Source organism: Odontesthes bonariensis, chromosome 9 (genome assembly GCF_027942865.1).
Source record: "Odontesthes bonariensis isolate fOdoBon6 chromosome 9, fOdoBon6.hap1, whole genome shotgun sequence".
Classification (NCBI taxonomy): domain Eukaryota; kingdom Metazoa; phylum Chordata; class Actinopteri; order Atheriniformes; family Atherinopsidae; genus Odontesthes; species Odontesthes bonariensis.
The window spans coordinates 31,389,136-31,533,314 of NC_134514.1; the positions used below are offsets into that span (position 1 = coordinate 31,389,136).

The 144,179-nt window shown below is 42.6% G+C and overlaps 1 protein-coding gene across 2 annotated transcripts; it reads right to left on the reverse strand.

Annotated features, from left to right (window-relative positions):
* Nucleotides 1-51,356: 51,356 nt before the first annotated feature.
* epha4l (eph receptor A4, like) lies at nucleotides 51,357-104,409 on the reverse strand. 2 transcript variants are annotated; one of them, XM_075474016.1, is made up of 18 exons: nucleotides 104,149-104,409; nucleotides 102,520-102,587; nucleotides 99,539-100,202; nucleotides 79,679-79,834; nucleotides 73,344-73,679; nucleotides 67,902-68,026; nucleotides 67,641-67,800; nucleotides 66,266-66,377; nucleotides 63,792-63,847; nucleotides 63,214-63,327; nucleotides 62,481-62,666; nucleotides 59,223-59,284; nucleotides 58,465-58,674; nucleotides 58,224-58,373; nucleotides 57,718-57,914; nucleotides 55,920-56,078; nucleotides 54,173-55,332; nucleotides 51,357-52,768 (listed from the first exon to the last, which is right to left on the reverse strand). In XM_075474016.1, exons 1-17 carry the CDS (start codon nucleotides 104,234-104,236, stop codon nucleotides 55,218-55,220), a joined length of 2,958 nt encoding a protein of 985 aa, XP_075330131.1. In that variant the 5' UTR covers nucleotides 104,237-104,409; the 3' UTR covers nucleotides 51,357-52,768; nucleotides 54,173-55,217. The 2 variants fall into 2 exon arrangements, with proteins under 2 accessions (XP_075330131.1, XP_075330130.1); XM_075474015.1 differs by having other exon boundaries at nucleotides 63,792-63,850.
* Nucleotides 104,410-144,179: the final 39,770 nt, after the last annotated feature.

Here is a 144,179-nt window from a genome sequence, read left to right on the forward strand (position 1 = left end):
CCATTTAAAAAACTTTCATTTCCATGAAGACCTGAGGCACCCTTTAGAAATAGTAACTAATGTTTTCATTTAATCAGCTCTCAATGTGTCAAGTAGCTTAAGGGTTAATTAAATGATGAAATGTTTCACTGTCTTACTGGATTAGATTGTTCTAATCCTTCACTGAATATATATATAAAGATAACACTTAGAGAGCAAAGATTTGCAATGACCAACCTGGTGGTGGGCAGAGTTGCCATATTGTGGCAAAAATAAGGAACCAGAGCTCTGAAAGTAAAAGCAAAATTAACAACTGTGTTCCAAAACAAAGAAGTCCAAAACCACAAGTCCTTGCTGACCCCTGTCTGAGCGAGACAGTCCACCTGTGTGGGATTGGATTTTGTTCATTGCTTCCCTAAGAGTACGTCAGGTTCTGTGGTGTCGGTTTTCCTTGAAACACTCGTTTCTTGTTCATCCCCTGTATCTATTTTATTATGCATACCATTGTATGCATCTAGTATTTAAACCCACTCTTTGATGAAGCTCATCTGCATTTGACCACACATTCTCCAGCATTAGAAAAATAGATATGGAGACATCAACTGCTCTTTTTTTAAATTTTTCTCATGCTGTTTTCACACATGACCACTGGAGACGTTCAGGAGAAACTGCAGACAGTTTGATCCAGTTTTTCTGCCGTCGCTATTCACATAAGCATATCAGAGGGGGAGGACAGATGCACTCTACTGACTGGAAATGTGATGGAGGGGTGCAAGGGATTTGGTGTCTACAGCTCGCTGGGGCACAGCACGTGATCGCACGGGAAATCGCAGTGTCTTTTCTCAACAGCATATGAGAAAAGCAGATGAGGTTCCTTGCTGTGCTGATATCAATGTCCACAGCAGTGAAGAGCGAGCAGAGAGCAGTATGTAGGTCATCTGAAAGGAGAGTGAAGGAGCACCTAAATGCTCTGGAATACGTTTGCTTGCCATTACAATTATCACACTAAATAAATGCACTGGAGTCCTGAAACATTCTACATATGTTCAAGGGGAAGACGTGTCATAGCAAATGTCTGTAACATTCACTCCAATCTTCTTGCACATGTTTTCCGTCCAACCCCCTAGTAACATCAACAGAAAATTAGCGGGTGAGAGAAAGTGTGAATACAGCGGGAGAAATTTGGAACTGAAGTGGAGTAAATGGGGAAGTGACAGATTCTGCTACAGGAGGACGAATCATGTAAATTATGCTTGTTTCAAAAGGCAAAAAGAAATTGAGCAAGTCCAACCAAACTTTAGCGTCAAGCCCAAAAAGCTAGCTGCCGGTGACTGCCAATACTTTTCAGCAACACACACAAGGTCCACACCAACATTTCCCAACTTCAACCAAGAACTTTTTGAAGTTAACCAGAGCTAGATCAGAAAACAATAAGAGATTATTTTTATTGTAATGGTCATGTGTGAAATTGCTGATATTAGGGGCATTAGAGTGCTCTACAAACTTTTGGATGGCACTGGTAAATCAATAATGTTGTTTGGAAGATTTGCTGTCATTGAAGTACAAAAAATATTAAGATCTACATTTAGTCTACACTTAGATTTCCATAGTTCTCATCATCAACAATACTTGGAAAAATACAGCGTTGAAAACATTCTGTTGATTTGACGACAATCACAGTTTCAAGTATCCTATTGTTTGTAGGCAGTTTTTACATGTTCCCAAAACAACAGTCATGAGCACGTAAAAGAAACTTACCGGGCTCATTCACCACCACCATGACTGAAAAGACTAAATAGCCGTACACTGATCAGTTCAGCTCTGACGCTTCTTAAACCCACAGCTGCGACACGATGAGACACTGCAGGGGCAGGCGAGCGGGAAGAAAGGGGGCATGAGGTGACTTGAGCTGTCATGGTAAAAGTACTAAAAATGGAGGCTGCGTGTATAAGTTAAATGGATTACTTCCCCTCAAATTGAGAGATTATTGTGTGTCAGGACACAGAGACCCCATGCTGTTCTTTTGAACCAGGGGTGCATTGTGGGTTGAGCTGCAGGTGAGTTGCTGGATTCACTCATTTGCAGACGAAGCAGGATCTGACAGATTCCAGGAAGGCAGAACTGGGAGGGAGTAACCTCAGAGAATATCTCAAACTGAGAAGCTCACAGAGCTGGTGCTGATTGAAAAACCCACAGATCCTCTTTCGTCCCTCCTGCTGTGTGTGTGCTGCTGTGGTAGCTCAGGACTAAAGGACTGGCGAAGAATCGGGTTGGGATGGGGTGAGTTTTAGCGTTAGAGGGAATGTGAGATGAATGTAAGCGTGAATAAGTGTGTGAGTTCATGCATGAGCTCAATGTACCAATCCTGAATGTTTTCAGTTGGTCATGTTGCTTACTCGTGAATAACTGGACGGAGTGGCCATTAATGTTGTAACCACAAGGAATTGTGATGAATGGGGTGGCATTATCTCCCTTCCCTTCAGAAAATAATTCCTGTCCTTAGTATCTGGTGAATTCAAGAAGTTCTTATCATGACTGCTGGTCAAATACTTCACGGTCTTGTCTCAGTTAGGAAGGTTCCTAATCAAAATAGTGCATTCGATCCTGGTGTGCAGTAAAGGCAGGAAGTAAAACTAACTGAAATTCACAAAGGAAAGGGCAAAACCTGCAAAATAAATTAGGACATCACCTAATTAGAGTCCATAGAATAAAAACAGGGTTAAACCCAAGTGAACACCCAACCAAGTAAAAGGAATAGCAATGAATGATACAATCCAAGGTCAAGGTCATGTTTATTTATATAGCACCTTATTAAAACGTGCTTTACATAAATAAATAACAATAAAATCCAACAGATACATTTAACAAAGAAATTCAGCAAAAGATAAAAACAATTTACACATACAGACAACATTTGTTTCACCCAGGTCTGAAAGCCTGGAGGAAAAGGTGGGTTTTAAGAGATGTTTTAAAAATTTTGAGAGTTTCTGATGAACGAATATGCAGCGGTAACCCATTCCAAATTTTAGGGGCAACCACTGCAAAAGCTCGATCTCCTTTCATTTTTAGCCTGCATTTAGGCACATCCAGGTAAAGTTTGTATACCGACCTCAGAGCTCTGATTGGTCTGTGAACATGTATGAGTTCAGTTAAATACTCAGGGGCCAGACCGTTTAAAATTTTAAAAACAAACATCAGGATCTTAAAATCAATTCTGAAGCAGACAGGAAGCCAGTGCAGAGAATCAGAATCAGAAAAGGTTTTACTGCCAAGTAATTTGTACATCACAAGGAATTTGGCCTTGTCTGTTTGGTGCAAGAACAAAACAAAAAATATAATAATAATAGAATAATGTAATAAATGTAAAAAAATTTCAAATATGTGCAAAGTATTTGTAAGAAGAGTGCGTTAATGTAACGCACTCTGTAATGACAGCACTGGGGTTTAAAATCACTGTCAAGAGTGACACCAAGGCTCTTCATGACAGAGCAGTTTTTTGAACCAAGGGAGGGGTGCAGAGCATCAACACTGTCACATGTAAAGTCCATGGCACCCAAACACTGTGACTTCTGTCTTACTGTCATTTAGGTTTAGGAAGCTGAGGCTCATCCAAGTCTTGATGTCGGTTATACAGGCGAGTAGAGTTTGAACAGAGTTTTCACAGTTCATTTGTAAGGGGAGATAAATCTTAACATCATCAGCGTAGCAATGAAAAGACACATTATGTTTGCAGAGAATGGATCCAAGGGGCAACATGTACAATGAGAATAATAAAGGGCCTAAGATAGATCCTTGAGGCACACACACACTAGAAGAGAAATCTCCCAAATGAACTGAGAAGCTCCTGTCAGTCAGGTAGGACTGGAGCAGCATGAGGGCAGCACCCTTGATACCAACGTACTGTTCCAGGCGTGACAGTGGAGTCCTGTGATCTACTGTTACCATGATAGCAGCACACCCAGAGTCATCAGTTAAAATAAGATCATTGAACACTCTTAAAAGGGCAGATTCTGTACTATGTCCGAGGTCTAAAACTAGATTGGAATTTTTCGAAGAATGTCATTTTTCTCCAGAAATGATAGCAGCTGGGTGGCCATTACTTTCTCCAACACCTTTGACAAAAAGGGAAGTTTAGAGATAGGCCGAAAGTTAGCGAGGATAGATGGGTCAAGGCTAGGCTTTTTGATTAGTGGCTGCACTATGGCATGCTTAAAAGGAGCTGGAAAACAGGCTGAGCTAAAACAAGCATGAAACAATAATAATAATAATAATAAAATGAATGAGCCCAGTGAATTAAAAACCTTTTTCAAGAGATGCGGGGGAATGCTATCTAATGGGGAAATTGTGGGGCGTAGTTTCTGCACTACCTCCAACAGCTCAGACAGCGATACGGGTGTAAACTGGTCAAAGACCGCATGGCACACCGGGGGCCAAAGGGGTCAGAAGCAACAAGAGGCGGTACTGACCGCAGAGCAGAGATTTTGTCAACAAAGAAGTCCAGAAAATCGCTACAGAGAGCAAGCGATGGTACAATGGGATCAGTGGCGCCAATCAGTTTAAAAGAGAGTCCAGAACATTGAACAAAAACTTTGGCCTGTTGATGTTGTTTGAGACAAGGTTTGAGAGGTAGTCAGCTTTGGCAGCTTTTACAGCATTCTGATACTCCAATAGAGCGTCCCGCATTATTCCAAAAGAAACTTGTAGCTTGTCCTTCTTCCACCTCCTTTCAGCACGCCTACAGGAGCGCCTGAGAGCTCGGATAGAGTCATTTATCCACGGTTCAGAGGGGGCCTTGGCCTTTTTTTTTTAAACCCCTTGTCCTTTCCAGCATTATGGCAGCAGAATTGTAATCTGAATACCGTTTATGCCAAACACATTTGCTATGCCAAGGGAAGCTTTATGAATGTAAAACTCCTTATTTATTTATTTTTGTTACAATACTTAACATGTGATAGTGCCGAACAGGACCGGGGTACAGAGAGAGAGAGGGGGAAAAAAAAGGAACAGAAATATGAAGAGACAAACATAGAAAATAATGGAAAAAAAAAAAAAAAAAAAAAAAAAAAATCAGACAACCAGCTGCTACACCTGTAAAAACAAAACTGAAGACGATGCACGGCTTTTGTGAGGAATCCAGCCTTAGAGCCACCAGGAGCACCTGTAGGCAGACAAGCAGAGAACAAACACACAAACAAACAAAAAAAAGCACAAACAGCAGCAGTCACATGTAATATAACTGTGGATACAGATTACCTTAAACCACAGGACAACACAACAACTGCTTAGGGAGCATGCTACTGAGCTAATGAATGTGTGAGTGTGTGTGAGTGTGTGTGTGTGTGTGTGCATAAACATGCAATATACATAGATGGTCCCACATAGCTCCCACATAATAACCATGCTTAAATATGAGTGTATAGGGCCACAATCCACACCCCCCCAGCAATCAGAAGCAGGCCGAGAGGGCCCCCAGACCCAGGCCACCAACAGCCCCCAAGGAGCACAGAACCCGTGAAGCCCACTGCAGGGACAACCACGCATCCACCCAGAAGACAGCAGAGGAAGCCCCCGGACAGAGTCTCCACAAGCATAGGGCAGAGGCCCACCGGTGACCAGAGGTGGCAGCCTACCAGCCCCGCCACCCAGACATGGGCCGTGCGCCGGAACCAGTCCCCGCGAGCCCGAGCACCATCAAAGCCCCCGGCAGAGGCCCCGCTCAACACCCGAGAGGGCCAAGCGCCCCAGACAGCCAAGCGCAGTGGGCCAGCGCATGCCCCAGTGCCCCTGGGCAAGCGCCCCGGGAGTCAAGACATGCCCACAGGTGGGTGAAGCCGCGAGCAGTGGGGAGAGGCAATGCCCACCCCCCATCAGGAACAGCACAAGCAGGCCAGAGGACAGCAAGACCCAGACCCAGTCACCCCATAAATCATATAAGAAAAAAAAAAAAACAAACAACAAAAAAACTATTATACATAAAAAAAAAAAAAAAATAAATACACATCCACACACACTCGCACAGCACATGCATTAACTTTGAGGGGCAGGTAACCTTGCGGAACTGGGAGCGCGGCTCTCCGGGTAGCCTACACAAAGGAGGATTTGACCCAGGATTTGTTCCTAATAGGAACGATAGAGTCCAGGATACTAATACATTTTTAATCAAAGAGAACCACAAGCTCTTCAGGACACAAAGAACCAAGCTCATCCATAGATGAGTTTACAAACTCATCAAAAGCCATGGAAAACATCAATGTGGTGTCTGAGTTTATAACACGGTAACGAAGAGGAGCAGGACGAGTTTCAACAACAAAGCAGGGGACAGTAACAGAACAAATGAAAAGCAAAGCAATTTAGTTAAAAAAGTTGCAGCTCAAAACTGGAAAAGGTGACAGATGGAATCTGTCGACAGTGGAGGCTGGATTTATACACACAGGCTACCCCACCACCCTTGCCAGTGGTCCGCGGGGAGCTAAGAAAAGTACCGCCAGGAGGGAGAATTTCTGAGAAAGCAATGGACTCACCAGCATGTATCCACGTCTCCGTCAGGCACATAAAATCCAGCTCACGAGATTTGAAAAAGTAATTTTAATAGGAACGTTTTATTTGCTAGCGATCTAGCATTTATCAAGGCTATCTTCAGTGTGAGCTGGGTAGTCACGGTGGTCGATGCAATGCCACCTCTGCGCTCTTGGTGGAGTCCAGGAAGAAACGCCGTCGTCAGGTCATGGAAGGTATAGGAGCCATCAGGGCTCCGAGAGAAGCAGCAGGGAGAAGCAGCGGACTGGGCGCCAGCCTCAGACCGGGATAAAGGTAGCTCTGCATCGGTGGCAGGCCCAGCGGTACAGAGACCATTTGCGGGCTGGGAGACAACGTCAGCTTGGAGGCACCAGCAGGAGGGCTGGGAACTACAGCTCGTATCCAGGGACTCCTGAGCTGCAATGAGCATCTGACAGCAGAGGAATAACAAAAACCCTCACGAAGGAGGCATCTGTGTCAGCCAAAAGCCTTTTTAAAAACCTTTTGGATCTCGGTAAATGCCCAGGACACAGAAGAATCACAGAAATAGGTTTAAAATATATAACAATTTTATTAAGTAGATAAAAGTATAAATTGTCCTCTAAAACAGCCTAAGCTAATAAGAAAGTGAAATAAAATAAATGAAATTAAAACAGTCCAGTATGGCGCGAGTGGGCCTCCGTAGGCGCGCCAGTCGTGGAGGAATCAAGGTCCGTGGGGAAGCCCGGCTCTAGACGTCGCCGCTCTGACGGTCGATGGCTGAGGGAATCCCTGATGACGTCAGTGGCTCGTCCAGGAAGCGGCCCAACCTCGGACAACAGAAGCAAGCGTCAGCGCGGAGCCAGCATACAGTGCAACCACAACAACAGAGACAACAGTAAGGGAGGGGTCTTACGTCCCTTTAAGTTGTTGTTAGCGAGCGTTGTATGAAAGACAGGTCGGCGTCGGGTCCTCCAGATCGGTCTAGGCTCCGGTTGGAAGTCAGCCGTGTTGTACAACTCTGGTCCAGGCCACGGTTCCTCGGGTTCGTTCGTTTCGTCCGGTCTCGTCCTGCTCTCCAGGGTCCACCAGTGTCGGCTCGCCTGCGGCTGCGTCCGATCCCCGCTGCTTATCTTCAGTAAGTCTGCAAACATCCTTTTTATACCAAACCCTTTCAGTGTTCAAGGAACAGGATAGGTAGAGTCCTAATTGTCCGTGTGGCAGATCAGGTGTTGGCAATTGAGTCATTAGTGAGCCGCAAATGAGACGGTATGTGGGTCAATTTTGAACACACGGTGTACTCATAGCACAGCAAACAGTAACACAGCAAACAAAATACCCCACCTCCAGCAGGCTGACATCTGCAGGTAGGCCTTGATTCTCACCAGCACACCGCCCCGTTTTCTTCGCCGCTGCTTCCAGGGTGGGACGCAAGGTGTACGGCGCAGGTGAGCTGGGATATCCGTCAAGGAGAGAGGGAGCTCTAGACCTTCGGTCCAATCCACCAGAACGTGTTGGCTTAGTTCCATCTCAGTTTGGTGGTCTGGGAACTAGGTGTGCATTTTCTCGTATTTGAGGCGTGGTTTACGAATGCCTAGAGCCGTTTACTGGGCGCTACGAATGTCTATCAAATGGCGTCTGGTTCTTCCCATGCTGCTTTGCGTGCGATTCATAGCCAATTGTATCACTTATACCAGATGACGTATGTAGAGCGACAGAAATTTGACGAGGCAATGAAATCTTTCAACGCCAAACGTTGCTCTTTTTTTTAAAAGTAAACTTGCGTTCTAAGCTACTTAAAATACTTTCTAAGGCTGCATCGAACGGTAACGTTGTTTCCGCTGCCATGTTGGATTAACACTCTACAAGCTTCGGTGTCGCGCATAGACGTCGTCATCGTCTTGCTGCCCCCCCGTTCTGTGATGGTTCCCTAACTCAGGCAAAAATAAGGGCAGTGGTTTCCAGGCTGCCTTTGCAGTGTGAATGAAATCGCACGCAAAGCAGCATGGGAATTCCCAGGCTAGATGAATAGAGCAACAGCAAACAAACATATTGGCGCCATCTTGAAGCGTGTCCAGCCCTAACACCTCATCCTGACTGAAAGCGAGCGAGCGAAACTAATGCGATACGACGACGAAATTTCGCGAGGGTGTTTATATGCAGCGTGACGATTTTGTCGGGAGTGACTCTATTGGATCAGAAGGTACTCACTTGAAACACCGAGTTCTCTGGCTCCCTTCGGTTTAGATCTTTGTAGTACGGATGTTTGGGGTCCATGATAAAGATCAGCTTCTCCTCGTCCATTATTCCCTGAGTGATGCTGACCTGTTGCTAACTGGCTTGTCAACAGGAAGCAGCATGTTCATTTCAACCAATAAGAACGGGACGCCGCCGCGAAATGTCGTCCCAATAGAGACAGCGCGGGCGATTTTATAAGGGGTTGGCGTGATCGCTGGATGGAGCGATATCGCTCGCGGCATGTCAGGACAGGCTGATTGAAAAGTATGCATTCTAATCACTTTTTCTGAATCGCTCGCGTTCAGTCAGGATGAGGTATAAGGGAACTAGAGAACATTGAAATAACATGACATACACCATGACAGCTCCCAAATGTCCCAAAAAAAGTTCAAACCACATTGTGCAGGTGGAGGAGTTCCTGACCAGACAAAAATGGGGAGCAGAGATTTTCAGGCAAAACACTCATGGAGGGAGGCCTGGAGACAATGCATGATACTTCTCTTAAGTTCTTTGTGACATCATTGCCAGGAAAAAAAAAAAAATAAATAAAAAAATACAACCATAAAGAACGTATGCATATCGAACAAGTTGATTTAAAGCTTTTTTGTGAAAGTTTTTATGTTCAGTTGTCATAATATACATTGTCCTGTCGTTTATCAGGCATTTGTGGGCAAGTGAAATCAGAGTGTTAGTGAGCCCTGTTGAACTGAAAGTCAGAGTCATAAAGGTATCTCTCTTTTAACCTGCTAGAACACCATAGTAACTAATGCTAGGGGTGCGCGATCTGACGATATAAAATCGTGACTGGCGAGGAAGAGTGGAGAATCGCAGGCGATCTACCAAATTAGAGAAACCGTATAGATCGCCTTTGCCAATCAGCGCAATGATTTATTTATTTATTTTTTTTTTTTTAATGCTGGTTCCCGCCGATGCGGCAGACGTAAGGCGTCCTTAAACTAACCGACCAATCATAGCGAACTGTGCGTCGTGACACTTTCTTGCACGCCTCCATGTTGTGTTTGTAAAAACTTAGAAAACGCATGGACAGGCATGGCTGAAAGCCAAGCCGACGAGCTGGTGAAGAAGAGGAAATCCACCTCGGGGTTTCTTCTACCCTAACCCACTGCTGCTGGTCCACATCAGGAATGGGAACAGCAGCAGCGGCACCATCCACAGCACATCCATAGCGGCGCACGGGAGAAACTCACGGCCAGCAGCAGCACTCTTGGGTCGGATGAGGAAACCGCTAGCACGTAAGCTAACTACGGTGCAAGAGAAAAGGGATGCACCGCGACAAACATTACACAGTTGAAAAGTATTCCTTTAGGGCGCTCTGGTGATGGCAGTGCGTGACTGTGGCTGCAGTAAATGAGCATGCAGCGTTGCTCATCTGTTGCTAAATGGCATCATGAGGTGGAGTCAAGTCGTCATCAGTGGTTCGTTTTTCTATTTCCGGTTGCTTCACTCTCACTGTGTCAGATGTCATCAATTAGATCATTATTTTTCATCTTGACTTGGGTTACAATGTGTTGATTGCCAAATTCTTTCTTTTACTCCTTAGCTCTTCTGTGGTTCAGCATGTCGACTTAACTCTACTGTAATTGGTCTTTTTTTTTTGGATGGAAGATCGTGATAAAAAAAAAAAAAAATCGTGATACAACATTTTTTCCATATCGCCCACCCCTAACTAATGCTCAGCTCATTTTTCTGGCCAAAGTTTGAAATGAAGTGGTCTGAAAACAGTTTGGTTCTTTCACTGATTCCTGTCCCAATTCTTGTTCTTCTCCTACATAACAAACTCAGGATGAAGCAACATTTAAATGTTGTCGGGCAGAATGTTGAAAGTTGATGTCTGACACTGAAACAACATTTAAAGAGCTTCATTTTTGCTGAACAAACATCAAATTGATCAATATCTAACAAAATCCATAGTTCAGCCATTGGTCAGTGTTCTACATTTAGATGTTGATCAAATGTTGGTATATTAATATATTTAACCACAATACAATATTGATCCAATGTTTAATCAATAAAATTTCTGAGCCACCATGCTGCTGAACCAGCAGACTGAGAGACAGCTTCACACACCAAGCTGTCAGGATGCTGAACTCCCTCCCAGAACTGCCCCCACAAACTCTGGACACTGACACCTAATATATATATATATAAATATAAGTGGTGGGCCGTTATCAGCGTTAACGTGCTGCGATAATTTGAGAGTCTTATCGGGCGATATAAAAAAAAAAAAAATATCGCTGTTAATCTATTCTCAAAATTGGGTTGGGAACTGGGTCAAAATAGGTAAGCAAACTGTGATGACTTTTACCTTGATATTTTAGCTCGGGTGTAGGCCGATGTACTTTGTCTGCCGTTAGGTGTGATGAAAACAGAAGAACGCCACTTTGCAGAAGCCTGTGCTAGGCAGTTTATGGAGGTCGGGGATAGTTCAAGTGTCGTAAAATGGTGGGACATTTCAAACACAGTCCGGCCAACGCAGACGAGCTGAAAGTCCAGCAAACCTCCCTTGGGCAAGTTCAGGAGCCGCTCGTGCAAGATGTTCCAACACGGTGGAATTCCACCCTCGAGATGATCAAGCGCGTGAGGCGCAACAGAGACGCACTGCACACAACGCTATCTCAACAGCAGCACCATCTGGCCCTCCCAACAAGTGCTGAATATGAGAAGTTGGCAAAGCTAGAGAAACTGCTGGAGCCATGCATGTGAATAAGCTGGGTTAGTGACTGGTAGAAGGAGGAAAAGTAGCACTTGGACTGATTAACAAAAAGCTACTGATGTAAACCTTGTAGGCTTACCGTACTAATTTTCATGTTTAACTGAATAACCCGTTTAACACAAGTACATTTTATTGAGCATGTTTTTTTTTTTTCACCAAATATCAAAGTAGAACAGCTTTCTCAAGCAATCAGTGATGGGTTTTGGAAACAGGAAATGAGCCCCTGGTTTAATGCACCCGCTGTATTAAGAAACCCTATCTCAAAGACTGATTTTTAGTCATTACTTGGGTAGCACGCATATTCTGAATGAGCCATTTTAATCTAGATTAATTTCAAGATTTCAGTGACATTAATCTAGATTAAAAAAAAATTAATCTATGCCCACCACTAATATATATACAGATTTGTCATTGGTGTTTTTATATATCTTTAGCTTGTATATATATTTTTTAATAATTTTTTTTTTTACCTCCTACTTTATATATATTATATTTTACTTCATGTTTATTGCTGTTTTGCACCAGGGATAAGAGGGAAACACCATTTCCATTCTGTGCATGTCCTGCACATATGGCAGCATTGACAATAAAGTTGACTTGACTCTGTCAGTCAGTCCATCAGTGCTCTTTGTTGGCAAGTTCTTTTGCTCTGTTTTTTGGTTTTCTGTCCTGCCCTGGCAGTGCCATTTTGGTTCGATTCAAACATTTTACTGCCTGTCCTCGCCCGAGTTTTGGATCCAAACCCCAATAAAACTTAAACCCTGACAGTGTCAGGGTTCTATATGTGGTCCTGGGCTGCCAAGAGATCTGTTCTATTGCTAATAATCATCTAACACAGATAAGAACATTCATCATTGTGGGCCTATATGTCAGAGAATATTGAATAAATAAAACTGCACTTGTATTGGATGGATGTCATAATAGGGTGGAAATCACCTGACATTGTCAGAGCTAAATGTACATCAGATTCAACAGTCCTCTGTTGTCTGAACTGCAGCAGTTGTGTACACCTGTCAGGGATTTACATTTTCACACCTCTACAGTCAAGACAACTTGCACTTCTTATGATGTGTCAGCCAATCAGTGGATTTTGTGAGGAAGACACATTCAATTACACATTCGAATCATGTGAGCACACTCAGTCTACGGCTACACGAAAACGAAACAAGGGTTTTTTTGAATGGGTACGAAAACGATTTCGACCACACAAGGGAGCTTCTCTGTCCAGATGGAAACGCGACGCTTGCTGAAAACGATGCAGTACACACGAAACACCTCTAGGTGCGCTGTAAGCCACCCCCACCGGTTACACCAGAACAATAGAAGCAATGCGCATGCGTGTACGCCCCTACTTCTACCAGCGCGAAGCTCACGTTGTTCCTTCAACAATGCCGCTGTAGTTAGCAGTGTCACTCTGCAGCAGTGCCACTATCAATGTTGTGGGGTCCATGATGATCGCTGTCTATCCTTGTGTGGTCTGCTTCTTCCGGATTTTGAATAGAAGCCGCTTTTTGTTCTGGTCACTAGCGTTAGCAGATGTAAACAAATTCGTTTTCGCTGTAAGAAATGGAAACCGTTTTCAAATCTTCCCACTCTGGAACCCGTTCTAAAAAAACTATCGTTTTGGGGTAGTGGGAACGCCGGCTCCGTGTGGCCGCGACAGCGAAACGATAAGAAAAAGTATCGTTTACAGTGAAAAACGTTTTCGTGTAGCCGTAGCCTCAGAGCCTTAAGAGAAAAGTCTGACTTAACAAAGAAACATCTTTCATAGTTAGGTTTAGGAAAAAACATTATGGCTCGTGATAAAACAATTCCCTGTATAAAAATGAAAATCTTTATGGCTCACCTCTGTGAAACACATTAAATGTGATGGACACACAAACCCAATCTCCCACTGAGATACCGTATTTAAAAGACGTGTTTTTAGAAATACTCATGTGGCGAACCGAGCTCAATAAGCTGACAGTTAAAACCCGACAACGCCACCCTGGGAATTTCACCCAGGGAACTAACTTAAAAATAAATTAAACAAAAATGTGATATGATGCTGCAGTTGCAACCCCAAAAATCAAAGACACTCAGGTCCGTTTTACCCAAAGCAGTAGACGTGTTCCAATATGAAAAATATTTAATTAAAACAGATATGGTTTAAAAACAAGTTAAAAACAATAAGGAAATGGCTGTAATAATAATGCTAAGGCTTACCAGTGGGGGAGGCAGGTTAGGAGGAAGACATCTCAAAATCACCCCACAGCACGCTCTCACAATCACAAGGTGGTGCAGCCCAAACCCAGACAGGCGGTGATGGAGGCGGCAGACGGGCGACGATTCACGGGAGCGGTCAGGAGGAGGAGTTGGGGATCTTGATCGCTCAGAAGCATGTAACTCATCAGCCGCAGGTGCATCAGGCATTTCAGCAGGTTTGGGTGAGAATGATTCTTGTGTTTTTTTGCCTTTTCCTCGGCCCAGGGCCCGGGCAAACGACGATTGCTTCTTGGGAGGCATGATCGAGATGAATGTCTCGAGAGATGTTGATAGCGCGTCGTCTACTGCAATAATGGAGCAATGTGGAAAGGCTGCTGAGTTAATGGCGTTGCCCCTGGCAACCAATAGCGTCTTCTACCAACATGGCCGACCGGCCGACCGGAGTCACGTGACTCCTCATTCTCAATAGGCGCATTGAAACGTACGCTGGGCATGCGCAGTTCATATGCTACTCATACGCTAGTCATTCTTTATTTTCAAGGACTTTTCGTGCGTATGATTAATTTTCATACGCAACTCATACGCTTCTCTCATACGCAACAGTGTGACAGGGCCTATAGGCAAAGCAGCAGCGTTCCTGCAGTTTAGGCCACAGCGGCAGTCAGGCAAGCAGTAGTATGTCCCAATTACTCCGGATTTGGAGCCAGCCTAGAATCCTGGGCATAAATAAAACGTGTTACTAAGCGATTGCAGTAATTGGGATGCGGATGTTACATACCGATCAGGCAGGTGATCCAAGCAAGCGGCAGCGTGAGGCTTATCCACTTTTGGAAACGAGCGCATCTACCTAAAGCAAAACCACCTGCTTAATATATATACAACCAAGACTGATGACAGGTGAGAATCAAACTTACTGGGAATGTTCCAGACACACAGGAGGTCACAGAGGGAGACGATCTGTCCGAGTGACAACAGTACATGGGCGGATGGCACTCAACACCCGAGTTCAATCGTAAAACATGAATCACCATCTAGCGTTTATAACCAGGATGGTGAGACCTGATTGGCCAATAATCTCAACAAGCCGGAAACTCATGGGCATTTCCTGCCACACTCACAAAATACAATCACACATAAAAGCAAATAGCAATTAGGAAGTCCTAGTTAAACAACTTGTAAGTCAGCGGTTGAGCTCTGTTGGATTTGGGAACATGTAACAATAGATTCAAACAATAAAACTTCTCTGTAAGGAATGGGCAAATGTCCCTTGAGCTCGCAATGGTCATGAATTAAAGCAGGAATGGACTTGGACATGAAAGCCCACTCAAACTAGCACACGAACACAGCTGGTGCTCGAGCTGAGAAACTGAAAATTATTAGCTCTTTTTAGAGTTAAAGTAAGTTGTAAGTCATTGCTGCCTCCCATGTACCGAGGACTGTTTTCAGTCTTTCTTTTGAAAAACTGAATTCACCACATGATAACTAGAGAGTGACCTTGACAAGAAGCCAAATAGAAACATGACTTCCTTTTCATTCACATCTGAACTAATGTCTGTCCTCTCAGTAATGCAGTCAAAAAACTCCATTAACTGGACATCTTTTTGTACCAAATATGCATTCTAATGTGAGTCCAACAATATATCCTACATCTGTTTGCTGCTATGAACAGGATTTTGGTAAACGTTGGAGAACATGTGGACATATTTGAAAGTGGCAGAAAATCTCTGAAGGCATGAAAAGACTTGGTGTAAAACATTAGATAAGCATTTGGACAAGTAAGGTCATAAGAAAAGCTTGTTTTCCCTCAGAGATACACAGTCTCTGTTCAGTATTTAGGCCAACAGCTGCCAACAGGGCACTCTGGAAGCCAGCCTCACTTTGGGTGGTCCTACAGTTGTTATTATGGCTGAATATCAATAGAATGTCCAGATCATTATTCTGCCTTTGATTAATACTTCAGCAGCAAAAGAAGTCTGAAAAATCCATTAATGATGGAGCCTTTGAGGGGAAATCATCACTCAGTTTCTCTCTCTGTGCGCCAAATACTGCATATCATGCTGTCCCTTCTCTAAAATGTGCTCTTATGAATGACACAATTATAGAACATGAATGTAAAAGGCTGTGACAAAAAAACATCATGTCACAGTCTGAAAAACAGCTTTTATAACACAGACATACAAAGACAGAAGAAGAAAACCTGATTTTGCATCACGTGACAGGATTGATCGCTAGCCAACAGCAGGGAGTTAGTGAGGCTAAGCCACCAGAAATCTGCTCACATCTACATATGCATTAAGCAGGAGTTACAGTTGTGATTGTTAAAACCTTCAGTCATGTAACAATTGCTCTACCTCAGAATCTTCCCCCCTTTTCCAGCGGTCACCTATCGGCTTGGTCCGCACACACACCTGTTTGTAATTGGCTCTGATTATGGAAGTAATGTTCTGCACCTGTGCCGCTGGGCCACGCTCAGCCTTCTAGCCAATCAGGAGCAGATGTTGTACAAGACAGCCTATGAGCAAAAGGGGCCTGCAAAAGTCGATTAGACATGAAAGAAGAGCCGGGACTGATACCGACCCTTCAGGAGAGGATTTTGTTGAGAGGCTCCCAGAGCAGAACAGCTTGGCTTTATTCCAGTGGTGGAAAGGGAACAAATGATGGGAGAGATAAGTGGTTTGTCAAATGGATGCAGCTGAAAACAGAATTGTCTGCTGATCTAAAATTTCATGCAAAAAACTTCATGCTTATTTCACTCTTTTCTCAGCAAGATATATATATATATATATATATATATATATATCCTCTACTTGTTTCTGAAAAGGGCTTTAAACAAATGCCCTTGAACGTATGTGTGCATGACTAAAGAAATCCCAAACACAGGTTAACATTAGGAGGCTGTCACAGGGAATTAGCAGGTGTGAAGAATTGACAGCTTTCCGACAAGGCTCAGTCTGACTCTAGCACTCGGCTTGTTATCACTGCAGTCTGAAATGCTTGCAATAGATAACTTCATCCATCCGGACTTGTGTGGCACACGTTCTGTCTTTTGATACAGGAAAATGGTTCAACCTTCCTCCTGTCTCCCATTCGTCCTCCTTCATTCCCAATTTTCCCCCTGAGGACAGGTTCAGAGTAAGGGCACTGCAAAGAGGGAGAGATGGAGGATGTGAAGTATAGAAGGAGGTGCAGCAGCCTCCGCCCACTAATGAGGTGCCTGGCTCAAACTTTAAACCATTACTGACGGATGCAGCCACGGGATGGCAACATTGTGTGTGTTGTTAGTTTACATCTGTGTGTGCATGAGTGAGTTTGGGGGAGTAAGAATTTACTGATGGACATTAACAAAGAAGGTATGCTATGATTTGGTTAAGTTTTTAAGATTTAAAGGCCTAAACATTGCAGTCTTTGCCTAAATTATCATGTGCACCTAAAATCTCATTAGTTTTATATTTGAGTATTTGATCACGTCAGTTTGAAAGCCATGCATACTGATTCATCAACCAGTAACCTTCCAGATGAAAAAGGTTAAACACATGAACAAGTTTTTTTCGCCTATGATTTTCGCCTATGTATATGTCATTTGGTCTTTTCTAACAATATTTTTTTACAGGCATGTATGAGAGGTTGATCAGACTGATTCGGATCGCACCATCAGTTTGCTGTTTGGGGAAGAATAGCTTTCAAAAAGCCAGTGTTGGTTTATAAATGAAAAAATTCTGTTCTGTACATGTGACCTTCATATGTTATCCTATATGACATGAACTTAAACTGTTGGGACAGATCTGGGGTCCGTTTCACAAAGAAGGTTCAACAAACTCTGAGTCTATTCCTGAACTCTGAGTTGATCTACTCTGAGATAGAAAACTGAGTTTTCGGTTCCAGAAACGCTGATTTGAGTGAGTTTAGTCAACTCTGAGTAGTTTCACCTTGAATTTTGCGTGTGAGCCACAACTTTAAAAAAACAGCATCAATGGAGCCCCGATTCAACGAATCACCATGGCAACGGGGAAGAGGCGGGCTACGTTTTTCACCAAACTCGAATTGGAAATCTTAAAGGATAACTGCGGTATTTTCAACATTAAGCCTCTTTTCTGAGTCTGCAATGTTTTAGAACCCCCCTCACCGCGTTTACTGCTGTCTCTGGTATTTGCCTAATTTTGATTAATCTCAACCTGCTTCAGAATGGCAAATCATGTGCATGTCCAAAAAGGTCCGTAAAAGCACCATAAACGTCCGTTTTCTAAATCATCAACTCACCGGAGTGGTTACTGGTGTGCACTGGTAATCCATATCAAATTTCGCTGCGAAAAGTTGCTTCTGTCGTGTTTATTTTGGCAGCTCGTTCATGCTTGAACTATTTTCTTAGCCACCTCACAGCCGTGGATAAACTTCCGCTCAGCAGTTGAATCTGACTTGCTATACTCCACACCACTTGATGGTTTCGGTGACGGCGTAATATCAACGAACATCCAGTCTTCAATAGAAATCAATGGGATTTACAAAATGTCAAATAAAACACGACAGAAGCAACTTTTCGCAACGAAATTTGATATGGATTACCAGTGCACACCAGTAACCACCCCGGTGAGTTGATGATTTTGAAAACAGACGTTTGTGGTGCTTTTACGGACCTTTTTGGACATGCACATGACTTGCTATTCTGAAGCAGGTTGAGATGAATCAAAATTAGGCAAATACCGGAGACAGCAGTAAACATCAAAAAAGCGGTGAGGGGGGGGGTTCTAAAACATTGGAGACGACTCAGAAAAGAGGCTTAATGTTGAAAATACCGCAGTTATCCTTTAATGGTCTCATACGGCGAGTTTTAACACGTTTTCAGAAAGAAGTGCAACACTGCTGTAGCAACAAAAGCCTAAGTTTAAATGTAGTCCTTTGCAATCACAATATTACAGAGGAAACCTGCTTGAATGGTAACCCATTGATTTATTTCATCTAGGTGCAATCCCGCAGGGGAGAAGCGCACTTGGCAGCAGTTTAACCCCTTAACGCCTATTGTCGCATATATGCTACAAACCGTTTGACTCAATCAACCAGCTGAGATAGCATCTTTATTCCCCCAATGCCGGTTAGTCCATATTCACTACAAACCTAGGAACCTTTTTATAAATAAATATGTAAAAACTGTTATATTACTGTGTTGTTGTTATCTTATTATGCCTGGTGTTGCAAATAAGCAACATACCAAATAACATACCAAATTGACTCCAAATTGACCAGGATGCCTGTTGTCGCAAATTTGCAACATACCAACATTTCTATTTATTTTTTGTGCAAAAGTGAAATTAATAATCTTAGCATTATTTACCATCTACTTAAAGGCTAAAACACACACAAAACATTTTTTTATATACAGCTATATAAATTCAGGCGTTAAGGGGTTAAGATGAAATATAAAAACATTGTTCAAACAGGTGAGACCTCGGCATGGAGGTACCTCATTTTGATCATGTTCTACACTGTAAAGTAAATATTAAGTGGCTATTTGACTGTGCAGTTGTTTTATCCCCAACATTATGCTTTTTTCACACACATAAATGTCTTCTCATCTATGTAGCGTTATTGGGCATTTATATATGCATCAAATATAAGGATTTATAAGACGTTCTCACTGTCTCAAATAAACCTTAAACCTCGAATTTAGGGCACCACCTTCCTTTATTTTAACTTGTGTTAAGTTACAGTCAGGGAGGAAAACTGTTAAAATCTTACGATCCTGGTATGTTAAATTAATAATCAATTTAATAATCAATTAATAATCAGTCTCATATCTCGCTACTTTCGTGAAAGTTCTCGTTTGGTTGGACAGACATTACGTAAAGAAAGCATACGACACAATCTGTGATTATAACATATATATAGATATATGAACTGTTTATTACAATGATATGATCTTAGACATGAACCTTTAAACAAACAGGAGATGCATTGAATATGGGTGATTATATAAAACACTTAGTGAATGGAAAATAAAATATGGGGAATGGAGAGATACTGGATGTATTCAAATAGTTTGGGTTGGCTGACTATTTGACGCTAAATACTGACATTTCGGATTAATTTATCATTCTGTGAAAGCCTCGAGACATCCATCAAACCCACTTTAAGGTGAAAACGGGTCGGTCTTACTGTGCTGAAGTTCTGCTTAGTCAGCTCGTAACACGGCAGCGGCCACGCGGGGTCCCAGGGGATTTCTCTTCCGCTCTCTGGGCCTTCCTGGTTGTGGTGGCTGACTTTAGCGGACTTCTCAGTTGCTTCTTTTCACCGGGAAACGGGAACGATGGTGCCGAGGGCTGTGGTTAGATGATCAAATCCTCCGAGTGTCAGAGTTGGTCCGTTGCTTCTCTGATGAAGTGAACTTAAGTTCACAGAAGATTAATAAAAGGTTGCTTGGAGTTGGCTTCTTGGTAGGAAAAGGTGATGGTGGCGTGTAACGGCGGAGGATAGAGCGTGCGACGTAAAAAGGACATGGATGACGATGGACGAACAAAAACACGAAAAACGTGCATCTTCAGACTTCATTCTGTTTCTTTCTTCGGGTCTTTCTTCCTTGGGTCTTTCTGCCATCTCCTTCCTCCCTTTGTTGTATTCTGCACGGCTCATCCTCTCATCTTTCTTCTCTCTTCAAATCTCTCCAGATCTGAGAAACTGAACAACTGAAAATCACATCTAATCTGCTCCCTGAGCAACTGTGATCTCATCCATTCTCTGCTCTGCTCAAATCTCCTTCTCTGTCCTCTTTCTTCTTTTTTCTTTTTCTTTGTTCTTCTGAGTTTGGATTCGCGGGTTCCGTGGTTTGACTCTCGGAGGCAGGGCATGACATAAGCTTACACTACTCTTTCAGCCAATGATATGCCTGAACTGTGGTGAATGTCTGCCTGGGTGTCTGTGTAAGATGATCTGTTTTTATATGGGGATTTCTGGATGAGACAAAGAAACTCTTATTTCTCCATTACTCTGTCTCATAGAACATTTGTCTCGGTGATTCTGAAAACACCACATCTTGTTAAGATATGCAGGTTAAAGATATAACATAGACTTGCAATATAAAGACATCAAATAACACACAACATAATAGAGACGATTTTGAGTTTCAAAATTCAGATGGATATCTATGAAATCGTGACATATGAATAGTGAACCACACAATGTTAATTTTCTGTGTTAACAATGCGGATAGCAAACAAATACCAAATAGATACCGAAGGGACATCGTTAAAAGTTAAATTGTTGCATATATCTTGTCCATTTTACTGAGTCCTCGGGGATTTACATGTTCAACTAATCAACACTGCAGACCACTAGGGGGCAATGTGGTTCCATCAGGCAGGTTGGGCATTTTCCACCAAGATCAGTTCTTTGTCAATATTTAAGCCAGAATCGTACAAATTGTCTCTATATGCGTCTTGTGATCAAGCTGGAAACCTGAAAGAAATTGTATATGGTAATCGAACATATTTAATACAGTTTAAGATTCGACTAAAATTGAGTCTTTAGTGAAGTATTCTCAGTTCGTGTGTAGCCATCTGGTCGGTTCTCTGGTGGAAAAAGGGTGTTAAAGTGTCAACTTCGATTTATGGTCCAGATAAGATAGTAAGTCTCCCACTTCTCCAACAGAAAGATTCTTTGTTCATTCGAGTTTTCCAATTTTTATGGCAAGTGTCTATTGCTTATTTTTCACTCCCAAAAGCTCTTAAGGTTGTTGTAAATTAGGCAGTTTTCTGTTCTCTGGATCTGGTTTTTATCCACATACGTAAACATCCCCCACAGGAATGTTGGTTTTGTCAAAGTTTGAAAAACTCTTAATCCACACGGCACTGTGACTGCTACATCTATATCATGTTCTGTTAAATAATTAAGCCTATTTAAACTAACACAGACTTCTACTGAGCCAACAGAAAGAAGGCAGATGCCCGTAAAACGGGTGGTGCCCAGCACCGCCACCTCTAACGGAAGGCCAGTGGCTGAGGGAATCCCTGGAGGGAGTCCACCAAGACACAAGTGTCTTTATAAAATATAATAGGCCTATATATATCTTTTTTTAAGCCTATTCATACAAATATTTATTTGTAATTTTTTTCTTTTGTCCCAACAAAATTCTGATGGTGCCGCTCAAAAAGACAATTGTCTGTAAATGCTAAAACATTTATGCGTGGTCTGATAACCATCTCCCGACGAATATTTAATTCTCTGCGCAATAATGCTGCACCTTCATCCACGGGATCGTTGTCAAAAGGACATGTCATGTTCGTGAAAGTCGCCTCCTACTGTGCCTAATGGACTTCTAGAAGTAGAAGAACTCGCTCTGCTGACTGAATGGCCGTTTCTCAATATGCGTACTTGTCTGTACTTGCGTACTCGTGTACTTCTGAAACGTCATCACCGAAGGACCAAGTACTGTTCCAATTCAAAGTACGCATCCAGACAAGTACGCTCCACATTCCCGGATGTGTGCTTGCTCCGCCCATTTTATTGAGTTTGCTTCTGTGGTGACTTGTGTAGACTTCAGACAGCTTGCTATCCCAGAAAGCAGTGCGGCACGAGCGATGATGACGCTTCCGTTCCAAATGCACAATGATCGTGCTTGTGTGCTCAGAAGTCCGTACTTCTGACAAGTCCATACTTGTAAGCACACGAGTACGGACTTGGGTATTGAGAAACGGCCAATGATTGAGGAAATCAAATGGCGTGTGTGGCTGAAAGAGGGCGGAGACGGAGGGAGACTTGAGGTTTCTTGAGTAAAACCTGGTCCCGACCAGGTTAGGTTCAGAGAGTCTGTTACTATGGTAACTGAGCGAGAGCTTAAGTTACCTCTGTTTGTGAAACAGGCTACAGTTACCCCTCTTTCTCTGATTTGAGTTGCCTCCCTTCGTGAAACGGAAAACTCAGAGTTTCCCTCATTTCAGGGTTAATAAACTCAGAGTTTTCGTTAAACCTGCTTTGTGAAACGGACCTCTGATCATTGTCTCTGCACTGTTTTTAGCACCACATTTATACAGTAGAACAGGTTCCACTCCAGCTCACGTTATTGTGAGATTTAAGTCTGTTGGTGTTTTTTTTTTTTGTTGTTGTAAATCTTATTCAATTAAATTGTCTTGAAAAACTTTTGAAAAATACCCTCTAACATAATCTTTTATACTGGCACCAGCTGTACCAACAGTAGACAATAAATTCTCCAAGCGTGATTCTACAGTGTTTGAGCTCCACCTTGGGAGTCCACCTTTGGGTCGGACTGCTGTTTCCTTTCATTCACCCTATCTATTTTTATTTTATTTTATTTTTTCAAAGTGTATGGTAGGTTTCTGTGTGTACTCATATTTCACACATGCGGGCCCAGAGGTTTTATTTATAAATCTGGATTATCAAAAATGTTGATGTTAACTGATTTAAACAAAACACCATAAAACTTTTCTTTGACATATAAATAGTGTTACCTCTATAGACACAGCCATCAAGTGATCCTCCAGCTCGTAATGTCGTTTTTTTTTTTTGGTTTTGACTTTTATAAAAAAATCAATTGCCATTAATTTCCCCTCCCCTGAACAGTTAAAGGTTAAAGCAGTTAAAAAAGAGGGAAATTAGCTTAATTCCAGTTTAAAGTATAACCGTAACAACTTTTTAAATGATGCCACAGGTTTGTCGTCCCCCCCCCCCCCCCCCCCCCATCATCCCCATCTCTACAAAGTATGAAATATTTCACTAATTTAAAGAAATATCTAATTGCATTTTCTAAAGACAACCAAATGTGAGTGTAAAATATCATATCACTACACAAGAAAACTATGTGGTGGATTATTGTAAAAGATGGGCTTGTTTACACAGGCACACAATCAAAGAAGAGAAAAGCCAACAAATTAAATGAGTGATTTTAAATAAAAACTGACTTGTACAACTTATGGCGTTTTAGTATAAATAAACTGACCAGCAAACTGTCATTTTTAAGCACTGATAGTTTTGTGACTGGTTGTTTTTTGTTTTGAAATAAGATGAGTCTGTACAAATCTGAGGTTATGTGAGATTCTCTTGGCAGTCGCATTTGATAAACACTAGCTGAGAATTTAAATCTAAAGCAGAAGAGGATCATTGGTATCATTATCATACTAACACTGAACAGAAGAGGAAACTGTGGTTAGAAGGCAGAGTCTTTGTTCTTATATTTTCACTTCTTATCATATTGTGGAAAAATTGTAATCTAACAGATGATGACTTGGAAACCTTTAAAGTGAGTTCGATGTGACCAGCCAGATGCCAGAACGGCTTACAAAGTGGCTTGAAATTTAAAACATGTAAGATTTGTTCTTCATGTGTGTTGGAGAACTGATTAGATTATTTTTTTTCCCAGGCCGGCTCCTGATAAGAGAAGAAGACAAAGCCTCGCAGTAGACATGAAAATCTCCACCTATCGATTTCCAAACCCACTACATCTTTTCCAGGGTCACTGGGGGAAGGAGCCTATCCCAGCTGTCATTGGGTGAGAGGCAGGCTACTCCTGGACATGTCTCCAATCCATCACAGGACCAAAACAGAGACATACAACCATGAACACTCACTCATACAGTGAATTCAGAATCACCAGTTGACCTAACATACATGTTTTTGGAGCTGGAGAGAACCCCCATGTGCACTGGGAGAATATGCAAACTGCAAACAGAAAGAACCCAGAGTAGAGATTGGAACCAGTAACCTTCTGGCTGTGAGGAGACAGAGCTCAGGTCAGGTTAACTATATAATATTTGTACGGGTTGATTGGTTTGTTTTGCAGCCAGACAGAAAACTCTGAGCTCTTGAGCCATGTATTCCTTTAACTCTCAGTAATGTTTTTATGAGCTTCTTCACCAATAAAATTGTTTCTATCAAAGAGAAGATTCATGTAATCCTTTCCACTATTATCACTGATGTATCATCAAGTACAACAGCTTTAGAAGTAGCTTTAGAACCCGATTTGTATTTAAACTCTGTTTAAACTAATAACAATAGCTTCTAAACCATCAACTTGTATTTTAGACCCAATCACAACTAGACTATTGAAGGAGATTTTCCCCTAAATCAACCCTTCGATGTTGGATTTGGATTTTGAGGGAGGTTTCTTCCTGTTAAAAGGGAGTTTTTCTTTCCACAGTCACCTCGTGCACGCTCAGGATGAGGGATTGGATCGAAGAGAAGTTTTGGTGCAATCTGTTGGTTTCCTTAGCCAGGCAACTTTCTTTGAATTGTCTCTGTATGTATGAATTTGACTAATTTGGAATTTAATTAATAAGATTTGATTGCATAATTATTGTTTCACAGTTAATTGGATTCTAATTCGAATGAATTTTTGAAGTACCTTGAGATGACATTTGTTATAATTTGGCGCTATATAAATAAAGTTTATTTTAATTGAAAACATCCACAATCCACACAACTACATAAAACCTACTAAAATATGTTTAAAATCCCAAATAATGGTTGAAACTATAAAAACAATCAAATATTTGACAGTACAGTAATTAAAGCTCTGGTTCCACAAATCAGTACATGTTTGAAAAAGGCCATTGCCATTAAATAAATAATCTATTAAATTAAAACTAGAATAAAATCAGATTCCAAGTTTTAGCAGCAGGAACAGAACTCTTTTTGGGACTAAAAACGTTCACCCAGATGGAAAAAGAAGCTTAAAATTCCCAAGCAAAGGATGGGAGTCATCATCATTTAAAATGGATTTAGCTAAGCCTAAGCGAGGGCGGTCGTGGCTCAGTGGTGATAGTGTGTTGTCCAATAACCTGAAGGTTGGAGATTCGATTTCCACTCTCACTGCTCAAAAGTTTGGTGAACTGACAGCTGGAGGGGTGGCAGTCCCCCTCCTTGCCACAGCCGAGGTGCCCTTGAGAAGGCACCGTACCCCCAGACACTGTGAATGGCTGCCCACCGCTTCAATCCATATGGCATCTGTCTCCGTGAGTGTGTGACCCTGTGCATGTTTGTGTTCAACAGGTGCCAACCTGGATGGGTTAAATGTGGAGGAATAATTTTGTCTATTTCATGTATGTACATGACAATAAAGCCTTAATCTTGAATCTAAATCTAGCTGTCTCTGGTACAGGGACACTAGGAAAAGCTGTGGCTCACCAACAACTGGAGCATTTAACAATCTAGTCGAAGGAGTTCTTCTCTTTTAATCTTTGACCAAACCATAACACCACAGGAGAAACTGATTCAGTAAAAGCAGGTAAAACAGGGTCATTATGGCGCCATCAGAGGGAAAGTTTCCTGAAACACACAGATGCTGCAGAGCCTCTTTATACACAGCTTCCCAAACTGCTTCAGAATTGAGAGTCAATAATGATACCCATGATATTTAAAGTATTCACCAAGTCAGTAGACCTTTTATCAAAGTTTCTTCATTTGTGTCAATGCATATATCTTTAGTTTGTAATGTATTTAATTTAATGAGCCGACCACCACACCACAGTCCAATCTGACATGAAAAACAGTAATTCATTACCCAGGTAGTGTCAGAAGGAGAAGAGAAGGTCAGACTTGTGTCAGACATTTTGATTCTGAAAGCAGATTTTGAAAAAAAAAAGAAAGATAATTTTGCTCTTTTGATAACAAAAAGAAACTCTGGAGCCTTTTTCCCCTAAAAGTGTAACATGCGAAGGGGGGTGATGGGAGGCAGAATGGTATTAGGTGCAGTGGTAATTTACAGCGTGTGGTCCTTTGCACTAAATGTTGGTATTAAAATCATTACCTCTGTGTGTAAGCATAAACCTTCCTCTGCTGGAGCCAAAGGGCTGTGTTTTATAGCTCTTTTATTTAGTAATCCACAGCGGTTTCAATAAGGCACAGTTCCCCCTCTCAGCCTCCCTTTCTGCCTGTGTTGCCTTTATCAAAGAAACCATTGTGTGCTTAATATTGAGCCTATAATTCAGTTATCAATCCTGGCACAAGGAAAAAGCACATAAAGTTAGTTCTGAAGGTTGGCTCACTGATGACTGAATTCAGAGACAATAAAGATAAAGGCTGGATGAATTATTTCCAAAGGGGTAAATTCACAGACAGTTACTGTAGAGCACAAAAACACACTCAAATGTGTACATACATGCCCAGACAAGTTGTCCTCAGTTTTACAGCCTTGTAAAATCCCTAAAGAGAATGCACTGAATTTAAAGCTCGTATTGGGGGTGAGTATGTCGATGTGAAATGGCGGTCATTCGACATAAGCAGCAGAGCAGCCTCAGGGAGAGCGTGGCTCTGTGAATCTGGAATTCCACCGAGGGGTAAACACTGAGTCAAGGCTATGTTTTATGTCAGCCCACAGAAATTCATTACATCTTATCACACATTCAGGTTTCAGGGTCAGCAGTGGAGCGTATTCTGTGTTTATTATTCTGCACTTACATATCGTAACACTCCCCTCGTTTTCATAACTCACATTTGGGGAAAAGACCCAGGTTGAAACTCAGAGCTTATTAAATGGGTTGAGATGCAGCAATATGCACAGAAAGTTACTGCTGACATTCCCAGAGCATAAACAGAAGAACAGAGGCAGAGGAGAAAGGAAAACAATTAATGATGAAAATCCAAAAACTCCTCCTAAGCAAACTGCAAATTTCAGGATTAATTTAAGGTTGGGGGGGGGGCTGGAGAAAATCCCAGCAGCCATTGGGCGAGAGGCCGCCAGTCCATCACATGGCCACATTGAGACAAACAACCATCCACACTCCCTTGGGTTAATTTAGTATCACTAATTAACCTAACATGCATGTTTTTGGATGGTGGAAGGAAGCTGGAGAACTCGGAGAGAGTCCATGCATGTGCGTATCTGAATGTACTTGTCGATTACTGAGTGTTAGAAAACTACACACTGGGTCCTGCTCTCTCTGACAGAGCCCTGCAGATCAGCTCACACCACATGACAAACATGAAAGTAGGAAGGAGGCTTAGCTGGAAGCCAAAGTTTTACCCAAATACCAGAGCTTGTCGATAGTTTGTTGGAACTATTTGGTTTCAGATCAGGTCACATTCCAAAAAGATATTGATTTAGAATTTTAACATGAACACTCAGTGCTTTGAGCGTCTCAACAGAAATTCAGTGTACTGACAGGAACTGAAATACGTTGGACTTTTTAAAAAAACTGGCACCAAACCCTGGGCAATAAATACCAGAGCTATCTTCATGACTGGATGGCAGTTCAGGTAAGTGAGACTTTGTTCAGTAATTTGTGCACAATAATGCTTTAGAGGAACTAAAAGCAGGCGTGGAGGAGTGAAATGTTGAGAACAAAGGAGGACAGATTTGGTTTCCATTCCAGCATTCCAGTCGTACCTGTGTGCTACTCCTCACTTTGCCTCTGTTTATTGTTGCCCACAATGGTGTGCTTTAGATAAAGAGGAAAATCCAAGGCCATTAAATATAAGAAAAACAACAATCCATGTCTTCAAAGTCTTTGCAAATCCTGAGATAAGGCTCCTTGACCATTTGGTTTAGCTCAGTTTAATTTTTTCATAGGGTTGAAATGTTTCTATGTAGATGTAATGAATTCAGGCCTTGGAGTTTGAAGGCTCGAATCATATACTGCTTTATTTGTTTTGACTGAATGTTCTGCCTCACATAAAGAACATCCCACTATCCCATTACAGACTCTTTATTGATTTAATTCCTCTGACTGCTCATTACATGGTGTCTTTCTAAATTTGATTGAACAGATAGCCTTGGCCCAGTTCATACACAGCTCGTCACATTCACATCAGTATTGCAGCCGTGTACGGAGGCTGTTTTTTCACATTAGTGACGACATCAGTCACTCTGCAACAGGATAAAAAGCTTCATGTATCAGAAAGTGAAGTCACAGTGGTTTGATGTATTTGTTTGCCACTAATTGGATATCTGTTTGTGCAGGGCGTCAGTTATTGGAAGTCTTGGGGGGAGTAAAACTTGCAGTGATCTGAAGCTGCAAAGGAGGACAAAGGGATTGTTTATGTTGGTGCATGGCTGTGATTGTGTGGACGAGCCCCTCTGTGTGCATTCTGCGGTTTGCAGTTCCAAAGACCGATGTCCGTCCTTCCTGTCTGCCTGTGTGGATTAATGTGCCCGAATGTAGCGCACTCAAGGCCGACTCCGCTCTCCCCAGGCCCCCCTCCCTGACCCTCCCTCGCATTCGATCAAACTGTCCTTCCCCAGGCTGGCTTGGCTCTCCTCATTCGAACCCGACCCGTCTCATGTGGCTCAGCCCAGTGCAGATCTCCTCAGTCGGGGGAAGAGGGGGAGGCTGAGCCTTGGGTCCAGCTAATATACGAGCCCTGCCTTCTTCTTTATGAAGCTGGCTGTCATTATGAAAAAAATCTTTTACCTTGTATTCCTTCTCTGGTTTTCTCCCTCCTCCTCCTCCACCTTGTCTATCTCCCTACTTTTACGTTCAAGGGCATAGCAGTCACTCAATGTTTTATAGTAGACAGGAGCTGGACTGAAATGAAGGCTTGTTTTTTTGTGTGTGGGAAAAAGTGCACTCCAGCTTTATAGAGGAGGAGTCGTAGACGTTGTGTAGATAGATGATGAGACAGGGTCGTTGTGAGGTGATAGCCTCGGTGGTGTGGAGATTTAGTGTGTCAGGGAAACACTCCTTTGAGAAATGGAGCGGTGTGTATTTCAAGTGATTAGGCAGCAGTTGTTCCACTGCAGAGGCACACAGAGATTGCATTGTGTTGAAAAGGAGAGTCCTCTCTTCATAACCTCCTCCTGTCTGCAGAGCACAAGCCTTACTTCATTTCCAGTATCTACATCCTCTGTGCTTCCATCTCCAGTGAAGATTTCCAGCTTCTGTATTTTAGGCTTGTGTGCATGTGTTGCGTTTTCTTGATGTTTTCAACAATCTTATTGGACATGATGGTAGTCAGATGAAAACCACAGATGTGTAATTATATTCCCAACAAACACACACACATGGACATATGAACAACTCAGTTCCTGGTCACCCCTTCTAAATTCACCACACATGTGAAGCATACAGTCGTTGAAGTCTTGTCCCCAATATGGCCCATAATTCAGTCACCGTCTCCCCTCCAGATTGTAAAGGCAGGGTGAAAGACATAAAAGGTGAGTGGCTGTTTGACGGTGGAGTGGTTGACGTAAAACATCCTGGTTGTCAAAGTAGCGACAGGTGAGCTGAAGAATGCCTCCACAAATATGTTGCATGATCAAAGAGCCCCATTAACAACTTTCATGTGGCAGGTCACACCTGCATGTGGTGTGCACAAATCTGCATTAAATGTGAATTTATAGAATATATATAGACCAGCCAGTTTAAACACAAAAACAATGTTATATCATCTTAACTCAGTTTTCCTCATTTCTTCTGCTAACTAACAGTGCAGGGTGATGGTAGGTGCTGAGTGTACAATCCTGACAACCAGAAAGACTGTATTTATGGCTCTTTCATAGGTTCCACATGCATTATACATGAAGTCTCATTGTGGCGCACAGCAGCGCTGGATGTAAATCGATAGGTGTTCACTTCCACTGACACAAATGATTTCTCCCATAAGCAGCTCCTCCATGTCTCTGTCTCTCTGCACCTGGCTGTCATTTACACCTCATCTCAGGATAATAATGTTTACCAATACAACATCACTCAAAGTTAGAACAACATATGTGAGCAAAACACTGGATTAGGGTAGCTTTAATGCATGTATCCGTGAGTTGCTTGAAACAGATGAACAGATGAATAAGTAATTTTTCTTTCACTGCCTGAAAGGACCAAAAGGGAATCAATGACTGTCTCCTTCCTTCTCTGAAAGGAAGAAAACTGAAGTAACAGCATGTATTACCACAGTGATCTGTGGATTACAACAAAGGCTTAACCTCCTGACATCTTTCATCCTTGCTCATCTCACAATCTTTTAAAGCCTGAGTCTGTTTGACATTGTCTTCCGGAAATGTTAAAGTTGGGTTCTGTTCAAAGAAAGCTTCCGAGTAATCCTTTTGTATGAAATCATTCTTTTTATTGTAGGCTATTGCTGATGATTTATAATAGTGCTACCAAGTCTTTTTAAGTTTCGTTACTGTTAAACTCTACCACTGTAGATAAGACCTCTACATAAATATTATAGAACAAGTCTTTTTTAACCTTTGGTTCAAGTAATGGGTGGAGATTATCAAACTGCACCACTGACACAGTAAATCTGGAAACATTCAGAATAACTCTGCAACTCTTTCACCTGCAGGTGGAACTCTCCTTCAGATCAGATGTAACCAGTATTAAAGCCTGGTTTATAGTCGGTAACGCAAGACGCAAAGCAAGACGCAAGAAGAAACGCAAGCCCTTGCGCGGTTGCAAGCCCCCCATTGCGAGCTTGCGTGTGTCACCTCAATTTTCTAAACTTAACGCAAGAAAAGACGCAAGCCTACTACTTGAAAACGACATACTCATCGATCTGACAGCATGCAGAGCGTTTACACACAGTGCACTTCACTCCTGTCCGAGCCGAAATCAGCCGGCCTGAAAAGCTGATTTCGCTTAAGCTATAAACTCTGTAAATATATAACTTTAGCAACATTTGAAACATTTTCAGGCGAGAAAGTAGTCGTTTAGACCCCCAAAGTGTTGAAAATCTGAAAAATTACCGGCTATTTACAAGAAGAAGAAGCATGAATCACTCGAAGAGGTCCTGGCGGTGAATTTGCTTTCATCATAGTAGGCTTGTCATTGAAAAAACCCGCTACTCCACCTACTCTCCTGGCAGTGAATCGCCATGCAGCACACGCAAGCGCCGACAAAGCTAAATGAAGTATAAACGTCTCGAGCCATTAACATACGCGCAAGAAGAAAGCGCAAGGGCAGTTAAAAGAAGTATAACTCAGCTTTTTTGTTACTGTGAAAAAGAGAGAGCCGCAAAGTCACTGCTTGACAGCTCTATTTAGCTTCATAATGCCAATGTCCACATAAAAAAACCCACATACATGCTAAAAGCTACTCAGAACAGGATCACCAAAAAAGTTAATTTATTCATCATTTAAAAGAAATCAAACCTAAAACTGTCATAGCTGTTTGAGGAAGAGATATATTGTGAATATTCATGCCCTGTTCGTAGCTTTTATCTGTAGAACACTTGTTGGGAAAGCTTCTGATTCTCCAAACCTGTGAGCGCTGCTGACTGCTGTTTACTGCTAGGACATGGACTCACAAGAACTACTTTACATATGTCAATATGCTTGGTGTGGTTGGATGTATTTTACTGTTGATGTTTCCCTCTCAGCTGGTACTGTATGCCTGTCCTGTAAAAGATTTGGTCATCCTATTACTTTCAATTTCTGAAATTACTGATTGAAATATACATTTTACACAATATGTGTAATGTTGTGCAAGTTTCTAACCTCTTCTGCCCTCTCTTTTTCCAGGGTGTTAAGGCTAAAAGAGTTCCCAGGGGCTCGAACACAATTTGAAAGTTTTGGAAAATACTGTGTCTTAATTAAGAGGGGAAGGTAGCGTGTATTGGAGTGCTAAATTGAGGTTTTAGATTTAAGTGAAGTGGGTGTGCGGGGCATTCAGACTACCCTGATAATTGGTAGAAGATGGCGAGGAGGTTGTTGTATTTTAAGGCTGCCAGTTAATAACAGTCTCAAATGAGATTTGAATATTTCTTTTTGGTAATTCATGCCCTATAGTTGTTATCTCCTCTTAAAAATTAATACTGTGTCATTCTGCCTGGGAGACCATATGAATAATCATATAAGTGCACTAACCTGATTCATATCAGTTATGTGGTTTTTCCTTTAATTGCGGGTTATTATTTCATAAGATGTATTATTTCTTCATTGTGTAATAGAGAGCATAATAATAATTATTATTTAATTATTAATAATTATTTTCTTTAATGATTGATGACCTCGGCTGTTTTTGTTTCCTGTTTTCTTACCTGTGAGAAGAGCGGAAGGAAAGAGAGACAGGAGCGAGAGGAAAACACGTGAAGAGCTTTCTTTCCACGTGTCTCTCTGACCAGAAAGTCTGCCATTATTTGTGTTGTAATCTTTTGCTTGGCCAGTAATTGATAATTGGACACTGTTCTCTAGCGTGAAAGAGTTGCGGGACAGTTTGCTGCTGTTATGGTACGTTTTCCCTGTGAGGCGACTCCAGCTAGCCCGAGCTAGCTTAGCCACATTGCGACCGGGAGAGACGCCAGCCACTGACATGCCGCGAGCGATGTCGCTCTGTCCAACGATGGCGCCTTAAAGGCGGATTTAAGCTGGAGTTACAGTTGACGCGTCTGTTACGGCGGTGGCGGACCGTGACGTCAAAATGACGTATCAGGCCTGGCGCTTCCCTTGAAAAGACGGCGCAGCGCAGTGTCGTGCACCACTCGATTTTTGTAACTTGGCGGCGCCAACAACGACAGACCGGATGGACCATTTTGAGACCAGGCTCAGTCAGGAGGTGCGTTTGTACAGCACCTGTACGAAACTGCAGTGAAACAGCACTGGGACCACGTAAACTCCCAAAACTGGTGGACAGAGATGGGCAGAACTTTGGGGAAAGAGGGAGAGTTCTGTAAGAATGTGTGGAAGAAGCTACGGGACAGATACGTGAAGGCAAAGAAGAGGGCAGAGACTCCAAGTGGTGATGCCGGGGGCTTCAGACCTTCACCTCTTTTAACTGAATTAAAAAATTAAAATGATCCGAATACTGCAGCAGTATCATTAATGACTATTCCTTCTCTTGACAGTGGCATTATTTTCTTCTCGATTTTCGTGGTTGTAGAGTAGCGGTAACCTTCACGTAGCAGCAACACCTCTGTGACGGAGAAAATTGCAACTACTGGCGCAACGACTTGCGCCACTATATATTACCGGCACGAAATCGTGACGTCATCAACACCGCTCGCGCTAGCAGCCATGCTAGCGCGAGCCATGCATGCGGCAACCTTGCTAGAGCCTTTAACAGTTGACGGATCACTCACGGCGGTGGCGGCCCGTGACGTCAAAATGACGTTTCAGGACTGGCGCTTGCCTTGAAAAGACGAGGCAGCACGTTGTCATGCACTAGTCGATTTTTGGAACTTGGCTGCGCCGAGAACGACAAACCGGATGGACCAATTTGAGACCAGGCTCAGTGACGAGTTGGTTTGTACAAAAAAATCGCCCGCTCTGTCTCTATTTGGACGACATTTCGCGGCGGTGTCCCGCTCCTAAACACTTCTTATTGGTTGAAATGAACATGCTGCTTCTTGTTGACAAGCTCGTTAGCAACAGGTAAGCATTACTCAGGGAATAATGGACGAGGAGAAGCTGATCTTTACCGTGGAACAGCACCCAATGGTTTATGACTCCAAACACCCGTACCACAAAGATCTGAACCGAAGGGAGCCAGAGAACTCGGTGTTTCAAGTGAGTACTTTCTGAACCAATAGAATCACTCCCGACAAAATCGTCAGGCTGCATATCAGGAAACCCTCGCAAAATTTCGTCGTCGTATCGCGTCTGTTTCGCTCGCTCGCTCGCTTTCAGTCAGGATGAGGTGTGAGGGTTTCTCACGCACGAGGTACTGAAACAGCTGATCTGTACATGAGCTCCAACGTTAAGCACGCCAACAAATATAAATTGCAAGCTTGCATTAACAAAACTAAACAAAAGTGCACTCAGGTTAATAGAAACAAATTTATACAATACCCGGGTCTTTTTTGTGTTTATTTTATGTTTCTTTTCCATGTCTGGGCTGATTGCATTTGCATATATGTGGAACTCCTTTATTTAATTAACAATACAGAGTTAAAATGATACGCTGTGTTTGTGTTGTTTAACATCATTATTATTATATGTGTGTGATTGCTTGAGTAAGTTCACATTTCTACATTCTAGTGGGTTCATAAAACCCAAAGTGTGAATCATATGTTACCCTAGACAGTATTATTATTTTGAGATGTATCTTCCACCATTTTGAGATGTATTTTGAATATTGAAGGTGCATATAGTGCTTCACATATCACGAGCCCATTGGTGGGAGGGTTACATAAGGATTTGGAGTCTTATTCCATTGCATTACATAATTGCATTACTATAACTTAGAAAAGCTCAATCAACTCCCACATACAGATTTCCTGTTGCCATGGTTATACATTAAAACAGACCAGCAGAACTCATCCCCGTGGTCAATCAGTATTGAAAAAAGTTTTTTTTTTAAATCTGAGTTTTCACAGAAAAAGCTCATGAGAAAATCTCAAGAAAATAGAGAGAAAGACACAGTATGTCTAGAACTGCTGCAACAGGCTGCGACTAGTGCAGCGCTATTGTAGAAGCTGAATGAAGAAGTAGAGGTGGAAGACTGAATAAGTTGTTGTTTGCATATAGAGTTGATTCATAATGCATGCGCAGAATAGCTCTCACCCTCTCAACATATGGGTTATATTATGTGAATGTCCATGTGCACGTCCACAAGTTGGCCTGGGTGATTATGTTAACAAGCTTCTTGTACAAGCCATTACAGGCAAAAGATCAATAACATGACTTAAATTTATCCTTCACATGTTACAGGAAGAGTGATGATGCTTTGATCTTTGATATTGTCCTGTTTGTTCAATTAATAATGCGTGTGTCATGAACTTCTGTTCTGAATATGAGAGCAGGAGTGACTACATTGTTAAATGGAAGTTTTGCATACATATATATATATATATATATATATACATATACATATTCAATTTGAATTTGTTTTGTGTGAATGAATGATAATCTTTGTCACTCTATGTTTCCCTTTTGGAATGAGTTCAGATCCAACTTTCCCCAATGAACTCAGAACACAGAAACTTCTTGTACACTTCACCACCACTGACCCCGTTCCTGTTTTTGTTTCCAGCACATGAAGAAACCCTCAAACACACCTGTTTTGAAGGACAGAGTCGTGACCTGCAAGTAAAGTGCCTCTAACCAACCCACAGCCGGCAAAACTGCAGTTGACTTTCTCTGGGTTAGCTGTCCAAATTATGATTGAGTCATTTTATTTTCCATGTGTCTTGTCTTCCTTATTTTTCCTTATTTTGCTTGAGGCAGCAGTTTTATGCCTCTGTTTCTGTTGTGTAATTGTCCTTTTCTCTCTCTCTCTTTCTCTCTCTCACTTTCTGAGAGCACTTTCGCCATTCTCACAGATGTAAGTATCTTAATCCAGTCTTAATTGAGTCTTTTGCTCTAAATTTCCCAAATGCCAGCATGAGAACTGGTCATAACTCATCAAACACACACACACATACACAAACACAGCGGCCATTATTCCGGAGGCTTTCCTTGGTGAGTTGTTGGTGCCGTATCACATTAAAGGTCACTTACTGAGTTTCCATTTTAGCTTTGCTTTCCGCTGGTAGCATACAGCAATGCAAGTAAATTGGAAGATTGTGTGTAACACTGCCTGTTTGATTTCCTTGGATGGCTGGGAGCGTTTGGCTTATATGTAACCCCATCCCATTCTTTTGAAGTTACATTTCATTGTTTGTTAAAGTTGGAATATAACCAAGCAAAGTTACTGAAGATGAAATATGGAACATGTTCTTCAGTGAGTATCTTATTCTCATGCAACTTTGTCCTCCAAATTCATGAATTTAAAAGGAAAAGTTCTTCTGAAAGTAATTTGTTCTGCTTTTCATTTACAACGGGAACCACATGTTGTCTTATTTCTGCAGGATGAATATTAAATCAAATTCAATTAAATTTTATTTATATTGCGCCAAATCACAACAAATGTCATTTAAAGAATGATTCCATGAATCTTCTCTCTGATAGGAACAATTCTATTGATAAAGAATCTCATGAAATCATCACTGCTGAGAGTTAAAGGAATACCTGGCTCAACAGAGCTCAGACTCTTTGTCAGCCTGGCTACAGTGCTGAAAAGAAACCTGGGATTGTTCTTATTCTCGTCTATCTATGATTAATGATTAGCAGTTCTAGCTTTACGAAGGGCTTTCTTATACATTATCAAACTATCTTTCAAGACTAATTGAGACTCTTCTAAATTAGAGGAACGCCATTGTCTCTCCAGCTTTCTTGCAGTCTGCTTTAAAGCATGCAGCTGTGAATTATACCAAGGAGCCAACCTCTTCTGACTGATTACCTTCCTTTTCAGAGGGGCAACATTTGTAATAGAATGTTGTAATCAATCATATCAAATGCAGCACTGAGATCAAACAGGATAAGCATAGACATATCCACTATCAGAAGCTAAGAGGAGAACACTTTGGTGATTTTCACTAGTGCTGTTTCTGAGCTATGATGCACTCTGAATCCTGACTGAAACTCTTCAAACTGATTATTTCTGTGTAAATGATCACAGAACTGAGCTGCAAACACTCTCTCAAGAACGATAAACATAGAAAGGAGACTGGATATCGGTTGATAAGTAATGTAGCTATCACTCCTGGATCAAGAGTAGGTTTTTTTTTTTAGGGCTGGGCAACGATTAAAATTTTTAATCACAATTATTCGCATTTGTACGCAAAATCCAAAAGTTTATTCAAAAGTAGTGTATAGCCATAACATTTGTTGTTCAAACACACTTTTAACATCAGTATTTTTATGTAGTTTTTATGTAGAAGCCTCGCTTCACTGTCTGTTTCGTTGAATGACTTGTTGGTATCAATTGTGTGTTTTGCCTTTAAAGGGACACTATGTAATTTCTTCCCCCATCTAGTGGTGCAATTTTATTTTGCAAAGTTGAATGAATTTGCTCTCTAGCGCCTCACGTTTTCAAATGTGCGCTGCAACTTCTTGAACTACGGCAAGCGGAATGTGTCAAGATTCAAGAAGCTATAGCTTCAGACTCAAGGTCCATACAAACAAAAAGAAATCAAGACACACAGTACAAAGGATTATATAACACACATACAACAACACTATGAATACAGATGACAGATAACATGTCAGATAACATAACATCTCCTTTGGTGTGCAAGCAATGCAATTAGTCATATTCCGGGAGTTACCGGAAGTGACGTTGACGCAGCGTTAGCATTAGCCTGTGTTAGCAATAGGAGAATTTGCAGCGGTAAATAAACTCCCGGTAAACTTACAAACTTTCTAATGCCTCGTTTTGTGAGCTAAGAGCCTATGTGTACTACGGCAGAAGTTTGGTAACAATCAATGCATTATTAGTGGGATCATTTACGAGATAAAATCTATTTAGCATTTTTTTTTTTTTTTAAACTTTATTAGTAAATCAACAAAATAACAGTTTACAAATGTGAGCATAACGCCAAAAAGAAGATATCCAGGGGGAGCATAGGAATAATAATAAAAAGAAGAAGATGATGCACTTACAAAAAGAAAGCTAATGAACACAAAGACATATGTGCCAAGGAATAAAATCTATTTAGCATTAGCGGCTGTAATTAGCCATTTGGCGGAAATGACGTCACAATGACGTCATTTCTGCTTGTAGGCCTGGTGGGGAAATCGCGATTCGAAGTGCTTTATGTCCCTCTCGGCACTTCGTCATTTTTCATAGAGCGGAAGGACATGGCAGCCTCCATAGAGCTTACCTGCTCTATGTAGATACAGACAAGTTATTCTTCACTCAGGAGGATAAGTGAGATTTTTGACAGAGATCATTTTACACCAATGAGAACTAACTTATGAATGAATATGTTGATTTGAGCTAATAAATGACTTAATTTATTACATAGTGTCCCTTTAAGTGATATTTTAGACCCCGAATACGCTGCGGGTCCCGGACCTGGTGAACATCGAGCCCTCCTGCTCTGTGGCGGGTCCCAGGAAACAGGGGTGTCTATGTGGCTGCCCTCTCCGGTGGAGCCTCTCTCCCCCGGTCTTCTAGATCCCCATACCCCTCTCCCTTCTGGCTCCTGTACAGCACACATTCACACACGTAGGGTTTTCAGGGCGGGTGTGTTCTGTGGGGTGCGGCGGATGGGTCCACGTAGGTGGTCCCCTTTGCTGCACTCTGCAGCCCCCCACCCTTGTTTTAATTACACCTAATGGCGCTTTTCCACTACCTCTACACGGCTCTACACGGCTCGCCACGGCTCGGTTTGGTTGTGTTTCCATTACACTTCGTGCCTCCTCGACGTGGGCGGGGTCGTCATAACACGGCTGCGCGTGTTGCTGCTCACCCTGTGGCTTTTTGTCGCACAGAAGGCATGAGAAGAAAGCCAGAGAAGACTCCCGGCCGCCAGACAAAACAGTATTGAAAAGTACCGGAGAGTTTTGTTACGAGCTTCAAAAAGACGACGTTTGGAGGTAAGCTAACGGTTGCTAAGGCTAGCTTTTATTATCCGCATTATGACGCTTCCAGTGACGACACTCATCGCCCAATCAGTGGAAGGCAGTCAGCTGACGTCACGTTTTAGTAAAGCTTCGGCCCGCTTGGAACCAAGGCTGAGGTGGTACGAAAAATCGTGCCGGTTGCAGGTACGGCGTGCTAGTGGAAACACGCAATAGTGTGCCGAGCCGAAGCGAGCTGGTGGAAAAGCGCCATTAGACATCACTACTAATGAGACACACACACACACACACACACATTAGGTCTTGGGGGGGTGGTAGCACTGAGTGGTATCTGGTGGGCGGGGCTCTTTGGGTATGTAGGCTGCCCGGAAGGCCACGCTCCCAGTTCCACAAGGTTGCCTGCCCCTCAATTTTAAATGCTCTCTGTTAGAAAATATCAAAAAGCCAGAGGGGCGAGGGGAGGGGTCTTCCCACACTCTTATCTGGTCGGGATTCGGTCTAAAATCCAAGTTGATGGTTTAGAAGAGACTATTGCTGTTGTTAGCACAGATAATTTGACAGGACAAAAACAGTCTCAGTACAAATCAGACTGAGATAAAAACTCTGAGAATTCAGACAGAAACTCAGAATAAGGGTCAGGTGAACGATACACAACAACAAATAGAAGAGGTTTTTGTGATTTCCACATTGGGTGAGAAAAACTGAGTTGGAGTTTCAAAAGAACTCAAACTAATCTTGGGTCTAGGGCTGATTAGTAACCCTGATCTGAAGATAGCTGCCACTCCTTCTCCTCTGTCTGTGGTTCAAGGAATGTAAAAATTTAAATAGTCAGCGGGAGTTGATTCATTAATGCTAACATGATCCTCCTGCTACAGCCAGGTTTCTGTAAGAAAAAATTTATCAATATGATGATCATCAATCAAATCTAATATTCAGCAAACCACATCTAATAGTTTGATGTGTTTGTTCAGTTAATTTTTTTGTCTTAATGTTTTTGAGGTTTTGAGTTTATTAACCCTGAAATGAGGGAAACTCAGTTTTCCGTTTCACAAAGGAAGGTAACTCGAACCAGAGAAAGCGGGGTAACTCTAGCCTGTTTCACAAAGAGAGGTAACTTAACCTCTCGGTCAGTTACAGTAGTAACAGACTCTATGAACCTAACCTGGTCGGGACCAGGTTTTACTCAAGGAACCTCGAGTTTCTCTCTGTTTCCGCCCTTTTTCAGCCACACACGTCTGTGGAATAAATCCAGTTTTACTTTTAGTCTGCATTTTGGGTCCTCCTCCACGCCACAACCATCGTTATCACAGTGGCTTTGTACTAACAAAGTTACAAATAGCTGATAGGACAACCTGGGTAGTGTTGAGTTTGTTAGTGCCTTTGCAAAACGGTTACAAAGATTTTGTCTTGCAGTCTGAGGTGATGCTGTTTTAGACACCCATCAGTTTTTCTCTCCTTCGCTGCGTGAACATAATATATTGGGACTTTTTGCTATTTTCCTTCACTTCATCTGTAGTCCAGTTTTTACCCTTTCTTAAAATGCAAAGTTTCCATGGACATTTTTTCACGCTAATATCAGAGATTGTCATGAGACAGAGTGGCGCTTTTGGATGAGAAGGAAGTTTAAGTTGGTGTACCCCTGTGGTTTGTTAAGAAAGGCTCCTTGACCCAGTTTAATTGCCAATTAATAAGAGCAAAGACTGGTTTCCATGGTGATAGTCTTGCCATAAGTTCCCCAGATGGATCCACTGACCTGCAGTAATGATAGCAAAGCTATAGCAATTACAGTTATTAATAGGTGCAGAATACGGAGTTGAGCTGAAAATAAAGGTTACTGACCTGATCTGAAATTTAAATCTTTAGTAAATGATGGATTTCCGTGGATTTCATATTACTGTCACTTAAAATGATTAGTGCCTTTGGATTTCCTTTTGACTTCTTATTTAACTCGCGCGTTGTTTACCGTTGGCCTTTTATGGCTACTTAATGGACTGTGTGACTAGTGACATGGGTTCAAAAGGAGCAAGCAGTCTAGCCAGCGAAGTAAAACAAGAACCATTTTGTTCAATTAGCCTCGCTGTAATCCTATTGTGACAAAGCCCTGTTTCCAACAGTGTGCACTGCAGTCTGACAGGATCAAAGTATACAAGTCAAATCTATAAGTTTAAAAATAATCAAATCCCACACCAAAGAGCTCATGCAAAGCATGTGTACTGTTGATATTTGAAGTGAAAAATCTTTTTTATGTGCACATGCTCTCCAGATACACTTGATACTCCCTCAGTAAACTGCTCGAAAGGTTTGCTATTTTAAACCTTTAGAGCCACAAGCACATTTCCTTACAAACATACACAAACTCACTGTTCCTAATTCCTGCACAAATATTTGTACTCAGTCTCCTGGGCTGACTGTATACGCACACGCACGCACGCACGCACACATACACTGCAGCCAACTAGCCAGCAAGTTTTAGATGTTTTTTGACTCAGGAGTTTAGTTAGCAAAGGCTAGTATCCATCATGTAGCCAGTGGAGAGCGGCTCAGTCGATGGGGTCGTGTGTGGGTGAAGAACCCAGCTTTGCCCCAGAATTGCTCACTGCAAGGGGGCTTCAGGAGCTAGGACAGTGGGGTTCAGAAAGTGAATGATGTCTTAAATATGATGCAAGCTGAGAGAGACCAGGAGCAAGAATTGTGAATAGAAATGCAGGCAAATACGAGTACAATACCAGCCCTGTTTATTACAACTCTTCTCTTACTCATTACCCACTGTCCAAAGAACGGATATTGAGCTCTTTTAGTTTTCTTAAAAGCCTGCTCCTTTACATTAACTTAGATTACTATATATGTCTTAACCATTTTTATTGACTTCTAAGCTACAAAAAAAGGACCAAATCATTTTATTGAGTTATTTTGTATATTTTCTGAAACTTATTTAGGATTTCTAAGGGGGCGGAGTCAACCCCAGCATACTCCAGGCCCCTTTGGCAGATCATACTGTACCTCCTGGCCTTCAGTTAGATGCTGTAGTTAATTCTGACCTGCATGTCTGTGGATGGGAAACCAATTCAAACACTGTTAACACAAAGTGGTCCCCAAAACACACAGTGGGGATTTTTTTTTTTGTTACAGCAACAGCAGCAGCAAGAGATTAAAATAATAATAATAATAATAAAATAAGAAGCCAGAAGGCTGACCAGGGCTCCGTTTTGCATGAGGAACGGCAAAAACTGGCTTGGAGAAGTCTTACATTTTGTAGTTAAAAGTAATAATAGTTATTGGTATGGATCATGCTATCAAAAAAGAAGGCGGGCCTCAGTGGGCTGCTGAAGATAAAAGCATTCGCATAATCCAGGAAAATCTGTGATGGACTATGGTTCCTCTGCTTTGTGCACTGCAGTGTTTACATTATTGCATTGAATCACTCTCCTGCTGGTATTTGTATTGGCATAACTGTAGATGTTTTGATCCATTTGTAATGTGAATTACAAAACCACATTATCTGTCATCACACAAACACACACATCCCATGTTCACCAAAATCAGACAGACATGAAAGAGGTCTTACCTTCCAATGAGCTAAGCGTTTACATACTGTATTTCTCTGTAGGTGATCTTATCTCGGAATGTTGTCACACAGTCTTCATGGCATGGCTGCTATTTGAATTCCACTCTCCTACCTGCTGAAAACCGGATTAAGACCGATGGCTCACGTGTGCACTGGCATGCAGACACACTCATGTGGGTATGTCTACACACTGGATGACATGTGCTGTAACCCACAAATGAGCGGTGATAGGGATCATGCTGTCAACGACCCAAAGGCCAAATCTGCTCTGAACAGAGAAAATTCTCGAGCCTGACTTAGCAGCATCACTGAGCTCTCTGTCTCTTTTAATCTAGACTCCTTTTTCTCACTATGGGGATCAAACCAGCGGATGATGGATAGTTGTTGTGTCACAACGTGCTTTTACTTTCTTGTTGTCTGTCTTTCACCCACTCTCTTACTTTTTTCCAGCTTTTTTAATTAAATAAGGTTAAAAAAAAATTTGTAGGCAACTACAAAGACTTTGAATTGAATCACCTGACTGTCTCCCAAGTTCTCCTCTCATGAAGTTTCTTCATGCTTCTCTTTTCCGATGTTTTCCTTTGTCTTTCTATACACAGCTGTCTGTCCATCTCAGTCTATCAGGCAGTCATCAGGGGGAGTTTGAACACTGCTTTCACTGTGATAACCAGGTTTCTGCTGAAGTTGATAGCGTGCTGAACCTTCATCAGGCCATATCCAGTCCCAGAGGGGGAAGGGGGAAGAGGAGAGTAGGGCTGACTTGATTAACTTTCTTCTTACTGGCAAGGATGGTGGTAAAGTCCTCATCACTCCCATATGCTTCTTAACCTTCCAGGACACTGAGGTGTCCAAGACAAGATACCTGATGGCTGGGGAAAGAGTTTCGCTGTATTTAGCGTGTGTGTGTTCAGAAAAGCTAAAGGTCAGCTTATCAGGTGGAACCAGTACTGTGGCCAGTTCGTCTGGATAAGAAGAGATCGAGTGGGCAAATAGGTGACCTCCCTTCGCCTTCATTTGGGAAGAGGCCACCCGCCATCACCCTGTGGCCCGGAGGTGAGATTAGTCTGGTTGGGCTGATAAAACTTCACATTCTTCCAAAAGAACAACTATCAGACTGGATCCTGCCTGAGAGAGACAGTTTCCCACACAAAGCAAGTGGGGAAAAGGTCTGAGGATAGCTCATTAAAAGGTTTGTTCTGCTGATGCTTTGGTGTCTGCAGCCTTGATCAAAGACATAACTATTTAGGTTTGCTTCAACCATCACTGTCAAACAATGGATTCTGTAATCTCAACAAACATGAAGTACAGTTGTGTTTGACTGTACACACTTAAAGTCAGCTCATGATTTGGCTTTGCTGTCCCTCAGTTTTATCTTTCTACTGTCTACACAGATGTTGAGAGTTAAAATAACCTAAAAAATAACTGTTTTTTTAGGTGCTGAATATTAAACTCATTAACAGAAGAAGTCACTCTTTATCCAGATCTTCACTAAAACCCCTTTATCATATCAAGCCTTCATGTCCTGCAACATTACACTTCCAGTTTGATCACTGGAACACTGAGGAAAGAGTCCACAGCCATTCCAGGATATTATGGGCTTGCACATGTGAAATAATGACCATATAGGAGGTTTGGCTTTATCTGGACTCATAAAGAGGTAGTTTGTGCACGGCAATTCATGTTGGGTGTTTTTAATACGTGTTTCTGTAGTTGTGTGAGTCATTGCCCACTGCGTAGAGTCCAACATCCTGACCTGTACTTTTATTCTAACCCCTTAGTTTATGTAAATAGCTGTGTAAAATGACACCAAGAGCTTAAAGTGTTTATAAATTACACCTGGACAGAGGCAGGAAATGCGAAGTAAGATGGCAGGAAAGAACAAGCCAACCAGGAGCTGAACTGGAGAGCCTCTATTTGAAGGCATTTATGCACCGATGCACACAAACCATTCAGTTACCAGCAAAATTAAAGATTGATCAGATGATGGCACCAGCTGAAAGATCAGAAAATCTTCCAAAAATCTTTAAAAGTACAACATTGTGACCATTCATCCATCTATCCATCCATCTATCCATTTTTTGTACCTGCTTTCTCCTTTCTAGGGTTATGGGGCTACTGGAGTCTATCTCAGCTGTGATTGGGCCAGAGGTGGTGTACATCTGGACAGGTCACAGGTTACCAGTCCATCAAAGGACCAACAAAGAAACAAACAAACATGGTCCATCAAATATTTGTGAAGATATTTATATAAAAATCTCATGTCATCTTAAATTACTTCAGAAGAAAAGTCATTGTATCGCCAGAAGCAACAGGATTCTTTTAGATTATGATTTCATGGGGTTACGATTGTATTACAATTAATTGGATTCTAACTGGTTTGATTTGGACTCTATTTTTGAAGTACCTTGTTGTGGATTGTCGCGATATAAATAAAATTTAATTTAATTTTATTGGATTGTGTAAGCACACACTGATGGAGTGCTGAGTATCCTCAAACTGGCATGGAGAGCCAGTAACAACAACAGGACCCCCTGCTGTGTCTCACACTTGCACTTTAACACATCACAAAGATGTCCTCTAACATTCAAGAGTAGCTTAATTGTCAAAAGTAGCTGTGATCTCAGCTCTGCACAGCTGTACATGTAACCGTGCTGACTAACAGACGTAGTGCTAATTCAACATGTTGAATCATTCAAAAGATGTTCTCAGATTTGTATTGAAGTTTCTTTATCAATCTTCTCTTATTCCCCCCTCTTCTTTACCTCCCTTTTCTTTCTGGCTTTGTCCCTTTGATTCAGACCTTTTTTTTTGTCATTAATTTTTTTTCTATTCAATGGAGGAGGCTTCTGCTGTAAGTGTTTTTTTGTTGTTGATGTTGGCGGGTCACTGTGTGCAGTAGTCTCTGTCTGCTGAATCAAATATGCATAAGATAGTTACAATGGCTCTGAACTGAGTGATTTCAAACAGAGCTAAATTGGGACACATGCTTCCAAAGATTTCTCCTGTTTAGTTCAAGCACATATATCTGTTTGGGTCTTCCATGGTAGTGCTACATTTGTCTCGTCTATCAGAAGCCCTCAGAGGTAATACATTACAGATAAGAAGGTCAACTCTGTACCGGAAGCCTTTCGATCAATACGCGAAGACGTTTCAGAGGCTCAGCCCAGACATTTTTCCACTGGAGCTTTCAACTCTTGTTATTTTCTTCTACCTGTTATATTTCTGTCTCATATCTTTCCATACATTACGACTAATTAATTTGACTCAGAATTGGTTGAAGCATGTGGGGATAAACATTGAAGTGTTTCGATTATGGATTCTAAAACTGGCAGAAGTTAAGGATGCCTTTTAATTATGACAGACCAAAGAGCAAAGAATAAGTGTGAGCGGTTGTGCCCCATCGTGTGTAGTCTAAAGAGCAGGTCAAGGGGTTTTATCTGAAATTAAGGAACTGAATTATGAAACAAAGGAACCCCGGGAACAGGACTGCAGCAACAGAATGGAGCTGCTGTTGGAGTTAAGCCTGTTTTAAGGGCTACCACTTCACCTGAGGGTTTTTTAATTAAACTGGTTGACAAAACCTCTAAGACTTCTTGCATTATGTGTTAGTGTGTGTGTGTGTGTGTGTGTGTGTGTGTGTGTGTGTGCGTGTGTGTAAAAGAGGATCTAGTGACAGGATTGTTTCTCAAGTTAGGAGAGAACAGGGATTACATCTTTTTTACCGCAATGACAACTGCTTTTGGCAATCCTAGTATCAGAACTAAAATGTAAACAAATATACATGTAATTCATGGAGTACTTTGACTGTGTGAGCCACGTCATGATGGTCATCTGAAATTTTTTGTTAGATATGCACCTTCATTCAATGAATAATAAATTTAGTAAGCAAACCCAATAATGGTCCTACTTTTAGATCGTCTCTATTCTGCTTTCTGTGTTGGACATAAAGGGTTTCACATGTCGGAGCTCCTGAGACTTTTCCTGGTATCTTTCTGCCTGAGGAAGAAAAGTTTTGTTTGTCAGAAACATAAATTGCTCTGCTGAATGAGAAAAGCTTTTCTGACAAAGGTGTTGGATTGCACTGATGAAGAGGACGATAACATTCCAGCTGAATCGCAGCCACCATCCAAACTTTCAGTTTACTTAGATTACTTTGTTCATAATCTAAGTAAACTGAAAGTAATTGTCCAACTGGCCCTTATTCTGAGTTTCTGTCTGAATTCTTCGGTCTTTTATTGTTTTATTGTTTTTTGTTTTATTTTATTATTTTTATTACAGATAGTCATTGTAATGGGTGACTGTAATATATATGTAGATGTTGAAAACGAACTGAACTTTAATTCCATGTTAGATTCAATTTCATTTTCTCAAAGTGTACTTTGCTTAAACATACCCTTGATCTTGTGCAGACCTATGGCATTGAGAGTGAAAAATCAACAGTATTTCCTCATAACCCTGTCTCATCTGATCAGTTTTTGATAGCTTTGTTTGTTTGTTTTTTTTACCCCTCATCTTAAATCCACAGGTAGGAGGCGGTACGTAGTGCAGGAGCTCTGACACACCAGTTCTCCATCTTCCCCTGATTACCTGCTGTGTGTATATACCTGGCTTTCACATCCATTCATCGCCAGAGAGTTCCGTGTTCTATGTGGTAAAGCTTGGCTCGTCTTTTTAGACGTCTAACCCTCTTGTGTTTTTGCATGATGTTTTTGCCCCTGGGATTCTTACCTGTGTTTTTGACTCAGTTCACCTGTGAGTCCGCTGCCGTCCTGTCTCTGCTGCCTGATCTCCACGCCCGACTCTCCACACCTCCGATCATCACAGAAAAGACTTTCTGTCCACAATAAACTGAACTTTTTGCACTTCATCTGTCTCTCCTGCCTCTGAGTCTCCATGCCAGGGTCCTTACACCAAATTAGTGTGACACTGAATTTACATTACTTCACTACACAGCATCCAAGACAAAAATGTATTTATAGTAAGTGTCTCTCAGAGAATGTTGTACCAAAATTAAAAAATTAAATCCATTATCATTTTCTTCACTGCCATATGCAACAACACAGGGCAGCTACCTAAACTTTACTCCCGCAGAACTCGATTGTCTTGTTGACAGTACAACAATTTCAATGCGTACAACACTGGGCAATGTTGCCCCTGTAAAAGGGGAGGAAAATGAAGGCAATCAGTCAGAAGAGGCTGGATCCTTGGTATTATTCACAGCTGCATGCTTTAAAGGAGCCTGCAAGAGTGCTGGAAAGACAATAAGAAAGCCCTTCGTAAAGCTAGAACTGCTTACTATTCGTCATTTATAGAAAGGAATAAGTTATATAATTACAGTACTGTAGCCATGCTGACGAAGAGCCGGAGCTCTGTTGAGCCACGTATTCCTTTAACTCTCAGTCGCGATAACTGCATGAGCTTCTTTACCAATAAAACGTTTTTTATTCGAGAGAAGATTCATGGAATCCTTCCCACTACTGTCACTGATGTATCATCAAGTACAGCAGCTTTAGAAGTATCTTTAGAGCATGATTTGTATTTAGACCGTTTTCGTCCAGTCAAACTCTCCGAACTAACAATAGCCATAGTCTCTTCCAAATCATCAACTTATATTTCATGCTTCATTTGGTATTCATATTAAAGAGCATGACATAAATTTCCATTGCTATGGTGATGATACTCAGCTAAACCTACACTATACTGCCAAAAGTATTCACTCACCTGCCTTTACGATATGAACTTAAGTGACATCCCATTCTTAATCCACAGGCTTTAATATGACGTTGGCCCACCCTTTGCAGCTATAACCGCTTCAACTCTTCTGGGCAAGGTTTCCACAAGGTTTAGGGGTGTGTTTATGGGAATATTTGACCATTCTTCCATAAGCACATTTGTGAGGTCAGATACTGATGTTGGACAAGAAGGCCTGGCTCACAGTCTCTGCTCTAATTCATCCCAAAGGTGTTCTATCGGGTTGAGGTTAGGACTCTGTATAAGCCAGTCAAGTTCTTCCACACCAAACTCACTCATCTATGTCTTTGCTTTGTGCACTGGTGCACAGTCATGTTGGAACAGGAAGAGTCCATCCCCAAACTATTACCACAAAGTTGGGAGCATGAAAGTCCAAAATCTCATGGTATGCTGAAGTATTCAGAGTTCCTTTCACTGGCACTAAGGGTCCAAGCCCAGCTCCTGAAGAACAACCCCACACCTTAATCCCCCCTCCATCAAACTTTATGCTTGGCACAATGCAGTCAGACAAGTATCGTTCTCCTGGCAACTGCCAAACCCAGACTCGTCCATCAGATTGCCAGATGGAGATGCGTCATTTGTCACTTTAGAGAACCACTTCTGTAGAGTCCGGTGGCAGCGTGCTTTACACCACTGCATCCGACGCTTTGCATTGCACTTGGTGATGTATGGCTTGGATGCAGCTGCTCAGCCATGGAAACCCATTCCATGAAGCTCTTTACGCAATGTTCTTGAGCTAACCTGAAGGCCACATGAAATTTGGAGGTCTGTAGTTGGCGACCTCTGCGCACAATGCGCCTCAGCATCCACTGACCCCGCTCTGTCATTTTACGTGGCCTACCACTTCGTGGCTGAGTTGCTGTTGTTCCCAATTGCTTCCACTTTGTTATAATACCACTGACAGTTGACTGTGGAAAATTTAGAAGTGAGGAAATTTCACAACTGGACTTGTTGCACAGCTGGCATCCTATCACGGTACCACGCTGGAATTTACTGAGCTCCTTAGAGCGACCCATTCTTTCCCAAATGTTTGTAGAAGCAGTCTGCATACCTAGGTGCTTGAATTTCTACACCTGTGGCCATGGAAGTGATTGGAACACCTGAATTTAATTATTTGGATACTTACTTTTGGCAATATAGTATATCTATGAAACCAGATGAAACCAATCAGTTAGTTAGACTACAAGCATGTTTTAAAGACCTGGATGACTCTGAATTTTATGCTCCTAAATTGTCTTGGCTTCTCGTAGTACAGTGAAGAACTGTGGAATTATTTTTTTGACAGAATCTATCCTTTGATGCACACAGCACTGCCTTCTTTCACCTAAAATTAGGAACATCCTGTCTCAGAGTGATGCAGAAAAACTGCTCCATGCTTTTCTTACTTCAAGATTGAACAACTGTAATTCTGTATTATTGGGCTGTCCCAAAAAAATTCTGAAACGCCTCTAGCTGATCCAAAATGCTGCAGCCCGAGTTCTGATGAGAACTAACAGGAGAGATCATATTTCTCCAGTTTTAGCTTCTCTTCATTGGCTCCCTGTTAAATTCAGAATAGAATTTAACATTCTTCTCCTCACATATAAAGCTCTTAATGACCAAGCTCCATCATGTCTTAAAGATCTCATAGTTGGATATTTTCCCAACAGTGCACTTTGCTCTCAGACTGCAGGTCTACTTGTGGTTCCCAGAGTTTCTAAAAGTAGAATGGGAGGCAGAGCCTTCAGTTATCAGGCCCCTCTCTGTGGAACCAGCTGACAGTTTGGATTCAGTGATCAGACACCCTCTCTACCTTTAAGATTCAGCTCAAAACTTTCCTTTTTGATAAAGCTAATAGTTAGGGCTGGCTCCGGTGACCCTGAAACATCCCATAGAAATGCTGCTATAGTTCTAGACTGCTGGGAGACCTCCCATGATGCACTTCTCCTCACTCTGCTCTCTTTACTCTCCATGTACATATGACATTATTGTCGTAATTAACTTGCGTTTGTCTTCTCTTTCCTGTCCTCTCAAACTCCAACTGGTTGAAGCAGATGACCGCCCTTTTTGGTTTTGTTTCTGATGGCGGTTTCTTCCTGTTTAAAGGGAGTTTTTTCTTTCCTCAGTCGCTTCGTGCACACTCAGGGCGGGGGATTGCATCAAAGAGATGTTTCGAGCAAAGATTTTTTTTTAAATTGTCTCTGTCAGTATGAATTAGTCTAAATTGGAATTTAATGAATTGGACTTGATGGGATTATTATTGTATTACAATGGATTGAATTTTAATTCAATTGAATTGTGCCTTGAGATGACATTTGTTGTGATTCCTCATATATACATAAAATTGAATTGAACTGACTATGTTTTGTTGAATACACAGCCAGATTTCCCTGCTCAATTATTCTTACATCTGTTTCTGTTGAATACCCCAGCAACTTATCAACATCAAAAATTTAAAAAAAAGTTAGCATCTTGCCTTAAATTGATCAATGTCAGCCGTTCTAATCTTTGACTTTCCCTGTTAAGCTTTCCAAGAGTCTGCAGTGGAGACACATTTCCCTCTGAAGCCGATAAACATCTCCCACTGCAAACTTCAGGCCTTTCATGTAAGTGGGTCTTTTGCTGCCGATGTCTCAGGAAGTGTGTGAAACATTATTTGGCTCGAGGTTCACATGAACTTAATTTTTAAAACCATCCTCCCACTCCCCTCCCCTGCAGCCCCTTATCAAAGACTCAGGACAATCAGAGGTTTATCGCTGCTGGAAATGGGCGCAGGAAGCAGATGCTAGTCTGATTACACACAAACACGCAGTGCGCTGAGCGGCGTTAGCTGCTGCCTCAAGACCTGAGAGGAGCTGACGGCCAAGTCTGAATTCAGAGTCGTGTAATCTGCTGAACATGCGCAGCAGAGGATTCAAACTGCCAACAGACAGAGCCTTTGTATCATTTTGCAAGTGTGTGTGTGCATGTGTGTGACTGCCTTACTTACTCAGACAACAGTGACAAACACAAAGCAAAGATTGGGCACAGAAACTGCTGGATGGGATACTTTGGGCTTTTCCCTCTATTACTAACTCCCTTTGCATGAGATCATATAAATCTGTAAACAGCTCTCCTCTACAGACATAATGACTGGAATAACATATGACATGCTGCACTGCAGTGCATATGAGTGTATGAACAAAAGGCACAGAGACTGTTGGGTAGTTTCTACTTTAATAAGAATGCATCTTGGCACTCCTTCATTTTCTTCACTTTAGGCTATTATTTTACAAACTAGATATAAAAGGACATAAATAAATGACATAAGTTACATGTACCTAGAGCTCCTTGACCAAAACAAAAGTAAAAAAAAAAGATCAAGAGAATGTTAGATCCACATGGCTAGATCATCTGGCATCAGAAGGCATACAATGACAAACATTAACTCTTGTGTTTTGTTAATTTTTTTCTTCTTTTTCATGTTTTAAACTCATTTACATAAAGGAAAAAGTATTTTACAGTACATTCTGGTTTTCTTCTCTTCCTAAAATGTCTTGCATATTTCCAAACAGGTCCTTTTTCTATAGAAACACCCCCTCCCCCCAAAAGAGGAGGGACAAACTGCCAAAATATGGAAAGATTTGAAGGGCTGCATTAAGGACTGAGGCGTTTCTGTATTATATGAAGTGTCATGAATTCAAAAACATTCACGTAAGTAGAGTTGAAAAAGATCGGACCACAAGGAATACAGTCCATTGGGTTAAGCCTGTAGCTGCATGTTCTTGGACACTGTTTCCCTCATTCTTCTGATCTTTGTATGTACAGGAGTGACCTTTTCACATTGATATAGATGCTTCATCCTTGACGTGGAATGAGTCTGAACTCCTGCCTGCTTTTATATGCGCGGGAAACTTTCAGTCAAACCTAGCGGTGTCTCTGTATGTCCACTTTCAAGCTGCGGGCCAAAGCTGACACTGGTCACATTCCAGAAAGCTGTTTGATAAACGCTGTTGCTCAGTGGAGTTTGCACAACATGAGCGACACACTTTAGGTTGTCCTTTTTTAAGATAAGACAAAAAGCAAAAAAAGTCCAGGCATTTTTTTAAATTAAAATCTATACAGCTCTGTTATCTCACCCCCACCACCACCACCACTACATTGGCATAAAAACAGACACAATGGCTGATAGTTCTTCTAGGACTCTGTCACTCATAGAGGTACACGCACAAACACACACTCCACATTCACACGCTCAGATCAAACCCTTGCTACTCTACATGCAAACAGAACGATGAAAAACTAAAACTCATACATGAAATGAAATAGAAACACATACACACACACATTATCAGCTGGAGCAGGATTTCTCAGTGATGTTACATTCTTCTTATTGTCTCTTTTTTATGCTGTAAGATCATTCATAGTGATTCAAGCACAGGGTAGACAGGCTGTCAAGGTGATATGCTGTGACGGCAGACGTTTGAAGCGCTTGGGAATGGATTTGTCATCTCATTGTTGGAAGAGACCCCAAAAAGGAAGAGAGGAGAGCAGGAGAAGAACATTATAGAGGAAGAATTCTTGTGTTGGCGAGCCAGGCCGAGATCCTGTTTCTGATGGACAGCAGCAGCTGAGGAGAAAGAAAAAGGAGGGCAGGGGATGAGAGGCTGCATCAGTCATGGTGGGTTTGAATATAAACAGTTTCTGCTCGGCGTCCTGCTCTGCAGCCCCATGGAACATTCGACTCATCTGAGAAACAATGTCGGGTGCCAAAGCCAGAAACTGCAAACTGCCGGCCTGCAGTGGGAATATGGATTTTGTGGCCACAATATATTAATGTTTGTGTACCACATACTGTTGTTTGGACTTAATATGTGAAACATGCCCTTGATTTATTGGCACACAACAAAAAAGCACACAAACAGGCATTTATAGAGCGAGCCTATGAGATGAGTCCTGCTACTGCAGCAAGAGTTAGTTACCAACTGAAATAATTTGTGATGTCAGCAACATTTCTTATATTGATTGCTTATTGTTTGTTATATCATGTGTTAAAAAGAGCCGCATGTTTCGATTTACATGAGCTATATGCTTCTATTCCAAAACAAACTTTCAATATCGAGTTTGGTGTTAACTGCTTAAAACAAACACCCTCATCATACAAAATACAATTCATCCACATAGCCAAGATGGTTCGTTAATTAATAAGCTCATTAGTTAGAGCACAGTGTATAAACTAACTCAATAAGTAGCATGCTTGTTGCTTCTATGTTCTAAACTGTACGATTTTCAGAATTCTTAACTAAACCAGGTGAAAAATAAGCAATTAAAACACACCATCTGTGACTTGGGAAATTTTGACATTTATCGTAATTTTATAGACATGAACTGAAGAATAGATGTCAGGTGAATCATGATGGGAACGATAACCAGCAACAGCCGTATATAACAGGAGGCTCTGTAATGGTTTCAGCTCATTATAGTGCCTAACTAACTGGTAACTAAGTCAAATAATAAGAGTCAAATAAATCAATATAGCACTTATGTAAGAGGAGCTCAGCGGAGATTTAACTTGCTGCGTAAACTACAGCCATGTTTTATCATCCTGTGGGAGTGTGTTCTGATCTGAGTGCATAAATTATCTTCAGTTAAAAAAAAAAATTAAAAAAAATGAATCAAGACCTGAGCTAAACCCAAGAGTGCCTTGTCTTGGTACTGAGTTTGGCTGCTGATTAATTCATCTCATTAATATGCCAGAGGCACCAGGCCTGCAGACTGATCACAGACCAGTAACTATTGATCTGCTCCAGCTGCCTGAGGTGGTGTAACCTGCTTGTTAATTAACACAGTTTGTGGAGCTGAGGGCCAGTGATGGGAGCTGTGTAGGGTCTAAAGACTCTGATAGGCACTTTATGGCTTGACCTACTTGATACTGAAGGAATACTGTGAAAATAAAAGAAGGTTTAATCCAGTGAATCTATTATTGGGCTGAGTGTGGATAAGAAATAAAAAAATTTATACAAATGATCCTCACCTTGATGACAGGTTGACTAATCCTCCACATTCTTTCTGGTTTATATTCCTGACAACCTGATGATCATGAGTCATTCTTCATCCCCACTGCTCTTTGGAGCGAGTAAATTCCTTCATCTTGCGTACTGTTTACACAACCAGTTGAACTGGATCCAAACAGGTGTCCATTGAACGTGCTGAAGAAGGCTTGGTTGACCCTGCAGTGGTGGAGGGTGGGAGCTTTAATTCAGAGGGGACATGAACGGAAGAATCCAGATTGTGTGTTTATCATAGGTGTAACAGGGCATTTTCGGGAAGACAGGGGAGCTGGAAGGCTCCTCTGGAAGATCAAAGACATTCTCAGCAACGTCCTGAGGGCAACAAAATTCAGCATCCTGGGAAAACAACAAGGCCAGGACAGGGCAAAAAACCACAAAAAGCTCCTTCAGAAAGGCCTTCCTGCACCAGCGTCTCCCTCCAGAATGCAACACCAACTTCCCAGAGATTCACTGTTTTATATCTGTAGGATCCTCCATTTTGTCTGAGATATCAAACAGATCCAGCTGGGAGAGAGAACAATGGTGGCTGGGGCAGCCTGGGAGTCCCACAGAAACAACTCATGTACAATAAACACAGTTAAAGATAATCAAAAAAATCTGCTCCTTGGATTATTCCAGGAAGAAAGTTCGAGAAACAACACTTTGCCCAGAAGGAAGAAGAAAAGCATGATTCCCCCTTCCTTCGCTTTCTTTACAGACCGTTAAAGGCACTCCAGATTGGCCACTCGGAAGCACTTCTCCAGCCGTCCTTCCATCTGTCCATAAATGTTGTAGACAGAAGTGTTCCATACTCCAGAACAACAAAAAGGGCAAGGTATAGGTCAGATTTTTTTTCCAAAAGTGCCATTTTCAACACTTTTTTCTTCATCTTGTTTTCTTTTATATCCAATTTAAAGTGCATGGATGAGGTAAACTATTTATAGTTTGTCTCTTTCATATTTCGTCTTTTTGTTATCTATTAATTTCATTTGTAAGCAATAGTCACTTTGATCCTTTTAATTTGTTGTCTCAAACAGGAACCATTCTGCCTTGCATCTGTTGCATTTGGGACAGCATTCCCTGGACGCTGGTCAGGATCTTGCTCTGGTGAGCGGTCGAAGAGATGCCGATGCGTGCCATGTCCCTGAAAAAAAGATGAAGGAAATAAGGCCTTTTAGGACTGATGACAACAAAACCACACATATGAAGGGATTTTCCTGCCTTCAGGTGGAAATGGGGCTGACAGTTTAACTGCTGTATGGGATTTCACATTCATTCAGTAAAGTGAAAATACTACAGGAAATGGCAAAAGCAGAGATGCATTAAATGTATTATTTGCACAAGATATTGCAGCTGAGCTGAAGCAAACGGACTGGTTGATATCTTCATCTGCCCAAATCTTTTGGAGATGGGAAAGCAAACAGGTACCTATATCCTGGAATCGTCTCAGGTGCAATTATTGAATCAAGCTAGCTTCTTCACCATTTCCTCTGTGTTAAGCTCACTGAAGGCTGGATGTCATTCATATTTAATCTACAGACATGGTGGTATCAGTCATCTAACTATTGCGAAGAGAGTGAACAAAGTTTAACTTTGTTTCAAGATAGGGTTACGACTGTTTTATATCTAATAAAAATGTTGGCCTACCACAGACCACACTGACAGAATTTACTTTCCTTTATTTCTTTTCTTTCTTTTCTTCTCTCCTTTCCCTCTTTGATCACCACTTACTCTTGTGTCATATGGACCACAGCTTCTGGACTGGTGTAACCGGCTGCTGTGAAGTTGTCGCTGTATCTCTCCATGCCAATGGCCTGCAGCCAGTCTTCCACTGTGCCCACAGCTGAGGATGCGTCAGGGCTCCCTGGCTCCAGCAGGGTGGTGTTGGACCTGTTGTGGGTAGAGGAGAGAAAAGTATTCATTCATTTTAGCTTCAATACTACTTCTCGGGTTGATCCAACGTCATCTCCACTTTCACTTTAGTTTTGCTGTTGTAGTCAGTGTTTGAAGAACTCCAGTCCAGCTCATAAACCAAAGCCATGACGTGTATGACCAACAGTCTGCAAACCAATGAGTGAAGTTAAATTCTGTTTAAATGTGTTTCCCAGAGACGCAATGATATTCGATATTCAAGTCTGTATAGCTTCAGCTACAGCACTGTCACAGGAAACATTTCCCTCATTCTGGACTATACTGCTTTACCATGACAACTACACTTTGTGTAATTACAGGCAGCTTCCCACCAACTGTAAAAAGTACCACGCTACATTTCTCTCAGCTTTTGCTCTGATTGAATCAGCACATCTGTTGGGTTCACCTCTGTTTTTGTAGGTTCTACCAGAGACTGAGCCAAGTCAAACAGGCTCTGACACAGTTACCTAATCCTTATTTTACAGAACAACTCTGTCAGACATAAAACATTTACATGGGGTCGGTGGGTCTGAGCCGTGTCATCTGGTTTCTCAGGTGTCTCTTCATCGCTGACTCTTTCTTTTAAAAAAGGATGATGTTGACTTGAACTCTGAGGACAGTACGACCGACTCCATATTTCCGCTTTTAGTAAAGATAATCCAGAGAGATCATTTTCCATCCACACACACATTCTATGTTTCCTTCTGTCACCGTAAAAGCTGCATTTATAGGATCCAGCTCTGCTAATTACTCCACAAGGACTCCCCTCTCACTCTCACTGTGTCCCATTAGGTAAGAGTGTGTAATTGTACAACACAAGTGCTCACACACTTGTTAAACTCAAACAGACTCCCGCCGCTCTGTGTCGAGTCTGTAAACACACAGAGGTCATTCTTCACACATTTAGCTGCTGAAGAGTAATGGTGTCAGTGATGCGGGCTAATGTTTGTTTTTAACTCGGCATTACATCGTAACTCAGGTTTGAGCAACTACATTCCTGAGTGTACAGCACCATTAAAGCTGGTTTGCAGTGAAATCCATTAGGGAGCCAGTTAGTGCAGAAAAAAGACACACGCTGCTGGTAGAGCATGTTTAATGGTGAATGTAAAGAGAATAAAAATGTGTGTGTTCGTGTGACCGGTGAAATACTAAGCATATTGTACATTTTGCTGTACTTCGTGAGTGTAGGCTGTCAGTTTGTGATTATTTCACATATTTGCAGGTCGCCTTCGTGATCTACAACAAGCACATATTCATTGATTTCTGAAGGAAAGTTACGATGGTCATTAGACGTTTGTTGTTATAAACAGTCATTATGTAGAACTGGTGCTTTTGTATAATTACCATCTGATTAATATTATGAGAATGGAGGTCTTTAGAGTCTGACCAAGGACGCATATGTACAGATTAAAAGCCTACACACACATATATACACACATGCAGTATATGTGGCTACGGTTTAGCTTCAACACTATGAAACATGGACCTGATGATCTGTGAGGCAAGGACATTCATTTGCACGTGACATTTCTGTGGAATTTAGTCATCCTATTGTACTCATTTGAACTGCAAATCTTAATCATCTGTTTCTCATCATTCTCTGCACCTGGCCCCTCACCTGACAGTGGTCTCTCTGCCAGTCCTCTTCAGCGTGTTGGGGTTACGGATCAGTTTGTCCAGCATGTTGACGATCTGCCCGAACTTTGGCCGGTCGGCCCTCTCCCGCTGCCAGCAGTCCAGCATGAGCTGATGGAGAGCCACGGGGCAGTCCATGGGTGGGGGCAGCCGATAGCCCTCATCGATGGCCTTGATAACCTAGATGAAGATTAGAGCTGATGTTAGTGACCTCATGTGTGAGTTCAGCTGCTTGATGACCATGTTGTCTTAATGTAAAATAAATTCAATTGCTTTCCTTTAGGCACCTACATGCATTTGGCTGTGCAGAAATAACTTTCTTTATCATTATAAGTGGAAGTTGTTGACGTTTATGACCTCCACAGAATTAACCTGTATAACCAGGTTAGATGAACAGTTTGTTAGCTCACACCTCTGATATTCTGCGATATTTCCAACTTGTCTATTAACTATGACTATCTATATGTGATTGCATTTTTCCAGACTTACGTCTTGGTTGCTCATGTCCCAGTATGGTCGCTCGCCATATGACATCACCTCCCACATGACAATGCCGTAGCTCCACACGTCACTGGCTGAGGTGAACTTCCTGTAAGCAATGGCCTCCGGGGCTGTCCAGCGAATGGGGATCTTGCCTCCCTTCAATTGAAAGTTGGGCAGATCAATGAAATTTGACAAAAGGTTGGAATGCAGACAAACAACTGACTCAGCTGGCCACACATACACTCACCCTGGTGGTGTACGCAGCCTCTGGGTCGTCCTCCAGCACTCGAGACATGCCAAAGTCGGACACCTTGCACACCAGATTGCTGTTGACCAAGATGTTTCGAGCTGCCAGGTCACGGTGAACATAGCTCATGTCTGATAGGTACTTCATGCCCGATGCGATGCCACGCAGGATGCCGACGAGCTGGATGACTGTGAAGCGACCGTCATTCTTCTGTAGAAAAAAAAAAAAAGATTCCGGGCTATTTGTCCTGTGATCTTTCTGTCTTTGTTCTATTGACAGACGTATACAACTGGATTTTCTAAACACAGCCTTTTAGACTCAAAAGCATCCTAATACAGACCTCCCTCACAGGCAGGTTCACAGCAGCCTGTAACGGCACTCAAAAATACAGAGTAACTGTTTTTTATAAGACATTTTGCTTTCTGACCATTTTGCTACTTTATTTAATGCCAAGGCAGCACATTTTTTAAGTATTGTACTATTGTACATGTCTTTTTCTTATTACTTATTTTCCATCTCACATGAATTATCAAGAATCAGAATAACCTGAAGTGGAGCGAACCTAAGGAGAAATACAAAGGAAAAACCAGCTCCAACCAGCTCCAACCTCCTTGTCAAAGATGATGATTAGGGCCCATGTTTGTGAACCAACACTTGTAATTTCAGCAGATGACATTACAGAGACAAGATGGCTTCAGTGTGCTATGGTTGTTTCACACACAAACACACATGTGCACAGACAGACATGCATGACTGACCCTCAGGAATGCATCCAGCGATCCGTTTTCCATGTACTCTGTGATAATCATCACCGGCTTACCTAAAGAGAGAGAGAATGAAAGGCAGATGATTATGGAGGTAAATGATGCACATCACAGCTCCACATAGCAGTCGGGATCCTGAGGAAATCTATGTGCGTGTGTTAGGCCATCCATCCCTGTCCAGTAGTGATTTAATTAGCTCAGTATTCCCCTAACATTTCCCGTCTTTACTTGGACATTCAAAGGCAGCTCCACTAAAACAAAACGCAACTACACACATTTTGTGTTCATGCAAATATGATGTTACATTGGATGTGTTATACACAGCCGCCCACCCAGAATCCCTCAGTCTCACTGTTCCTGTTGTTGACCGTCCCTTTGCCCTCTTTCTTCTGCATCAGATTTGAATGCATCTGTCACTCTCAGCTTACTGTCTTCCCTCGCTCTCACTCTCTGTCCCCCTCTTTTCCCCCTGAGCCCCACCACTCCTCTGTGGCCTTTCTCACCCCAACTCCCTTGCTTCCCCCTTCTGTCTATCATGGGGGAGCGTCTGTGTCTTTATCTTAGCTGTGGCAGTCGGCAGTGAGGGTGGACATTCCCTGGTGGGTCTCTGTTTGTCTTTGTCTCCAAGGATGAGGGGGGAAAGCAGACATGAGTAGAGGAAGAAAGAAAAAGAAGGATGGCTGGTTAGTTTTTGTTCTAAAAAGGCAGCATGCTGGTGCCTAACCAGCCATGGCAATAGCAAATGCTGGAAAGTGCTGCCACAAAATCCTCCTTGGTCAGCCTTATTCTTTGTGTTACATGTGAAAAGGAAAGGTTAGGTGGACTTAAAAGCTTATTTCTTTGAGAAGAAGTGCTGACCTAATCTTGCAGCTCTGAGGTGAGGCTTTGTAAAATATCCTATGAGTCTCTGAATGCCTGAAGCAGCAGAGAGCCAGCCGAGTGACTGAGGTCCAGAAAGTGAAGTCCCTCCACTCCACAGCAGGCTTTTTGCCATGCCAAGAGGCCGTCAGTCACCGCCATACCCGCCGCGTGATTGGCACTCCATTAATTACGGGGTACTCTAGTGATGCCCCAAAAAGAGGAAGTTGGGCTAAAGTTGGAGGAGAATGTGGGGCCTTCTTTGTCAGCCATCTTTGTTCCCTTTGTTGTGCACCTCTGCCCTGGGGCGGCCGGTGATTGACAGCTTCGCAATCAAGTCTGAGGAGCATCTGACCTGCGACCTAAAACTCTCGCCTTCCCAGCCCCGCCCTCTTCCCTCCAGTCCATTTGCATGCTAATTCCATATTTACTGAGTACGCCCTGCTGCCTTTGGCAATGAACTCTGGGCAAGATCTGCATTAGAGGGCCGATTATCACCTGCCACTGAAACAGTGGAGTTTGAGGGAAACGCAACAGGGGGACAATATTGGGGGAGAGTTGGGCAAGTCCGGAGGCCCTGGCATTTAGAGCAAACAATGATCTGTCTTTTAAGAGCAGATCCTTTTAAAACTAGCATTCTCTTATTTCAGTGTAAGAGTTCTTAAACATATCACATCTGATTTCAAGCTCTAGGGGAGACTAGATCTTTATAACACACAACATTGTAGAAGTCTTCAAGTATATGACCACATCAAGATGGTGGGTAGCAGCCAGCGGTATTCAGTGAGAGATCTCTGAGCATTTATGTAGTTTAGTGCTGATCTGGAGTTCGTCCATTATTAATAAGCCTTAATTGGCTCTGTTGGACATGCCAGCAAACTGAGGCCAATTTGAGAATTCCTTTTAACTCGATTGTAATGGAGAGCAGAATGCAATTCAAATAATGGATTTTTAATATATTCCACTGACACTCTAAACTGTGTAGGACTCATTTGACCAAACCTTGTATCAAGCTTTGAAAAGTAAAAGTGGATGAGTGGGAGTGATGACCTTCCAGCTTCAGCTCACTATTCTTTCATGTCGGCTACTGTCACAGCTGCAAAGTTCATCTGCTTCCCCTTCATGTGTCTCCTCAGTCTCGCAACATCTCTTTCTTTTGCAGACGGTTCAGAAGTCCTCCAACATCCCCCCTACTATATCTCTGACTGTTGTTTTCTGCCTTCCACCCAAACCATCAGCTCTGAACCACCTCCCTGCCTCCTCCTCTTCTCATCTCTATTTGCACCTTCCTGGGCTGCCGCTTGTCTCAGATTTCTCTTCCTTCCTCCCTCCTGTCCATCTGTCTGCCTTTTTTCAGTCTTTCTCACTCTGTCTCTGCGAGGTCTGAGAGGTCGTTCCATGTGGTGAGAGGTGTGATAGGTGATAAGCAATTCTGCCTGTGCTGCTGTTCGCTTTCAGCTCCGGCTGGGTGAAGTGTGCGCTTTTTCGTGTGTGTGTCCATCTAACTGTATGTGTGTGTGTGTGTGTGTGTGTGTGTGTGTGTGTGTGCAAGACCAATGTGTTCAACAGTGATACAGACATTGTTATCTGACACAGATAGTCTGGGGCTGTTGTGTCACAACACATTAAGGCACTTCATCCATCTAACTGGGCTGGCCATCAGCTGTGGTAACACTCACACACACATGCACGCTATCACAGCGCTGAGGAGACATTCTTACATGTACTCACGCATGCACTCACCTACAGCCTAATGAATGCCATCGGGGAAGGTGTGAAAGGAGGAGAGAGACAGAGAGAGGAGAGAGCGCCACAGGCAGAGTTGGGAGGGGGGGTTAGGCCAGTGTTCTGTGACCATGCAGAAGCAGATAGAGGAGGGATAGGGTATCACTCCCTAACCCCAAACACATTTACAGCTGACACCATGATTAATGAGTCTGGAGCTGTGCTACAGGGCCTGTTCCTGGACCCATTAAACCCCCTTCCAACTGCCCAACTACCAACTGAACTCCACCTCCCCCACCCTACTAATACTGCACCCTTTCCATCTGGACAAAAGCCACCTGGGGATACCCTGGACGGGACGTCCGGACATCACACATGTGAACAAATACAAGGTTTTGTAATACAGTTTACATATGAATACTCTCACTGCAGCGCACAAACAACCAACTTTGGTTGGTAAAGTTTGCTTTGTCCCAGTACTCACCTTTCTCCAAAGACATAATTTTTTATGATTTATTGTTGTATTTTTTCAGGCTGAATGTCCTCTCTGTGTTGTTGGAATGTAGCTGTAACTGTGTGTAAATAGTTTAGTATTTCTATGTGTGTGTGGGTTTGTGAGCTCAATGGTACAACATTTCCCCATATGTGACAGCCACATGCAGGACATACATTTGGTGACCACGCCCTCCAGGTGAATGATGTTGGGGTGGTCGAACTGGCCCATGATGCTGGCCTCGGACAGGAAGTCCCTCCTCTGCTTGTCAGTGTAGCCGGCTTTTAGCGTCTTTATAGCCACGCAGATTTCTCTCTTGCCCGGCATCTTCAAGCGGCCACTGCAGACCTCGCCAAACTCCCCTGAGAACACATGTGCTGCAATGAAAATGTGGAACGATGGTAGCCATGCTCTCTGATCTACGGATTATAAATCAAATGGAAATAGTGTGTGTTTGGTTGTGTGTAAGTGAAAAGGGTTCCACTTTAAACATTGATCAGGGCCTTAATCCCCTCCTGCCTTTTTCTGCCTGTTATCCACTGAAGCAGGGAAAGAAGAGGAAATAAGATATTGATTCTTTCTCTTTATTATTTTGTCATTGGATGACTTTTGTCCAGCCACAGGAACAGTAACACTAACAGGATTTAGCTTATCCTGACTTTCCTTTAAACTTATCATGTTTTTATAACTAGACCAAATGTCACTCTCTAGAAAAATGTTGGGTTTTATATTCAACATCTGCATCAAACAGATGTCAAAAAAAAAATAAAATAAATTACATAGAGACTTCTACCCAAAGAAGTGTTTGTTACTGCAGAGGCTCCTTACACTCAGTTTATAACGGTTGTTTATACATTAACTGAAATGTGTGCTCTGCCTTGAATTAAAAAGAAAAACTTTTCTCCTTACCGATTCCAATAACTTTCTCGATCTTGATACAGGAGGCGTCAATCTCCTTGGCAAACTCACGGACAGCTTGATTTGGATCCTCGTAAGTGAAGGGGTCAACATATATCCTCACTCCTAAAAACAAAGCATGTAGAAAAAGGATGGAAGGAAGCAAAAAAAATGAAAGAAAGAAAGGAGAAGGTTAATTCATTCTGGCGACGGCTCTCCATCTGTTCTTTATTTCCACCATGCTGCAGGCTACACTGCCTTCCTCTCTGGTCGCCCCCCTCCCCCTTTCTTCTTTCCAGACCTCACTTCACTCTCTGACTCCATTGCTTTTCATGTCACTGTGGCTGACTCCAGAGAAGATGGAGCTCATTAAATTGAAATTCTTGTGGCACACAAATAATGTTGATGACTTGATAATGAGGTGTTGGAAACATGTTAGGAAGCAAACGCATTAGCTTAAAAATAGTTTGTTTTTCTCCCAATTTTATGGTCTTCATTTGCAGTTTATAGTGCATGCACATGAGCGCACCTGACGGCGCTAATGTTTTTCAATTACAGAGTGTGGAGGTGGAGTGTTAACTATGAGTTACCTTGATTTAAGTGCTTTTCTTCATCAGAGTCCTGCTTGGCCTTGCTGTACTTACTCCTTCTGGGGGCAGAAAGCAGCAGTCAGTCACGATGCATAATAAACATCAATACGTCAGAGAGTTAAGGGACAGAGTGTCTGCATGTAATGTAGAAACGAAAATGATCACAAGAATAAAGTGTCAACGGCATAATAACTGATTATACCTGAATCCAGAATTCTTAAACCCACATATAAATCACTGAAATTATATGAGGTTTCATATTACTTGACACATCAGTGTTCTACAATACACAATTGCAGAGACCTCATCACAAAAGCAGAGAATTCTAAACCATTTTTAACACACCGAGGCATTTTTAAGGATATTTTCTTCTTTATACTTGCTTGTTACAAAAAGGAAAAAATTTGAAATCACTAGTTTGTATCTTTTTATTTTTTCTCATATTTTCTCATTAAATGGTAACCACATGTTTAGGAAACTACAGTAAGGGACAGCTAGCTACGCCTAGCATAAAGATTGGAAACAGGGCAAGGAGCTAGTGCAGCTACTAGCACTTCTAATGATAGCTATTGTAAATGGTCTTGTTGATCTCTCAAAGCCACATGAACCTATTCACTCATACAGCATTTGATAACTTCTACAGTTTTACAGACTTCATTATTTTTTTTTCCCATTCCTCACTCAAAGGCAACGTGAGGTACAGTGTCCACACAAGGCCTGGTGAAGCTGAGGATCAAATCACCTTCTAATTAGCAGACAACCGCTTAAGCTCCTGAGCTTTTCCAAATTCCTAAACTCTATCTTGAAGCTAACATATTGAAACACAAAACCAAAGTAAACCCTGTTCACAAAGACAGTTACACACGTTGAACTCCACATGGAGATTCGAGGCTTCCACTTCTACAAGAAAAGTACTTTTACCTAAGCACAAATTGGAGGTTGTTATGTATTATGTATTTTAAAGGGAAAACTGTTACTGTTGTGATGTAAACTTATGACTTGTGACTTTTCACATCCACAAAAACCATTCATACAATGGGATGTTTCTTTAATAAAGAACCTTTTTATATACAACTATGAAAATCTGCCTCACCTTCAGGAACTTGAAAATTCAAGTTCACAATTTTACTGCAAAACATATACAATCTATTATTTACCAGCTGAACAATTAGAAAGGAGGCATTCTGAATAACGGGTACTTTTTCTTTAAATCTTCTTTGCTGCAAATAGCTATTCTTGGGTAAATTTTTTTTTCACAGTCAAGTTGGATATGTTCCAGCATTGAAGGGCATTGAGGATATAACAATAAGAGGAAGCAGAGAAGACAGGCAGGAATAAAAGCTATGAATCATTCCAAGAGAAGATGCTTTTAAATCCATCTGGAGCTCTCAGACAGCCTGACACCTGTGCTTATATCGATGTGTAGGTCAGTGGTGGAAATGACCAGATGTGTGAGACATTGTCCTCCCCTATGACTGTGCACTGATGGTAAACGGCAGTCTGATTGCAGTCCCTCCCCACAATCAGAGGATGGCTGCTGCAGCACAATGATGGTGACCATCACATGCATATAAAAAAGGCTGAGACAAGCACCTGTCTGGCTGGAGAGAGAAACAATTACACAGAAAAAAAGAACACACACACACACACACACACACACACACACACAATCAACAGCTGCCTTCACTCCCCATCATCAACATACACACAGGCAAACAACGATTTTCCACATGAAGAGGCACTTGAGCAGGAATCAACACACAAACGTACACGCCATAAACACTAAACCTTACCTCATCTTTTTTTTTCAGTCACGGACGGATATAAGCCCACTTACACCCATAACACACACACATACAAGCACTCATACAGAGGGAGGGGGAGTGTGGTTAACACCCTGGTGAGGCAGCCCCATCTGCATGTAATCCCATCTGTGTGACGGTACTTCGTCCCGCTCGCTGGTTAACACCCTGAGATTGGGTCACTATAAATCCACCTGATGCCTCTCCACCTCTGCATTCTGTCTCCTGCTTCTCATTGCTCCCTTATCTAATCGTCTCTCCTGTTGCTCTCTATTTCAGGTTTTTTCTCCTCCCTTTTTCTCATTTTCATCATGGCGGTCAGGGTGCAGCAGGGTGGGGAGATTACTACTGCAAGGTGAGAGATAGAGGGAGAAGATGAGGAAGAAGAGGGGCAGGGATGGATTTAGAGGACAGGGAGTGATGGGTCACTGATTCCATCTCTCCAGCTGTCGGAGCTGTCAATCATGTCTCCGGTGTGGTGAATCGTCACTCATCTGTCATGAGCAAGATGTACCAGTAGTCTTGCTGGATGTGTGTGTGTGTGTGTGTGTGTATCTTTCTTCGTGATTATCCTGACAGCTTTTTTCCAACATTGAGGAAGACGTCCATCAACTGGGAGGCAAGCGAAAGAGACAGAGACCAGAAGGGACAGAAGAAGAGGACAACGCTCACCTTCGGCTGATGACGAAAGCACTGATGAGGATGATGAGGAGGACCACACTGCCCACCACTGACACCAGTAAAACTGTGGAGTTGGCCCCATCACCAATGATGGGAGCTGGGACTGTGGCAAAAGCAAAGAACAGGGAGCAGAGAGCAGCAAAGAAAAGAGAAAGGGGGAAAGTTGGTCATGGACAAAGAGCAAAGTCAATATCATTCTGCTCAATCGAGTCGCAGCGCATCAAAAAGCCAGTGTGCATTCTGTGATTGTAACTAATCTCCTTCTACTTCCTCACCATGCCTCGATTCCTCTGTTCACACACACTGTTTGTTCTCTCTCCCTCCATTTTGAAGTTCTGCCCTCAGAGTCTGCAGCCTCTCATGCTTCACTGGCAGGCAATGATCACCCATTAGGATGTGTGACTCTGACAATATCATGCACTCTGGTGTCTATCTGCATTACAAAGAGAACGACTGGGCCTCCAGTGCATATTTGTCATTATTAAGATCAAACTCCGCTCAACAAATTTTACCAGACAGATGTCAATGATAATTAAAATGAGGTTTGAGGGATTTTTGCTGAACTGATGGACTTTTTTTCTAAAGTCAATAAAGTCAAGTTGAAGGTATTTATATAACCAGCCACAACTAACATCTCACACATTTCTTTTCCAGTATGTTACATCGCATGGCTACAATTCAGATCAAGAAAAATGCCTCTTCAGCAGGGAAAGAAACAGAAGAAACTTAAGGAAGAGCAACAGGGCAGGATCCTTCAGAACGGACAGACACACATGAAGAACACAGGATAGTAAATACATACTCAATGTAAAATTTGATCTGCTTAATATAAGTTTTCCTAGTTTATTTCTGTTGTCTGACTGTACTAGATATATTTTTTAGCAGCTTGTTCTTTGACTTTGTGTCTTTTCTTGCTGCTCCATCAGGTTAAAATCTTAGGGAAATGTTGGATCTTCTCTAGAATTCAGTTTTTGGCTCTAGAGCATGGCAATGTAATGACCGACCCAGAGGAAGGTCAGCAGTGTTTGAGAGACTAATTTGAAATTTTTAGTCCACCCGCGTATGTGCATTTATTGTCAGGCTTGCAAACAGTTATTAAGTCAAACAGCGAATGCTGAAAACCATTACAAATGTTTGAACGTTCAGTCGAAAATCTACTGAGACTTCACTTGCCAGTCAGGTGCTGGAACACAATATGATTTATTTCCATTAAAAAAGCAGCTTATTTCTCATCAATGCCTACAGTGAGAGAGACAAACATGTCAAAGTGCCTATCACGGAAGGATTTTCAGGACAGAGCTGGCTTTGTGTACTGTTGACTCTGCAGTGAAGATTAACTGAGCAGAGGCTGTGTGATTACACTCACCAGAGTTGGTCATGAACTCAAATGGCCCGCTGAATTCACCATAGCCGGCTGCAGTGCGGGCACGCACATGGAACACATAGGAGGTGAGGGGGGTTAGGCCCTTGATTTCTGTATTTCTGGATGATGTTTTTATGATGCGGTAGCTTCTTTCATTCTGATCCTGAAGACGACAAAAAGAAACAATGTCAGCAACTCAAAGGTTGGTTTGCAAAACAATTAATCTTGGAGAAATTAAACTGTACCTCCCAAGGTTCCCCTTACCTTCTCATAGTACTTGACCTCATACTCCAGGATGACCCCGTTGGCTCTGTCTGGTGGCTGCCAGGCCAGTGAGATGGTGTGTCTTGTGATATCTTTGGCCTGGATGGAAGTCACTGGAGAAGGAGCTGATCAAAGAAAGAGACAGATGAAGAAAGAAAGGTTTAACTTTTTGCCCTCTCCCAGCTCCCCGTGTTGTTTTCAGCCTTGGAGACATTGAGTCAGTTTTACACTGCTCTCCTTAATCCTTCACTTGTTCTCCCGCTGAGAAAGTCAAACAGCAGGCCTGGCCACGAGGCAATCACTTCCAGTTGTCTTTGAACTTGGCTTCCTTTCAAAATTGAATCTTACAGAGCTGCAAGGCCACACAGCTCAACTGCCAAAGGTTGAGTGTATGACAATATAATCTATTTCTGATCTAATGGATAGCATTAATAAAACTGATCCAAGCTGACACCAGCACCTAATCTACTTTCCTTAAGACTTCATTTGGTGTAGATTCCCATCTCCCCCTGAGAAGCCATACATGGCTACAAAGGGAATGAATTAGTGAAATAAACTCACCTTTCGTTGTTGTAAGCAGAGCAAATCAACCTATTTTGATTAAAGCTCCAGTGTTTGATCTTATCTTTCACTACAGCTAAAAATGATGCCATAGTTCAAGCAGCAGCACTGCAGACACCTTTAACAAATGAATGTTAAAGCACAAAGAATGGCCTACACATTTTTGCGTCACCACTGCACAAGTCAAACCTCTATCTTCAAGAAAGGTGACAACAAAAACACTGGGTCATACACACTCTTGGTGTTGCAAAGAGGAAAGCATAGGAGAGATAGTTGGAAACAGAGAAACTCTCATGTAAGCTCTGAGGATTGATCAGACAAGAAGAAAATACAGATGGACTCACGTCCAACTATCCACACAACCACATCTCCAGTGCTTTGCTGTTCCACAAACAGTTCCTACAGGAGCTTAAAACTTCCACAGCACCACACAAAACATTTCAACTAACACCCAAGTAACATTCTGAGGGGGTCCCCACAGAGCGAAACTTTGACGTCTAATTCTCAGTGATAACTGTAACCTTACTCCATCCAGACCATCTGCCTTTTAAAGAAATTACAGTGGGATGATTAATGAGGGGTTCTTAGTCCACCGATTATGATTGGATTATCTATGACATTAAATACATTCTCATCACTTTGACTGGGGACTCAGGGGAGCCTAACTTTCAAGCTAATGCTAACAAACCCCTGCTTTTAGTCAGGGATTGAGTTCAAAAAGGCCTGGAATTCAAGCACCAGCCATGGATTGAGTTTCAGTGGGGGGGGGTGATGGGAGTCAAGATGGAGATGGAGAGGGATGGGATTGCAGACATCTCTTTGTAAATGGATTAACCCAAGGTTGTGTCATCCTGTTGGCCTAATGTGTTGCGTCTCCGTTAAACAATTAGATGGCAGCCATTTGTATTCCTCCGATCAATCTTAGCCAGCAGCCAGAGCCAATTTAAAGGCCCTCTTGGGGCTGACTGAGGATGCTCTGATTCAGAAAGGAAACACCTGGGGGGTCGCAGGCCTTCATTCCCCAAAGGTAATCCACACATCCATCTTTCATCCAAGGATGACAGCTATGGCGATGTAATGGTGTTCTGCTGCTCTTGTTGTGCTTTTTATTTTTCTCTCCACTAATGTGAGGATAAAGATGAGTGATTTTCTGAGAAGTTTTCCTTCTAAGTTAATATTAGGATACTTCAGTGCCAACACAAAGAAGTCATCTATCAGGGTTAAGTTTTACTATATGTTAGGATAAATTGGTCAGATTGATGCCAAAAAGCCAAGGTGATACCCTGTGCGCACAAAAACATACGTACAGCTGAGCTTCTGAGGCTGTATTTTGAGCAGACCGTGCGAGACTTGCTGCCAATTTGTAGAGGAGTTTACAAATGTTGGGCAGATCAATAATTTCTTACTGCCTCCTGAATGTGTGAGCTAAACAGGCTGGTGGAATGTTAAGTTCTCGATACAATGAATATTCAGATCTAATTTCACAGCTGTAAAAAGCTCTTTCAAACCCTGTGACAGTTGCACACATGTAAACACAGTACACACACGCAAACAGCAACACAAAGGACATCATTACACAAACAGACAGATATAAATTCACACAGAAGAATATACTCCCCATCCATTATCTCACACAGACAGCGCAACACCACCCATGCATACATTATTAGTAAAAACCTAGCAGAGGCGTGTAGAGTCCAGGTTTGGTTTGTAAAAACGCCTTCCCAGAAAAACAGTGAAGGTTGTGCAGCTCTTTGGATGGTTTCCTCTCTGTGTGATTGCTGAGTGAATGAGTTTGTCTTTGTGAGCTTGTTCATCTCAAAGTATTTTTGTTGTTTAGAGACATTGTGGTCCGTGTGCAAATTTACACCAATAACAGTTTAACATTAAGAGACAGGGGCTCGGGTGAACATGTGGTTGCCAGATTGGAGCCTGGTCGCCACATTTGAGTCATTCAATTTTGCTGCCGTCAAGGAAAAATAGTCGAGGAGGGAGTCGTTTCTCAGAGAGCAGAGAAACTGGCTCCTGCTTACAAGGTTCTCTCCAACTCCACCCATGCTTCCACCTCCCCAATACATTTCCACATGTGTCTCTGTCCGGTTACAGAGAAATGGAAACACACACCCATGTGGGACAATAGACTTGCCCACACACACACAATCCCTCATGCACTAATTCACTTTTACTCACCGAAGTCCGCCAAGTATTTTGTAGCAAGACATAAACATGTCTCTCTCTGAGTCTCTCTTTCTCCTTCCTCACACATGCACACATAAAGTGACTGATCCCATAAAGGGGGAGAAAACATCCATTTACAGCCAGGGGTCAGTTCAAAGCCTGGACACCCCCCTCCCCACCCTTCTCCCTGCAGTCCGGGTGAAAGGGTTACAGCCAGGCTGATTTACGACAGTGGAATTGTTCATGGCGACACATGGAATCTGACCTCATATACATAAAAATGCATGCCTGGTCACAGAATCCTCCACATGTGATCAACACTTCTTCGTATTGGTCTACCTGAATTATTTTTTCTTTATTGCACCATCTTCCATTTCACTCTCCTGTAAAATACTTGACTCTTCCTCTTTTCCAACCTGCCTATTTCACTTCTTTCTCTCTAGCCGAAATTTGAACTTTTATGGGAGGGCGGTGCTGTGAGTGTCTTTTCCACAGCACTTATAAATCCTAATAAATCTATGATAATAAATGTGTAATCCACAGTGTCTGGAGGAGGGTAGGCAATTCAGAGAGAAGGACAGCCGCAGATGACTGGCTGGATTACCAAGAGGCTGAAACCAGAGCTTCCAATGCCCCTATCGAGCATTAGCAGGAAGAAATCCAATCAGTCTGGAACTATTCGCTTTAACATGCACACACAAATGGGAAGAGGCGCACACATGGAGTCACACATTGTTTGAGAAGCAAATATAAATCATCTTCACCCATTAGAGAGTAAACATGCTGTGTAACACATTTTCCAACTTTTAGCCACATACAGTGAGTCCTGCAGATGTGCAAACATACACACACACACACACACACACACACACACACACACACACCCACACACTCTGTGATTGAGCTTCCAGCTGCAGCTTCATATAACAAATCCTGGGGAACAGTTGTGAAACATGCACCAGTGACGGGCCAAAGGCAACATCATCTATATCTTGCAACTTGAAATCAGCAGATTGGCTCAACCTCAAGGCGAGATTGCTGTGTGTGTGTGTGTGTGTGTGTGTGTGTGTGTGTGTGTGTGTGTGTGTGTGTGTGTGTGTGTGTGTGTGTGTGTGTGTGTGCGTGTGTGTTACTATGTATCTGAATAACTATGTGTGAAAGTTCACTTTGGACTTTTGCACAATTGTGCATGTGTGTAACCGTGCTGACATGCGATCACTCGCCCTGTAGCTGTCCTTCAGGGCATGCTCCACTGCGGCTCCCACACAGGGCACAGGGACAGGCAGCACATCCATTCATCTCTATCTTCTAGACTCCAGTCGATAAATCAAGCCAGGGTGTCTTTAAATTGCGAGTCCAAGCCCTATTCAAGATACATTTCCCAGGGATTGAAATGAATGATAAAAAGACACAAAAAGACACCAATCTTGCCACCCAAGAGTAGAGCAGTAAAGGAGACCAAAGGCAACGATTGGCTATAAACAGAGGCGAGAAAGCAGAGACAAAGGAAAGGGGCCGGGGCAATAAAATCTATTTGCACAACAACAGGTTACAAAATGGCTAAATTACAAAACAACGGGAGGCTTTGAACTCGCCCCTAGGCCCTTCTTCAGCTCTGAAGCAGTTATTCTCCAAGGATAATTATACACACACTCACATGCACACCATCCAACAGCATTTGTAATGAAGCCTCCACAGATCAATATTACTCATCAAACTCATTAGCGTGGCAGCTAAATATAGTCTGGTGCCTCTATATTCAGCCTTCATGCCTAATTCTGCAAAACTCCGGTAAAATATTCCAGAAATGTATTTCTGTATTTGCTGAGGGTTCATCATCCTCCTCAGTGCTAACCCATCCTTTAAAAATGATTCACAACTTTGATAAATATATCTTTATGTGTTGAGTGGCTCCCAGAAAGCAGCAAACATAAGGTCTGCAGAAAACCAGACCACACTCAGCTGATCTGTACCAACACACACTCCCATACAGACAGGTCATGAAAGTGTGGATATTAACCTGCGGTACAGAAACCATCAGAGAGCTCCTGAGTTTGGTCAAGTCAGAGAACACAGTGGAAGACAGTGACCAAAGAGCTTTTCTGAGACTGAAGCTGTGGAAAGACCATCGGTGACCATAGCTGCCATGTCACCTCTTGCACTGAAATGATCATGATGAATACTAATGTATTATGTGAATTTACACCTTCAAGTCAGTCAGAAATGGCATTTTTCATTGCATTAAGAGATCGGTAATGTTACACAGTAATTCTCCTTCACCTTGAATCAGGTACCAGGATTCTTGTTAAGAGAGAACATTAGAAATGTTTCTCTGAATCTATCTTAATGGCCAACAGGTTTGATAAATATCTGACGTGCCAATGTATCACTGACTTGATAAATCACCTATCCCTATGTGTGATTTAGGAATGGTTCCAGGACATGATGCAAAATCAATAAACCAATTATAACTTATGGATAGCTTTTGATTTCATTTGATACATTCATTCACTCATTTGATTCTTGGATTCTAACAAATCAAAGAGATATTGCCAGTCTTTAACAGCCCATAATAGTTATATTTCTTTTTGATGAATGACCCATTCTGAAAGAACCCGTTAAACCAAGCACTCTCCTTCGAGTTTGTCCTCCTATCAGTCCAGTCACAATCACCCATCCCTCAAACCAGCCCACTCCTCTTACCAGCCTGGTTAGTGGTGACAGTCACAGACACGGCCTGGTCCGGCCCCGGGCTCTGAGTTGACACTCCGTTTACAGCCCACACCTCAAAGGTGTAGTTGGTATGGGCCTGCAGCTCGTTGATGGACACCCTGGTTCCCTTCAGGCTCAACTGCTGGGGGCTGAAGTGGACGCCATTACCGCAGGGTAGACAGCGCCGGCCGTCAGGTCCACAGCGTTTGCACACAACATTGTACGTTAGGTCCTGTCGCCCCCCTGAGTTCCGAGGAGGGCTCCACTCAAGGTTTACTGAGGTCTCATTCACATTGGAGATGAGGTGGACAGGTGCAGACGGGGGGCCTGTGGAGGAGAAAGAGGACAGAGCTGATGTTAGCAGGGGTGGCTACAATAATCCTCAAAGTTCCAAATGCTAAACCATGCAGTTACACAACGTGTAATTGCTTAGCAGCATTTTATCCAATGTGAGGTGAGGAATAATGTGTAGAATGAGGAAGTTGGGGACTGAACCAACTCCATCCCAAAAACTATAATCATCCCATAACACACATATTCACTGTGGTTGACAAATGGAGCAAATAGAAAAACACTGCAAGAGTAAGTACAGCAGTTTTCCTTCACAATAGTCTAATCTTTTGGTGAATGTTTCAAAGAGCTCATTCTCAGGTGGTTTTGACAATTGACCCTTTCCACACATATACCTATAGCAAAGATGCAAATGTGTGACTGACAGAGATGTCTCTTTAATGGGACCTGGGGCTCCTTGAATTCCCTTTTAATGTCCAGCGCATTACAGCTCAGGAGGATCCAGTTTCACTTCAGTTAATTCACAATGTTGACTGAAATCCAATAGGCTAGCAGAGCCTTTTCACATTCATGAGTTGAATCAGTGGTCTCTGAGCCTGCTGCTAACACTGGAGCTTTATGACTTCCACTCAAAAAGTTTGCTTTGGACCATTTCATGTAAAACCTACATGCTGTATACAGTATACAGTTTTATATAGAAGTCAGCTTTGTGGTAAATAATGTGGTTTTACAATGCAGTCAGACTTTGGCCCAACTCTGTTTTGCTTTATCTGTTTTCCCTGTCTCACTTGCACTCTCTCTGACTAATGGAGCACACGTGAGTGGGCTGAAGGATTGATGCAGGGTGGAATATGGAAGCTAGTCTGTCCACTGATTAATCATTTCACAATGGAGGTGAATTATCTGTGTTATTTTTGGAGAAGAAAAGAGGCAATGAATGATTTTGCAGAGATACTGGGAGCAGATGAGAGGACGGTTTCAGGAGGAGGAAGGAGTGCTCCGCAGGTAGTAGTTTCACCCCTGTCACAAACTTCCTGACCAGACCCATGTATATGGACTGGTGTAGTGATCCAGTGTTTGGCAGAGTGGTGAATGAGGAAATACTGGGTGGAAGCAAAGACTGGGGGATATAAGATGGAGAAGCACAGAAGGAGAAGAAAAACTCTGTCTGCTCACCCAGAAAGAAGAAAGTCACAGATCAGAATGGAAGGAGTAGGTCTGGATGGATGAAGGGATAAAATGAGGGAGGCAGCAGAAATGGACAGAGGAGAGGAGGCTGAGAGAGGGACTCGAACTGCGTTAATATTAGCATCACTCAATTTCCCCTTTACAACTGCAGCCCACAATGAAAATCTATTAATAAAATCCCATTAAAGCTATGATAAAGCACACACACACACACACACACACACTTTTTCTGCTCCTCTCTTGCTCTTTCACCTCATTTTCTCTGTCTGCGTCTTAGACAATGAGAACAAGTCACATCTGGGCTTTTCTACATTTACACAAACCGTCCCTGTGAGCAGCAGTGTGTTGTGTTTAACTCTCACACGCACACACACACACACAGTGTTCCACGTACTCAGCTCTTATCTAAAGCTCAGGTCTCATAAACTCAGCAAAGTTAATATTATTGCTCAGAACCAAATAAAAGGATCTGTTATCACTCACCCACAGAAAATCTTATCGACAAACTATGATACTCAGTTTTGTGAGTGTGTGAGCATTCACAGCCGTGTGTAGTCACCTCACAAAGACTGTTTTGCTTGTTGCTATGACAAACCTAGCAACAGTGTTACATATCTTTATGGCTGTATAATACTTATCGAATTCCTCCACGTCAGTGTTCCTCCGTGCATTTAGGACACATGCACATCACACACCAACACAAACTACCTTTATGTGTACAGGTCGGTCTCCCAGATTGCACCAGTGAGAGCAAAAGAGCGTGGGAGAGCCGTCGGGTGTGACTGACACCCGGTAATTAATCCTGGGAGCGAATGTCAGAGTGAGATGGGAGCTCCACAAGCCTCATCCAACGTTAGCTCAACACAGCTTCGAACATCACTCTTCTAATGGGAGATCTTTTAGAAAGTTTGACCTGAACAAAGTTGGGGATCGTCTTTCCCTCATCTCTTTCTGAGCTCTTTTATTTGCTTTGAAATTTGTTCCGAGACAAATTTTTTTCATTCCTGTTGCTTCTTTACTTCCATCGCACGCCACCCCCTTTAATTGTTCTCCTTTTTAATCCATCCCCATTCTCCATGTTCCTCTTCTCCACCTCCACATCTCTTTCTATTTCTTTCAACCCGTCTTTCTGTCTCTCTTCATCAGTAATTGTTAGCCAAGTGTTGCACAGGTCTAAGTTCAAGAGCCAGCTGAGTTGGCCAAAGAGTCGACCCTGCTATTACAATCAGGCTGGGGCTCGTTCAATGCCCCCCTTGAGTCCTCAGAGCTTTGTGCTCATTCCACACTCTGTCCCTCCCTTTTCCTGCACAAAACCACCACAAAAAAACTGAGGAAAAATCTGAGAAACACATCAAGGTTCAACAAAAACCCCGAGAGTGACCCTCCTTCAGAACAGAACACAGTAGAGCAAGCATCTCCCATGAGCGGCTGTCCCTGTTCCTCATTACTGCTTCGTGGTGTGTACTATTGTGTACTATGCTGACACTTTCTTTTTCATGTCTATTACCACGATCCAGTTTGATCTCAGAGGGTAACAATAACCTCTAAAAATGACGAAAAGTGAAACAGAGCAACAAAAACTGTAAAATCAACAGTAAAGAAAAGGAAATGAAGAATCTCAATCAATACAAAAAAAAAACAATGAAACAAAGCAAAAACCAAACAAAAAAAAAACTGGCAGAAAATTTTCACTAATCCCTTTAGTCACATGACTTCTTCATCATGCCAGGCTTCAGGAAGAATGATCCAAAGATTGGGAGGAATACAACTGGATTGATGCCTACCTTTCATCTGGAATGCAAGTGTTTTGATCAAATGTTGCTCTCATTACCATCTCATCAAATGAACAATCACTGCAAACAAAAAAAGGTGCCAGAGAAGTGCCACAATAGCGACAATACATCAGCAGTAACGCCGCTGCACACAATGATGGAATTACACAACATCCAGTTTTAATCATTATCTGCATCGCTGGACTGTGAGCTAACACCAGGGAAAAGCATTTTCAATTACCCTCACACACATACACACACACCCTCCAATTACCAGAGATGCTGGCTCATTCCCAGCCTGACCTTCAACAAGTCAAACTGAGAGATGGATTAAAGAGGGATTGTTTTTTCTTCATCTGCTCCGTTTGTGACTCTGAGCGGTTTTCGAGAGAAAAAGAATGAAAACAAAATGCTGATGCGTGCTGCATGAGTGACAGTTGTAATTAAGCAGCTTTAACATGTGGGTGAGAATTTTTTTTTTTAAAGTGCAGGCAGGGAAAACAGCAGTCGACAGACAAGGTGAGAGTGCAAAGATCAAATGTTGACCGGCTGACGTGGTGAAGCAAAGGTCGGCGTAAGAGCCGAGCTAATGTTCAGCTCCTAACCTATGAGTTAGGAATGCAGCCGAGGCGGTGAAGCTGGGTTCTATAAAATCAGAGAAGTAATGAGCTTCGACAGCTGTCGCACCAGACATCATGAAATTCCGCACTGACTAACAAGACAGGGAGGGTGACCTCCCAGATCGTCTATTAAAAGACGGTGTTAATATAGTGACGTGACCCAACAGTGAGACGACTTATCTTTTATCTGATATTCAAACACACAACAGATATTAAAATCTTAATATGTGAGTAAACAATACTGAATCCCAGGTTTAAATTAGACTATCAAAGTAGACCCTAGTATAGATGTTTTACATGTGGTCCATGTTGTTTTTCTGTTGGGATTTATAAACAGCACCTGAATTACTTTATCTTTTTTACTTCAAAATTCTTTGAAGCCTGAAAGCAGAACAACAAGTGGCTTCTTCCAACACCAAACATCAAACAGCTTTTGAATATGTTCAGATACATAATCTAGATATAAATATTTTTTTTAACAGTTAAAATCACAATTTAAAAAATGAGGGTATTTGCATAGAAAATAGTGGATGATAAAAATATAATGCTATTCAGTGGGTATTAACTTACATGTCTCAGAGCAGGACAGAATAATTTTTTTTACAGGCTGATGTCTTTTTTTACTGTTTAAAAAGGTAGAATATCCATATAAGTGGCATTTTAAACTGAATAATTCACAGAAGCTGGTTCTTCATATTCTTAATCAAAGAGGCTAATTGTTACAGCTTCACATTGTTGCTGTTCTGTCATGGCTTGGGACATTTTACATTAACTAAATACATAGCTGTTTAGTTCTTTTCTATTTCCCCTTTATATGGAAAACAGTCTAATAAGAACATACGAGCTTTTATGCTGGTCCAAATATTTTGGATGTAAATTCGTATTTGTTTCTCATCAAACATATATGTCCCACAGGGGGATGTTAGTCAAGTGTGAGGTGGTGGTGGGGAAAGGTGTGAGTGTGTGTGTGTGTGTGTGTGTGTGTGTGTGTGTGTGTGTGTGTGTAAGGGAGGGGAGGGGAGGGGGGTTGGCTTTGAATCTGCAGCAAATTGACTAAACAGCAAGCCAACTATGACCAAGGTAACTTAACATATGTTTTGGTTGTCTAAAATGCCTCACAAAGTGCAGTCCTTCGAATGTTTGTCATATTAAACCAGGAATCTTGTTGTTGGATAAGTACATTATGGGGGTTTTCACTTTGCTCCATCAAACACCTATGTTTCATGAGAATACCCGAAAGAAGAATCATTGTTAGGAAATATTTGTTATGACAAGTTTGGTGAGTCAGGGGTGAAATTCACCATCTGATGAACAAAACTAAAACACTCTGAGAGTGCTTTTACTTTTTTTTTTACCACCAAGCCCTTTCCTTCACCTCAGTGAATTCCTGTATTAAAGGACAAGACCGTTTTTTTGACATTGGGCCCTTGATTTCACATTATAACATGATGTTCTACTCAACCCTGCTTGTTGTTGGTAATTTGGAGCTGTTCCGAAGATATTCGAGAGGCGTCTGGCTGCTCTCTTGAGATATTCGGCCATGAAACGGTTTCCTATGGGCAACGTTATACAGGCACAAACTACGCTGTTTATAATTTATTAATTACTGTACACTAGCACTGATAACGTGGAGGTGTGTCGCTTACTTAAAAAAATCCGGGTTACTGTAATTTTGAATTTTGGCCGAATGAATAAATAGGCAGCAGGTCTGTGGGCTGTCTGTGGTAGTAGCACAACGATGACGTCAGTAACACCCACTTTACGACAAAAAATCTAAATTACAGTAACCCAGATTTTTTTAAGTAAGCGACAAACATACTACTGTACACTAGTACAGTAATTAATAAATTATAAAAAGCATAGTTTGTGCCTGTATAACGATGCCCATAGGAAACCGTTTCATGGCCGAATATCTCAAGAGAGCAGCCAGACGCCTCTCGAATATCTTCGGAACAGCTCCAAATTACCAACAACAAGCAGGGGTGAGTAGAACATCATGTTATAATGTGAAATCAAGGGCCCAATGTCAAAAAAACGGTCTTGTCCTTTAAGAACCTCTTTCTTTATATTTGGCACCTTCACCTGATCCTCTATCACAACATTTTATCAATTCTCTGCCTTTTTCATCACCACCCTGGCACATTTAATTTCCACTGTTCTTCCCTCTGCTCTGTATGTGGGTGACTGAATGTGGGATGCAACAGTTTATACCCTCATTATTTCTATCATGTCACCATGACTGATCATAACGCACCACCTGGAATCAAAAGGCAGCTATTAAACCAGCAGCTGCCTGTTTAATGTTTGAGCAGAGTGACAGTCTGTGCATGTGATGAAGTAATTCAGGCTGACATTCATTCAGTGTCTGCTGGGGTGTTTCCCCATAACAGTGTAAGGTTACTAAAACAGTTTACAGGAGCATTTTAGCAATCAGAAGTTGTCATGATGTACTTACGGGTGCAGGGCATTGATGCTGGGTCTGTTTCAGAGCGGAAGTATCCCTTGTCACAGGCACAAGAAGCGGAGCCCTCTCTGACAGAGTAACTGTGGAGTGGACACTTGGAACAGGAACCATCGGTGGCCAGAGCACGGTAGTAACCGATTTTACAGGCTGAAAGATAAAGACATGATGGAGGGTGGTTTTAGTTAGATGTGACAAGCATCAACATGCAAGATCATCTAGTTCTGTTTCATCTGTTTATTTTTCTATCATACACAATGTTTATAGTTTAATCGACTTCAAAACTGACAGGAGAGTTCTGAAGACAAGACTCAAGAGTCACAAGAGTCACAGCCCTGACAGTGGATCTTTTACTGCAGCTAAATGCGAGGGGCTGAGTCTAAAAACATATCAAAGGAGCATTAGAGTTAGCCTACTAGAACCCAGCATGGGGTCATACCAAACCCATCCTTTATTGCTGTTAAATTTCAATGAGGACAAAAACAGAAATCAACATGTTACCAAAGACTTTGTATCAACAACAAATCATGAATGTGACAGCAAAGGATATGTGTGGATAAATTAACCTTGTCTGAATTACTGCTGGAACCATACAAAAAGTGACGACATCCATGAAATATATCCCTGAAGTGGCTTATGGTGTCTGAGCAGAACTGCCTGCCAATCCATCCCCACTTGTTTGACCCATTTCAGTTGAGACAAAACTGACAGACTGGCCACCAAATAGATTATTGTAGTGAAGCTTATGTGACGCACAAATTAAGCTGATATAAGTGTTTGTTTAGGTAATCGGAGCTGCGGTCATAGCTCTCAGCTTGACACCTGTTTTTTTTCCACTAGAGGAGAAGAAGACAACACTCTGATCTTGACCATTTACTGCCGATCACCAAAAGGACGCGACGCTTTCACTTGCTAATCTGCTCTCCCGCTGTCTTCTTTTTCATAGCCAGTGTTTTTCTTTTTTTCTCAAATATGTGTCCTATTATAAAAAAAAAAAACTGACAAAAAAAAAGACACAAATAGCTTCCTGTTGGCTTTCTAGAAAACAAATTTTTTTGTTAGTTTTGTCAAGACATTTCAGACTATTTAACGAACAAATGCCCCCACACTTGGCACGCCAGGAGCTCTGTCACTCTCAAAAGTCTGTTTTTATCCTGTTCACACACACATACACACCTTAGTCTGACATGGTAACCCAAGTGAAACATTTCTTACTCCTCTCGCCTTTCTGTTGAGTGACAGTTTGATTGGAGAGCTCATCTTTCAAAGTGTTTCTCCTTCATCTATCCATTTCTAGAATGGCTGAGAAACCCTACAGGTTATATCCCCCCGACTACTGAACCAGAAGACAAGGACAAAAGAACAATTCTCTGTGAGGTGCACCGCAGACAATCCTGACACCGATCGGATCAAATAAGCCATCATTCAGTGAGGCCGCCATGTGCTTGGCAGTGGGTGGTGAATGGTTTGGAGACTGGAGGGTTAATGGTTTGTGTTTTGTTTAAGTGTGTGTGAGAGTGTGGGTATCAAAGTCTTTCTCGTTATTAAGTAAAAATACCCAGTTAATAAAGGTTCATAACATTCATACCCAGTACAAGTTATATGATTACACACTTATAATCTGATGGGGTTGAAATGTATAGTTTTAAAATCCACACTCGAAAAATACATTCTACATAAAGTCACAAAACTTCCACATCTCCTCACCACATTAGAAATCAAATCAGTGCACGTACAACACAGACAACAGAAAGTCTTTCCACCAACAAAAACACATATATGCAAACAGCAGAGGAAATCCACAAACCCTTAAAAATACTGGAAAATCCCTCTATTGAAGATGCAATAAAGTCAGTGTCTTTACCTGCAGACTCTCCTCTGGAGCAGCTGGATTAGCATAGCATGACGTTATGAGCCTGGCTAGCTGCTACCTGCTGAGTCATTCTTTGCCCATCCTGGCTTACTCAATCATGGCTAAATCCCTGCCACTTCACTCACAAACGCTAAGCTGAGGGTCTCATTGATTGTGGCCTGCAGGGGTGCGTGAAGCTCTTTAATTTCTTCTTGGTCACAAAAAAGAAAAGAGGAGAGATTCGAGGTGCTTTGTGTTATCTATATATCTTACAAAGCAAGCTCTCAACACTCTCATCAAGTCTCGTCGCTGGAGACAGAAAGACATTTGGGATGTGTAGGTCTTGTTTAAGGGTTGTGGCCACCTCAGGTGACAAAACATAAAGTTGCAGTCAGGGTTTGTACATGTGTGCTGACCAGGAAAGTAACGGGAGGTGGCAGCAGGGTCAACCAAATGTTTGAGATGCTAAAAGCTGGAGTGAGAGTTAATTGAGTCCCATGCCTCACAGCCTTTTGGCCTAAAGTCTAAAGACTCAGAGCAGGTCACCTCAAACTGTGCACAGTTGGTGAGTGTTTTGCTCATCAGTTATTAAGCTGTCCCAGCCTGTCCCACTGTCTTTGTACAGCTCCAGCTCCATGTTTGCCAAATACATATATTCATCTGCAGTCTGATCCTCTGGATTTTAAAAGGTGATGTCAACATATCAGGGTTTGGTTATAGCAGTCACTGCCCTGCAGCAAGGAACAATGCAGGGAAAAAAAGACGTTCCAAGTAAAGTAAAGTAAAGCTGGGGAATTTGCTTCCCATTAGGAGCGTAAATGTGTGTGTGGAAGAAGAGACCACAACAGTGGGTGGTCCAAGAGACTTTGGCTTCAGGGAGGAATCTCCTGAAATGCTCACTGGATTTATCACTGTCCGGGCCAGCCATGGCAAACCTTCACGCAGCCACAGAGACACGCAAACACGTGTGTTTAGTTTTTATAGGATTTGAGCTGAAAAGCCCTCATCATATCCTTTAATATCGCTCTCAAAAATCAAACCCAATTTTTCCACCCCATCTTTTTTACACTATTTCCCTTTTCACTCCTGTTACTATGTAGCTCTCCTTTTATTATTTTCTCTGACTCCCCCTCCGCCCTATCTCTCACTCCCAGTCTCCTTGGCTTTCTCCCGGCAGGTCTCCTTTCAGACAGAGAGGGGTTTGTCAGGTGCCAAATGCCTTAGCTGAGAGATCAAAGCCACACAAAGAGAATGGTGACTTACTGTTCTATTCTGGAATGGCAAAAAAAATGGAATCCCTCATAGGCTGGGACATTGCATTCTCCCTCTATTCTCTCCCTGCTCTTTCACTCATTCAATCCTCCTCTCTGGCCTTCGTCTTTCTTCCCTTTTGTCAGTCTTTCCCCTGCCCCATCCCAGTGTTCTATGAGCTGCAGTGCATTTGGAGGAGGGGGAAGAAGGTTGCAAGAGTTAATGAGTAGTTTTGTCAGTGGGGTGGGGATTCCTTTGGCTGAATTAGTTGCAATATGTAAGAGGAAGGGAAAATGGGAAATGCTGTTCAAGGCACAGCCATCGATGTTGTTATCTAAAAAAAATACAAAAACTAATCGAATTATGCCTATGTGGATACCAGCTTAAACTAAGCAAGTTTTTCCTGTGGCAACAACCCACACACCAGGCTTTGAACAGGCATAGATGCTCGCCTGCTGCCACCAAATAAAACCACATCCACCCACACACTGCAGCCCACCTTGTGTGACCCACATGCAAAGCTGAACGGGCAAGCTATCATGCAGCCCACACAACAGAGTATCCAATACACTCGGGACTGAAAGCTTGAGAGCAGACTTTCACCACAATAGTCATCCAAAAAGCCTGGGAATGTAACACCCAGCACATGGCACACAATAGCTCGACCTGCCCAGACTGAACAACTGCCTCTCCTGTAATAAGATGAAAAGAATTACTTTCAAACTGCGACATGTTCCTCCTTTCAAGGCTGCACTTTATCTTCTTTAAGTGATGAAAACTCTGGCTCACTTTTTTTTAGTCAAAACAGAGTGAGAATTCTTCAGTCAGAGGCATCTTCACAAAGCAGCTCTTTAGAAAAAAAAACAAGCTATCAGCTTTCAGACCCTAAGAGGAAGGGAAGCCTCTCCTTCTCTTGCACCTTGAAGAACTAAATATCTCTATTCAGTCTACCTCTCTACCACATCCCTCTGCCTTTGTGTGTGTCCTTTCCCCTGTGGGAGGCAGTTTGATGCTCAGTTTGAGACTCCAGCTAGAAAAGGTTACTTTTCCAGAGTTTTTTTTTCTTAACAACCAGCTGCACTCACAAATTGCATGTATTTACATGCATCTATTTATCATATACACATGAAATAGATCATAAAAGAGCATCCACATCAATACACCTGAGCCACTTGGATATAAGCCAGGCTGAACTAGCTGCTGACCATAAACATCTGTCACAGGGACAGCAGGAGAGTGGAGCAGATTAACTCATTAATTCCATCACTTGGGGTTATTAATTACCTCTGGCCTCGACAGCGACACGGAGCCACACGGCCAGCGAAACACATCAGTATGATGGATGAGGGACACACGGCCACCGAAACCGATCACCATGATTGATGACATATGCTCGACACACATCTTGACCTTGACCTGGCTGTAGGGAAAAAGGTCCCACACTAGTTGTACCATCCTTTAACGTGCAAAGACAAAAGTCAGACAGTCACATCTGGGTTGACATCCCTCCTAGTTTTCATGAAGGATTTGAACAATAGCCAACAGCCTTAAGAGCACAAAAGCCAACCTTGCTCATAATCACTGCAGCTCTGTTAACGGTGTCTGGTGCCAGGGGGGAAGAGTTGGCTGCAGTTTGTCTGTCAAATGTCAGATGATTTATAACAGTATATTTAACTGCACTCATCCATCAACCAAGAGTCACACAATGTTGCCCTCATCAAAATGTTAGTATGTTACAGACCAAGGCACCAGCCAAAGAGCCAATGAGCAAAACATGCATGAAAATGACAGTTACAACAAAGCTAGACCCTGAGGTTAGTAGTCTGACCTGAAACAACAAAGTACTACAAACTGTGTGAAAGAGCTACTATGTGAAAGTGAAAGAGCATTTTAAACTTTATGAACCCATCTTACAATACACGTTAATCATGGTGATATACAGGACTAGTAAAGCATTTCCTGTTTAAATATGGAGCCACTTTTTGCTAAGAGTGCACTGTGGTGCCACTTATATTGTTACTGTTGTTGCTACATAAGTGAAAAAATATGGAAATATTGTTCTGAAGACTTCCTGTGGACCGAGGTCTCCGCGTTCTTATTGACACGTAGGCCTCAACTTCCTCCCTAATTCTTCTAGCCTGGCCTTAAGAAGGAATATTAGTACAATGGTTATATCTCAAAAATCTAAAGTATTCCACCCAGCCACTCCAGAATGTACAGGACCACTCCTTAAAAATCAGAGTTGTGATACTGAAGGTAAATGTAAGGAAACAAATCAAACACAAAAGAAAGCTGCAGGGAGACAATATATATTATGGGCAGAAAGCACAGAGAGGAAGAAATGCTTTGAAACCAACAGAGACGAGGAGAAAGACATACGCAGAAAGAACAGGAAAACAGGTCTATCTTTATTTGCTGTAACCCTGCTTCACTTGGCCAAAAGGTGGCACCACCCAAAGCTGGGCGTCATGCCACCACACTGAGCACCTTTTGTGATCCACACAAGAGCCACACAGCAGGTGGGTAACTGACCATGATTTAAAAGTAAATCAATACTGTATACACAAACAGAGGCTTAAAAAAGCTCTACACACCTGTACACACACAGGTATGAACACAAAGCCCTTCAAAAACCCTCTGGGCTGCAGACACACTTTGCAATACCAACAATGCATACAAATCCACAAACACATTCACTAAACAGATGTTTTGAGAGCAGGGAAAGCTTGGGGACAGCAGCACAGCAGGGACGATGGGAGGTAAACAAACTCAGTCATGGTATTGTCTCGGTCCAATTTCCTCAAGGTCTCCAGAGGCTGGACGTGTGTGTCTGCATGTGAGTGTATTTTGCATGCTTTCCTGAGATTGTTTGCAACGAAAAAAGCTTCATTCCATTATGGATATAAAATAATGGGCAGATACATGGGACGTAGGTGGGGAAGTATGCTAATGTTGTTGTGCAAGGGTACACTCAGGGTGGCACACCGCACAGAACAAAAAGAGAGTTAAACCATTCTGCTCCATGGTGAGTCAAGAAGAATGGGGCAGGAAAAGGGAGGATGTGAGAGGAGAACACACACACACTAAGAATAGGTGAGGAGGAAGAGGAAGTGATATGGAAGCAGGTTCAGTAAACAAGTGTAAAGCACGTGTCACTCTGAAGCACAAACATATCACTAATCACTGCAAAGAGCAACAATGTCACATTTTCTGTGACCTTTTTCGTTGATTTGTTGTTTTTACTTCTGCAAACGTTACGGACATTCTACTGCCGAGCAATATTAGGTTGGGTCTGTATTTTTCTAATAATTTGTCGATTGCTTGTTTGTTTTTCATTGTATGTTGATTCATGTGACTGATGCTTTCTCAAGCTAGAGACGAAATGGTGACATAGAGGCGCTGCAGACCACTGACTGGATGGAGAATCCTCGCAGGAATCATCACAGGATGGTGTCAGGAGCTAATAAACTGCACCATCTTTAAAAAGCATGGTTAAAAAACGAGGCTGGAACTCGGCTCACAGGACGCAGCAGGGGGTAAGTCAATGTTCATAAATGATATTGCTAATACGGGATGTCATACAGCTTCATGTCAAAAGAGGCGAACTATCCCTTTAATTCCACCATCTCTGACCTGCTGTCGACAGGTGTGTAATGTCAGTTGTTACATTATGATGTCACTGTTCAAAGCAAAAACAAATCTTCAGCACCAAAATGCATGACCCTACATCCAGATAAATCTGGAAAATAAATTTGGCCAATAATCACTTAAAGCTTCCAAAGAAAATCCTGAAATAAAAGCAGAAACTTTCTTTAGTGAAACGTGTGGGGTTTTTTTTTGTGATCATTAGCTTCTTAATAAAATAAACTAATCTGACCCATCATGGATATTAACCATGAAACTACTTGAATGATGAGCTCAGCATAAAAGACCATCAAGCCTAGACTTGAGCTTCTCTGTTTCTGCTAAACCTTGTCAGATCATAAATGCACCTCACATTCACGTGTGACCTACAGTACAGGACATACACATCTGTCAGCACTTTAGCGAACAGAAACACACATGAAGAACTTTAATTACAAAGCTGTCTGGTCTCCAGGGCAAGTTTGACATGAACCTCGTAGTTTTTTTTTTGGAAGCAGCTGGTTGGATATGAGGAGGGGCTGAAAAAGGCCAACTCACAGTGAACAGGAGGGTATTTTTAGTTTGTTTGTTCAGGTAATCTACTTGCAGCTCCCAGACGACAGCCTGTCTGGGGCCTCAAAACACCTTCTATTGTGCATGTGTGTGTGTCTTTGCATGAGTGTGTGTGTCCCTGAGAACGCAGCACTGCCATTGTGTTTCAGCATTCTGTGAGCAGTTACATGCACTGTACGCATGTGTGAGTGTGTGTTTACTCAGGGCACATAAAAACTTTCTCGGGTCAGTAGCTCAGTAACAGCTCATGTCAACCCTCCAGTGTAGGTATCACTGCAGTAGCCTTTGACCTCTCCTGGTGTCAGTCACTTTCAAGGTCAATACGGTCATGGAAGTGATATACCCATCAAACCCAAATCCCGATTTAAACAGTGAGTTCCTGTTAGTGAGGCATGGTATCGCACAATTCTACAGACTCTGGTGCTGAGTGCATGTGCTGTCATCCTTAACCCCAGGCTAGTTGAACCTGGCCTTGCAGGGGGAATGGGGTGGGGGTGCAGGATGTGTAACAGGAGCTAGAGGTTAATAGCTGCTGCTTAGATGGGGTTACTCATCTGCTAATGTTTTTTGGCCTTTCGCTTTAATGTGAAGACAAACATGCAGACACAGCAAAGATGATGAGGACCAAACAGAAGACACCACTGGAACCGAGCCAGATGTGAGGTGTGTTCTGTATTGCTTGGTATCTTCTTTCACTCTTGCTACTTTTTTCTTTCATCTCTCCTTCTCTGTATGAGTTCTTCCAACACATAAGCTTAAGTTCAACACTTTGGCAGCTTTGTCAGTATTCAAGCAGCAGCAGAGCTTCACAGAATATTCTCATAATATCCTATCTGCACACCAAAACCCCTAAGATTACATATCACACACTTTTTTTTATTTTCCAGGGCAGCAGTTTTTTTTTACTGTCAACAAGAAGGTCTCTGCTGTCTCTACCTCAATGAATTGCTCAAAGGGGCCAGTTCAAACTGGAGTCAAAATGAAAACAATTTAAAGCTGCAGTCGGCAGGTTTTCAAAATTGCGAGTCTAAAGTCGGAAAATTCGAACTGATACAACTTTCAAGTCCCTCCCCCAACCTCTAACAAGCTCCGAATCGCCCCCCAAACCCCTCCCCCTCTGTGGACGAGGTTGTGCACGTGAGTTCACACCAGTGTGAGCGCACACAAGCTGGGGCAGACTCACGCTCAGCGGCGTGTGCACAAGCTGTGATTGACAGGTAGGATTCCTCCACCCTAACTTGATTGGTTAAAAACAGCCGGGAGCGCTCGGTTTTTGCAAGCATGATTACAGGCTTCAGAGGGAGCTACAGATTTTGTTATTTTTTCTAAACAGCCTATTTAATATTCTACTTCCAGAATCCCATGACAGTTCAAGCTAATATGACTAAAAAAAAGTTGCCGACCGCAGCTTTAAAGTCAGGTGAAACACCTCAACAATACACACAGGTGCAGTCACATGACCACAGCATCTGTACTCATTACCGCTCACTTCACCTCTTTTTCCAATCATTTAACAGAGCTACTGGACAAAAATCACTTCATCTTCCTCTCTCCTTCATTTCACACAGACTGTTTTTGTCACACATACGCAGTCGCATATCTATGCACCCGCTTCTCCACTCCTTTTATTTCCTTCTATCTTCTTCCCATAACATACCTCAGTGGTGTGAAACTTTAATGGAATGTATCTCTTTTTCCTCTCCCTTCCAACAGTATTTGACAACCGGATTCGAATCATGAAGGATCAAGGTTCCTAATCCCTGAGACATGCCCTGGTATGGACACACCTCTGCCTCTGGCCAGAGATCTGCAGCTTCAGGTCTCCCCATGCTGTGAGACCTGCACATCCCCAAATTACATTTCAGCTCTCCCACAGAGAGGTTGCACCTCACAGGCAACCCCATGGTTTGTTTGATACACATGCAAGTTTGTACATTGGTGTGCACACACATGGCAGCAGGAGGTCAGCCACTTGATCCTAAAATTCTTGGCTGAGGCCAAGGATAGCTACATGTGTTAGAGAAAGTGAAATGGCAACAGAGGTGTCCCATAACCACTTTCTGTATTACTTTCTGATGTGGGATGTTTGGGGAAACATGGTTACAACATAAGAAGTTCAGTGACTCATGTCCTTCTTGCTAAATATAAAGCTAGCATCCAGTTAGCTCACCATAAAGACAGGCAGAGTGTGTGGCAGAGGAACTTGGCTGGGTTCAGGAACTGAGTAAAAAGGAAGAAATACTTACCTGCAAAACTCCCATAACTGTGAAAAGACAAAAGTGTCATGATTTTGATCACTGTGTGATACGCTCCATGCCCCTCACCATAGAACCTCTGTGGTAACCAACAATACATCAGGCCTACGTATGGCCTTTAGACACTGTCTGTCAGTGGGGTCACATGGCACTGAAAGGATCGGATAATTGGCTAAATTACAATAAGACTGATTTATCAAGTTCATGTAGACACCTTAATTGGACAAGAAAGTGGATCGGATTAAGACCCCGAGATAACTCGGTTGAAAGTCAAAATAAACGTGCTTGTAGACGGGTGAAGGACGTGGTGAATTAGACTTTGCGTTCTGCGCATGCTCGAGATTTTTTCCCGGGGTCGTGAACCGGAAGTCGGAAGAGACAATATTACTGTTGTTGTCGCCGTAGTCGGAAAGATACAAACAACGCGATGGAGAATGTTGTGCGGTTGTGCATCGCGTTTGTGCAATAAGCATGCTCATTATAAACTAAATGTAGAGGGACGCTTCATCTTGCTGTTCGTTCGCCATTTTCTCCAATACCTGAGTTTGTTGTTGTTGTTGGTGGTGGTGAAGCGGTCATCCGGAAGTGGCTCTATTAGCAATAGTTGAAATGGGTACAGCGCCACCTATCGTATCGTATGACATGCTTTGTGCCTATGATTCGATTAATTCACCGCCATATATCCAAGGATCATTACCCTTGCTCAAATAAGGAGCAACTCAGTCTTATTGTAATTTAGCCAATAATCCGATCCTTTCAGTGTCATGTAACCCCACTGTGTAGCTCTAAACGTCTCATCACAACACCCATGAGTTTCAGCCTCAGTGGTTTTAAGCTGCCCCTCTGTACCTGCTCATACCACAAGTTGAGCAGGTTGTATGTATGACCTTTGTGACCACTGAGTAGTTTGGATGGATACTTAACTGCCTGTTGGGGCATAGTGCTAACTGATGCAATTTCCATTTTTTAATTCAGAAACCTTTCAGAAACAAGGTGAAGAACAGCAGACTGCTGCTCCCTCATCAACCCCAGAGTCAACAATTCCCAGGCTGACACAACAAAAGCATCGCAGCTGCAATCCTGATTCTGAACATTGTTGTCATCACTGTCCTCCTCACATCTACAGACTTAACTTTTTCGAGGCACATTTGTTGTTTGGTCAAAGCTCTCGTAAAACCATCACCTTGTGAGTCCAGTGGACTCTAAAATCTGTCTGCACCGCTGGAGCAGAGGCAAAAAATGACAACGCTTCATTGAAAAAAAGAGGTCTCACTTCTCTCAGAACAACACTGAAATGAATCTCAGTGAACAAGTGATCTCAAAGATGAAGAAAAAAACTGACAGAGCTCTGACTTTGGGACTGAGGGAATCGGGTCAGGTTGCATTGCTGTTGTTTGTAAGAATCACTGAGGATTGTTGTGTTGTGTGAGATTTGTTGTCATTTTGGTTGTACAAGCTTGGTTTGTGGGAACTGAACTGTGTTTCAGTTTCTCTTGTAGGATTTTAGGCCATGTAACAATAATTATATTTTGTCAGACTGGGACTCTGACTGGCACCCTGGCTAAGCTAAGCAGCATAAGACCAATGCAGTGTTCCTCAATTTTAATCACACATTGTAGTGTGAGTATGCTTTTCCAGAGAGAATGAAGCAGTGTTCCATTTCCTCCAGCACCATGATAAGAAAAGGGGGATCTCAGCTCATTAAAATGGGCACTGCATCGTCCAGTCTCAGGGCCCATCAGATTACACAGCGGCCCTTTATTGCAAGGCTTTTTGTCATAACCCCTAACTGATTGCTACGGAGCAGCTTTTGATTTGGACACTGAACTCTGTGCCCCCGGAGAAAAAGGATGACAACTAAAGAGAAGAAAAGACCACCTACTACTGGCCCAGCAGGACTGAGGGAGCTTAAGATAGAAATCAGCAGGAGAAAAGAGACAGGGAGAGATAAAACACTTTCAAGGTGTTTGCAATCAGCTTCCCATTGTCAGAGAGGGATGGAGAGCTGGCCGTCCATCTGAGGAGCTGCTTTGTCACCAGGCTCAGATCACACAACCAGATTGGAACATTAATACAAGTTTAGGATATAGCATGCAATATGCTTGTCAAAACAGATGCACTGAATAAATATAAGAGATAATGGTTCAGACACACACACATACAATGTCCCTGCAATCAGTGATATATTGCATCAGATCAGAGGGATTTTCAGGCAGCGGTGAGCTGATGGATTAAGTGCAGGAAAAGCATAATTGCCAGACTGGAACAAAATCTTTTTCCACATAACTTCTCCCGCGTCTTTTGTATTTTTTCCCCTCCCTACCTCCATCCCTGCCTCCTCATCTCTGTTTCCTCTGCTCTTCTTGGCGAGAGGTCTGTTCTGCCTCTCTCAGCACAAAGAAGGTTGCAGGGGCCCTCTTTCTCTTTCATAACCTCCTGTTCAACAAAACAGTCCACCCATGCCCACTTGATGGCTGTCCACTTCTTCCTCTCTACCCGTCTTTCTCTGCCTATACATCCATCCATCTCTCTTTATAAACCCTGCACCTTCTCTCCATCCATCTGCCAGTTGAGAGAGTGGAAAAGAAAATGTTAAAGGAGAAAGAGAGAGCAAGGGAACAAGAGTGAGAGCATTTAGGAGTGCAGGAGAAAATGGAAGAAGAAGAAGGGAAACAGCCAGAGGAATGGGGAGAATGGCAGGGATGGTTGGAGAGATGGTGGGGGGTGAGAGGACTGCCGGGTTGTGTTGGTGGAGAGCTAGGGTATTGATTCAGGGCCTTTTGACATGCTAATTTGCTTGCTGACTGCTTTAATCGCCTCTCTTTCCATCACAGGCTTCAAAGAGAGGAGGCTTTTTAAAAAGAGGAGAGGAGGGGGAAATGTTTATCATATTTTACACTTCCATGGCACATATGCTGCAGATGGTGACTGACAGCCATGTTAGCTGCACTGTACAAACCTAGAGTATGCCATCAAGAGAATGATGTGTCCTCTCTGTCCAATACAAAGCTTGCTTCTCTCATTTTGGGAATTTCAAAGGTAATCTGAAGCATTGGGAGATTTTACAAAAGAATATATAAGCCATCTGAAAAATGCATCCTCACAAAGTTAAGTGGAGACACTACAAGTGACTAGGGTCTAATTTTTAAGTAATCAGTATGAGCAGGAAACATTAGCAGCTGGTTACTAACATTAAAACAATTAGTATAGTACTCTACCATTTTTTTATGGAAATGAGACATTTCCCTTAAAATGTACACTGATGAAGGTCCAATAGAACAAATATATTTCCACACAAAAATGTGTATTTGATGTTTTCTTTCTACTAATCGTGAAACAAGTTCTGAAAGCAAAGCAGCTCATAATCTCTTAACTGACCTGTACTTGTCTCACCTTAAATACAATAGATAAATACAAGACAATATAAAGTGACATGGTTCTTACTGGACACCAGTGGCACTGTGTGATTACAGGCCACATGGAAACTAAACAAATAATCACTGCTTTAATATTCAATGATCAATAATTCTAACTCCACAATGTGCTTTGTGCTTTCCAATAAAAGGCTAAATAAAAAGTTTCATATCATGTTAGGAAATTACTTCTTTTGCGTAAACAAAAAATGTTTGAAATGTCCAGGCTTTAGGGCTGTTCTAGCTGTTCTACATCATCGAAAACCTAAACAAGGCACAGAATGTAACTGATTAAATGTTTATTTGTTTTTTAACTCAACTTTTAATATCTATTTCACCATTTTACTGTGTAAATTGGTCCATTTCAGGAATTTGAATAAAACCTTTTGCCATTTAACCCCATTCAAAACACTTACATTGTTGGCATTCCACTGTGAAATTCAATGCTAAGCAGAAAGCAATGCTCCGTTGTGCAAGTACTTGGAAGGTCAGCAGCATTATAAAATTATTTTCTTCCTATTTCAACCAAACAGTGAAGGGAGGTACCTTTTTACGTACTTAAGATGAAAGTTTAACATATTTCCAGCACTTCCCTAGAACCAGCAACAGATTCTTAACCCTCGAACACTAACATGAATCCACACCCATGGGTGATTTACACCCATGCGAGACACAAGTCCCAGGAGCGGGTGGACCAAAAAATAAGTTCCCAGCTGTATTATTATTATTTTTTGTTTTTAAGAATCTCGATTAACAATGATTCTCTAATTCTTCACAAATTTTAGAGCCTTTTTATAACGTCCCCCCATGGTACCTTTTTTTGTTTTATGAGGCACTGTATAGCAGGAAATAAGTACTTAAATCTTCCATATATTGTTGTCTTTTAATATATTTTGATTAGAAATATTTTTTGGGGGAGTATATTATGTCGGGTGAAATCCACCTAACGTTAGTGATGGTTATACAAAAATGTGCCTTAGTCTAGGGTTAAACAAAGAACAGCAGTAAATTCTGAAAGGGGGCTTGATATTCTCTGTGAAAAAAATTGAGAGACTTAAAAGTTGATTATTTGTGGTAGTATGATCATACACACTGCAGTGTGGCTGGCGCTGTGGGACTGCTGCCACTGTGAGTGGGGTCATGCTCGATCACCAGTGGCTTCCTGCCCTAAACGGGACTGTGAGGAGAAATAGAGAGGGGTGATGAGTGCTGAGAACTGCAAAAGGAACAAACACAGAGGCAGGACGGCTGCCGGAGCAGGAAAAACATTTCATCACCTCTGCTAATGATGGCTGAATTACCACCAGCAGCCCCTCCTCCATCCAGTAAAGAGAGGATTCTTTTTTAACCATTTGAGTGGTTAAACAGGAACAAAAATTTAGAAATTCTTTAAGGAATCATTTCAGCAGGAAAGGGAGGGCAGTAGAGGGTCGCTCATGAGACATTTTGTCCTTTCTCTCTGTACCTGTTGTTCTCTCCTGCTCTCTGTCGGTAATAGATTCCTCGTCTCTATTCAGAAGCACAAAATGAGCCTCTCTGGTGGCAGCGAGAGTGAGTACATCTACCTCCGTTCTCCTGCACTCTACTCAACTCTCTCTGTGTATGTGAGTGTTCGTTCATCGACTGTATGTGTCTGTTGCTAAACACTATTTTTTTCATGTCTGTTCCTAGACATTTAAATCTGCCTGATCAGAATGAGCATGCATGTGTCTTAGTGAGCACATGCATATGTTGATTTCATGCAGTAAAACTTCTTTCTCTGCGTGTGCGTAGGTGTTCAGAATTGGAGTGTCTTTGTGTTTGTGAATGTGTGTTTGAGAAAGGTGACGAGTGATGAGGTTCAGTGTGTGGCTGCCTTCCTCCCATCAATGATGGTATAATCTCATTATTCAGTCCACTTCCTGCTGCTGCCACCACAGACAGGCAGACAAACTGTAACCTCCTTGACGGCTGGTGCAGAGAGGAAAAAAAAAGAGCTGAAAAAAGGTGGTGTTTCTGGGTGAACATGGTTAACAAAATTAAGATTTAAAAAGTTGAAAGGGATAAAGAGTCAATAAAGCAAAAAGATTTTTAAGGAGACAGAAGACATAAAGGGGAGAAAACAAAGCCAAGTCAGCATAAAAGAAGATGCAAATACTTAATTTGTGTATGCGCAGAGGAAGAGGAGAAGGACAACAGAAGAGGGAGAGCAAGAGACGGAGTCTGTAAATTTAAAGCCATCGAGGACCGGTGGTATAAAAGCAGGGCGGCTGTAACTGAAGAGGAAGAGCAGTTGCCGACCAACCAGAAGATCGGGGGTTCGACTCCTGGCTTCTCTGGGCCACATGTTGAAGTGTCCTTGGACAACTGACTGCATGTTGCCTCCATCGGTGTATGAATGTGTGTAAATGCTTAGAGCAAAGCACTGTGTAGCGTGCTGTATGAGTGTGTGAGTTAATGTGGCATGGAGTGTGAAAGCACTTTGAGTGGTCAGATAAGCTAGAAAAGCACTATACAAGTGCAGTCCATTTACCATGAGTGAAATTAGAACAATGCTCCCAAGTGAGTATTTAACATTGCCAACAGAAGGAAGGAGAGAATAAGAGACTCACAAATACATAGAATAAGTGAGACACAGGAGAGAAACTTCATCCCTAAACCCTCCTATTCCAACACCTGAGTAAGAGTTTCCAGCTCAGAAAAGACTGCTTGGAATAATACAGGAATGGAGGGGGAGATTCAGAGATAAGAAGCTGTCGCACACTGACTTCCTCATCCTTACCACTGAAGCATGTGAGTCATTTCTAAAAGGTGAAAAGGGAAATGTCCATGATCAGAGGAGTTGGTTTAAGATTCTGTTTAGCTTTTGGCTAAGAGTTCGGCTTCCGGTGGTTAAGGTTAGGAATATTACCAGGAAAATAATGTCAGCCAGTTTATTGTCTTGTGAAGTATCAGTTAAAATGACAATATGTAGGAGGATTAGAATGACCTCTGCACTACATAAAGTATTTTTTTAAACATATCATTTAGATATTTAGGTAAATAAGAAAACGTATTACACTTTACAAAAGAAAAACCTTAACTTCCTGCCCTATCTCCTCACATCAACACAGTCATGAGAAAAAAAATAATCAACAACTGCTGACTACAGAGGACATAACTCTGCAGTGAAGACAGGAGCAAGAGTCACTACATTATTAGTTTTTATCATCCATCATGGCTGTAGCTCACTTATATAATTTCTGATGTGTTTATGCTGAAAATGTCAATTTAAACTAACATAAAATGGATTAATCTGTGTAGCTTTTATTTGGGATTTATTAACAAAGTTAATGTCCCATTAAAGTACTACAGAGCTCATTCAGTGCTATGCAGCCAATCAGAAGGACCTCTCTCATTGACAGACCTGACGCTGATTCAACATGAATTGTTCCAAAAAGGCATCAGCAGGGTCCAACAGAGCCAACAGCGCCTTAAACACTGAAAATACAGGAGACAGATGTCTGCTGACAATCCAGACATTCCTGACAGCTGATCCAGTCTTTAGACACGCCATTTTGGGAGCAGTCCTGGAAGGCCTTGATAACTCTGTTTTAAGAACAACTGTTTCAAGAAGGGAAACAGCCAGGTGAGTGGAAGAATGGCCGGGAATGACAACAAGAGGTTGTGGAGGAGCAAAACAAAATAAAAAAGACGAATAATAATCTTCTGGTCAACGAGTCAATGTCTTTATCCAAATGTTTAATTCTACTTCGCTGTTGACATCAAAACAAGCATGTCCTGTTTGTATCAACCATGTCATAGAGGTAGGTGTTTACGCTGTTTGTGCCACTGGATCCGCTGAGTAGATCATCTCACGTATGCACCCAGCTGATATGCTGCTTAAATAGTGAGTAGTATGCCACTCTTTTCGCCAGCATGTAAACGTTGTGGACCCATGGATCTCTCAAAGGAAGTCTGCATGTGTTTTTATGGGTATTGAGTGAGTTGTTGAGGATCAGCTCACAGCTCACTGAGCTCACCATCAGCACACACATGTGAACGAGTGCAACTTGAAGGTAAATACACACATACAACTTGAAATCCACAGATTTTCCTGGAAACACACAATACAGCCAGGTGGGGGGTAAACTGCTGCCAGAGCTTACTGTCGGACAAAAGTTTTCTCACTCAAGGACAAAAAACAGTTAATTATCGTTTCCCCACCATGAAGTGCAGAGTTCTCACTTCTTCTCCACCACCTCATCAACACTACACAACCTCACCAGATGAAGAGCGAGAGTACTTCCTGACCCCCACCATCCCACAGAGATGTGGGGGAGGTAGTTAACAAGGAAAAGGATCCCAAATACAAACAGACAGAGTCCCCTCTCCTCAGACCAGGGGGGTTCTTGGCCCTCAGTGCCCTGGTTGCCTCTCTTGCCTTGGCCCTGGGAGTACACCCTGGTCACCCTTGAACCACCTCAAGCGCAGACGCACATACACACTCCTACAGTGCAGCTGTCAAAATCCTGATGTCTTAATCAATCCTGGATCCACGACCTTGTCAGACGCAGCAGCAAGATGGATGCAGAAGGTTTTGACCCTTGATCTCTGTTGGGGTGGAAAATACAAGTCCTGTGTGCCCCGTCAGCTCCCCACCACCCCCTTTCTCTCCAAACATCTCCTGCCTCAGTCGGCTCTGCTGCTGCCTCAAACAATGACGGAGGAGAGCTCATTCATCCCAGGCTGGGAATCAGGGGCCGAGATGCCCTTGTAACCCCGCACAGACACAAGACAAGCTCACATAAACACACATTCAGACAGCTGAGCTATGTTCACACAAGAGAGCCTTTAAAAGTATACGTTCAAACTTTAACCAGGTGATTGGTAGAAGCATAACCCAACACACTTGTGTACTGTTTGTAAGATGTTTTAATGTCACAATATTCTATCCAACGGCGTAAAACCCAGAGCTCTCCCTGGATATTTTCCCTCCCCAAAAACAAGCTTCTGTCTGAGGTCTTTAGTCAAGAAGAGGGGAGCTTCTTGTCTGACCGGGGAATGTAAACCAGCTCCTCAGTACTATTGCAGACCAACAGTGGGCAGCATCTTTCAACCCCCAGTCACTGGAGCTGGTCCACACTGAGTAAAAGTGACATGTTTGAAAAGATTATGAAGAGTGTAAATGAAGCTAAAGAATGAAGTCGCTGTATTGGCATGTTTTCACCTAGACACTTAAGCAGAAACAGTGATATGTGATCTAAATGGATGTATTGGCTTGAGAAGTAGCAGTGCCGTTGCCAGGCTGGCAAACACTACGCAGCTGCATTACTTGTATCATATCAATGGTTCCAATTCTATACTGCCTTCTTCAGAGTGTAACAGTTATTCATCTCAACAGGAATGAAACCGATTGGGAGTCTTAGTGTTTCAAGCAAATTAAAGTTACGATCTACAGCATGAGATGTAGAATCTTATTCTTATTTGAAATATGAGAAGTTATCATAGTGAACTGCATGACAGAAACCAAAGACTAATTAAAGTCTGTAACTAACTACATTCTGACTTCCTTTCCTCCCCACCTTTCCTCCCCACCTTGGTGACTTTTGGAACACAAATCTGTCTGGAGCTGCCTAATGCCAGCGACAGAGGAGATGGCATTATTCCAAGACAACTCTACCAGCTCAAGTGATGCTTTTTTTTTCATTTTTTACACAGTAACCCATCTGTGAAAACTTGTGACAACCCCTTCACCTTCCCCACCTTCAAGCAGCCAGCGGTACCCCTAAATCACCAAACTGTTTGTCATGCAATTAGTCCTCCAAGATAAAGGCTTCATCATTAATTAGGAGAAGTGTAGTGGGCCACCCCTTGTTAATCACCCATGCCCAGCCTCTGACCCCTCACTGCTGCAGCCCACTGCTTTTTGTGTGTGATGGTGATGGGGCGGGTGGATGGGTCTACCAGTAAACCATCAAGTCAAAATTGGTATCAACTTTCCTGGCCAGATTACAACTGCACCTCCATCTGGCAAAACACTAAATGTGATCCACACAACAGCTGCTGAGTATTATAACATGCTATCAATAAAACAGTGTCATACAGCACAACCTAATACAAAAAGCAAGTTAAATGAGGGCAGAGACTTGGAAAAAAAATGATGAACAGCTGTAGGAATTTGAATATGTCTATTGTACTATCACATGAAATTACTTCAATAATGCATTAATGACGCTATTATGCATACAATCTTAAAGAATCTGGAGGATGACACTCTGTGGTAACCTTTAATCTTCATCAAAGTGTCAGATGTAGAATCACTGCAGATGAGATTAAAATAATTGTCCACAAGAAGCAATTCCTCCCAACCAGATAGCCCCATTTCAACCTCATCTCAAAGCAGTGCATTTTCACTCCTCTCATACCTGCTTGGAATCATAAACCTTTTCTCTCTACTCCTCCTCCCTCTGCTCCTCTAAAGCTGTCTATCTCCTTTCCCAGCTTAGGGTTCCACTGGGAGCAAGAGAAAGAACAGGTGGGGGTGAAAGACTCAGTGGTGGTGCAAACCAGTTGGAGCTTTACACTCCTCTACCAGTTTCACCAGTTCTCGGGGGATACATCCCTTTGCACAACACCTCCCAGTGGGCCTGCTAATTAGTCCATTTACAGTCATCACTGTCTCTATCAGCCAACCCGACTCTGGAAGGAAGACTGGGGCGAGAAGAAGAACGACGAGATAAAAACACCCAACAGGGTGAGAGGTGGCTGAATTGAGTGAGGAGAGGGCAGGACAAAGGGAACAAATGATGGGAATAAAGACAAAGAACTGGAGATGGGGGAAGGGACAGACGGGGTGTTGTAAGAGTGGAGGCTGTTCTAAAAACTGTAAGTGCTAGACAGCTGGAGAGAAGTGTCAGATCTTTACCTTGGCATTCTGCATTACGCTCCTCATATCCAGGGTTGCAAAGGCAGTTCCCAATGGGAACCAACCACTCTCCATCAGCTCCACAGTACATCTTAGGCACCTCCTTCTCCTCTGAATTATCCACACATGAGCCACGAACTTCCACCAGTGAGGAAGTATCGGCACCAGTTATGGTATCAGGAAACTGGGCCAAGTTCCGCACAGATAAAGGACATTTCTTGTAGAAAACCCTGACTGAAACAAGTGCAATGCACGCGCCAACATCCTGGAAGGCCAAATAGAAACCCTTCCGGGTCAAGGCACCGACATCCCGGACCTCCGTGTTTAGCTTCATGATACGATCGCCGATGTCCACCTGCGTGAAGCTCTCATCTGCAGCGATTGTATCAATCTTGTTGAACTGGTTCTCCCGAATGTAGCGCTCTTTGTCATTGTTGGACTCATAGTAGTACAGATTGAAGGTTTCCTTGCAGGTTCCCATGACCCCCGGTAGACTGTTACAGTCCCGAAGGGTGAACTTGATCTCAATGTACACACGCTGGGCACCTCCACGCGGGATCCAGTCAGTGCGGAGCCAGTTGTTCTGGTTTGGCTCCATGACATTACACACCTGGTATGTCCGGATGGGGATGTTCTTCTCGTCCATAATGCTCACTTCCTCCCACTAGGGATAGAATGCATTGAAAATGTTACATGGTTATTATCAAACTTGATGAAATTTTCTGTCTGCTTACTTAGTTACATATGGTGCAAACCATAACTAAAAGTAAACCGATAAAAGCAGCAGGGTTGTTAAGCTTAAGAGCATCTGAATAAATATCATAAACAAAATGAGCTGTGTATGTACTGAACATGACTGGGAGCCAGTTCACGCCAAAGAAGCATTTGGTTTGTTTGTTGTAGTTCATATTTGATTCACAGCAGAGCTAGTGCTTAAACTTAACTCATGTTTATGAATGACATCTGGTAGACCTGTTAGGTCATAATTCAGAAACCCAAAGCTGTTAATATTCACCGAGGTATAAGAAATTAAATGCATGTAATTAGTTCTATGCCTCAATGATCTATAGTTCAATTACTCGTGGAATGGTATACAAAATCCACTTCTCACACAGACACACACAACCACAGACCTGGATGGTTCAGAACATGAGTATATGTAAAAGAAGGAATGTTAACAGAGGATTGTATGGATACAGACGGTCTCTAAACAAGTGCTCAGGATCTAATATGTGTAGGCCTGCTTTACATCTACATTAACGAGCAGGACCTGGAGACTGAGGCGCGCATGTACACTGATGTCAGCAAGAACTGATGACGAAAGAGACGCTGATGTGGGGTGCATGGGTTACTTTGTCCAGCACGGCCTGGCTTTTTTTTTGCCAGGAGGGAATGTTTATTATACTTATGATACAGTTTCCCTCGACCGAGTACTATTGAGCAAATACAAGCATGTCTTCAGAGGATCAAAGCAGTGTGTTCCCTCCAGTTTTTCACTATGTGTTTTGAATAAAGTTTTTGACTGAGCTGGAGTCTAAACATGAGCAGACAGGTCTTTGGCCGCTGTAGCTTTAACCATTTAGAAAACTGTACAAAATGAACATAAAAAGAATGGTGGGAGATATGAGTAATGCTGCCAGATATGACTTGCCTTATCATAAACAATCTGGATTAGAGAATTATTTCCCCAGAGTAGAGCAGGATAATACTAAATACAGCTGCTGCTGTATGATTTGAGAAAATGTCTCCCTATCCCTGATGCTCCATTCCATTTTGCTCGCTTCCCTTTGACCCTCTTTTGTTGGGGAAATCTAGCGTGGCTGAGATAAGGCTGCACCTTTCCCTGATAGCAGGAAAGGGGAAAATGAGGCCAATTGGTCATAATGAGAGGGTGAATGCAGGCTTGCAAGGGCTGCCAGGACCCTGTCAATCACTTGTTTGTGATAAAATGGCCGAGGGGAAGACCTGAGCGCAGCACTAGTTCACTCAGGAAGGCTCACATGGACATGCACATGGTGGTCTGCTGTTCCACTGGGTTTAACTTCATTTTCTGACATGACTGTTGCTGATTCATATTAATTTTAATACAAATTACAAGGCTCACTTGTCTCACTTGTGCAAGTAAAAAAAAAATATGCAAGGGTGATTACTGTTATATGTTAATTTTGAACAATTATTCATTCAGACACTAATGAATTTGTCCATTTCCATATGATCTAACTGAGAAGGTTAAGCAATTTTCTCTGTATATCTATGAGAGCCCCACTGCAGCCCATATTCTTTCTCTATCAGAGCTACTGATATCCCAATTAGACTGTTGGATCAGGTATTTTGTCAACTCTCTTCCCTGTTGGTTTTATAGTTGGTCGTCCTGCAGTTAGAGCCGAAGCCGACTGCACTTTCCTCATATTCATCCATTTTAGAGGACCTTCTCTCAGCTGCCAAGTTCCTCTCTCCTCTCTCATATGCTGAATGGTGGAAAGGGATATAAAGTTTCTCCACAAAGACCGATTCAATCCTGCGTCTATTCAGGAAACCTGACGCCTGCTGCAGTATCAGCCCCTGCATCTGACCATTACAGAGTGGTTGGAGGGAAGGGGGGCAGGAGAACGGGGCTGAGTGGGGTGCCTATAGAGTGAGGGGTTCAGGATCCCCATGGGGCCCTGAGGGTGTGGAAAAGGGTCTCCATGCAGACACACACACACATGAAAAAAAAATCTAATTCACATTTATCTATATTACAGTTTCCCATAAAAGAAATGCTCTCACCCTGAGCTGACTATCCTGACAGGGCAGACTGCAGCACAATAAATCACCAACAAAGATTTTCTTAAAAAGACTGAACCTGATCAAATGGGACTGTGTATCTATCTGGTGGTTCACTCACAGCTCCTGCCAATAATGGATATTATCTCTTTATTTTTAAAGCTCAACAGGAGACCGTGCGTCCTAACAAGGGAACACTTCTTTGCAGTACCTACCCCTCCTTCTGTCGGGTTGGCGATCCATCCCAGCTCTCCCTGAACAGATCTGGAGTCCAGTAACGTGACTGGAAAACAAGAATAGTAGACGTGAGCATGTAGTCGCAGACTGGCCACACAACATCAGCTTTGGCATATCTAACTTAATTCGGCCTAACACACGGCGGAGGGATATTAGCGTCCTAATTTTTGAATGAATAAAAATAAATGTTAAAGTGGTTTAATAAGATGACAAATAAATGTATAATGGATATTAGTGCAGGGGTGGATAAATAGAACGACATGTCTAATTTTTTTGTTCTGCATAATTATTTACGCGCGTCCTTTCGATTGATTTCCGTTAAGTAAATGATTTTCTACGATGGACAAACCCATTGCCTGCTTGTCTTTAAATCATTTTCCCTTTGCTCACCGTCGGCTTTAAGCGTGATTAATTGGAGTTCTGAGCATAAACTTGGTCTTTGAAGAGGGAAAGCGTTTAAAATGTCTTTGTCAGTCAGTCTCGCACAACACCTTGCAGGGAAAAAGTCTAACATGTGAAGAACTTATCAAAAATAGTCTTATTGAATAGGACTAAAATTGAATCAAAAGTCATCCTGCATTAACAGGGTTATTTTAAATGTTAAATGCTCAATAAACGACTCACACTATATACATAGATTTATTAATAATTCTCAATATTTCTCAACATATACAGTCAATTTCTCAATTAACTGTAACAATACAGTGTAAGCCATTTCATAATTTGGAAATGTTTCTTTAAAAATAAACAGAACCAGAATCTGATTGGGTTGCGACAGGACATATGAACAAATGATCTAATAAATTTTATGAATTTATAGAATGTATATTCTGTATTGGGCATTACATTTCGAATTTTAATAATCTTTGCCTCTGGACATTGTGAAGGCAACTCCGGAGCGCACGTCTCGAGTCGGTCACAACATGCTCAGTCCGAACAGTTTCCACTTGAAAATTCCTCCGCTCTTCAGTAAAAAAAAGAAGCAGAGAACTAAACGGATTTTTTATTATTATTATTATTAATCGAGCATGAAAATGCGCAAAGCAGCGCAATTCAACTGTTAAAGAATTTTGAACAGAAAGACAGTGACAGCAGGAGCGATGACTGCAAACAGCTCTGAAACGGATGGATGAAGAGCTGCTTGGTCACTCCGATGTGTGCTGAGCACTCCAGTCTTGCAGTGACTTGTAATTTCACGTTAATTCCCTCCGTTTATGTGGAAGCCTGTAGCATTTTATTGTTGCTTTTTCCAGATATCAGCTCGACTTTCTTCCTTTCCTTGACCAAACAGCTTTTATCGGGGCCAAAAGAAAGACTGTTCGTGCCCTCACGCACGATCAAAACCAGAGCAGAGACCAAAACGGCCGATGCGCATTTGGACACTCCATCTCCTTCGAGTTTCATCCGCGTAACCCCAGCAAAAAAAAAAAAAAAAAACAGTCTCCACGTAAAGGTGACCGTCTGGGTTTTCCTTCATCAAACTTATCGTGGCCCTACGTACTCGCAATCGCGAGCTACGGAGCTTGGCCCCGCGGAGCAAACGCACAGAAACGGAACGGGGATGGAGTCAGTAGTCCAAGGCAGCTCATTCCTCTCAGCGACCTTACCTTCATTTGGGGGGTATTTCCGTGACGAAGAAACGAGTGCAGAAATCCCCGAAATAAGAAAGGTGAGCGTGAACAAAATCCCGGCCATTTCTGTTACTGTCCCGTTTTTCTTTTCTCTTTTTCTTCCGTTGTTCTTCTCTCAGGTCCTGCTCCCCCTCTCTCCCTCCCTCTCTTCCCAGTGGAATAAGACTCTGAGGCGGACAGCAGGAGACAGGCGCACCGTGCGCTCTACAGGCAGGAGGCGGGTCTGTGCGCTTTGACGCGGAGCTTGTCAATCCATAAAGGAAACGTAAGGGACAGGAGAGCAGGGTGCAAATAATCATTAACTACACCCCCTGCACACTCCTGTACACCCCTACTTACTCATGTACCAGTGATTATCTGATGGGACCTATCTGCGAGACATTTTCAGTAAAACTACCCACAACTCTGAATCATCTAGTTATTCTAAAAATAAACTTTGGGAGGTTTTACTTTGTTTTTGACCAGTGAAAACAAACGGCTGCTGCACATACTGTTAGTTTAGAAGCATCTCACTACCCTTGACTAAATAAACAATCAAAGTTGCTCCCAAGCGAATCAGTGCATGAGTGAAATGCAATGCGTCAGTTTTGTCCTCTGTGCTCCTCGCAGGCACACTATGCTGATCCTGCATGTAGGCTGACTCCAGTCAAGCGCAACGCTGTCCGGGGTGATCTGCTTCGGACAAGGTCGCCACCTAGCGGAAATATTGAAGTTTGTTCTGCCTCCAAAATTGGATTAAAGAACAAGCGCGAGTATGAGATCCCTAACATTACATGGAATTGCACTTTATAAAATTGGCAATAGCTGCTTTGGGATCTGTGGCAAGAATGTACTGTATTTTTGTCACTTGGTATTATTCTAATATTACTAAGGTTTAATTGGTATTTATGATTAAACATGCACACAGGTCCATCCATCACAGTATAAGAGCAGACTTGGTGTTTCATCTGCTGCAAAGGCAAAGGATGCACAGGCATTGATGTTACTTCTGCAGCTTTCCTTCAAACAAAGGCTGCATTGTTCATGTCTGAGAAAAAACAGCTGTGCCCAGGTTTGAGATTTTGCAGAGGGTGTTCCCACTCTTTTATGTCCTCCTACACAGGTCATCTATTGCTCTCATGAGATATGCCCGTATTTGGCAGGAAACCTTTCAATGATCTGTAGAGGAGATGTCACTGTGTGGGTAGGTCAGGGCATCTGCATCAGCAAACACTGTGTACCAACAGGCTTCTACAACCATAACAGGAACCTTTGGAATATTGTGTCTTTTTGAAGTGGAATGTGGCCTTTCACAGATTACAGAGACTGTGATTCAGCTGGAAGGCATGTAGCCTGTCTGAGAATCTTTGAGCAAGTTATTGTATACATATCAACTGAATGACTGTTGATTTGATGTGAGATGCAAAGTCAAAAAAAAAAATTTTCACCCATACCAGGCAAATATTTAGGTATTATGATGTGAAATCTTGCATATTTAAATTTAAAGAGCTGCATGTATTCAAGATTCAGGCAGCTTCATTTTGACTCAAAACCTGACTCTTCTAAACCATCAACTTGTGTTTTAGACCCAATCCCAACCAGACTGTTCAAGGAGGTTTTCCCATTAATTGACACTTCCATATTGGATTTGATCAATCTGTCTTTGTTGACAGGATATGTACCTCAGACTTTTAAGGTTGCTGTAATTAAACCTTTACTTAAAAAACCTACTCTTGATTCAGAAGTGTTGGTTCATTATAGACCTATATCCAATCTCCCTTTTATGTCTAAAGTTCTTGAAAAAATAGTTGCAGCTCAGCTTTGTGATCACTAACACAGAAATAATCTGTTTGAAGAGTTTCAGTCAGGATTCAGAGTGCATCATAGCACAGAAACTGCACTGCTGAAAGTTACCAATGATCTCCTCTTAGCCTCTGATAGCGGACTTGTGTCTGTGCTTGTCCTGTTGGATCTCAGTGCTGCATTTGATACGGTCGATCACAGTATCTTATTACACAGACTTGAACATGTTATTGGGATTAAAGGAACTGCATTAGGCTGGTTTAAGTCATATTTATCTGATAGATTTCAGTTTTTTCTTGTAAATGAAGAATCTTCCTCACACACCAGAGTAAGTCATGGAGTTCCCCAGGGTTCTGTGCTTGGACCGATTCTTTTCACTTTATACATGCTTCCATTAGGTAACATTATTAGACAGCATGGCATAAATTTCCATTGCTATGCTGATGATACTCAGCTGTACTTATCTATAAAACTAGATAAACCCAATAGGTTGGTCAGACTACAAGCATGTCTTAAAGACATAAAGACCTGGATGACTCAGAACTGTCTGCTTCTAAATTCAGACAAAACTGAAGTCGTTATCTTTGGATCTGAGCGTTTCAGGGAGAAATTGTCTAGCTATATAGTTACTCTAGATGGTATTTCCTTGGCTTCTAGTTCTACAGTGAGGAACCTTGGGGTTATTTTTGACCAGAACTTATCATTTGACTCGCACATAAAACAGGTTTCAAGGACTGCCTTCTTTCATCTTCGTAATATTGTTAAAATCAGGAACATCTTGTCTCAGAGTGATGCAGAAAAACTAGTCCATGCATTTGTTACTTCAAGATTGGACTACTGTAATTCTTTATTATTGGGCTGTCCCACATATTCTCTGAAAAGCCTTCAGTTGATCCAAAATGCTGCAGCCAGAGTTTTGATGAGAACTAACAGGAGAGATCATATTTCTCCAGTTTTAGCTTCTCTTCATTGGCTCCCTGTTAAATTCAGAATAGAATTTAAGATTCTTCTCCTTACATATAAAGCTCTTAATGACCGAGCTCCATCGTATCTTAAAGATCTCATTGTAAGATATTTTCCTAACAGAGCACTTCGTTCCCAAACTGCAGGTTTACTTGAGGTTCCCAGAGTTTCTAAAAGTAGAATGGGAGGCAGAGCCTTCAGTTATCAGGCCCCTCTATTGTGGAATAAGCTGCCAGTAAATGTCCGGGAAGCAGACACCCTTTCCACTTTTAAGACCAGGCTTAAAACTTTCCTTTTTTATAAAGCTTATAGTTAGGTCTGTTGAATCTGATAGTGTGTCTGCTAGTGTGTCTTGTCCTGCCTCCACCTCTGGCACCCTCTATACTTTCATTACCCCCTACCCGAACCAGGGTTTGAATCCCATTCCCGCCTATCTTACCTCTTTTATTTCTCCCCCTACCCGAACCAGGGTTTGCATCCCCACCCCGCTGTGACTGGTGTGCAGTTGGTGAGAGTGAGTTGTATGGCTTTGTTTTTGCTGGTATTTTTAGTGAATATAGGACTGTTTAGGTGAATTTGTCTGCTGTATCTGCTAGTGTGTCTTGTCCTGCCTTCACCTCTGGCTCCTTCTATACTTTCATTACCCCCTACCCGAACCAGGGTTTGAATCCCTTTCCCGCTTATCTTACCTCTTTTATTTCTCCCCCTACCCGAACCAGGGTTTGCATCCCCAACCCGCTGTGACTGGTGTGCAGTTGGTGAGAGGCTAAGGTAGCTTGTGGCTGTAAAAAGATGGTTGTTGTGGTGTGAGGAGCAGATCTATATAGGGAGTATAGGGAATTACTCACTGAGTCTGGTCCTTTATTTTATTATTTATTTTTTCGTTAGCACAAGTTTCTTGTGTTTACCTTGAATAGGGATGGCTCAGGTAATCCTGAAACATCCCATAGTTAAGCTGCTATAGGCCTAGACTGCTGGGGGGCCTCATCTGTCACACCTTTCCTCACTTTACTCTCTTTATGTATATGTGATATTATTGTGGTCATTAACTCGTGTTTCCCTGTTCCAACAGATATCCTTTGAATGGTGTTACAGTGCCCCCCCCCCCCCCTTCTGTCTTCTCAAACCCCAGCTGGTCGAGGCGGATGGCCACCCTTCCTGAGTCTGGTTCTGCCAGAGGTTTCTTCCTGTTAAAAGGGAGTCGTTTCTCTCCACAGTCGCCTCAGGCACGCTGCTCAGGCCGGGAGATTGGACCGAAAAACAAAAAGTTTTCAGTGTAATCTGTTGGTTTTCTTAGCTAGGAAATTGTTTTTGAATTGGCTCTATATGAACGAATTGGATTATTTTATGAATTATGATTATTATTAATTAATTGAATTCCAATTGGCTTGAATTGGACTTACTATCTAAGTGCCTTGAGATGACATTTGTTGTACTTGGTGCTATATAAATAAAAATGAATTGAATTGAATTAATGGCAATCTATTGAGGGTGAAAGCTATGAGATGTTTTCCTCATACTCATCAGGTGTCTGAATGCATTTTTCTCCTGTCATTACAGCATCAAATGATTGTGTCATTGTGTGGAAATTTTATTTGTAGCTATTTGTAGCATTAGTATTGGACAGATTACAAGCACTACTGCCTCTGTGTCTCAATAACACTCAAATGTAGTTTTGTTATAACAGGGGATATATGAGGAACAATAGATGAAGAGGTATTTTTGCATTGGCCCTTTTGCAAAATAATTTTGTCTACTCAAAGAAGGTACACAACACATGTTATTTTCCACCAAAATTTGCCAAATAAACTCTGAACATCAACTGGTTTAAAGTACAGGAGCAGTCAAGCCACATTTACCATGGTTTCCATTCAGTTAAATGCAATACAATTCAGTTAAATTTATTTAAATTTATTTGTATTTAGGTAGCACCAAATCAAAACAAATGTCATGTCACAATGTCACTTTAAAGATACCACAAGTAAACCTGCAGTTTGAGAGCAAAGTGCTCTATTGGGAAAATATCCAACTATGAAATAATTATGGTATGATGGAGCTCGGTCATTAAAAGCTTTATATGTGTGGAGCAGAATTTTATATTCTATCCTGAATTCAACAGGGAGACAATGAAGAGAAGCTAAAACTGGATAAATAGGATCTCTCCTGTTTGTTCTCATCAGAACTCTGGCTGCAGCATTTTGGACCAGCTGGAGGCTTTTCTGAGAATTTTTTTGGACAGCCCAATAATAAAGAATTCCAGTAGTTCAATCTTGAAGGAGCAGATGAATGTTCCTGATTTTGGCAAAATTACGAAGGTGAAAGAAGGCAGTCCTAGAAACCTGTTTTATATGTGTGTCAAAAGACAGATCCTGAAAATAACTCCAAGGTTCCTCACTGATGGAAATGCCATCTAGAGTAACATTACAACTAGACAGTGCTTAGGTCCAAAAGACAACAACTTCAGTTTTCTCTGAATTTAAGGAGCAAAAAAGTCTGAGTCATCCATGTTTTTATGTCTTTAAGACATGCTTGCAGTCTAACCAACTGATTGGTTTCACCCGGTTTCATAGATAAGTACAGCTGAGTATCATCAGCATAGCAATGGAAATGTATGCTGTCTAATGATATTACCTAATGGAAGCATGTATAAAGTGAAAAGAATTGGTCCAAGCACAGAACTCCATGACTTATTCTGAGTACAAACTGGAATGTATCAGTAAAATATTATCTAAACCAGCCAAATGCAGTTCCTTTAATCCCAATAACATGTTGAAGCCTTTGTATTAAGAGTGCTTTGATCATCGTATCAAATGCAACACTGAGATCCAACAGGACAAGCACAGACATAAGTCTGCTATCAGAGGCTAAGAGGAGATCATTGGTAACTTCCACCAGTGCTGTTTCTGTACTATGATGCACTCTGAATCCTGACTGAAACTCTTCAAGCAGATTTTTTCTATGTAAATGATAATTTTTTTCAGGAACTTTAGACATAAAAGGGAGATTGGATACAGGTCGATAATTCTCTAACACTTCTGAATCAAGAGTAGTTTTTTTAAGTAAAGGTTTAGTTACAGCAACCTTAAAAGTCTGAGGTACAAAGGTACAACAAAGACAGATTGATCAAATCCAAAACGGAAGTGTCAGTTAAGGGGAAAATCTCCTTGAACAGTCTGGTTGGGATTGGGTCTAAAATACAAGTTAATGGTTTAGAAGAGACTATTGCTGTTGTTAGCTCAGAGAGATCAACTGGACAGAAGCCGTCTAAATACAAATCAGGCTCTAAAGATACTTCTGAAGCTGCTGTACTTGATGATACATCAATGATGATAGTGGGAAGGATTCCATGAATCTTCTCTTTGATAGAAACAGTAAAGAAGCTCATGAAATCATCACAACTGAAAGTTAAAGAAATATATGGCTCAACAGAGCTCGGACTCTTAGTCAGACTGGCTACATGCTGAAAAGAAACCTGGGATTGTTCTTATTCTCTTCTATCAATGATGATGAAGAATAAGCATTTCTAGCTTTACGAAGGGCTTTCTTATAAGTAAGAATATTTTTTAAAGTACCTCTAAGTAAGTGGAAGGTCATTTCCTTTTCAACTTTCTTGCAGTCTGCTTTAAAGCATGCAGCTGTGAATTAAACTAAGGAGCCAACCTCTTCTGACCGATTAATTTATTTTTCAGAGGTGCAACATTGTCCAATGTTGAACGCATTGATGTTGTCATGCTGTCAACAAGACAATCAAGTTCTGCGGGAGTAAGGTTTAGGTAGCTATCCTCTGTAATATTTGCACATGGCAGTGAAGAAAATAAAAATGGAATTATTTCTTTAAATTTGGTTACAGCATTCTCTGAGAGACACTTACTATAAATAAATGTATTCTCAGATGCTGTGTAGTCAAGTAATATAAATTCAAAAGTTTTAAAAAGCTGATCAGATAAGACAAGTTTATGAGGAAATACGGTTTAACTGTTCCCTCTCAATGACATAAGTCAGCACAAGATTAAGGGTATGATTAATAGAGTGAGTAGGTCGGTGTGCACTGACTGAATTGAATCTAATATATAATTAAAGTTCATTATTAGGTATTTATTTTGTCATTTTCAACATCTTGAACATTAAAGTCAACCACTGCAATGACTTTATCTACACTCAGCATTAACTGACATAAAAAAAAACAACAGCAACAAACAGAAGAGGTTTTTGGGATTTCCACTTTGGGTGGGAAAACTGAGAATCAGAGATTCAAAAGAGATAAAACTAATCTTGGGTCTAGATTAGAAACCCTGATCCGAAGATAGCTGCCACTCCTCCTCAGCCTGTGATTCGAGATATGTGAACATTTAAATAGCTAAAGGGAGTTGATTCATTAATGCTAACGTGATCCTTCTGCTGCAACCAGGTAAGACAAAATATATCAATATAATGATCACCAATAAAGTCATTCACTCACAGAAACTTGGACAGGCAAGATGTAACATTTAGCAAACCACAGTAAATAGTTTTACATTTCCCCATCAGAATGCCTGTACTCTGAAAAATCAAAGGGGGCAGGGCCATGGGACGCTTTTGATATTTTTCCATTAATGGCGGCAATGTTTAAACCAGTGATGACTGACTGGGATGGTGGTTGGGCGAGTTGTGTCTCCCTTTATTTGAGTCAGAGTATTTTTGATTGATTAGACTCTCATCATTTTCTTTATTTGCCTGTCAATCCATAAACCTTTCTTATGGGATAGGGTGGGTGGGTGGGGAGTTGCTGAAGACCCCCGGCCCTCCACCCTGCCTCTATCCTTTTACCAGCCCACTCTGCTTTCTCCAAATGGCACCTGCTGCCCACACATCTGCATTGTGTGCCAATCATGAACAGCAGCTCCAAATCTTTTACTTGAGTGAAAAAGCACACTGGCACACACACAGTAACGTGTGCATGCGCACACACACACACACACACACACACACACAAGCTTACTTATTTGCTCAGTTGTTCTGTATCTGATTTGCTGATATGTTTGGCCTTTACTGGCTGAGTTATATAAGAGATATAAGTTGTGTGCTGTTCTGTCCTACACATGAGTTTTTGGGAAAGAACTGAAATGACGATCTTTTCCAAATAAACAAGATACTTTATTCAACAAACTATTCGGTCAGTTGTTTAATGCTCTTTATCACTTTCTGTTCATATTTTAGCACATATTCGCCCAGTAGTTTAAAAGAACAACAATAGTCAATAATAGTCTGATTACTATTAGATGTTGTTGCTTTGCAAATTCCAACCCCAAATTGGGCAAAAGTTTAAATCTTTCTTTAGACTTTTGTTTCATACAAAATGTATGAACCTAAGATATTTCATATTTTTATATCATCGACTTCATTCATTTGTTGATATATATATATATATACCATTTGGAAAAGTAAAGCTGTTACCACTTTGTAATGTTTCCATTCCTTCTCACACACTTGAACTATGTTCTGGCATTGAGGATACCAAGTAATGAAGAGAAGAGAAGCAAAGATGATGATGAGAGAAAATGTTTTGGGTTTTTTACTGTTTGCAATGAAATTAAAGTGAATATTTTTTCTTTCTTATACCCTATAACTGCAGAGTCATCTGAGTATTTCTGGAGATGATAGGACTCTGAGTTGTACTTGAAATCTGAGGTGTGCAGAATGAAGAGAAACAGTGAGAGTACAGACCCTGCGATGCTCCCTTGCTGCTGGTCACCTCAGACACACAACCCTTCAGTCTCACAAACTGTGGTCTGTTTGTCAGATAATCAATGATCCAGGTGTTGGTGGAACATCTATCTGTATTTTCTGGAGCTTCTTACATAACAGTGGAGGTTCAATTGTATCAAAAGCACTGCAGACATCAAAGTACATGATCCTTACAGTGCTGCTTGCTTTGTCCAGATGAGAGTGGGCTCGTTGAAGAAGGTAGATTATGGCATCTTCAACACCATCCCCAGTATGATAAGCAAACTGTTGTGAGTCCTGAGAATTGTTCACTTGCTTACTGAGGTAAGCCAATAACAGTCTCTTCAGGACTTTTCATGATATCTCCTGACTCAGGCTAAGATTTAAGAGCTGCTGTAGAATCCCACAAGGTTGTTGTGCACAGAATTTCAGGATCCTGGGGATGACGCCATCCAGACCTGCAGAACCTGATCTACTTCAGTCTCCAGCTACTTCTTCACCTGACTGCTGGAGACACAGGTGGAAGGGTGAGGCAGAAGGAAGCTCTGTGTGTCCTGATGTGGGGGAGATGTTTGTGAGGCTGTGTTAAGATCCATGACTGAGGTGAGTGGTGATATTATGGAGGTGTGAGGCAGGATGTGGGTACAAGTACGGTGTGAGGTCTGTGTTGCTTAAGGCAGGCGAGGAGCAAGCTGTGTGTTGATCGTGGCTGAACCTATTGAAATACATGCTCAGCTCATTGGCTCTGTTGAAACTTCCATCAGTCTGATCCTCCTTCATTTTAAGGACTGTGATCTTTTTCATCGATGATAAAACATAACACATCTCTCAAGTTGTTTTAGTGGAGCTTTCTTTCCAGCTTTTTTTTCTAAACCTGTTGCACTCTATTATCTTCTTTTTCAGCTGTCCTCAATTAACTCCCTGTCTCCCTCTCCGAAGGCTTTTTTTTTTATATTCAACAGATTCTTCAGTCCACTGGTGATCCAGGGTTTGTCATAGGGGAAGCACCTTACTGTCCTTGTGGGAATAATATTCTCCTCAAGTTGATGGCATCGATATCTCCGTGTGGTTCACAGAGTGCATTCCAGTTTGCGGACTCAACGCATCGCCACAGATCTTTTCCAGCATCCTGAAACCATTTTTTTAAACACAAGTATGATCACATGTTACCACTGAGCAATGGGTTGGAGTTGAGGAGAACCAGATTGTTGTGGGGTTTTCCCAATGAAGGATGAGAAGAGGAGCTGTATACATCCTTGACATTAGCATAGAATAAATCCAGCTTTTTGTTTTCTCTGGTGGATCAGTTGACAAACTGTTGATAGGTTGGAAGTGTGGCTGAGAGGGAAACTTGGTTGAAATCTTCAGAAATCACCAAGAATACTTTGGGGTGTTGTTTTTGTAGTCTGGCAAGGACTGAACTGATGACATCACAGACTCTGTCAACAGTGGTGCAAGGTAACAACACAGGTGAACTCCCTCTGTAGATAGTATGGATGTAAGGGCTAGTGGTTTTATTTTCTGGACACAGATCTTCTCCTTCACAGTGTCCAGGATGACCACATCTGTTGTTAACAAGCACTGTTGTACCTCCACCTTTGCTTTTGCCAATGCTCCTAATTTCTCTGTTGGCTCATATTGTCTTAAAGCCAGGCAGAGAGGAGTTGGAGTCCAGTATATGCACCTGCAGCCCCATCACGATAAAACAAATAACACTGCATTCTCAATATTCTTTCTGTGTCCTCCTGAGCCCTCCAAGCATTTTCTTTTTCTTTTCTTTGCCAGCAATCTGACATTCCCCATAAGTGAGGGACGACTTTAAACTTTCTCTACCAGTTCTTCCATCTTGCTTCTGCTCGACAGCCAATCAAATCGTCCGGGATTTGGGGTCTTTCTGTCAAGTGTGGAGTAGAAGGGGAGGACACGGATGCGGACTTACGAAGAAAAGGGTGATTTATTAACAAAAAAACAAAGTACAAAACAAAAGGCGCGGCAAAGCCGGATTCAAAATACTTGACTTAAATAAATACTTGGAAAAACAAAACAAAACACTTAACATGGCATAGATAATAAATACTTAACTTTGATGGAAACGTGGCATCACAACTAACAGCAACAGTAACAGTAACACTGACATCAACAACAACAAAGATCCGGCAAACTGAAAGGGGAGGCAGGAAACTAAATAGGGATTGAGTGATTAAGTGAGTGGGTGCAGCTGGTGGGGAATGAACAGGTGAGGGGAATGAACTAATGGCCTGAGTGAGGGAAGTGAAGGGAAACCTAAACATGGACTGAAAAGAAACATAACCTAAACATGAAAACTAAAAACATGAGTCTCTGGGCGTGACAGAGCCCCCCCCTCAAGGGGTGGATCCCAGACATCCCAAAAAAGTCCAAGGGTGGGAGGGAGGGGCTCGAAGCCGGTCGGGGAACCAGAAACGGGCGTGGTACCGGCTTCGGGCAGCAGGAGGCAGTGGTCTGGCGGACGCCCAGACCGCAGACGGCGTAGCCGGAGCAGGCGGTGGTCTGGCGGACGCCCAGACCGCAGACGGCGTAGCCGGAGCAGGCGGTGGTCTGGCGGACGCCCAGACCGCAGACGGCGTAGCCGGAACAGGCGGTGGTCTGGCGGACGCCCAGACCGCAGACGGCGTAGCCGGAACAGGCGGTGGTCTGGCGGACGCCCAGACCGCAGACGGCGTAGCAGGAGACGGCGGTGGTCTGGCGGACGCCCAGACTTCCGTCGGCGTGGCGGCAGGAGACGGCGGTGGTCTGGCGGACGCCCAGACTTCCGTCGGCGTGGCGGCAGGAGACGGCGGTGGTCTGGCGGACGCCCAGACTTCCGTCGGCGTGGCGGCAGGAGACGGCGGTGGTCTGGCGGACGCCCAGACTTCCGTCGGCGTGGCAGCAGGCGGTGGTCTGGCGGGCGGCCAGACATCCCGTGGCGTGGCAGCAGGAAGCGGTGGTCTGGCGGGCGGCCAGACATCCCGTGGCGTGGCAGCAGGAAGCGGTGGTCTGGCGGGCGGCCAGACATCCCGTGGCGTGGCAGCAGGAAGCGGTGGTCTGGCGGGCGGCCAGACATCCCGTGGCGTGGCAGCAGGAAGCGGTGGTCTGGCGGGCGGCCAGACATCCCGTGGCGTGGCAGCAGGAGGTGGTGGTCTGGCGGGCGGCCAGACATCCCGTGGCGTGGCAGCAGGAGGCGAAGACCGTCCCCCGGTCGGACGGACCTCCGACGGGGGGGGAGCCCCCCCTTTAAGGGATGGATCCCAGACATCCCCAAAGTCTGGGGGTGGGAGGGAGGGGCTCGAACCGGTGAGTCCATGTCGGGCTCTGCCGCCTTATGGTCAGGCCCGGAGGCCTCTTGGTCGTGGTCAGGCCCTGTGGCCTCTTGGTCAGGCCCTGTGGCCTCTTGGTCAGGCCCTGTGGCCTCTTGGTCAGGCCCTAAAGCCTCGTGGTCAGGCCCTAAAGCCCCTTGGTCAGGCCCTAAAGCCTCGTGGTCAGGCCCTAAAGCCTCGTGGTCATGGTCAGGCCCTGTGGCCTCTTGGTCATGGTCAGGCCCTGTGGCCTCGTGGTCAGGCCCTGTGGCCTCGTGGTCAGGCCCTGTGGCCTCGTGGTCAGGCCCTGTGGCCTCGTGATCATGGTCAGGCCCTAAAGCCTCGTGGTCAGGCCCTGAAGCCCCTTGGTCAGGCCCTAAAGCCTCGTGGTCAGGCCCTGTGGCCTCTTGGTCATGGTCAGGCCCTGTGGCCTCTTGGTCAGGCCCTATAGCCTCTTGGTCGTGGTCAGGCTCTAAAGCCTCGTGGTCAGGCTCTAAAGCCTCGTGGTCAGGCTCTAAAGCCTCGTGGTCAGGCCCTGTGGCCTCTTGGTCGTGGTCAGGCTCTAAAGCCTCGGGAACGGCTGGGGCCGGGGCCAGCTCTGGAACGGCTGGGGCCGGGGCCAGCTCTGGGACGGCTGGGGCCGGGGCCAGCTCTGGGACGGCTGGGGCCGGGGCCAGCTCTGGGACGGCTGGGGCCGGGGCCAGCTCTGGGACGGCTGGGGCCGGGGCCTGGGATGCTGGAGTGGTGAGGGAGGGTGTGTACAGCGCGGCTACCTTCTGTGGCTCCATGCCAAAGATATCCAGCATAGCAGCGCGCTGTACACCCCTCACCTCTGCCCAGATGTGCGTCACTCCTGACATGTGCCTGAGAACCTGCTTTCGTACAAAAAAGTCAATTAGTTCATTGGCAGAGTTCAGTTTCTCCCAGGAGGTGCAGCTCGATGAGAGGCAACAGAAGTCCCCAGCCAGCTCCCAGAAGGTTGTGTAGTCCGCCGCGTCCATTTCAGGCCGGATCTTTTTGTCAGGTGTGGAGTAGAAGGGGAGGACACGGATGCGGACTTACGAAGAAAAGGGTGATTTATTAACAAAAAAACAAAGTACAAAACAAAAGGCGCGGCAAAGCCGGATTCAAAATACTTGACTTAAATAAATACTTGGAAAAACAAAACAAAACACTTAACATGGCATAGATAATAAATACTTAACTTTGATGGAAACGTGGCGTGGAAACGTGGCATCACAACTAACAGCAACAGTAACAGTAACACTGACATCAACAACAACAAAGATCCGGCAAACTGAAAGGGGAGGCAGGAAACTAAATAGGGATTGAGTGATTAAGTGAGTGGGTGCAGCTGGTGGGGAATGAACAGGTGAGGGGAATGAACTAATGGCCTGAGTGAGGGAAGTGAAGGGAAACCTAAACATGGACTGAAAAGAAACATAACCTAAACATGAAAACTAAAAACATGAGTCTCTGGGCGTGACACTTTCTTGAGCTTTAGTTGGCTTTTAGAACACTCAGTCAAATGCCTCGATTTGTAAACAACTCTTCTGTTCGCAATTCATCAGAACAGATATCAAAAAGTCTCAGAAGTACAAGTAGAAATCACTCAAGCAACACTAGATGCACTAATCAAACCAGATGGCCCTTCTATGATCACTGTCTAGGACAGCGGTGTTTCTGGATCTTCTTCGTACATTTCGGTTATATACACGGTGGAGTTTTAACTTGTACTTGTGTATGCAGTAACAACCTGATTTTCTCTGCAGAATTATTCATGATTTCAAAGCAGTGCAACCAGGATACAGAGATTCCTCCAGATTAATTGAATGTTAAATAACATATTGATTAAAACAGTATAAAAGCATAATGAAATTTATGAGAACTTTCTTAAATAGGGGAACTATAATTTTCATATTTTCTCCTCTTAGTCATCTGGTAAGTGTGGTGTGACATCAGGAAAAAAGATCATGAAAAGATGGAGCACGGGCTAAGGGAACAACTGAAACAGATGTGAGTGAGAGGCACAAAGGCCGTGCCTGTGCTAAATAGGAGCATTAGGGGTTGGGACCCCCAAACAACTGGTTTTTGAAGCCCCTTAAGTCCTTCCTGCTGGTCAGTGACTCCAAGCTACAGGCCATGCCCACCACCTCTAGATCCCTGGGTTTATACAGTGTTCCTTAGGCCACACAATAAAGAGGAAAGTCCAAAGCAAGTGGGTGTCAGAGGACCTCAGAAGTAAACAGGGAAGCACTTTTATTTCCAGTGTTGAAAAGGAGGTACAGTGCCGTTATTAAAGCTCCATTCATACCAGGTCAGCATTTAGAGAAATCTTTAGCTTGATAGTTGATAGATGGGGAAGGGAGTTGAGCAAGTAGTCAGTTTACACTCTGAGCCATTTTGCAAAGTTTGACATTGTCACAAATCAATAAACAGATTACCACTGCTGGCGAAGCATTCTTCTGCACTGCCAGGCCAACTCTAAAAACCTTCCACAAACCATCCAGCACGCAGCATCCACCACATGCCCCGTGCCATGTTGCTGGCTGTGCTCTGACCAGCTCTTTACCCCCCTGGAAGCAGCGTGTTAATCAATAGCGCACGGCAGGCCCGGCAGACTAGCGCAGCAGGTGTGAGCTTTCTGTGGATGTGAAAAAGCAAGCAAGCTGCAAGAGATCCTTTGTGTTGTTTCAGATTTTCCTGTTTTTTTTTTTAAAGCAGGCTCTTGTTGAGTCTACCCTGTTGTTTGCCACCCCTATGTTGCAGTCCTGAGCTGTTGTTCGGGAAATGCCATTGGTTTTAGACCTGACAGCAGGAGGTATTTCCTCACACAAAGCATTTCTGTAAGGCCATGCTGCAATATAACTTCTCTGATCAAGACACATCATGGTTACCTTCTTGGAAAACAATGAAATAAGTTTTAAGTGTACCACAGAAGTGTATTTCTAAAAAAAACTTTATTTCTAGGTGTGACCAAGGTGGGAGATTTTACAAGTTGCTGTGTCTTGTTTTACGAAGCGTAAAGGTAACCAAAGATTTTATCAAAGTCTTTGTAATTCCATGAAAATGTACTTCTTTCACAGTTTTGTTGTAATAACTTTATTATTGATTGTTAGGGGCTGGGTAACAATCTGACACTGATCAGGCTACCAGATTAATCTGCTGCTGTTGGATACATGTCATCTGCGACAGTACAGTCACTCAACAGTTCAAGTGTAAACACAAGCTGCAAATCAGTTATGGCCCAGGGCAGCTTGTGAATTTTCATGTGTAAGATATCACAGAAAATACATTTGATGGTTGAAAGGGGAATGAGCAATCCAGGTAAAGGATTTAGGGCATCTGCATGGTTTCAGGTCAGGTGCTTCAGAACATCTTGCTCGGAGAAAGACAAAGAGGTAGTGCAGATGTGATGACATCTGCACTACCTTTTATATGTGGAAAATATATGAGAAGTATGCCTGTAAAAAAGAACACTTGTGAATATGCAAATACTTTTTATGGCACTTAAACATGAACACACATGTATATATCTCAATAAAAGGCATGTTCCAACCTGCTCTCTCTCAGTCTGAGATAATGTTTTAGTGTGTAGTTTACAACCTAGTACACAGTTTGAGGCACAAATGCAACCCACTGATGTCATCTCCTAACTTAGTGAGACTGAAGAACAGGAGCAGAAGGAGTACACAACGAGTATTTGGCCTTCAGCTGTTACTCAGACAAACTGTAACAAATAAGAGGTGTTATGTGAAGAGCTGGTGCTTTACTGTAATCCTTGTAAACAAATCTATTTATGGCACACACTGGGTTAGGGATGCTTAACAGCTGTTTACAAGATTAAGAGCTCATTCTTTCATGTTTCTCAGTCCCACAGACTGTTGCAAACCCCCTAAAAAACTTGAGGGAAGAATAGCCTTCTCCTCCTGTTTTTAAACATAAACAATCACGTTTAAGCGCCCAAAGCTAACCAAATAAGTAACATGTAAAACTGACAATGGACCAGTCTAAAGATGTATTCATCCCAAATGGTGACATACTGCACTGTTTGCAATTGACAGAATCTATAAATATGTGTATTTATTACACGGATTAATTCCATTGATTTGGTTTAAAAAAAAACATGGATGAATGAAGATGACAGGCACGCCAACAAAGTCTCCCCTCACCAGTCACAGTAATAAGTGCTGTCTTACAGCAGGATTCACACACTGCCGTTTTTTATATTTGTGTTGCTTTTGTCTTTTTAAGTGGTTCTTTTGTGTTTTAGGATTTCTCTTTTTAATCCAGATGGCAAAAATTTTAGTTCTAATATGAATACTGTAAATAGTTTACATGAATGCGTAAAAATAATAATGAAAAAAGTTGTTCACCATTGGCAAACCGGTGTGTCTCCAATTGTATTTAAACAACAGCACAGATTCAGAGCAGTGCCACCTGGTCAATGGTCACTGACCAAACTCAAAAAGCTACAGTATATATGACAGTCTTTTGTCTTTTTATGGGGCATGATGAGATGTGATGATATATTTATTTATTTGAGTTATTTATCATCAGCTATTCACACAGCAATCTGGCTCAGACAGAATCTTTGGATCAACATTTCGACTTCTCATGAGACAAATAAACTTAATCTGCTGCTTCTGTTTAATTTTTTAAGTGTAATTTATCATAAAAGGCAGATTGCAGCAGCTTTTCTAAACTTGTAGGCAGACGCAGAGATACAAAGATTAATTATTTCTCCTTGTCTTTCCCCCTCCCCGTCCTCCTGATGGTGGGCTGTATTTGCACCATGGGAGTTGATGGAAGAAGAGAGTGAGGCAGGGTTGAGCATGGTAATCACTGAAAGGTGGACTGGTTGCTATGGTGTCCATTCTGTGCAGTGACACCAGCGAGAGCTTATTGAGCTGCACAAAGGAGAGCTGTTGAGAGCACAGAGGATAACACACACCTATTTACACAATACTGTTTTATTTACTACACTTGTGAAGACCGTCTGTTAGTTGCATTAATCCTCTGACATAAGCTGGGCCCCTTAAACTAACTTTGACACAACTCAGAAATTATTATGATTATTACTATTTTCACTATTATAAAAATAACAGTATAGCTGAAACAAAAACAGATGGTATAGAAAATGTATATTTTATTAATTATAGATTTCATAATGACGTTAGTAGACAAACCACACAAACTACAAATGCTAAGACAAAAAGAAAGTCATTCAAAATAAACGTGTTCATTTAGAAACAGACTCATCTGGTGGAAGAGACAGCTGCACATATATTTGCCTGAAATAAGCATATTCAAACACACAAATGAACAAGCAAGGGAGCAAGCAAGACTCAGTCACACCAACCATCTAAAACACACAGCAGCCCACTTTCAGCGTGAGACAATACGTGCTGATAACAAACTACATCAGCCAAACATCAACTATCAAGCTGAGGAGCTGTGGGCTACACAGGCAGCCTGCTGTCTTCCTCTGGACCCAAACAAACATAAACAGTCACCCAGACAGGTGCTGCAAATAAAAAGAGAAGAAGAAGAAGATGAGGTTTATTCTGTGAGAAGCCAAGCTAACACACAAATCCTTGACAAATTCAGCACTCTTACTCTAATTTTAATTCAGATGACGTCTCCTACACATACACACACCCTGTCATGCTTTCACACACACACAAGTAGAACCTCACTGCCAAAATAGCAATTACCAATCCTGAGCTGTGAGATAGGAGCCAATGGCCCCGGAGCAGCCGTCTGTTATTACTTATGTAAATATCGCATGGCAGTGTCTCTATCCAATTTGCAAAAGAATGACAGTGTGTGTATGTGCATCTGCCGGGGAGGTTTATCTGCATGAGGGTGGGAGTGGGGTGTGTGTTTAGGTGTTCCTGGGTGCTGTGTGCGCCTTGTGACGACACAAGATATTTCAAGTTATTTCACTCCAGTGAAACTGGGAGAAGAGAAAGCAACCACACATGAAGAACAGAAAAAATGTCACTGGAAGAAAAGAATTGTGAAACACTGCTCCACCAACAGTGTGTTTTGATAAGAAAAAGTAGGGAAAGATTTTATAATCTGAAACCAAATAAAACACGAAGAAAATACATTTTCTAAATTAAGCTGTAATCATGTCAACATAAATTAGGTATGGTGTTATTAAAACAGTAAGAACTCTAATTAAGAAATCAGATCCTTTATGAAACCTATATGCCCGATCCTGAACCCTTTTAGAGCAGGGGACACTGCTGCATACAGCCTGGCATGGAGGAGCGTGTCTTGGGGTATCATGGAAGCCGAAAGAAAAGTCAGAAACTGAACAGTCACTTCGTGGACACTAAAGAGTTGAGGCTGCTGTTGCAGGACTTCAATATCATCACTGTAAACAAGTCCTCACACATGCAAACCAGTCACAAAGACCCTACTCTCTCAGAAAGACTCAGTCATTTCTATGCATGCTTTGAGGTGAATGACAACCAAAATGAGACAGAGGTACCCACACCACCAACCAGTGAGCCGGCACTCCAGATAACAGCCGCCCAAATGAGCAGTGTCAACCCCCGCAAGGCAGCAGGACCTGATAACATCCCTAGACAAGTGGTGAAGGAGTGTGCGGAGCAGCTAGCAGATGCTTTTGCAGACATCTTTAACATCTCCCTCACTCAGAGAACTGTGCCCATCTGCTTGAAAAGCCACCACCATCCCTGTGCCAAAAAAGTCAAACCCTGCCTTAAAGGGAAAGTTTCCCTCTTTTGACATTAAGCTGTATGACATCCCATACTGGCAATATTGTTTATGAACATTGACTTACCCCCCACTGCATACTGTGAGCCGAGCTCATTTTGGCGTTGATGAAGGTAGTACGGCTAGTTGGCTGGGGTTTAAAAAATAAAGCGTTTTGCTTCTCAAAACAATATGCATTCAAAAGAAGAATACATTTGCATCACAAAATCGTTCTCCAGGAAAAAGTCAGACCTCACAATCGCTTGGCGCTATGTTCTCTCCCTTCGTATCACTGCGTGCTGCCACCTGCCGACAGCCGCGCCTGTTACGGTGTTTACTGCTCGGAAGCAGGGGAGTGCTCAGTCTGCACCGACCTTGCAGACCTTCGTCAACGCCAAAACGAGGCTGGAATTCGGCTCACAGTACGCAGTGGGGAGTAAGAAAATGTTTAGAAACAATATTGCTAGTATGGGATGTCATACAGCTTCATGTTAAAAGAGGCGAACTATCCCTTTAATGACTACTGACCTGTGGGCCTAACACCGATAGTGACAAAGTGCTTTGAAAGGCTTTTTCTGCGGTACATCAAGGCCCAATTCCCTACAGAATTAGACCCCCTACAGTTTGTATACAGAACCAACCACTTGACTGATGACTCCATCTCCTCTGTACTACACCTCCTCTGTACTACACCTCACCCTGTCATACCCTGTTAACTATAGGGTAAAAACAACTATGCCAGGCTCTTATTCACTGACTTTTCCTCAGCTTTCAACACCATCATTCCAAGACAGCTTGTGGAAAAACTGAGCCTTTTGGGCACAGACTCTGTTACCTTCAGCTGGACTCTCAACTTCATGACACAGAGGCAGCAGAAAGTCAAAGTGGACTATTTCACTTCGAGGTCCTCTCAAGGCTGAGCCCTGAGCCCTCCCCTCACTGGAGGAGATCTTTGACCAACGCTACACACGCAGGGCTGTCACTATCATCAGAGACTGTCACCATCCTTCCCAAGACCTGTTTTCCCTACTACCATCAGGGAAAAGCTACAGGAGCTTCCACGCAAAGTTAGCTAGAATACTGCACAGTTTTTTTCCCCACAGGCAGTGTGAACTGTAAATAAACTATGCCCCTTCCTTATGTCATGCCTCCCCCCACCAAACTTGGACAATGTCCTGAGTTAATAATGTTTTTTTTCATTGTAATGTTTTTAATGTTTTTTTTTTATTATAGCGTTCAGTTAAATATGTTTTATGACCTTTTTGCTTTATTGCAGCTTTGCAGATTTAAATGTTCACACTGTCACTTTGTATTATATTTATTTATGTTTATACCAGGAGAACGCAATATTGTTATTCTATGTACACTAGCAATGTGCTAGTACTAGTAATGTATTAGTGTTTTGAAAAAGAGATGCACCTCTTGTTGGTATTCTTTGTTGTTATCAGCTTCTTCTGCTACTGTGTATCTGGTTCTGCGAACACAGAGAGCCTAAATACAGCTGTAGCTTAACTTAAACTAGTGTTATCTGGGTGTATTAATCCAAGTTAGAAAATTTCCTATTAGTACTATTTCAGTCAAATCAGTTAGTTTCGAAGTATTTTAAAAGTATAGTTTTATTTTCACTAACATAATAATTCAGTTATTTCAGGCGTCATGTAAAAGTAGTTACTTACTTCTAAAACAGCATGAAAAAATTAAAAACTAAACATGATTGTTGTAATGTACAATGTACAATGTGTAATTGTACAATAGGGACCAAAGAAGTAAATCTTCCAACTTACAAACATTGTGCGAATGGGCTGCATTTGCCACAGGAAAAAGCATTGTTTTCATCAAATGATACAGAGCAAATAGTAGCTGGCTAATCATCGACAGGCTCCTGTTTGTCTACGTTAAAGCAGAGCGATGATAAGGAGATATCACTCACCTCCTTTCAACTCAAACATGACACACAAACTTTTCTCTTATAACCACAGTGACCATGACTGACATCACTGAGTGAGTCAGTCATGGTTGTTTTGAATTTTTGTTAGTTCTTAAATTAGCCAAATATTTTCATTTCAATATTTTCAGCATTTTTAATTTCCCCAGAAAAACTCGATGTATAGAAATATACATTAAAATTCAACTATTCCATTCAATCTTTTTTATATAGTGCCAAATCGAAGAATATTGTTTAAACAACAAAAAAAAAACTTAAAGCATTACGATTAATCTACTGAGTCCAATTAAACTGTCGGCCTTTTAAGCTTTGCAATATACGTAAATTGAATTTGATCAAAATGCTAACATTTTGTGTGTGCCTCAATCTGAACTACTTTTGTGTTGACAGGAAGATGGAAAAGTTACCAATTGCAACTTTTATGTGAAGCTGAACAGGCTACTCAGTCAAACACATACAACCTTTAGCAGTATCTGATTTATTCTGTTAAGCACTGGAGTCCATTCCAACCCATCACAGGGCAACACCTATCCATGCTCACATCTCCCTCACACCTAAGGCCAATTTAGAATCACTTCTCATATGGTTCTACCTATAATGGAAAAATAAAATCCCACACAGGTGTTTGAACTGTGGGAGGAAACAGGAGCATCCAGAGAGCACCCATGCCAGCAGAGAAAAAACATGCCGAACTCAAAACAGGCCCTAACAGAACCATCTTGCAGTGAAGTGACTGTGTTTCTGTTTCAAACATAGAAGAGAAATATTTCCACCAAATTAAAGAAAAGAGGTGCATGTCTGAAAGGGGATCTAATTTTGCCATCCCTGAGTAGGGACAGCAGAGTAAGCCCTGCATTAAACCACTTAAAAAAAAACACTGAATCCACTCACAGCTAAAAGCAGGTGGGCTTCCATTCATCCTACCGCCACTATATGTATGGATATACCTTTGGAGTGGAGCCCCCAGTGTAACCCTCACAACCTAAACTCTGTAATAAAACTCCCTTTGCTCCTCTCCAGTTCCCCCTTAAAGGTTGCAGGTAAATGGGGTAATCTCTTCTCCCATTGCTCCCTCTCTCTGGATGGATGAAAATCAAGCCCCCCCACCACATCGTAGCATTTGCACCCCCACCCTGCCTGCTCCCAACAAGGCCCACCTATTTCTCTCTCTCTCTCCCTCTCCTATCTAATCACAGTCCATTAGCCGCCCCATTAAAATTCTTTTGTCCAATTTGGGAGGAATGCTACTCACGTGGAAAAACAGAATGAAGCCACAATACTGCCTTTTCAAAGCACGCTCGACTTTTATTACTGAGTCGCTGAGGAGTGCCACCCACCTCCAAAAACTACCATGTCTTTTATTCCACTATTTTAGCGCTCAAAAAGTTAGGAATATTCAATTCTCGGGTGAGATTTATGGAAAATAAAAAGTTCATGCTACAGAGATATTATATCATGAAAGTAGGGCTATTAAATAGAAGCATGCAATGGTCATTTCTTCATCTCAAACAATTTATTAAAACAAAAGCTAACAACAGAGGTGGGTATATCACAATAAAAAAGTCAGTCTCAATAATTTGCCAGGTGTCCTTAAGCATCAATCATAGCTTGACAACAACATCTCATGCTGTTCACAACTCAACTTATTGTCTACATTCCAGTCTTCTTGATGGCCTGCCCCAAGTCTTTAAGGTTCCGGGGAGCAGGGTTACTGAAAGGTGTTCACTTGCTCACCGAGGTGAGCCAATAACAGTGTTCGGTTCTTTAATTTTTTCCCCACTGAACGGGGCATTAGGAGAGGACACGTTGTTTTAACTCTTTGCAGATTTATTTAAACTTTTTCAGTTGTCCACAAATAGCAGGTTATAAACCTGTGGAACAGAAAGGTTTATGGTGTAAAAGCAGTACTGATAGCCATGTACATAATTTGTCATCAAATTTGAATAATGTAAATATACATATAAATATAAGTATACACACAATATGTCCATGCTCTACACTATTAGAGTTTAGTTTTATAAATAATATAATTAACGAGTGACTAAGCAAAGCACAAGTTTTTTACCACAGCAATGCAACAACTTCACACATAAATACTGCACATTAAACGCTGCATTTTCCACACACAAGCCACATTAATTAAACTAAGTGTCAATGTAGTTTTTTAAATTGCAACGTCAAGCACATCAAACCAGTACCAACAAAGCAATTAACTACATTACCCAGCCTGCAGTGCGAGCGGGAAAGCAGCCAATCATGAGAAACTACACCGTAGAACAGGAAGTGGACTCGCGACAGTAAAAGTGCTACAACTCAAACACTGGAATATATTTATGGACATTACAAGCAATATTAAAACCCCAAACCACAAACAATGTCTGTCAGCGTGACTAAAGTAAGCCAACAAGCATATGAACCGTGCATACACAGCGGCAGCACCAACAAGCAAATTTAACCCGCAGCTTAATGAATGGAACCAGCAACTTACCGGTGGCGTATCTCTCCTAACGAGACGACATCTCAAACTTAGTGATCGCTCCCGTTTATAGCCCGTGCTCATTCAACAGTGGATTCTGTCATGCTGCTTTGGGATTTAATTGGTTCATGCTTCAGTATTTCAGGTGAGTGAACCTCCCACTTATTCACCTGCATTTAATTGCTATGACGCACCCGTGATGCAGTGAGCGCAACACCTCCCACTTGACCGTCTGATCATGCGATTAAAGACGGTCACAAGACATTACACCACAATACACTTTTTACAATCTATAAAACAATTATTATTTTTTTTTTTTTTCTTTTTTTTTTTAAACTATGAAGAATGAGATGCCATTGTCACTGTTCAGAAACCTTATCTGACAGATGTGTGGTGTTCTGCCAGGTTCTGTCATATAGGGTATTTAGTCTTCTTTCCTCGCAAAAGGTGCGAGGCAGATGGCAGTGTCACCACAGACATGCAATCCATTCAATCAAGGAGATAGGTCGTGACATCCTGAGGGAATTCCTTCAGGATCAGGAGAATTGGGCATTGAGGACCTGAGGCAAGGCAGTGCCCACAGAACAGGTGGCTAGGAACTACTGGTCTTCCACAGGGATGAGGACTACCAGTCTCCTAACATCCCTCCGTAGGATGACTCCTGTCAGCTGCTGCGGATTCTTCTTAGGTTGCCCAACTGCCAGGGAGGCAGAGAGGCCTGCACGCGTCTTCACCTCTGCGTCTCTCACAAGTCCTTTTTTGTCAGGATACACGGCCTGGATCCGTCCAAGCCGGAATTGCCCTCGCAGTGTGTTTTGGTCAGCAATCCAAACAATGTCCCCGATTGCTACATTCCTTTGACTGCGGTGCCACTTTGGCCGAACAAATAAGTTAGGTCCAGCAAGTTCACTCCACTTCTTCCAGAACATATCCACACCAATCTGGATGGCTCGGAGACGGCGCCAGGGATGGGTGCACAAGTCAATTCCTCCTATATCTCCTCCTTGCCTGGTCCTCCCCAGGATCAGAGTGTTGGGGGTCAGATACTCTATACAATCTTCTTGTTCTTGTGCCCTGGCGTCAATAGGCCTTTCATTAGTGAGGTTTGCTGCTTGGTAGAAGAGGGTTTGGAGTTCACCCCAGGTGAGTGAGCTTGTCGTCCCTCCAAGGCTGGCGAGAGCTTTCTTTATGAGCTTCACTGCAGCTTCTGCAGCCCCATTACGATGAGGTGCATCAGCTGGATGAAAGTTCCATGCCCACACTGTCCCATTCTTGGCAATTTTGTCCTCTATGGATACTTCCCTCAAGGTAGCCAAGTACTTATGCAGGTCTTGTAAAGCAGGTTTGGCACCAATGAAATTGGTCCCCTTATCTGACCACAATTTTCTAGGATGGCCTCTCAATGCTATAAAGCGAGTGTAAGCTAGAAGAAAGCTTTCCGAGGATTGGTCGTCAACAAGATCCACGTGAACTGCCCTTGATGCCATGCAACAGAATACTAAGCCCCAGACCTTTTTTCCTGTTCTTTTCTTGACAGCATCTTTGATTTCAAAGGGACCAAAGAGGTCAAGTGTGGTATACTCAAATGGGTTAGAACGCTGTGAGCGTTCTGGCGGCAGATCACTCATCAACTGCTGGCACATCTTTCCCTTTAGTTTGCGGCATGTAACACAGTTGTTAACAACTTTCTTCACTGTTCTTCGACCTTGCACGATCCATGCTCTCTTCCTGGTACGCAGAAGTGTGGCAGCAACACCTTCATGGTTTTCGTCGTGGGCTTCTCTTGCCAGCAGGGTTGCGAGCCATGAATGAAACGGGATTAAAGGAACCGCTGTTCCATCTTCATTCCAGGACTGGATTCGTCCTCCACAAACAAGGATTCCTGTAATCTCGTCCAGGTGGACCACTAAACGATTCAGTGTCGAATCAAGGAACCGACTGCCATCTTGGGCTGCGAGGACCAGGTCCCGGAAGGCTTGTGCCCTTTCCTCAGGAAATAGGATAGCACGATTTGCCTCCCACTTTGATAAATCTGGTGCCTGGAATCTCCTCAACCAGGATTTTGCGGCCCGTCGAATCCAGGCTATGGAACCACACAGCTTGGACAGAGAACTGAAGCGTTGAGGTTCCACAAGGCGGGCCAGTCCAATTGCCCAGAGCTTTGATCTTGCACTCGGGGCAGCTGATATTGGTCTGTTAGCACCCTCATGCTTGATTTCTGCTTTGATGTCAGGCTTGTCGGGGCCAGTTTTGTCTCTTGACTGAGCCCGGGTGACCACAGCTGAGAAGGCTTTCCGTTGAAGTTTTCTGACACCTTCAGAAGCAGAGGGTGTAATCTAACTGGCCATCTTCATTGGCCAGTCAGTTTCAGGTAATTTCAGGAACTCCGGGCCTTGCTGCCACTCTGACTCCTCATTGAGTTTCTCGGGAGTTGCACCTCTGGTCAGGATATCAGCAATGTTTTGTCTGCCTTCAATCCACCTCCAATCTTCTACCTGTCCATCTTTCTGAATCTCACCAATTCGGTTAGCAAAAAGGTCTGGTAGCCGTAGCTGTCCTTTTGGATTGCTGCCAGGATTGTTTGACTGTCTACAAAATGAATCCATCTCTTGACTTGAATGTGGCAGTGCTTCTCAAAGTACTTTTTAAGGCGGGTAGCGAAGACCGCGCCACATAGCTCTGCCTTGATTACATCTCCTTTTTGATCAAGAGGGGTGAGTTTTGCCTTGGATTCCACCAACTTCACCACAACTTTTTCTTGGGTTTCCCAACGCAGGTAGAGCACAGCTCCATAGGAGGATTCACTCCCATCTGAGAAGGTGATCCCTGTTGGTGGGCCTTTGGCTTTAGGTGGCGTGAGACTCCTTTCAAACCTGACCTGGCCAAGTCTCACGTATTCTTCAAAGAGCGTTATTGCGGCTTCTTGAAGTTTTGGTGAGAGAGGGATGTCCCATGTGTCCTTAGATGGATTGTCCTTTCCAGCTTCCTGGAATGATTCTCGCACCAACATCACTCCCTTTTGTTTAGCTGGTGAGGCTAGACCAATCGGGTCATACAAAGTGGCAATCTGGCTGAGAAGAAGGCGTCGGCTAAGGGGATTTGGTGTTCCTTCCCTAACATCCTCCAAACTGAGATTAAGTCCCGTCCTCATTTTCCCTCTTTTCTTGGAGAAGTTGATAGACGTCAGCAACCTTAGCTTATCAGTCTCAGGCTCATAACCGACCCCAAGTGCTTTGTTCTCTTCATTATACATTTGGTTGGGTAGTACTAGGGTCCTTGGTACAGTTATTTTCGCACTAGAGTCAGAAGTTGCTTCAGCAGAGGCTCTTCCCCTCCCACTTTGGTGTGACAGGACCCATGGTTTGAGAAAAAAGCCTCCCGCTTTCAAAATCTCTTCTACCCCGTCGGTGATCCTTTCCAGCATCTTGAGGTCATTGTGTGAGGTCAGGATGTCATCCACATAGCTATCCTCAGTTAGAACTCGCCGTTCGTCAATCATATTGGCAAACTGAGGAAGGTTGGCCGTCTCCTTCATAGCTACTTGGGCGATACATCCTGCAGGTTTATCACCAATATTAACTCTGACAACTGCGAATACCTCAATGTCATCCTGAGGGTTGTCCCTCCAGAGAAAGCGGTGGAGGTGGACTTCCTCATCTTTCAGCCACACGGAGTTGTACATTTTTTTAACGTCACCCAAGGCAGCATAGAGTCCACTCCTGAACCTGAGAAGGACGCCTCTGATGGAATTAAGGACATCAGGACCCTTGTGGAGGAGATCATTTAGACTTATGCCTTGGAACTCTTGGCTACTGTTCCACACAATCCTCACAGGTGTTGAAGAGGAGCGAGGGTTTGGTGCAACTAGATGGCTGATGTACCATTTCGATCCTGTCCAGCTGTTAATTTCCTCTCTTGTGAGTTTCACAGCAGCTCCTCTTGAGACCATCTCATGGATTTGTTCTTTGTATGCAGCCTTCCACGCAGGTTCCTTGTCCAGGCGCTTCTCAGTGTTTCTGAAGGTTGCCTCCACAGCCTGCCTGTTGTCTGGCAGTGTTGTAATGTCTACCTTCCAGGGATAGGCTGCATCCCAATGGGGAGAGTTGCTGTGTTTGTCTGCCAGCACATATGTTAAACATTCTTTTATTTTTTCCAGGCCCCGTTCTTCCTTGAGGGTCATTTCTTTCCCTCCAGGAGGGCACCTGCCACACTTGCAACCGCCACATTGAGGACTGCACGCCGACCCGATGCTGTCCCATCTAAACCACTCGAAGACCTCTTTGTTGGTCGTTGCAGTTCTCCGGACAAGCACATTTCCTTCCTCTTGAGGTATGATGGTTTCTTTATACGCCATCGAGGCTGATCTCATAGTCCTAGCCAGATGAGTTTCAGAGTGATACACAGGCAAGTCGACTGTCTCCTTGAGATTGGGATGGGTTCCCCCGACCGTCTTTCCCAGTGGGCCATCCCACAGGACGAGGTCTCCCACAATCCTGGTTGGCTGGGGAACAAGACGGCCTTCCCGATGACTAATAAGGAGGTCAATCTTTGTGGGACGGACAAGTTCGTCTCTGGCTACATTGGGGAAGAACTTTTGCAGTTGCTTGGCAGTGACTGGTTGGGTCACCTCTGCGATATTTTCTAGGCCATAGCAGAGGATTCTATGTTCTGCCACTTTTCCCTTGGTTTCCTTCACCTTCAGCCGCAAGGAATATCTTTTGGTCAGAACAGTCTTCCTCATTCCTCCAACTCCATGGACTATTAGTCTAATGTTCTCACCGCATAGTCCAAGGCGATCAGCTGCTTCATTTGTGATGTAGTTGGTATCAGATGCGAGGTCAATTAGGGTACCAATAAGGCAACCGGAGTTTGTTGTCACTTCCAACAGCATCATCACCACTGGATGTTCTTGCAGTCCATCTCCCGCCTTGGCTCGTACAGTTGAGGAAGTTTTGTTTGAGAAAGCATTTTTGTACTTCTCTCTTTGTTCTGGAGTAAGCTCTGCCAGAAACTCCTCTTGTCTGTCAGTTAGGCCAAGTTTCTTTCCTCTTCTTTCTTTTCTTTGCTTTGCTCCTCACTGATGCGGTCCTTCTTCAGAGTCGGTGGCTTAGGGCACAGAAGGTAATTGTGGTCTGACACACCTCCTTTCCGACAGTCGGCTTTTGGGCAGAGGAATCTGGCTGTGCATCCCTTCCCATCTTTGGGGTGAAGCCGTAGACACTTGGAGCACAACCCCAGCTTCATCAAGTGGGCCTTTTTACTTGAAAGTTCTTGCTGTCTGAAGACCTTGCATGCAAATAACTTGCCAGCATGGGAGTCATCATCACAGACAGTGCAGCTGGGATGGTCATCCTTCTGACCTGCTGCGGTCCTAGTGAAAGCCTTCCTCCCCCTTTTATCGAGCCAGTCTGCAGCACCCTTCTCCGTAGGGCATCTGTCTGCACAGCTTGGTTCCAACTGATCCAGCTCCTCAAGAATCTCCTCTTGCTTCTTCAAGAACCCCAGGAGGCAATCAAAGTGATCCAGTGGTGAGAACCTGTTAGCTGGATCAGTTTTGTGCATAATCCACTCCTTCTTGAGTGAGCTAGGAAGTTTGCTCTCAATGGATTGAGCTACAACCCGATTTTTTACAGCGTCTTCTTCACCAAGAATCTGGAGGTTACACAGCGCTCTTTCCACAGCTTGAATCAACTCAATGGTTCTTCTGGGATTATTACCCTTGACAGGGGGAAGAGACTGGACATCATTTGTGATCATTAGGACTATTTTTGACTTATTTCCATATTTGCTGTCAAGCAGCCTGAATAGGTCGTCGGCGGACCCACAGCTAGATAGTACGAGATCCTTCTTGACCTTTTCATGAAGACTATTTAATAAGTGAAACTTTTTGATACATTCTGCACCTTGTGGGTTACCTAACTCTTGCAAGTCTTCCCATTCAATCTTCCAACGGTAATAGTCCTTCATGTCACCATTGAAAGTGGGCAGCCGTGCTCTTTCCAGACTGATCTGAGGCTTGAAAGCATTTCCTTGGACCTTTGCTGGGCTGCCTTGCCGTGAGAGGGGCCGGGTGTTCATATTTGAGGCCTCAGTGCTTGCTTTGGGCTTAAGCTTGAGGACGGAAGACTTGTCAGGGGGGAAAGAAGAGTCTTTACGTGGATAACCCTTTGCGCTGTCATCATCTCCCGGGTTTCTTTCTCTACCCGTAACTTGGTCTGCTTCATCCTCCTCTAGCTTGTCCGACAAAGCCAGGACCCTCTTTTTTAGCGCTTTCTGGCGTGTCCTGAGAGCTAATGTCCTCGAACCAGGAACCAACTCCTTCCACTCGACCAGCATTTCTTCAAGTTCAGCAACCTCCCTTTCAAGACACCTGTTCCTCACTCTGCGGACCTTGATTGACTGTAGAGGATTAACTTCCTCCTCCTCTGCCTGAGTAATGGCTGACTCAGCCGTTTTGGCCTGCTTGAAAAATGCCTCCTCTGCATAGCAGGTCCAAAAGGTTTCCTGGGTAGCTTGCTTTACTTCAAGGAATTTGTCCTCACACTCTGCGGTCTTTGTATCAATTTGGTCAGCAGATGCTACTACCTCCTCATCTGTTGACTCCCTCAGGACTTCGGCATATTCATGTCCCGCATCTATGACCTTATAAAAATCCATCCTGAACTTTTCCCATTCTTTGAGAATTTCAGTTGGTTCCAAAAGTCCCTCTTTGGTGAGAATGTGAGCCCTTTTTGTAAATGAGGCCTGTGCTCTTGACCGCACACTTTTGAGTTTCTCCTCTGATTCTGCCATTGTTACTCCCTTTGTGTTGACTGGAGAGCTGTCCCTGCCAATGTGTAGGCACACTCCTTTATTCCTAATCAACGGGCAGTTTGATTAGCAGTATACATGGAGTTAGTCGGAGAAGTAAGCGGCCAGCTGGTCCTGGACTAATTAAGCCTCCTTAATGAGGCAGTCCGTGGCTGCTTCTTGCTGCACTCAATCCAATGCAGTGGGCCTCGGTTTATAACTGTTCGGTTCTTTAATTTTTTCCCCACCGAACGGGGCATTAGGAGAGGACACGTTGTTTTAACTCTTTGCAGATTTATTTAAACTTTTTCAGTTGTCCACAAATAGCAGGTTATAAACCTGTGGAACAGAAAGGTTTATGGTGTAAAAGCAGTACTGATAGCCATGTACATAATTTGTCATCAAATTTGAATAATGTAAATATACATATAAATATAAGTATACACACAATATGTCCATGCTCTACACTATTAGAGTTTAGTTTTATAAATAATATAATTAACGAGTGACTAAGCAAAGCACAAGTTTTTTACCACAGCAATGCAACAACTTCACACATAAATACTGCACATTAAACGCTGCATTTTCCACACACAAGCCACATTAATTAAACTAAGTGTCAATGTAGTTTTTTAAATTGCAACGTCAAGCACATCAAACCAGTACCAACAAAGCAATTAACTACATTACCCAGCCTGCAGTGCGAGCGGGAAAGCAGCCAATCATGAGAAACTACACCGTAGAACAGGAAGTGGACTCGCGACAGTAAAAGTGCTACAACTCAAACACTGGAATATATTTATGGACATTACAAGCAATATTAAAACCCCAAACCACAAACAATGTCTGTCAGCGTGACTAAAGTAAGCCAACAAGCATATGAACCGTGCATACACAGCGGCAGCACCAACAAGCAAATTTAACCCGCAGCTTAATGAATGGAACCAGCAACTTACCGGTGGCGTATCTCTCCTAACGAGACGACATCTCAAACTTAGTGATCGCTCCCGTTTATAGCCCGTGCTCATTCAACAGTGGATTCTGTCATGCTGCTTTGGGATTTAATTGGTTCATGCTTCAGTATTTCAGGTGAGTGAACCTCCCACTTATTCACCTGCATTTAATTGCTATGACGCACCCGTGATGCAGTGAGCGCAACTCTCTCCAGGACTTTCATAATGTGGGATGTTACGACAACTGGTCTGTAGTCACTGAGGGCATGAGATTTTTTAGGTCCTGGAACAAGGCAGAATGTCTTCCACAGCACATGACTTTTCTCTTGACTCAGGCTAGGTTGAAGATGTGCTGTAGAATCCCACATAGTTGTTACACACAGACCTTCAGGATTCTGGGGATGACATCTTCCAGACCTGCTGCCTTGTTCTGCTTCAGTCTCTCAAGCTGCTTCTTCACTTGACTGCTGGAAAACAGACATGTGGAGGGAGGAGGCAGCTCAGTGTGTCCTGATGTGGGGGAGATATTGATGAGGCTGTGTTAAGATCCACTGAGGTGGACTGAGGTGGAGATGACATTATGTGATTGATGTGTTGCTGGAGGCAGGGGAGGAGCATGCTGAGTGTTGATCTGAGCTGAGCCCGTTGAAATACATTTTCAGGTCATCGGCTCTGTCCAGGGTTCCATCAGTCTGATCCTCTTTCACCTTAAACCCAATGATCTTTTTAATCCTGATCACACATCTCTCAAGTTGTATTGCTGAAGCTTTCTTTCTGGCTTTCATTCTGTACATCTCCTTGTCTCTGTAATTTTATTCTAAGCTGTTTTTTAACTGTCCTCAGTCATTCCCTGACTCCCTCCCTGAAGGCTTTCTTTTTGATGTTCAACAGATTTTTCAGATCACTTGTGATCCAGGGTTTGTTACTGGGGAAGCACCCGACTGCCCTTGTGGGATTAATGCTCTCCACACAAAAGTTAATTTAATCTGTCAATCACTCAGTCATGGCATTGATATTATCTCCACATGGCTCACAGACTGCACCCCAGTCTGTGGCCAAAGAGCATCCTCACAAATCTTCTTCAGCATTCATATGGTAACAGGTTGCTACTGAACAATGGGTGTAGTTGTAAGTGAGAAAAACCAGACTGTGGTCGGGTTTTCCCAGCGAAAGCAGGGCAGAGGAGCTGCATGTATGTTGTCTCGCAGAATAAATCAAGCTTTTTATTTTCTCTTGTGGAGCAGTTGACAAACTTTTGAAAGTTGGAAGAGAGAGGGAAATAGAATTACTCTTACCTGTATACGTTCAACTGGACTAAAACCATGCTGAGGCACTTTGACCTTGATGTGATAGAAAAACCTGGTGCACAGAAGAATGGCAAATGGAATGGTAAATGGACTGTACTTGTTTAGCACTTTTCTAGTCTAGCTGACCACTCAACACACTTTTATACTACATGCCACATTCATCCATTCACTCACACACTCACACAGAACATTGTAGTCCATACACAGTGCTTTCTTCCACACATTCACACACTGATTATACACATTGGTAGGCAATGTGGGGTTCATTATCTTGCCCATGGACACTTTTACATGTGTTGGAACCCCCGACCCTACCATTAGTAGGTGACTGCTCTTGCTCCTTGGTTACATTTGTCCTGAAGAAGAACAGATTACCACAGGGAATAATAAAGAATAAAGTGCATCTGAGTGGAAGTGCATCTGAAAAGTGCACTGAATAAAAAAAGAAATTTTAACAAGTACAGTAAACAAATTAAGTTGCATTTTAAGTTTTGCATCAATTCAAATAATCCCACTGCAGAGGAATGTTTCTGTTAGTTTTGCATGGCAATGAAATTCTTATCAAATGTAATACCAAATAACTAGGGCTGTGACTCGATTAAAATTTTTAATCGCGTTAACTACAGGCTTTGAAATTAATTAATCGAAATTAATCGCATTTTAATCGCATATACTTTATCCTTTAGAAAATTAACATTTTCAACAATATTTCAACAAACACAGAACACATCCCTATTTGAAATCTGAATGTAGCATGCATGAAAACACAGTACATAGAATCTGGGATGTTAAGCTGCGTTGGGCCCCCGTTAGCTTCCACGCTAGCTGCTACATGTTTAGCGTTGAGGTGATATTTGAGGCTTGATCAGCGGCGGCGCCAGCGATTTTTCGTTGGGGTTGCTATGCAGTTGCTGCATGAATGTGAGGGGTTGCTAGTCAAAACAGCCCCCCCCCTCCCCCCCCCCCCCCCCCGCGCATCAAAGCAACAACGTTACTGACCCATTACTCCACCGTCTGCATGCAATCTTGCATAGTGTAATGTAGCCTTGCATACTGTAAACTTTAAGTTATCAGCGGAGCTTACTGCTCACAAGCAGACAGATGTCGCACTGTGCGTTGTGGTGGAACAGCTGAAGGTCCAGGGGCAAGACAGCCCCAGCCCGTGTACGCAACCACACACGCACACACAGGCATACCTGTCCATCTCATTCATTCATAGCCCGTTCACTAAGGATAAAATAGCCAATCCACAAAGGCTACTTTGCCCTCTGTGTTCCTCAAATAAGTTTTGATCAACTTCATCTTGGAAAAAAGAGCTGGGAGTGAATGAGCTACAGTGCTGACTTTCTATTTCATCTCATCTGACGCACAACAGTTGTAGGCGACAACTTTCAAGAGATAGTTCTACCCGGCGGGCTTCCAACAGTAGCCTCGTACAGTGCTAAATCACACAGGCACAACATTACGTTCAAACTTGTTGCTCACACCAGTCTGTCCGCTGCCACAGCGGACACATAGCCTACTCAAGCCAATCTACTCGCATCACATTATTGCAGAGGAAGCACGCTGGCAACCTAACATAAAGTAAAAAGTGTGTCCGTTATTTTCAAAAGATGGTGCTAACTGCACTGACACTAGGCTACTTAGCAAGTAGCTCTAGATAGACTGCACGCACCTAGAGTCGACTAACAAACCAAGTCACAAGAAGACTATTTGATAATAGTGTTTCGGCGAGCTTATGAAAAACATCTGGGATTTCCTACCTTATTTGTGTCACTTGAAGAAGGACATTCTCAAAATCGCCATATTCCAGTTAGAATCGCCAAATATCCATTTAGAATTGCAGTTTAGCTATGTTATGAGTGAATGGGTGCTAAAATGAGAGGAAAACTGTAACATATGACTATTCAAAAACAAATTAAACTGAGAATACAATTAAATAGGGTTTCTATTTATCTCATAAATCTGCTTTATGGAAATATTATTTTAGACCTCCGATTTACCCGGGTAATTTAGAACAGACGTCATTGGCTGACTGTAGAATGACATCACCACAACTACTGTAGATCTAGGAACAATGTGGATAGCCGTTTCACCAGTAAAGCTGGTGTTTTATACCTTTCCATATGTATATTTATCAGCTAAAAAACGAAAAACGGGGATAGGCTACCACGCAGCAACATACGTGATTCTTTACTTCTTAATATTGTTGTCCTTGTTGCACTGCACTTCTGTTCTTTGTGAGCAGTAAACCTGCCTCTAGCCCCAAAGTTGGGGTAGCTATGGGGTACACAACCACGCTCTTGTCGACGTTTCCATCCGTCTGTATTTAAAGAAAAAATTAAAAAAAAAAAAAAATTATAGTGTGCGATTAAAATGCGTTTTTTTAACGCGCTAATATGTGTGTAGTTAATTAATCGAAATTAACGCGCTAAAGTCCTACAAATAACATACCATGACAAAGAGTGAAAAACAGCAAAGAGAATGAAGTGTCATCTCTGTATTTTCCAACACTCAGCACCACCTCCACAGTGTCCCTGCTGCTAAAAACATCTGCAGGAAAAAATTAAAAAAGCATTTGTTTGAAAGTCTAAAATCCTCCTAATGTTTCCGGAATTCCAGAGCTATCCTGAGCAAAAGCCTATGTCTGACCATAAGCATGAATCATCTTGTTACTTAACTGCTGTAAGCCACTTTAACTCTGACAGAAGTTGTATTGGACTTGTTTGATGAGGGGACAGGGGGACTTGTTTCCCCCTGTGTCTGTCGCTCTGTCCCTCATCTCTCATCAGCAGTTCTTCTTTTGGCTCATACACATGTCCTTCTTTTTAACCCAGAAAAAGACATGTTGTCATGTTTCATAATGACTCATTTTTACAGTGATTCACAGCATCAGTCATCTGTAGCAGGATAGGCTAAAGAATGGAGTGATGCGGACCAACGTGAATGTTGTTCAGTTGAGAAAACAGTTTAAAGTTAAACAACAATCTGATGAAATAGCGACGTGTGGGAAAAAAAATCTACATCATCAAACCCCAATGACATTTTTGAAGTTTGAGTTGTATTAGATGGCAAAAACTGGCTCTTCGATTGTCCCTGCTCTCAGTAGCTGTTAGCTTGGCGTCCCCTTGAGAATTCTTCACTGCTTCTCCAAACAGAGAGCACACAACACCCAAAAAATCTAATTATTCCTTTAAGAATTAGTCTTTTCTGCCCCTTTTGGATTAATAAATACATGTATGAGAAGAAAACAAACCAGAATTAACCAAATAACCAAATAAGTATATTTATACATATGTACTATGTCTGAGTTTGGGATATCAGAGTAATTTTTGTGGGCTGTTTGCTATCTGTATAGCCAAAGCAAGAGCTGTGTCCACGTTCTTGTCACAAAGTTTAACTTGTTTATGGTATGTGTTGGGTTTTTCCAGGGCTGCCCCTTGTCACTTATCCTGTTTGTGGTGTTCATGGACAGGATCTCAAGGTGTAGGCAGGAAGAGACGGGGTGTTTGTGTTTAGGACTGATTTTTCAAATGATGCATTTCTGTTGGCTTCTTCAAGTCATGACCTTCCCCGTCTACTTGAGCTGTTTGCAGCTGAGTGTAAAATGGTTTAGATGAAAGTCAGTCCCTCCAAATCTGCAACCATGGTTCTCAACTGGAAAAGAGTGTAGTGTTTCCTTCAGGCATGGTATGAGTGCCTGCCTCAAGCAGAGAAGTTGAAGGATCTTGTTCACGAGTGATGGCAAGTTGGAGTGAGAGATGGACAAATGTATTCGGGCTTCATCGGCAGTAAGGACATGTCCAAAAAGAAGGGGATCATGGATACAAGTGGCTGAAATTAGTTTCTTTCTGAGGATGGCTGGGCTAAGCCTTAGAGATAGGGTCAGAGGCTGGAGCATCTAGGGGGAGCTCTGAGTAGAGCATCTGCCTCTACTCTTTAAAAATAGTTGGCTGAAGTGATTCAGGCATCTGATCAGGATGCCTCCTGGTTGCCTCCCTTTGGAAGTTTTTCAGGCGCATCCAACTGGGAGGAGGCCCCAAGGCAGACCCAGAACATGATAGATTATACATCCCTTCTGACCTTAGAACACCTCGTGATGCCCCAGGAGGAGGTGGAGAGCGTCGCTGGGTTGAGGGATGTCTGGGTTTTCTTCCTGGATCTGTTGCCTCTGCGACCCTAACTTGGATGACTGGGAGAAAATGAATGGGGTTGACAGTATGAAGTGGCTACAGCTATTTCTATAATGTGTCATCTTATAGCGAGTCTTTGTGTTCGTAATAATAAGTATGTGTTTACAGCCGTATGACAGCTGTATGGAACTGTATGCATTGTCTATGTAGAGTCAGCCGCCCAGCTGGTTACAGTGGATCACAAGTATGGGGACTGAAGTCCATCGTGGGAACCCCTTAAGAGTGGATAACTGTGGGTTGCAAAAAGTGCACACTGACATTTGACTGGCATACACTTACCATTATACACACACACATTTTCCTTCTTATCTGTCCGCATTTGAGGACACAGGCTGCAGATGACAGGCAGGTATGACAGGTCAAGACATGCTGATAACGGAGAGGACTGGCCGTCGGGCAGATGGTTTGTGTGCGTGTGTGTGTGTGTGTGTGTGTGCGTGTGTGTGTGTGGAGAGGGGGTGCGGCATGCGTGAGCGTTTCAGACAAAGTAGCTATAGGGAAAATAATCTAAAGGGAAGAATTTAAATGTTGCCATGAGGATGTACAGGGAAACAATGTGTTAAAGATGTGTTTGAAGGTGCGTGTGTGTGTGTGTGTGTGTGTGTGTGTGTGTGTGTGTGTGTGTATGCATTGTGTGCGAGTTGCTCAAGGGGGTTGGCTTCTATTACAGCTTCCACACAAGTAATTGCTAAAATGAGGCCAGCCCAAAGCAGGGGCTTTCCATTAGGGTACGTGTGTGTGTGTACATGTATGTACATGTATGTATTCTATATTGTTAATGCTCAATGCTTTAGGAGTTATACTGATGCACTTACAAACAGATTATAACAAGTATGTATTAAGTGGAATGGGAGATAGCCTGGGTGTCAGTTTGTGTGTGTGAAGAAGTAGGTACACTACAACAGTTGCAATGACACCTCTGCAAATATGACTGAGTGGGAGACGTGAAAACGTCTTAGCATTTACGTGTGTGTGTGAGTGTGTGTATCTCATATACAGTAAACCTCTGTGTAATCCAAAGCAGGAAGCAGTGCAGGGCGTTACAGTAGGTGTTAAAGCTCCACTGCTTCCTTGAAACACTCCTGTTGACTGTTTCACTCAGTACCTGCTAATACAGAGCTCCTATTGGGTTTCAGCTGCTGGGTCCACAGAGCACCTCCAACCTATATCACCACTGCAGGAACCAACCAACCATACACTCAAGGTCGCTCTGCACAGCGAAGAAACGAGGCAGCTCATTTATAAAAATGTGAGATTGTGTGCATCAGTGCAGAAATAGCTATAAGACACAGCAATGTTTCTGCAAAGTGGCAGAACTGCTGGAGAAATAGTCCTATTAAAAAGCATGGTGAGACACAGACGCATGGCGTTTCCGCATATAAAGCACCCTAATTTCAAAATAAAACCTTTCACTTCACCAACTTGATTTATTGCAACATTGAAGGTGCATCAGTGATCAGTGTTCGAGCATCATAAGGTTATGTTTTCTTATAACACGTATCCCAGTTTTAGTCCACTTTTGACATTTGGGAAATTCAGTGACATGTTATTTCCTTAACTCTGAGGTCAGTATTGCTGAATCAGTCTAAAAGAGGACAATGTTAAACTTCACAAAATGTCAGGAGTTTCCTTTGCCACACCAGTGCATCCCAAGGGATGTTCACTTACTTCCTGCTCCGATGACCATAACACGAGAACAAAACTGTCTCCTCAAAGAACAAGACATGTCAACACGACTTCTCTGGCAGTCCTGTCAGACACTGTCTGGCTCATCGGACAGCTACCTCTCAGCAAGGTCTCAGTGCTTTATCACCCTCTCCTTCTCTTCCCAGACCACATAGTCTATCTCATTTGCAGATACAGATAGGCAGGGCAGTGTATTGTTGTAACGGTGTGAATGTGAGAGTGAGCCTGTTGGCCCCTCTACAACTTTTCACTCTCCATGCAGTGTTCTCCTGATGCATTCTCCTCAAAGCTATAAATGGGCTCTCAATAGCATTGTTTAATTGATGTTTATAGACTGAATGCAGCTATTATATTTTCCTGAGTGCAGTTAATCCCTCTAAACCTCATTAAACCGTGACTGCAAAATTATTTTACCAGTTACCTATACCATGGCTCCAGCAATGAGACTGAAAGACTGAATTCTCTTCATAAACCTGTGCTGATCCGCTGAAATGTTCATTTGTGCCACTTCCAGGAGAAAACTAATCATTATTCATTGCTTTGCTTGTCTGCTGCCATTTGTTTGGATTTTTATCAGTCAAATCATTTCTAATTTTACACATTTTTACCAACTGACAAATATATTGTCTTTTCTTTGTGTTGTACAACCCCAATTGGTGTGATGTGTGACAGTACATGGGGTGGACCAAAGTCGGTTCACCTCTGAGTCAGCAAGGGAGGTAGTGACAGAGGTGAAACAAGTTAGATGTGAAAGGGCAGGTCAGCTTAACCAAGCTGGCCAGCAACCGTGTTGTCACTCAGCTGGTTTCACTAAACTGACTTGATGTGTGTAAGCACACATTTATGCAGGGCTGAGCCCCTTCTGTCTGGCATGTAAGAATTACCAAGGAGGAAAAGTGGCAGGTTAACAAAGATGTTTTTTTCATCTAGTTATTAATATATTTTTTTCTCATATGTGAAACTGACTATGGTGTATATATTCTACCTATAAACATATTGCTTTATAGGTTTTGTTTCTCTATAGTTTTATTTTTTTAACATCACAATTGTTTTTATGTCTTTGCTTTTCAGATTGTTATTCTTTTTATTTCTATTCTTTATATTCTTTATTGTGCATCTGCTGGCTTGCTACAAATTATTCCACTTTGTACAATGACAGTATAACAAGTATACTTGTTACTTAAAACAATAAGATGGGGGTAACAAAATGCGTAAACAAAATGAGTTGTGAATTTATTTTATCAATGGAGAAATTGAGCAGCCTTGTAACTCAGCTGATGTTCAGCCAATATCGGAAAAACTTCGGGTGGGCTACTTGGCTGGATGTCACGGTTCAAATGACCCTAGGGTGAATCTACTCTGAAACACTTTCTAACGTTGTGTCCGCTGCCATGTTGGATTAACACTCTACAAGCTTCGGTGTAGCGCATAGACGTCATCATCGTCTTGCTGCCCCCCCCCCCCACAGGTGGATGGAGGTGGGGAAGATGCAGACGATCTGTGATGACTAACAGTAACAAGCTGCAAGAGAAAAGTTGCTTTGAAAGAATTATATATTGCTGATCAATTTAAAAGGAAATACATGAGATTGCACCATCTTTTGTGCAGAGACTAGACTATGAAATTAGTTTTGCTTCTGAGTTATGGTTATCCAGCTGACTGTTAGACAAGATGCATTTTGGTCATTTCTGTTTCCTCTCTAAAATATTAAGCAGCATGACATCTTAGCTATTCGTCTTCATTGAGGAATGACTGAATACATGTGGGGGAAATAAATAAAGCCTCTTAACAGTTTAACTCTTAAAATCTACTCGAGCATTGCAGTAGAAATATTATTCTGTTTGAATAGGAAGTTACATTTATGACCTGTACTCTACAGTTTCTTCAGTTTCTTCAGTTCAGATTTTGCCTCCAAATTCTCTCCTCAGCTTCCTTCTCTTATTGCCTCTCTATTTACCTGTGCGTTTGTTAGGTCAGAGCTGAGCATTTGAGGAGTTTCCTCACTTTAGTGTTGATGAAGCACATGGCAGTGTGTTGAGAGACGGCAGGATGAGATGAAACACACACATGCACACGGGCATGTGGTTGCCTGTAAAGCTCTGTCTTTTGCCATCATCATTTGACTGTCTGACCTCAGTGAAAAGCACATGCAAATACTGAAAGATAC

Excerpts from the sequence above, each read along its gene's own strand:
- epha4l (XM_075474015.1), bottom strand. The coding sequence starts at position 104,236 with ATGGCCGGGATTTTGTTCACGCTCACCTTTCTTATTTCGGGGATTTCT. Across the intron at positions 66,378-67,640 it reads TGAGTTCATGACCAACTCTG|TCCCAGCTCCCATCATTGGT; the intron begins GTGAGTGTAATC and ends CTTTTGCCACAG. Across the intron at positions 58,675-59,222 it reads CGCTGGATGCATTCCTGAGG|AAGAATGACGGTCGCTTCAC; the intron begins GTCAGTCATGCA and ends TTTTTTCTACAG.